The sequence below is a fragment of the Elaeis guineensis genome, chromosome 11, assembly GCF_000442705.2.
Source record: "Elaeis guineensis isolate ETL-2024a chromosome 11, EG11, whole genome shotgun sequence".
Taxonomy (NCBI): Eukaryota; Viridiplantae; Streptophyta; class Magnoliopsida; order Arecales; family Arecaceae; genus Elaeis; species Elaeis guineensis.
The window spans coordinates 7,991,773-8,135,951 of record NC_026003.2 but is presented as its reverse complement, the minus strand read 5'-3'; the positions used below and the strand labels follow the sequence as shown (position 1 = coordinate 8,135,951).

General features: G+C 35.9%; 2 protein-coding genes, 1 long non-coding RNA gene and 1 pseudogene across 8 annotated transcripts; 3 read left to right on the top strand and 1 right to left on the bottom strand.

Moving 5' to 3' along the window:
* Nucleotides 1–1,181: 1,181 nt before the first annotated feature.
* Nucleotides 1,182–2,230, bottom strand: LOC140852621 (uncharacterized; annotated as a pseudogene).
* Nucleotides 2,231–30,541: 28,311 nt separating this feature from the next.
* On the top strand, nucleotides 30,542–46,819 carry LOC105053545 (SH3 domain-containing protein 2). Of its 4 annotated transcripts, XM_010934753.4 has the most exons (11): nucleotides 30,549–31,015; nucleotides 31,523–31,639; nucleotides 31,790–31,859; nucleotides 31,937–32,085; nucleotides 32,551–32,652; nucleotides 32,736–32,936; nucleotides 34,263–34,325; nucleotides 34,510–34,824; nucleotides 34,994–35,227; nucleotides 44,324–44,398; nucleotides 46,344–46,819. In XM_010934753.4, exons 1-11 carry the CDS (start codon nucleotides 30,953–30,955, stop codon nucleotides 46,467–46,469), a joined length of 1,515 nt encoding a protein of 504 aa, XP_010933055.2. In that variant the 5' UTR covers nucleotides 30,549–30,952; the 3' UTR covers nucleotides 46,470–46,819. The 4 variants fall into 4 exon arrangements, with proteins under 4 accessions (XP_010933056.2, XP_019709065.2, XP_010933055.2 ...); XM_010934754.4 differs by lacking the exon at nucleotides 34,994–35,227 and having other exon boundaries at nucleotides 30,542–31,015; XM_073246124.1 differs by lacking the exon at nucleotides 30,549–31,015 and having other exon boundaries at nucleotides 31,534–31,673; nucleotides 46,344–46,766.
* A 6,284-nt stretch (nucleotides 46,820–53,103) lies between these two features.
* On the top strand, nucleotides 53,104–98,290 carry LOC105053544 (LRR receptor-like serine/threonine-protein kinase FEI 1). The gene is given in 16 exon segments (XM_019853763.3): nucleotides 53,104–53,441; nucleotides 53,728–53,798; nucleotides 63,184–63,334; nucleotides 63,424–63,559; nucleotides 81,341–81,412; nucleotides 81,515–81,586; nucleotides 86,429–86,500; nucleotides 87,078–87,149; nucleotides 87,251–87,322; nucleotides 88,186–88,283; nucleotides 88,767–88,928; nucleotides 89,039–89,311; nucleotides 89,314–89,370; nucleotides 92,501–92,746; nucleotides 94,877–95,010; nucleotides 97,883–98,290. Coding segments are annotated over 14 exon segments (1,785 nt in total). The 5' UTR covers nucleotides 53,104–53,441; nucleotides 53,728–53,798; nucleotides 63,184–63,234; the 3' UTR covers nucleotides 98,102–98,290.
* Nucleotides 98,291–99,697: 1,407 nt separating this feature from the next.
* Nucleotides 99,698–109,152, top strand: LOC105053543 (uncharacterized). Of its 3 annotated transcripts, none has more exons than XR_002165699.3 (4): nucleotides 99,698–99,835; nucleotides 107,569–107,645; nucleotides 107,732–107,932; nucleotides 108,772–109,152. It is a non-coding gene; the product is annotated as an uncharacterized lncRNA (long non-coding RNA). The 3 variants fall into 3 exon arrangements; XR_012135468.1 differs by having other exon boundaries at nucleotides 108,758–109,152; XR_012135469.1 differs by lacking the exon at nucleotides 108,772–109,152 and adding an exon at nucleotides 108,014–108,751.
* Nucleotides 109,153–144,179: the final 35,027 nt, after the last annotated feature.

Here is a 144,179-nt window from a genome sequence, read left to right as displayed (position 1 = left end):
TTGAGAGTACCGGATATCCATAAAAATATTTCTAAAGGCTTGTTTGATTTGCAGGAAGAACTTTTCTTCCTAGAAAGTGACTTTCGAAAAAGTTACTTCTCAAAAAGTTGCCTCTCAGAAATATGATTTTAGCATATTTGGTTAACCATGAAAAAGTAGCTATTTCATATTGACTTATATTTGGTTGAACATCCATCTTCCTAGAAAAACTATATAAAATACCCATTATACCCTATATAGATATAAGACTATATCTTTTTGCTTCCAAACTTTATATAAATAATAATATTATATTTATATTAATTTAAATATAATATTAAAATATATAATATTTAGATCATAATAATTTATTATATTATTATAATATAAATATATATATTAATATTATATTTATATAATACTAGTATTTTAATATTATTAAAATAGATATAGTATAATATTAAATATAGTATTACATTAATATGAATATTAATATATAGATATAAATACTATATTAATATTAATAAAAATATTATATTTATATAAATATTAAATAATATTAATATAAATGTTAGAATAATTTTTATATAAAATAATATTAATATTTATAAGGATAAAATTTAAATAATATTTTTGAGAATTTGTATACTCTACAATCAATATTTGCAAAATCATCATCATCATTATTTTTAATTTACAATACTTGATCTTATATGCTATGCATAGATTTCTAATATAACTACTAGTTTAAATACAATCATGGTTTATCTCAAGAAAATAAATCTTTTCATCCTATTTCATACAATGAGAATGTGTCACCATAATTGAATCAGTTGACAGACATCATCTTAATTAAATAAAATAGATTATCTTGCAGCAATATCTAAAAGGAAATGCATAATTTCATTGCAAAGTTAAAGAAGATAAAATAATTAAATTGATGTATTCAAATTCTTGAGGTAATAATAATTTATGGAGAAAAAGATATTAAAAAAATTATTATCCATATAAATAACCATCCAAATCCATAAAAGTAACCATCTTGCATCTTGTGAAGTAAAAAACAAAAATTAGATCCAAAATATAAACTTATAGTTGATCCACAAGCAGGGTTTACATACACATTCATCAATAAGGCCTACATCAAAAAGATACCCAACATATAATATTCAAAATAGATACACAAGGCTATAACAACTTAGCTACATTCTACTTTGAAAGTCAGGCAAGCAAAGGGTTGGAACATATGCGTCTATAATCTCTGGAAGGCTGAAAAAGTAATTAGTCTCTAGTAGATCCATGGCAATTTTTTTGCCCACCTTAAGAATCTCAGCTTAAGAAAGACCCTGCACCTTCATTATCTCAGATGCCACTACCATTCTTCTATCTACAACCTCAGACTCATGTTCAAAAATGAAGCCAATTTGTCAATATGGTCTCCAGTGGTTGCCATCAAGTTTCTTAGCTTAGTCGTCTCACTTGTAAGCTCTCTCACTACCTCAAGTGTCTCATTTCTAGCTTTCTTGATTTTGGTTGGCAGACTTGGACCTACAATTTCAGTATTAGTAGTCATTTGTGGAGTATGTGTCGTGGAACTTGACTAGCATAATTACTTTCCTCTTCTTGGCTTTCATTGATAGCTGCTGGTGTGTACAGATATTGTTGCTCCTCCATTTCTATTTTCTCAACACATCTACAGGTACTTCAGCTCCCATTCGATAGCATGATCCCTTCCAAAGACATTAGTCAGGTCCTCAAAGTAAGAACAAGGCTTGTTCCTTCATATCGTGAGCATTTGGGTGACCCTGCATTAAAAAAAGGGCGGCAATGTAGTAAGTAAGAAAATTTTCAAATAAAATATAAACAACTTTATAATTCCAATTTACCTAACCCATTCTTTGAAGGTATCCTCCTCACAGGTTACACACTTGTTTATGTCATCCCACCCAAATCTACTATGTTAGGTCCCAACATCTCCACGATAGTATTGTACTGCTTCTTCAAAAGCTTGACCCGAGACTCAATATGGGGTGTTGGTTGCAATCCACACCCAAGAAGTTTATCTTCCATCAGCCTCTCCAATTGCTGCAAATACCCACTCCTAAAAGTCCCATTGTCGGCCCTCCAACTTCTTGGTTACCAACTCAATTAATGACTCAACAAGCTTGGCATCCTCCACAGAATCCCATTTTCTTATGCACTTTGTCCTCTTATTTTCTATTGACATTTCCTCTGCTATTGAGCAGCTCATATCTACATTCACAATCTCATATATTATACTTATATAATCACAATTTACCATATTAGGTTATATTGCACGAATGAGTATAAAAGAACTATTAAGGATTTGACATAACATAGGATTATGATATAACACAATAAGATGAACTACTAAGGATATGATATAACATAATATTATAACATAACATAACAAGTGTTATAATATAGCAAGAAAAATATTAAAAAAGATGACAACATAATACATAATGTTCATACAAATGTGAAGAGCATAACACATAATGTTTATACAAGAACAATGATAGTTGTTCCTTCAAATTCTGTTATGTTGCCGCTCTGCAAATATTTGGGACTGTAAGATTAGCCCTGAATGTATTCAAGATGCAGATGACTCAATATGCTCGATATATGCACCATGCTCATGTGGGAAAACTACCACAAGACACTCCTCTTTATTATATAGAGCTTCAATAGGATCTACAAGCTTCTCCCTTCAATGTAATTGTGTAACAAGCAATATACAGAAATTATCCTACACATTGTCTTAATAGGATACCAGGTATGGCTCTTTAGGATTGCCCATCTAAGCTTTAGCAGGCCGAAATATCTCTCAATTATATTCCTAGCCTTTGAGTGCCTCATACTATAGAGCTCCTCAAATGTAGTAGGTTGATGACCCTGTCTCCACTCATTGAGGTGATATCTTTGATTTCTAAATGGAGTTAAGAAATTCTCCAAATTTGTGTATCCAGCATCGCACAGGTAATAATAACCTACTTGTTCAAAAGTAAGCAAAAAGTAAAGTGAGAAAAAATTATCAATCCTAAGCATGCAAGGCAAGTATAATAGTAATGAAGGACTTAAAATTACCTTGTAGAACTTTTACTCCATTTCCACAAGAAAAGACATCCCTGAGGACCCTATTATCATGTGCTGACTCCTCCCATCCAGGTAACACATAAATAAACTGCCTATCCTGTGAGCACACACCAAGTATATTTATAGAAATCTCATTCTTTCTCAATTGATATCTAGTTTGTCTTTCTCAAAACTGCACTCCAATATGAGTACCATCCAATGCACCTAGACAATTCTACAGTACAAATATGAATATAATAGTGAGTGTTTAACAATATAATAAGCAAAAATAATGTCTTTAATTTAAACTATAATATCATTCACCTTAAACCACTTCTATTTCTCATCTGTTGATATTTCTATGATGGGCTCAGACTTCTTTAGCAAGTGTGTACGAAGTCTCAAGATAGTATTCAGGACAGCATTAAAATACCTACTAACTGTTTTACCCGATCTACGAAAGTACAGTTGTATAACCCTATTTTTAGAGTGATGACTTAGGGTATGAAAGAATATCGCAACCATCTCTTCTATTGAACATTTCTATTTCCCTCTAATTTACCAACTAATTTAAGCATTTCACAAAGTTTCCAAAATCCCTCCTATCCATTCTAAGTTAATCGATGCAAACTTAATCACTCTCTATTATCATAAGCTTAAGATTAGCTATTCTATTCATCACCCTCTCATCAAGTATTCTATCAAAAATATACACCATCCCCTAAAAATTCTAATATTCAGCCATGCCAAGGGTTTCAAGAATTATAACCTTCATTGACATTATCATCAATATCACCTACATGTACATGACCAAAATGCTAATTGCCATCTATTTTTTTTCAGACATAGATAAACAAGCCATAACTGTCATAAACAAACAACAAACAATCATGAGATAAAAATTAATTAAATAATCTTTATGAGTGCATTTAGAAAATTATAAAATATTTTTTTCTTTTTTGTACTAATTTTGACACAAAATAATTAATAAAAATATAATAATAACATAGAATATAATTTACTGATAAAAAATATAAATAATCAAGAACATCCGATTATGAGTTTTGCTAAATATAATTCAGATCAAACTATAAATTAAAATAATAAATATTTTAGAAATATTTTTTAAATATAATTCACTAATAAGTGAGACTTATCATATTAATAAGCTAAAATTTATGGCCAAGAGATCTCATAGGTAATATCAAATATTATAAAAATTATGATTTTTATATTTCTTCAATATAATAAAAAAAATAAGCCATCTGATGCATAACCATTCAACATATCCTATGGAGGCCGAAACAGGGTAATAGGGAAATGATAACAAGACAAAGACCTTAAAAAAATTTTGTTTGACATGGATGGATGGGAGTAAAAAATTATCGTGATGTAGGAGAATGAATGCCAAAAAAAAAAGAAAGAAAGAAAACTTCTGTAACGAGTTCATAGTGGTAACAACAAAAAAAAATTTATTCAAGCAAAAGATCAAAGAAAGTATATTTCTAGCAATTGATAGATAACTATTTAAATAATATTATTAATTTATATAAGTGTCCATATGCATCAAAACAAAAACCACATCAACATTTGTTGGATTTTTTTTTTAATAGATCAAAGAGAGGAGATAGTGAAATAAAGTATTGTCGTTCCGTATGAACACCCATGGTTCAACTCAAGAGATGTTAAAATTAAAAAAAATAATAATAAAAAAAAAAGAAAAAAAATTACTTGAGAACTAGATTATGGTAGAGATGCTAGCCGCCCTTTGTTGAAAACTTTTCTAGGATTTTTGCAAGGAGAAAAAAATGAAGATCTTAGCCTATATCACTATTCCATGTTTCATCGAAACTATTCATTTATATTTTGCAGATTTTTAGCCATTGATCTTGTAAGGATATTTTTGGAAAGAAAAATAGTTATTACTTTTCATCCCACGGAAAGTCTCAAAACCCATCTCTCCTGTAGGTTTCTACTTTTCATAAAATATAAGAAGTGTCTTCTCATGAGAAGAGTCTTTTTTTTCTCTCTTCTCTTAAAACTTTAACCAAATAAAAAAGATCTTTTTCTATTTTTCAGGAAGTACCACTTTCTTCCTTCATTTTTCACAAACCAAACGAGTCCTAAGTACTTGAGAAGCATTAGGATATGTTCATGATCTTTGAAGAGAATCAAAGTTGAGGGTAAAAGGATACAATGAATCAGACTTTATGTCTGATATTGATTGTAGAGAGTCTACATCAAGAAAGATGTTTCCTTATGCAATATAGATTCGATAAATTGGAAGTGCTTCAAATAACCGATCATTGTAGATTTATAGAAGCTGTATATGTCATTGCTTATGAGGAGACTAGAAAAGCTTTCTGATTAAAAAGAGTTTATTACAGAACTAATGTAATATCATCAGATGGCATAATACTATACTGTGACAATATAGGCACCATTACTTTAACTAAGGAGCCTAGGTCTCACCAAAATTTCCAGCATATAAAAAGAATTATTCACGACTATTTTCAGAAGTAAGACTTTGAGAATCAGAATAGACTCTATAAAAATGTGATGGACCTACAGACTAAATCATCTTACTAGCAGAGGATCAAAGCACATCTTGAGAAGATGGAGCTTAAGTCTATAGCAGATTGACTTTAGTGTAAGTGAAAAATTGTTAGATGTGTGCCTTAAAAGTTAATCGACTGACACATTAATTCTTTATAAGATATAATTTCATACTTGACTTAATTATTTAGGATAGTTAGTTACCATTTATGTAGTATATATGTCCATGAATCATCCAGAGAGTTAATAAAATGATGATACATATTCTTAAGAGTTGAAAATTTAAGATATGTGTCATTGATAATTAATTTTTAAATTACTTTCAATCGATGGATCATCATGAGGATGATAATTGATCTAGTTAGCTGGGTGCATGGATCACTTTCTTAGAGTAGACGAGTCTCGAGTCTACAGTATGAAGATACTAGAATGAAAGTATAGATGTTTGTTAGAGAATAAAGGTATCGAGCATGACCAACACAAGAAGTCACTTGGATGTCTACTCACTTGTCAGTAATTTTCTCGATGCTGTAGTAGTGTGAATGATTCTTTAATGTGCGGTGCCTCAGTTATTCACAATAAGGTTGCTGTAGTTTGACTATACCATAACTCGATCTCCTAGCCATATAAAGTCTTAAGGCATATGTTGGCTGTAGTAGATATATTGTAAGACTAGGATGTGCATCTAGATAAGATCTATCAATCTTAGTAGAAAATGAGAAGTTCTATATGATTTGCGAGATTGAGTTTAAAAAGTCTTCGATCGAAGCAAGTGTGAATACTAAAAAAGAGTTTTCATAAAAATTCACAAATAAATTCGAGTCAAGCCAATCTTGCATATGACTGACGTTGGGATCTGATAAATTTTTTATGACCTCCGTCTAGTAGGGACTCACGATAGAAAAACTGAATCATACGGTAATTACACCTAAAGATTCATTACTTTTATTCTACTGGATTGTCACTACATGCTGCTATGCGTCATTGATGAATTACGAGATCAATGAGAATTATTTTGATGGTTAATAATTCTCAGTTGGTAAGTTAAAATTATTTCAATCTATTGAAAGAAATTTCAATGATATTTTGATGGAGATCAAAATATATCTTACTACCAAACATAATAGAACCTATAGAATCACATACAAAAGAGGTCCTGACTGATCGAAATATTGAATTATGATTTTGAATCGTAAAAGGATCCAATTATCAATATGATTGATAATGGAACTAATATGTGAAAATTACATGAAGGACTTGCTAAGAGTTAGTGAGTTATAGAAAGACTTAATTGTAATTATTGCTAATTATTTGATTTCATCAAATATAGATCGAATTAAATTAGATCCAATCTGATTGAATTTGGTTCATTGGGTTTTCTAGTCCAAATAAAATTTAGACTTAATTTCTAATTGGGTTTGACTCAATTTAGATTTAAATTGAATTCGAATCGGATTGAATTTAAATTAGTATTCCAAAGTTTCATTGGACTGGGACTCTCTTCCCTTATCCATGCCCAAGATCTCATGCCAAATCGTTTTGTATGTGGAGAAAAATATGGCATAAGAAAGGATGGCGCAAAAGTGGAGGGTCGGCAATCCCAGAGTCCTCTTGATGGACTCTTAACAAACTCTTACGTAATCCTAGCAAGTGATTTAAAAGAGGGGCACCTCCTAAGAAGAACACACGATGATTTATGACAAGTGTGGCATGAAGAAAAGAATAAGAAGAGGAGGTGTGCATGAGTTTTCGGAGAGGCGTACGAAAGAAATAAAAACAGAGATGCGCTCTATGAGATGGATGCCTCACCCTCTCCCTCTTCCTACATCCATAAGATGGACATGATTCCTCTCCCTTCCTCTCTTCTTATGTCCATGAGATGGATTGCTTTCTTTCTTTCTTGGTCTAAGAGTTGGATGCCTCATCTCTCTCCTCCTCCATATTTAGTCCAAGAGTTGGATGAAAAAGAAAGAAAAGAGATTTGTTCTCTTGTTCTTTTCTCCAGATCTTCATTTCTCTTGAGAAGAGAAAGAAAAAAGAATCAGATCTAATCTGATTTCTTAATCCTCCTATAGATCTCTTTGATTTTTTTGAGAAGAGAATTAAAAGAGATAAAAGATTCGACAATTCAAAGAGCGATCTCTACAAAGGAGCTTGTATCCCGATGAGATTGGGATCTCCTAATCAGATTTGTCTCGTGTAGATATCTGAAAAGGTCGGATACTTGTGTGGCTTTAAAAAGACTTTGAAGATATTCATGGATCATCAAATCATGATTTCAATAGATCTTGAAGATATTCATGGATCATCGAATCACAGTAAAGATCTATCCGCATAAAGATAAAAATTATATTTTTATTTTTGCATAAATCTTCATTTTGTACATATGATGATGTATGGCTTTATATTGAGATATGATCTCTATGCATGCTTGATTAGATTACATCTAATTAAAGATTTATTTTAACATCGTTCTGATATAAGGTTGTCCTAGCATAACATTGATATGTTATGTTGCATGGTTGACCTAGAACGATATTGAAATATTTTAAAAAAATTTTTCTGTTATGTATTTAAAAATTTTTGAAATCTCTGCATGCATATCGGATCGTCATGTGATGGCATTTTCTAATAGTCTTCATCATTGATAAACCACTATTAGTCAAAAACTACAGCAAGGAAGCAATAGAATTAGAGGGAAGCATGTGATGGCATTGCAAGGAAATAATTTTCCAAGTTTGTTTAGCTATTGGACTTGAACATAATATATGTTCAATGTCTTCATTCTCACAACAAACATCACTGGTCAAATTAAAAGCATCTAGCAGACCCCTACGAATAAGTACTTCTTTACAAGGTAGTCCACCCCAAGCTACCTTCCACCAAAAAATAGAAACTCGAGGCCAACCTTAAGCTTCCAAATTGCCTCAAAATATTCGTGCAAGACACCTTAGTGATAGTGCTCTTGGATAACATCTTGTAAATATCACTAACTTTAATAGTAGTGCTACTAGAAGGATACCACACTCGCACATCTTCCTTTATAATCTTTGGGAGGGCAATAGATTCAATTTGCTTGACCAAATTATGTGGAAAAATCTTGTGTATCAAAATCTTATTCCATGAGCCATTGTGTGACAAGAGATGAGGGACAGTTTTACCTTCTAAGAAAAAATCAATATTTATAGGTATCGGCAATTGAATCAAAGGTATAGATCCTAATCAAAAATCATTCAGAACATCTATATTGGTACCATCTCCAATCAGCCATTAAAATGATGGTGCAAGGAAGAGGATGCTACCGAAATAGCTTGCCAAATTCTAGAGGATCTTCTTCCACAATGATAAGCTTTCCAAGACCCAGCGAACCCATATTTTGATTCAACCAGTTTGGCCCATAAAGTATCAAATTTCAATATTAAATTTGCAACAATACAAACTAGAAAAGCCTCTTTTCTCACTTTAAGATCAAATAGCCCCAAACCACCCAAATATTTTGGTTTACAGAGATCCTACCAAGATACAAACCCAAAAAGCCATTGAGCGCGCTTCGATAAGATACACACCTTTTTTACCCAATTCATGAGACCAGAAAAAATATTTAAATATCTTTTGAATTTTGTCTACCATTGTTAAAGAAATCATACAGTTAGAAAGAATATAGATAGGTATAGAGGAGAGCAGTGATTGAAGAAGAACCAATCTATCCACCTGAGACAAGTGTTGCCACTTCCAACTATTAAGTTTACCATTAATTCTCCCAATAAGAAAGAAGAGCTCATCAGCTTTAAGTTGCTTACCCACCACAGAAGTGCTAAGATAACTTAAGTTGCCCTCCTTTACCCCTACTGGCAGAATAGTCTTAATATTGTTCTACAACTATGGATCAATTTTGAGACTAAACAGTATGTGTGATTTATCAATATTTACAAGTTGTCCTGATTATTGATAATAATCCATCAAAATCCTCTTCAAATTTCTTACATTCTGGACTGTAGCCTTCATAAATAAAAGGAGATCATCAGCAAACATAAGATGTGATATATGAGAACTATTTCTACCTAGGGCATAGGCTGTCAAAGCACCATTTATAACAACCTTCTGTAGTGATTTTGTTAGCATTTCTGAACATAACACAAACAAAAATGAAGAGAGGGGGCAACCTTGATGAAGCCCAATAGTTGAAGAGAACCATAGAGTCGGAGAGCCATTTATAAGCACAAAAAATAAAGATGGATTTACACAAACTTGCACCCAAGTCAGAAATAATTCATGAAAACCAAAGTGCCTTAGTACTGCCATTAGAAATGACCACTTTACATGATCATAAGCTCTCTCTATATCAGCTTTAATGATCATAAGTGCTCTACTCTTAGGAGCAATATCCAAAAGAATGCATCACTTCTTGAGCCACTGAGATATTATCAGAAATTAGTTTACCTGCTACAAAAGCACCTTGCTCAGTGGACACCAATTTAGGCATAAGATTTTTCATCCTATTGATCAAAACTTTGGCTACTACTTTATAGAGAGCATTACACAAACTAATTGGTCTATAATCTTTTAGTTCTCAGGTAGAAGTCTTCTTAGGAACAAGGGTAATATATATTTTCTTCCAATCAGTCAGCATAATTCCCGTAACAGAAATTTTTTGCACTATAGTAACAATATTAGTTTTGATAATAAACCAAAAAGCTTTAAGAACAACAATGAAAAACCATTCGAACCTGGAGCTTTTTCAGATGGCAAACTTTTGATTATATTAACAACTTCATCTTCAGTCACTATCCTTATAAGAGAATAGTTGAGCTCACTATCAATATGAAAATCGAAGAGAAATAGAAATATCAGACAAATTAAGACACCACTTCCCTTGAAAGTAATTCTAAAAATATCCCTAGTACCCACTTCAGAGATGATTCCCAAGCAATCACTATTAATAACTCTACGAATTCTATTCCATCGGCATCGAAGGATAGTAGATCAATGGAAGAAAGAAGTATTCCGATCCCTCACTTTTAACCATAAAATTCAAGACTTTTGACACTACACTAATTCCTGTTGTCTCAAAATTTTGTCATGTTCCCTCAATTTTTAAGAAGAATAGAATACTTGTTTCTATATAATCCTCCTTATTGAATGTCATCTATTTGTAAAGATGCAATTTTCTATTCTAAGGATTTTGCTTTTTTGAATAAATCTCCAACCTCTTTTTTGTTCCAAATCCACAAGATCTCTGAGTGGTACATGAGAGCTTTGTATTCTATATGCTGGAGACAAATCAGTAAATCCAATTCATGCTCTGCGGACAACCTGATGAACCCCATTACATAACCAAAAGTGTTCAAAATGAAATGGGATTGGCCCCCTTCTAATACTCTCCTAAATATTCACTACTATAAGACAACGATCTGACCCAATCCTTGGAAGGAGAGTAACTTTGGTCTCCAAAAAAAGATTGACCCTGATGTAGTGGCTACAGCTCTATCAAGGCATTCCCATATTGTTGCACATCCCTATCTATTATTGCACCAAGTAAAAAGTTCACCTGAAAACCTGAGATCAACCAAACCATTATCCAAAATGCAATTCTGAAATTCCTAAATACCTCTTTTCAGATGATATGGTTTACCCCCTTTCTTCTCTGAAGCATGAACAAGCACATTTAAATCCCCTAACAAGAGCATCTACAAGGATAAAGAAGTAATATTAGCAATCATCTCTCAGAGAATAGCCTCTGAGAAGTACAGGTGCTAGCATACACAACCCCTACCATCCAGAAGGATATTGGGAAGAGAAAGAAGACCTAAAAAACCTATTTATTAATCAAAACAAAATCAACATGGGATACAAATTTCCTCCAAATAATAATAATACCACTAGATAATCCCTCTGAAGGAATGGCAAATCAATTCCAATCTTTACTAATCACTCTCTAAGCTTGCAACAAGAAGTCACCAAGGAGATGGGTTTCCAAGATACAACATAACATCGAATCAAACCTCCTAACAATATTCCTAAAATTATTGAAAAAGGATGGCTTGACCGCCCTCTACAATTCCATGAGACCATCATCATTGCCACTTACATTCAAAAAAAAAATGCGGGGATATCATGTTTGCCGCTTCATTCTCTTCATAGCTAGCCACATCATCTCTTGTCCCCTTGATACAGCCATCATCCTTTGTGGGAGAAGACACTTTAGCCGTGTTGAAACTCGGTACCACTCTGATACCATATTAAAGGTCCGCCTTTCTCTATGTGACTGAGGAGACCAATGATGGATCCCTCTTTCAAGAGTCCATGACAATCTAGACTTTTTAGGGATAGCAAACATCACGTCCTGGATCTGGACTAGATTATAATACCGCATGCACCCCTTCTAAGGAAGGGGGGCATGCATGATGCCTTAGACGGGTATAATAGCAGGGAGAGAGGAAGAGAGAAAGAGATGGCCAGATTTTTAGAAGAAAGAGCACCTTTTGATTCTATTATCAATTTAGGGTTACAATGTATACATATATATACCCATATATATGGACCAAAACCTAGTCCAAAATTTTTTGGCTAACCCATAGATGAAAGCACTTATCCAAGTCCAAATCTTGTATGCCTCATCTCTTAGACTTAATCTCAGTCCAAACTCTTGGTTAGCCTCCTTAAAATCTCTTAAAGTAGGCTTAAGACCCCTAGAATCAAATCTGACCCTAGTCCCAAACAAAAATCTGTACAGTTCTACCGTAAACTAAGCTGACTCAGTCTCAGACTGATCTGATTTAGTTACTGTGATTGAGTCGACTCAAATCAAAATTGAGTCGACTCACCTGCGTGCCAGCCATAGGTTCTCAAAATTGTCTTTTGTTTGATCATTTTTCTTGAAATTTGATCGATCCAGTCTCAGTCTAAGTCGATTAAGATCTAAAACTACTTTTTTTCTATAATCTTCATCCTTGGCTCTAGTTCTTATTTCACCTTGTATCTCCAAGTCTCCAAAGCACCAACCAACCCCTCAAGATTTCAACACCTAGACCTCAAGTTCGTGGGGAGCTACATGCCTCCACACTCTTGTCCTAGCCCTTAGGACCACACCTATCCTAGTCTCCCAAAGCCAACACTCTGACTCCTCTCATGGTCTTATAAGACTTGGAGTACCATACCAATTCCTACAATCTCCATCTTGATACCTCAAGTCTTGGCAAACCTAGTAATATCCTCCTGTACGATCCCACTGTCACTGCATATCCGGACAATCTCTTGTGTGAACATCTTTGCCACCGCTTACCTTCTTCAGCTTCTGAGCTCCCTTGGAGACTTTGAGATGACCGCCTCCATAGCTGAAGACTTTGCTTGCTTCTTGACATCCCTTGGATCTTATTGTACCTCTTTCTACTTGACAACTGCATCACTTATCTTGACTTTTCTAAGAGACTGTAGTATTCCTATATCGACACTCGCTATAACTGATGCTCCATCTAATATGATCCCCTCAGAGCCATGCCTCTCCATCTGCACACTCCGCTCCACCCGCTCTATGCAAAACTGGCACTGGGTTGGGATGTCGCTCCTCTCTTTACATCTCTCCACTCTGAACTCATGTCAAAACATCCTCTCCACCTGTAAAGCCACCTCTGTCGGTGCTCCATCTAAATTGAAGTCCATATGGTGCTACAAAGTCAATCCTATATCCGAGGCCAACCACCCAATGCTGTCCTGTTGGGCCTGCCGCTGCATCTTGATCATCGTCGCTGTACTTCAGATCCTCCGAAGCTGTTTCAAACCCTCCGCATCTCGCAACTCCTCCAAAATTAATAATAGCTTATCTAACTCTTCTGATTCACCAACTGAAATTGAAAAATCAAGTCTTTTTCTTCTGCACCTGTACCAACCATCGCTTCAACTTCTCCTAGAAGACTATAGCTCAAATCATGTCTAACTCAGATCCACCTATCTCATTGAGACTCGCCATAGCCTCCTCATAGGTATCTAGATCTTCTCTTACTGCAAACGAACCATCTACATAATTTTTCCAAAGCCATGGCTCTTCGATGCCCGTACATCCCGCATGGAATCATGCTGTGCATCACCACCACTAGTGCTGGAATCTACTCCATCCTACATCCCTCAGCTCTAAATTTATGCAAAATCTTTCTCCACCTGAATGACGACTCCTCCTAGTGCTCCCATAAAAATAAACTCTGAACCGAGGTCAGCTCCTCAACATAACCTGTTGAATCTCTTGCTAAACCTCCACCATCATTATTGTCGTTTCAAATACTCCACACTCCGCAGGCCCCTCTAAAACTGTCAAGAGGAACTCACCATCCTCTGAATTAGTAGCGATGCTTCGAAAAGCAAATCTTTTTTTTTCTGTATTCACCCCTAAGGCTCTCGATCAGTCGAAGCACTGAATGTATCCTAACTACTTCCCCGATCTTCCTGCATCCGAAGGCTAAATAGTTGCTTCTTCAGCCCCATCTCGACCATGATACCTTGGGTGATCTCTCCTTCAGCATGCCAAACCTGTCTCTTGTTGTCCATCTTCCTCAAAGAACTTCATTGCCTAACCGTCACACCTTCTAGCCTTTCTTCCTTTAAGGCTGGATCCAACAGAAGTTGGATCAGAAAGTTTACCATCCAAACCTTTCATCTTGGGAAATAACCCTTCCCATCAAACTCTCAACCTTCACCTTCAATCTGCTACTTCGGGTTGGCCAAACCACAGCAAAAATAAAGATGGATCCGAGGCATATCGTGGAATAGATCTGCAGATTTCTAATTCATCCTATGTGACTTCTTTCTCATTTTCATACTTCATCAAGCTTGATACCATGTTAAAACCCCGGTAGCACTCTGATACCATATTGAAGGACCCTTTCCCCCATGGATCTGAGGAAACCTGCAAGCCATGGCACCACCGGAGGGATCCTTCACCCGATCAACCGTAGTGCCATGCTCCAAGGTCAACTTGAGACAAAGAAGATTATGATTGTGGTAGGCATGGCATCCAAAGAGGGAGAGGAAGAAGATGTCCCTTGACTTACATTGGCTATCATGATTTTCTTTTGGCTTCGATTCTCCGTATCCATTAATCCTAGAGTTATTGACTCAATCATGGCTAACTGGTTTGATTGGGCCAATTTTTTTCCATTAGATGCACCTGAACCTAACCCAACCGACTTCCCATGCCAATCTTTAATGACTCCCTTATTGAAGGCTTAGCCACATCCTCCATAATTAATACTTTAGAATTTGATGAGGAGGGAGACTTGTGCTACCCGCACGACCACTTCGTTATGGAGATCACCTATGCTTATCTCTTTTGGCATCCCCTATTGAATTGGACATCCTATGTGTCGGTCAATTAAAATTTCTATTGGTTCAACTTCATCAATAGTTGCCTCATTAGGGTCCCCCATCAATGCACGAAAATGTGATCCCTCTCTATCAGGGGTCTCAACAAAAATATGAGAAGAACCAATTATCCTTCCTTGATTGTTTCTACCTAAAATAGAATGCCAACTTGATTTTCCCCATGTAATCCAACACCAACATTCTTTGGAGATTCACTGCCTACTTCTCGATTCTTTTGAACTGAACCAGGTTGAACCATCATCTTCCTCCTCGAGACATCCTTAATCGAAACTCTTAGGCCAGCATCTAGGGGCCAAATAGCTTATTCCCATTATGCAGGGCTGCTTCCACTTCATCTCTAGAGATATGAAAAAATCCTTCTCCAAATGACCAACTCTCCCACATACGAAACAAAGAACTGGTAGATTTTCATATTGAAACTATTCCAAGATTTTCTTCCCCTGACTGCAACATCCACCCATAGCCGTAAAAGCTTCAAAAATCAATCTAAACACAAGCTTTTGCAAAACCTCCTCCATCCAATTATCAATGAACAATGGAGTCCCTGCTACCACCGCAGTCCTCAAGAGCATTCTATGCTCCCATTGCTCCAAAGGTAAATCAAGAAAGCAAACTCACACCACCACTTGATTAATGGAGTCAATGCCTAGCTTAAAATTTGGTTCCACCTTTCAATGGCCAAAACTTGACCCTCAGCCACCCACAAGCCATGGGATAAAACCGATCCCTATCTTCATTAGAGCGAAAATGAAATAGATAATGACCTCCAAAGAGTGGGATAACCTTGAACTAGTAACTATCTTCCATCGCAATTTTAACTGCTTGATTATGAAATCCAAGGAAAAACCATTTTTCAAAGAACTTCCCAATTAGAGAAATCGACCATCTCTTGCAAGCTGACTCATATTCCTCATCAGTGAAAACCACTGCTTCTGCAAACTTTTGCTAAAGATGAATGATCTCTCCTCTAAAACTTTCTAAGGTTCCTATCTGTAATGGCACCTCCCTTGTGTGATCTGAGCCCAAGACCTAGTATACTTTTGGGTTGTTGTGCAAAAGCCTAGACCCCCACCACCAACTTAGGGCTTTGATCTCCCTTAGTAGGAGAATCTTTCAGAAGATTAGCACTTTCTCCTAGATCCAAAGCTCCAATGGAAGCTGGAGAACTCTGTTGACACTATACTCTAATCCCTTGAAGACTCCCTCCACTCTCACCATTTTGTCTCCAGCTCATTTTTTCGATGGATTCGAGCAGAGGAAGGGATCCGGGTTAAAAAAAGATGGTGAAGGATTGTGTTCCCTTTAAGTAAAAGATGAAAGCATAAAACAAATGAATATCAAGGAATAGCTAATAGAGAAAGGAGGCAATAAGGGATACTATGATGGGAGCCACTAAAATCAAAGTGCACTGACCAGATGAATGGACGGACTTCACCACTTGGATACTGTGAATGAACAAATGGATGAGCAATGGTGAAAGTCTAACAACAGAACAATGATAGCAAAAAAAACACATAAATAGATGATGGTCGAAGAAAATCAAAAACGAACAATGGAGGGGTGGAAGAGGTAGCAAGATTGAGGAAGACGATAACGAGATGGTTGAGAAAGTCACTAGAAAGAAACGACAAGAGGAGGGCAGCGGAAGCCTCTAAGAGGTATAAGGATGGAGAGCTTAGCAGAGGAGATGAAAGAGCTATTTAAAAGATATTTAAAAGAGAAATAAAGGTAGGGATAACCAAGGTATTTTCTCCATCATATTTTTTTATTTCTATTTTTTTCTAAAAAATTTGATACCAAACAATTTAATAATAACTATGAAAGATAGGATTATTATTGTATTATTTATTTATTTTTTAGCTTGGTGAAATAATTTATTTTGGCATTGACTAAGAACATAAATGGAAGCGTGTGCTTTAATCAGTTGGGAACTGGTTTATTTATTTTTGGCTTTTTTTTTATAGGGGGTGGGGTGGTGTGTGTGCTACATAAGCTTCTTCGAAATTATTATTCCATCATATTTTTACAACACCATCCCAAGTTTTAATTATAAATAAACTTAAGCATTATAAAAGTGTGAAATAATTTCTGTCAAGAAGGAATTCAAATCATTAGATTTTTTTTACCCATTCAAGTCATTAAATTTTGAATGTACATCAAAAGTATATTTTCTTTTTTCTTTAACTTCCACTTCATCTACATCTTAAATTTTCTAGCTCACCCGAGCCATTAGATTTTGCATATTTATCAAATGTATACTCTTTTTTTAGCTTCCCATCAATCTACACCTTAAACTCACGACACCAAAATATAACATGATGCATCTTACAAGAACCTTCCATTAAGAGAATCAAGAAAGAATTTTGGCCATAGGGCCAGATGTCAGCCTTTAGAGAGGAAAGTTTAAGGTCTCTTTGAAATATTATAGCTTTTGACCAAAAAAATAATTTTTGATAAAAACTATATTTTGATATCTGATTTATGATAAAATAATTTTTTATTTGACTATCAATATTCTAAAATTATTGTGAGTTGCAGAAATAATTCGCTGTATATTTATTAACAAACCCAAAATCTACTTTTGAATGACAAAATGACTAAAAAGCATAAATATCTAAAATAATTTTAAAATTATTTAGATATAAAATTTTTATTTTAATTTTTCTCATCTTTCTTTTAGTATATTTTTTTAATTTTAGTAAATGGGGCTAAAACTGGATTAAATACGGATCAGATACTAGCATATCCATATCCATATTTTTTTATCTGACAAATACAAAAATAAATATGATATTATTCAGATACAAAAATTTATAATCATAATTATTATAAATAGATATAGATAAATTCGTATACTGGAAGCCTTGATATAATTACAGATATAAGTTGGATAATTAAATTTTATAACTATAAATCAAAGATATTACTAAATATATGATAAATCAAGTTAATAGCATATTTATATGCTATATATTTTGCTTAAAAAATAATAAGTGCTATATAAAATTGTGTATGATATAGGTGGATTTAGATATTCGGATATGATCAAATAGTTATCTGTGCATATCCATATCTTTTTTTTTTTATGGACATGAATACAGACACAGATATTAGTAGGATCCTCCAATTTTTATCTATATTGAATCGATTCAGATACAAAAATGAATCCATACAAATATTATCCATGCCACTTTCACCTCTATAATAAAATATAGAGTGAGTCTTCCCTCCCTTTTCATCAAAAAATGAAAAAAAAAAAAAAATCTCCATTATATTTTTGCCTAAAAGTTATCCATCAACTTTCGTACTTCTTTTGAAGTTGACCAAATGCTTTTTGTTACCAGAGGGTTTCATCCATGCTTGCATGTTTCCATGTCCTTTAAGAGATTGATATGAGCTCTAGCTAGCAATCCCCCCGAGGCATGAACAAGAATTCTTGGAGCAATGAATAATATGAAAATAAATGGAAATCCAGAAATCACTACCTTCATATTGGAGATGGAGATGAAAGAAGGTTAATATAAAAAAGAAAGAGTACTGACATCTAAGAAAGTCAGACGAAAGAAGATATTGGATAGAAATGAGAGGAGATTAATTATAAAAAAAGAGTCCTAATACACAATGAAGTTAGAAAAATTAAAAGGGATGTGGATGAAGATTAGAGAAGATTAATCGAAAATGTAGATGAAGATGAAAGGAATTAATATAAAAAAAGAGAAAATCCTGATACACAAGGAAGTGGAAAAAAGGAGACGTGCAAGAGATATTGAGAGGGTAGTGCGTTATTTTCTAAAAAAATAACCTTCCACAAATGTGATTTTTAGCTTACAATGCTGTGTTCAAAGAAAGTGAGAGGAGGTCAACTTTTTGTAAATCATATTTTAATTGATATTCAATGCAATCCAAAATTACTTTTAAGTTGTAGTCAAAACCTCAAAAATCTATTTTTAGATCTAGAATCATTGTTGACAATACAAATGCACCCCCAAATATGCACTTGTCCTTCAGCTTTTTGGAGTATTTCAAGAACTTAAGGAGAGAGAAGTTCTATAAATTAGTAATTTATTTTTATAACTTTGTTTTTGTCATAAACTTTAGTCTTGAGAGGAAGAGTCCCACCATACACAATCATCTTAGGCGCTTAGCTCTCTACTCGATATAATGGCTCCACCACTCAATATAAAAAATCTTAATGATAGCCTTTAAAGGAGTTGGCCATGCAGAATGACACACTATCTAAAATAGATTAATCATGTTGGTTCAAGATCCAGAACAAATACAAAATATAGAAAAATATAGAGAATTGCACAAAAAATAATATTGAAAGAAAAAATTTGGAAAGAACAATAAATTTATTCAAAGAAAAAAAATGGAATAATAATTTAGGCTCCTTTCATAAAGAAGCCTCAAGTCTCTCCAAAACACAATCTCCGATAAAAATTTAAAAAAATATTATCTAACTCTTCATGTAACTTTCTCCTTCAATTTATAAAATCACATTCTCTCTTATTACAAGACAAAAGTATCACCATCTTTATTAAAAGATGAAAGCATCACTATCTTACTTCAACTAAAAAAATAAACTCAAATATATTAAGCTTAAGGCTCAACCTAACTAATATAGACTAGCACTAAAAGATAAACTATTCCAACTAATATTAGAAGAGAAAACAAAGACAACTAGAAATTATAGTACAAATTAGATAAGCTAGGAATTCTCAATACTTCCCCTCATTGTCAAGTCTATATTAACAATATTGAACTTGTCGATATCGTGAAATGTCATAACAATCATTGCTAATATTACAACAGTAATAGTAAGTAACATGTAATAACTTATCAAACTAATTAAATAATAAAGTTTTTTTATTAAGTCAAACTATAACTTCTTTGCTGGCTTGTTCTTTTCAATGCATGTCTTGGAGTCGGGATATCTTCTCATACTTTCCTTCAATATTAACTCTATAGATTGGTATCCTACCTATAATAGAACGACTATACTAGCCAAGATCTACAACAAATATCAAAAAAAATAGGAAAGAGACCTAAAAAGAATTAGGAAAGATAAAAGATATTTTATAAAAAAAATTGAAACACATAAGAAGGCCCTTTCAACCTCATCAAAAAAGACACCACAAGTCTCTCTCTCTAAAATTTTTTAGAAGAAATAATTAAGTAGAATAATACTAGGAATAGAATCCTAAAGTCATTAAAATAAAAAATAAATAATAATCTATATTTTATCTCGATTTACAAATACCTTTGCATTTTCAATTGTTGTAATGTCAATCCTATATTTTTTTTAATTTATTACAAATTCCTCCATCGGCCTCCCAATTTGGGGCAAAGCTCGTCATTGGTGCCTTCCTAATAAGTTATTTAGAATTAAATGACTAATGTGGATTTGTTGAATTATTTTAAAATGAGATGAAATCAGATATAGACTCAAAGAAGTCCAATGATCAAAATACCCAAATTCGAATCTTAACCTCGTCCCCTCTCCAACCCTCCTCCACCATCATACAAGACCCTTGGCGACTGCTCAACCACCATCGCCGCCGCCTCATCCTCTTGGCTACCATTGTGGCCCCCCTCCCACCCACTATCCCCTATGTTGCTGTTGCCCATGCTATATTGGGTGTAATTTTATGGATGAATTGGAATGAGGATTGTAAGGAAAAGGGTTGGGATTTGCCTAGAGGTTTATTTTTTGTTCCATTGAAGTAAGGAGTTTGAGATTGGTCAAGGATAGAAACAACGAAGAAGCTCCAAGACCGAAAGAAAGCCCCATTTAGCTATTGGAATGGTTCTAGAAATTGGTTGTAGGGCCAATACAAGTCATCTAAGAGTATGTATTAGGTGTTAATTGGCTATAGAGATGGTCTACTGTTGTTGTAGGAACATGGAACAATGATTGGAGGAGGAATCAAGCATAAGTGCATGAAAGGAATGCTTGGAATTGCCATCATCTGATAAATCCCTCATCCCAATGCTTTTGGCTAGCCGTTGCAGAGGTCTGGGGCGATGGGCATCCAATGGCACCAACTAATTGGCCAAATCAATTAAAACATAGAGTTCTTCTCTAATATCATCATCATTTTCTTCACTTTAATTATTTCAAATCTTTGAATTCTTGATGGTAGAATTTTCTCCTATTTATAGATAAAAATCTTTTTTTTTCTATGGGCATCAAAGCTTTTGATGAATTGGAACAATCCTTCTCCCACCTTCCTAAGCTCATGTTCTTAACTATTCTCAAACCTTTCTATGAGAACAAACCCACCTCTTCCAACCATTGTAACACTCATTGATCAAGTTATGAAGAACTTAACCCAAGTTTTGAAAAAAGAGGAATAATAGGAGAAGAAAGAGCGAGGAGGAGGAAAAAGAGGGAGAGGGAAAAGGAGACATAAAGAGAGGAGAAGAAGAGAATGGGGCCAGCGAGGGGTGGAGGGATGGGAGCAACAGTGATGGTGGTCGAGGGGTCACTAGTGGGGGTTGTATTGTCATCTTCGAGAGAAGGGTTAAAGGAGGAGATGGGTTAAAATTAAGATTTGGATATTTTGATCATTGGATTCTTTTGAGTCCATGTCAAATTTATCCCATTTTAAAATAGTCCAATAAATCTATATCAATCAGTTAATTACAAATAACTTACCATGTAGATGCTGATGGTGAGCTTAGACCCAACTTGGGAGGTCAGTGGGTATATTACAATCACTTGATGAATGTCAGGTTGACATTGATGAATTGATATATGTGGAGTAGTATTTACAAATCAGGATATAATGTAGAGGATTTTTTTTTAAATTTTTAGCCTTAAAATTAATGACTAACCAAATAAAAATCCTATTAAAATTAAGACTTGACAAAGAATCTCAATACTCCTTATTGCAAAGCCTTACTAACATTGCTGAATTTGCCAATATTGTAAATGCCACAATAGCCTTTACCATTATTGTTGCGGTTAAAGAAATATGGAATAACTTATTAAACCATTAATTGAATAGCAGAACTCTTTTATTGGCTCAAACAATAATTTTTTCCTTGGCTCATCATTTTTCATGCATATATCGAAATCGACAATGTCCTCCAATGCTTCTCCTCAACATTAACTCTATGGTTACTATGTCGAGAATCTAAGCATCTAGCTTATCCTAATGAACATTAGGTTGCTGTGGTAATAACTATGAGCATTGGCCATTATCTATAAATAAACTAAATCTAAAATAAAATTTTGAGCATATTCACATACCTCCACCTAAGTAGCTTTAAGTATCTGTATAAAATTGTCTTCTTCTAAACATGGAATCAAAGCCTTATGCATTGAGCCTTTAGCTGCTTAAACTTTGAAATAGCTTCAAAATCAATCAGTATACTCAAAACCTTATGAGTACCAAGATACAATATGAATCATCTCTATCAAGCACATCTTCTTATTGCTTGATCTCTAAAGCTACATCAAACTTAATCAGTTCTTTATCTTCATGATTGATTAAATCTCTATAAGAAATATCTATATCTTGGATAGCTTCATACAAAACTCTTCTGTATGATTTGATTCCTCGATATGAATTTATATGGCTAGACCAACTATAGCATCCTTTAACTCTTCTTGACAAGTTTCGAAATTATTGGATTCTTCAATCACAATCTCTTCTGAATTTAATATATCTTCTTGTCATACTCTGTGTCTTCAGAAGTTGATCCAGTCTCTAATTGATCAAACTTCTCCTATTTCAAATATTCATCTTTAAACCAATTTTGATCTTCTTCTAAGTCTTTACAAAAGCTAGGGCCAAAATTTGTTCTTCAAATAATTTTTATTTGTGATTCCCACCTTACTAGAATTTGAGTGGACAACCACAGAATATCTCATGCTTTGGTTCTTATACATCCTGAATATGAAAATAATTTTCTTTATCAACTGAAACTTAAATAATTTACATCACCTTCATATATTTCATATTCCACTTTTTTCTTGCAACCATATTATTGAGAGTATTTATTGCAATCATCATCAACTCATCCAAGATATCAAGATATCCTATAAATCTTATCTTTTAAAATAAGATTGTTTGACAATAGCCTTCCAGATTGGGTAACAAGTATTGTTCAATTCATGAAGACAGCAGTAGTACTAAAAGTAGCCATATTAATGTTGGTGAGGTCAAGCATCTTAAACTCATTGAGAGAGAAGGTGATAGTATCGGCCATGATAATTCATTTCTTGAATAACCAAAATAAGAGTCCACAATATTTGCACCACTATGCAATAATTACTGAAAACTATTCAATCATATCGAGCTATAAACACAAAATCTATCAATGATCAAGTTGCTACTCCAAAAATTCCACATCGAGCTATGAACACAAGATCTACCAATGATCAAGTTGCTACTCCAAAAATTATGTTCAAAATAAATTTGATTGAAACTGCAAATTGCTTAACCATTCTTCAAACAATAGCTCTGATGCTATACAGAGCATAAACACATAAGTTATTAATCTCAAAACCTATAGCACTAATACCATATAGAGTGACAAGCATATATGTTACCAATCTCAAAATCTATAGTTGTTAGCTCTAAAATTGATTTTGATGATGTCAAAGATATTTGAGTACATACTATATTTACTAATGATGTACTTGAAAGTATTTATAAGTTTCCTCAAAGTGCTTAATCACTTTTCTCAAAAGGCTATACTCTTAAGAGAATTCAAATTCCCAGACTTAAGACCTTCATGTTTGGAAGCAAAAAAGTTTATGCTTTGAAAAAAAAATCTAGTCTAGATGTACATCTCAATAAGCATAAATTATGTTTGAAAAGGCAAATCTAATCTAAAAATAAATTGGATCAAGAAAAACTATTTGAAACTCCTTCTGGCACACTTCGCATGTAGCTGAGTCAATCCAGATAGGATCTAAGCCAACCCAGTATCAGTCAATATGAAAGATAGAAATCTTGTTATTTTAAAATAATTCTTTTGAGTTGATCTAGTGATCAACTTAGCCGATCCAGTCTAGAGTATAGCCGACTTAGTGAAAAAGAGAGCTGAAGTTTTAGAGGAAGATGAAGATAAAAAATGTTATAAATCAACAAATCTTCTAAGCCAATTCAGAGAATTAGTGAGTCGATCCAATATTCAAGTGAGCCGATTAAGACAGAATCTGAGCCAATCCAGTCTCAGATAGATAGAACAAGATAGAACGTTAAATTTTTGGCATCTACTAGTGAGCTAACTCAAAGTTTCACTTAGCCGATCTAGAGCTGAAGGTTAGTCGACTCAGAGACTGGATGAACTGACTCAGTGAATTCTAATAGAATAATGGTTAGTTTTTCAAAATTTTTAAAATATAAAAAATCTCATCTGAATAGTTATTTTTTATTTTCAATAGCTAGAGCATTAAATGAAGACATTTCTGAGCCAATAAATATAAAGGATTCATGAAGGGAACTAGGTTTTGAAGTTTTGAAATTTTTAAAAAGGAAGAACTTATTGAGTAAACATTGAAAAGGATAGGATGAGGAATCAAAAGAGAAATAAGAAAGAATTTAAGAGTGTCATAACTTTAGTCCTTTCTCCATTCAATTAGATTCAAAGAGAGGAAGAATGGTTAAATTCTAGCTAGCTACCATTGAAAAGAAGCATTAAAGGTTGTCTCAACCTCTCAAGCATGCAAGGAAGAAGTTCAAATATTAAAAGCTTAACTACCTCGACTTCTTCATATCTTAAAAAAGAGTTTTTATTGTTCTTATAACTATATTTTTTGTATTTTTTTTACTATTTGTCTATAATAAAATTCTTAGGTGTAGAAACTTGGGATTAGTCAAAATCTAAAAATTGGATATTGTTTAGCTTTGATTGGTATCTTTGAAAAAATTAATCAAGATTGATTGTGAGATCAAAAGAAAATAATCGATTGTAAGGTTTTAGTTAGTGAGCCAGTAAAAATTGACTGGATTAGATTGTAAATCTAAAAAAATAATCGAACTGTAATCTTGGAGAGGTTATAGTTGAAATTTTTAAGTGGATTTACTTAAAAAGAGGATGTAGATGCTGAGTTTAACACCAAATTACTATAAAATTATTATGTTTATAATTATGATTGCTTTGTCTTCTCTTTATTCCCATTGTACCTTTAAATTTCCTACTTGTCACTTCACTTATACAATCTAGACTATTTTGGACGTAAATTATTTCAAAGTTAGATTTTAAATTTTAAGAAACCTACTTCATCCTCACCCTCCTGGCTTGCTGCCTCTATGGAACAATAGTTCCGATACCATATAGCACACCATCTATAGTAGATCGATCATATCGATCCAAGATTCATAACAAACATCAATAAAAATAACAAGCAAGAGATGTTAAAAAAAAATAGAGAGAGAAAGTATTGTTCAAAAATTGACTCCATCATGTTACACCAAAGAGGACACCACTAACTCTTTTTCTCTCTTCCCACGTACCAAGTTGTCTGTCTTTTCACGCATCTCACCCAAGGAGATGCCAAAAATCCTTTTAAATAAAATATTATGTGGGTGATATGTTTGACTCCTATCTAAACTTAAAAACAAAAATCTGTTAGAAGACAAACTCTAAAGAAAATTCTAGAATATCTAACTAGGAATAGAGTCCTATTTCAATAGGACAAGCAATGATTCTCAATAAACTCCATGGTCACAATGCTAAGATCTCATCAACATCTAGCTTACACCACTCCACTTGAACAACTTTAAGTATTTGCATATAGTTGGCTTCTATATATGAAATCACATACTCATGAATGGAGTCTTTTTTTTTTGTTTTTTGGTACAAATGGATACTCACACTAATCTAGCGTAAGTGCATCCCAGAAGGTCGAAGAACAAAATTAAATATCCTACAGGACTTGAGGGTAGATTTGGCCCTGACGCCAAGTCTATTCACCAATATGCTCAGCCACAAAGGAAGCAATCCAGTCAGCGGCGCTATTGGCCTTCCGAAAGATGTACTGAACAGAAACCATAGTGAAGTCATGAAGGTCAAGCCGAATATTGTGGAGAAGTGGATGGGCCTTGGACTACGATGTGTCACTCCGAATCTAGTCTATCACGGTAGTCGAGTCTTCTCAATCATAATCTTCTCTGTCCGTAGCTCCTATCAGGCACAGACAATGTTTGTCCAAGTGGCACGAAGCTCAGTACCTAAGATGGAAGGCTCCAATAGGGGTGATCCCCTTGCCATCAGTAATCGAGCATCAGATCCATAGATGACGAAGTCAGCACCATCCCTGTCACCTCTAACACTGCCGTCAAAATTTATTTTGACACATCTCAAAGGAGAGGGAACCCAGGAAATAAAAATAATATTCCGAGTCACTGCAAGAGTAGCAAGGGGGCCCAGGAGTTTGATGCATTAAGATGCGGACTGATAGCATCAAAGTGGCTAAACTCAGCAGTCAAGTAGTAGGCCCTCTCCAACACACGATGAGCAAGAGTCACCTCAGCATCAAATACCAAACTATTCCTAAAGAGTCAGATCTATTAAGTGACATACACCATCCTACCCCTAGGCATAGGTACACCTCTCTACTGTGCTCTGATGGATCGCATCCAGAAAATGATCCAATCAAGGATCACTGCTCGCCTCCCATGACTGACCACCCACACTCCTCCATATCATCCTCGCTCTCGAACATCGCAAGAGAGCATGCTCCATCGATTCATTCTCCAAACTCCATACCGGATAGGACACCTCAAGCTCCATATCTCTATTCCGGAGTAAAGTGCACGTCGGAAGATGGTCCTAGGTAACCTTTTAGAGAAAGAGGCATATCCTGGGATGGGTAGCCACCCTCTAAATCCAAGCAGCCTCAATATTGACACTCACCACAAGTCTGCATAGAGTCTTTTAACAATTTGAACTTTGAAGTAGCTTTAAAATTAACCAATGTACCAAAAATATTGTTAAATACTAACGCACAACATGAGTCATTTCCACCATACATGTCTTGTTGCTGCTTGACCAAAGTATTATGGTACCAATCTAGTGTATCAAATCTAAACTCTAACATATCTCCAAGTTTTATAGAACTTATTGGTTTTCTCCCACTTGCTTGATGTTTCTGGTATATTTGATTCATCAAAGTCAAGATATTGATGCAAAGCAGTTTTCAGAAATACTAAGCGGGTATAATTGGTTAGGGAGATTTGTGGCTTGGAATGAAAATGAGAATGGATAATGCTCATTCCAACTATTTGATTGAAAAGAGTTCGGTATTAATTCTGATTATAGGGAGGACTGAAAATGGCCAAATCCCTCCAAAATCTAATCCAAACTCTCCCCCATGGATTCAAAACTCAATCCATCATTTAAAAATTATTTTTCAAAACTATCCTTCCTCACCTCACTCACCCTACATAAAAAAATCGAATCCTGACTTGGCCTTTGGATCATCCTCTCGCTACCTCCTTCCACTTGCTGGGCATCTTCAATGTGTACATGGCCATGGCGGAGCAACAGCCCCTTGCCTTATCCTCTCTCCGAATTTACAATCCTTCTTTGCCTCACTCTACAATGTGCTTGCCCTCCCCTCCAGCGCCAATGTCGCGTATCTATGAGGATGACTCCAAGGGAGGATTTGGAGGAAGAGGAGATGTCAGATGCATACTAGATGGGGGAGTGGAGAGATTAGAGGGAGAGGAAGGCGAAGAAAATGAGGGTTATCTAGAGATAAAGCTCTTATTGGATGCATTTCATTTTAGATGCTCGCAGATTCTTTCTGCCTATTGATTGGGGTACTATAGTAGATGGATGGTCTGATTGGATGTTGTTTCGTCCCCAAATGCACGTATCGAAATGCATGTGGGAACAAAGGATTCGCAAGATGGCTACATGGGGAAAATCATGGTGATAGATTAAATATCATGAAGTATGTTATACATGTGTTTGTAAGATAAAGCTCTTATATTTTATAACTCCCAATGAACGTATGCCATGTTGATGGATGTGGTGACTCTTGACCATAAGCTTGTGGTATAAGTTATTTACGAGCCTTCTTTTTTCTTACTATGCTAAGAGGATCGGATACGCGCTTCCCTACAAAAGATAGCTCATTCAACCTATATAAATACATAAAAACCAGTCGGTTCAATTTGCATTGGTCATGTTTCGGATGATATTTTGCTTGGTAGACTCTATTAATGAAATTGTAATGAAAAATAATTATTATTTAATTATAATTCTACAATAGATTTTTTTTTTTTTGATGAGATACAATAGAAGCTATTATATAATATAACAACAAAATTAAAGAAAAATAGCATCACTAGTTTTCAAAGATATTTTATAAATAATTTAATAAATTAATCCACAGGTCCACTAGCATATGAAATAGACGGTCTAAATTGAAAAATTATATTCGATTTCAAATCTTTTGATATATTTTTTTAATTTTAAATAAAATAAATATATTTATAATAAATAAAGATAATTAATTTTTTAAAATTTTTAATATAAAAATAAAAATAAAAATTTGAACTGATTTCTATCTTTAAATTTCCGTAGCAAATCAAATGCACTCAAAAAAGGAAGCAAAAGATGAATATTTTTTTACATTCACGGTAGCTCAAATTTATGGCATGTCAGCATTGGTTTATCCTTGCCCTTCATTAGCTGACAAGGGTGTCCATCGCGCGTCACACCCATCACATACACGTGTTGCAAATTTAGCTTGGATGTTAATGACGTCCAACCAATTACCATGAAAGGGTGCTCTTAATCTTATGGAATTGTTCAAATTATAATATTATTTTGCGCAACAAAATGAAAGTGATGTATGAGGTAATGCAATGGACAACTCGGTTGTTGACCTCCATTTCCACCAAAACAAATCAATGGTCCAAACATACGGCCGCGCATGTTGGGATAAATTATAAAATCAACAAACCTCACTTTCACCCAGCGTCATGCATGACTAATTAACAAACTAATGCATACAAGGCATACCCGGTTATCTTCTCTCAGATAAAACAAGGCTTTTTCAAAAGAAGGGAAGAGATTTTTAGGCTTCCACCCTATTTATTGAGATATAAAGCTTTGTAGTGGTGTAAACCAAAGAAGCTAATCCAAGGTTGGAAACAATAACTCCCGGCAAGTTTTTCTATTGGAGCAATAGGTACCCACTTGTCAATATCTAAGTTTGAGCTCAAAAAGTAGACCTCCGCTAACGAGCAGTTGAGGACCGGGTACTTCAAACATGGCAGGCTTAGGGATGACAATTGATCCACCAACCCGTAAGTCTGGCCGCTCAATTCGCATGCCGGGGGGATAAACAGAGGAGCTAATTAATGGATCACGAGGTGGGGCGGGAAAAAAATCAAATAACCCACTGCAGGTATGGGCCGGGCAAACACGTGCCACTTCATCCTGCATATATGAAAAATATTAAAATATTTATATATATATATATATATAAAGTATAGTTTTGATTTTTGACTAAAGTTTAATTGTTTTGATCTCTTTTGAAGAGTTGGGGCAGATGATGGGCCGATAGATTTTGTGGTAGGATGGGTGACGGAGAATAAAATCGTCTCATTGTGGGTGATGGGGTGGTGAGGAGGTAGGATAGTGGGGATGCAAGGTGGGAATAGGGGAGTAGAAACCCTGCCCCATACCCATCCCATTTATATCTCTAGACAAGCTTGCATATTTTTAGAAGTACATTCTACATGAATAGTGCATTAACCTTTTGGGCTCATGAGTGGAAGGAACATCATCCAAATGTGAGGAGCAACTACATAATTTTCAAGTTGACAGGATATTACTCTACTCAATTTCTCAGGATTTATCCTTTATGCCAGCATCAATAAAATACTTATATGCCATTTTTTATTTTTTATTCAATGATATCTATACTAATAAGCATTAGTTTCTAACTTAACATGTCTCTTTCAAAGAAAGTATTAACCATACTTTATAAATAGATGCACTCCTATAGTTACACTATAGATTTATCTTGTTCCCTTTTTAAAAATCAAACTAATCATGATTGATTTTTTTTCTTAAATAAATGTATAAAACAGCAACTCACCAACAAGCAAGCAGAAAAATACGAAGATAACGAAAATGAGCACCATGATCCAAAAATCAACAACATTGTCATTATGTCAATTACTTCCAAAAATTAATAATCCCAATATTAACCGACAACAAATTATTCTCTATACCATGTCGTCTGGTATGCCACCAACCATAATGCCCTATTTTAGAACAGTACATCTATTCTTTTATCTTAATCGGATGCACTGCCACGTAGTGCACACGATGAGGGGAATGATTTCGCTAACCGACGCGGGGTCCCACGTCTCGCAGCGTTATCGGCTGGGCGGTGACTGGCTGGCCGACTTTCTGGCGTCGTCGCTGTCCGCCTTTTGACCCTTTTGTCCACTTCGCCGGCCTCTCTCTTATGGCCTACCCCTTTCCAAACTCTCACTCTCTCTTTAAAGCATTCTGTCGACCTTCGCACGTGCGGCATCGAGTGCTTGCGACGCATCCACCGGCGCTACCAAGGCACCTCGCCCACCTTCCGTGTCTCGCTAGCGTTGGTCCGCTTCGTGGGATCCACTGGTCCCCACCGCGACGTTCGATGGCCTAGCGGCCACGGAGGAGGCTGCACCGTGTGTGCCGCATTGAATCCGCGCTGGCGGTTACTGTTCGCCATCCTAAATTCTCTCCGACGGTGTCCAAATTCACCACCCGCCCCCATTTTCCTCTTCCTCCTCCTCCTCCTCCTCCTCGTCCAGAGCCTCTAAGAAAGAGAGAAGCTTCGATCCTCTTCGACATAGAAAGGAGGGATCTATAGTGTCTGGGGACCGAATCCTTTTCCAATTGGAGTTGAATTCTGCTGCTGTTGTTGCTTGGGATCATGATCTGAAGGATTTCTCAAGGAGGAGTAGGAGGTGGAATGATGGAGGCCATTCGGAAGCAGGCCAGCAGGCTCAGAGAGCAAGTAGCAAAGCAGCAACAGGTACTTCTGCTCTGATCTCGAAGTTGACTGATCTCCATATTTTCTGCTTAAAGTTTGTGTTTTGAGTCCTCTTTCTTCGTTAATTTGCTGCTGTTGTTTAGTTCTACCTTTTTCTGATTGGATCTTGGGGGACTTGTCCTCTGGTTAGACGGATTGATGCCTTGTTTCTAGATCAGCTTGTCAGCGAATCACATGGCACAGTTTTGAATAAAAACAATTTAGATAAAATACTAGTGCGGTTTCTTCAATTTCTTCAGTACAGGAAAGAATCTGGGAAGCTTTCCCATATCCTTTCTGGTGCCAAATTAATGTTGGCGTGGTCATAGAATGACCAAACTGCCACCTTTTTTTCTTTCCTCATATTTCTTCTCTAACTGGTCAGCATGTACAACATCAATGGGTGATTTCTCTGGCTCAAAGCTGAGAGCACATCAATGGCTAATTTTCAATTGCTTTTTCCATTTTTAGGTTTTAATTCTCACCCTTTAAAGTCTCTATCATTGGCAGGCAGTTCTTAAGCAATTTAGTGGGCGTTTCGGCCATGATTCTGGTCTGGTCGATGAAGCTGAACTCCAATGCCACCAAAAGCTTCAGATGCTCTACACTTCTACAAGAGCAGCGAAGGTATTGCATGAAACATGGCTAGGTCTTCCAGTTGGTATGCCTTTTCTTTTTGCCTTCTTTGTTCTTGCAAATGAAGTTAAAGAGATGCCATTCTAATTGATATTGATCGGACACTTCTGACATTTCTTCCAAAATTATTCATCTGTGTAGCATCTTCAGCGGGATATTGTGCGGGGCGTGGAAGCTTTTGTTGCTATTAGTTTAAAACAGATGGAAATTGGTAATCTTTTTTCCCATCTTTAGTTAATGTATTCCTATTTCTTATATTATATATCTGAATTTGATTTTTTTTTCCAGTAAAAAGACTAGCAGAAAATTGTTGCAAATATGGAAATGAGAATCAAAGTTCCGGTTTTGCTCTTGCGACGGCTTCTCTTGACTTTGGTACTTCCCACATTTTGATGGAAAAAGAGAGGGAGAATCTTCTCAACACTCTTGGAGATCAGGTTATAGTATATCTTATCTTTGTACTATATTTTCTTGGTTCCATATTGCTTTAAAAACTACATGTGACTGTATTCAGATGTTAGATTTTGTGCCATAGAAATTTCATACTTTCAACCTAGGTTCTTGGCCATCTAAATTGTTATTCGCAACTGCTTCTGTGATACAATATAGCCACTTATGAGTGTGTGGCAATATCAAACACATAGTAACTTTTTCTTGAATTAAATAAACAACAAGTATCTTCTTGATGTCTCCACCAAAGATTAAATTATCTGATACCTGGTCACATAGGACCTACTTTATTTATTTCATTTTTATCATATGCAGTTACATCAAACTCAAAAAATAGTGGCAGTGATACAAATATATGGATTTTACTTTTGTCATCTTTTTATATGAAAGAACTCATATCACCTTCTCTTGTTTCGGTTTTAGTCTTTTAAGCCTATTTTGTTACTATCCAGGTCTTTGAGCCATTACGGGCAATGATAATCGGAGCTCCTTTGGAGGATGCTCGCCTTTTGACTTATCGTTACGAACGGATCAGACAGGATGTGGAATCTCAGGTAATATTATTTTCATATATTGGTTAATTGGACGTAGGAGACTTGTACGTTATAAATAAGCTTATGAAAAAAGCATTACTTAGACAGCTGAAGCCATAAGACGCCAACTGAAGTCCAGGGAAGTTGGTGCTAGTGCGGATAGTGCAGCAAAACTTCAAAGTGCAGAATCAAAATTATCAGAACTTAAAGCTACTTTATCGGCCTTAGGGAGAGAAGCAACTGCTGCTATGATGGCTGTTGAAGCTCAACAACAACAGATAACTTTCCAACAACTGCTGGCAATGGTACTTCCTGTCTTCCTTTTAGCACTTTGCAAAATTAGATAGCAACATCTCATGCCTATGAGTCATGGTGTATCATACTTTTCAAACTTTCATCTTTCTTATTCATAAAGTTTATATATGTATGCATGTGCATACGTATATGTATAGGTATATATATGTATGTATATATATATAATTATGTATGCACTGCTGTAAATTTTTTTTCTAATTAAGATGATAAACGCTAATGCTAATTTCTGGTCCTTCCTCAATCCTTTTTTGCAATCTCAGATGTCCTCGAATTAAGACAGCAAAATTATCAATTCAAATCCATGGAACAATTTTCCAACTTGATAAACAATGCAATATTTGCATTTCAGCTTTTAGTTTTTAATTCATGGTTGGCACTTATTTGTATCAGTAAACTTATTAATCAAAATATTCTTTGCATGGAGGATAATTTGGGAAGAGATGTAATGGTTGTCCTGTCCACAGATGAAAATGGGGCCTTTCCACAGAGGATGCCAGAGCAAGCTTGAACATAGCCTTTATCTAACACAAAGAGCTGCGCTCTTTTTTGAGATTATGTAGCCCTATATCCATAAATATCACGAGAAAAAGTGAAACACATTTATGATCAGATAAATTGTAGTAGATGTTAGTAAAGTTTTGTAATATCCTGGAGTATTTATTCATATAGCATCAAGTACCAAATAGACTTCAAATTATGGATTCACTATCTGTTGCCTGATCTATAAAATGAAGCATCCTTGTTCCAGTTTGCCATAAAATTTGGCCTATCGAAGTCCATAAGTCTAACCTGGAGTGACGGTATGATTAATATCTTTGAAGTATTTGATGCCAAGGATTTAAGTGGTGCCGGTGGGTGTGCCAGTAACTAGTCAACGTGGTCTCTGCAGTGTCTTGCTGAAATAAAATGCAAAGGCATTTATCTTTTTCTTGATTACATAAAAGTTTAAAAAGAATCGACAGGTGTCATGCCGACCCGTGCTGGGTGCTGTTACTGGCCTAGTATGGTGCAAGCTGGCTTTTGAACCCTTGTTTGATACAGTTCTGCAAACTACTGAAGTATAACCAAATAGGTGAATATGTGGGAGAGTCGCAGAACGGTGAAATAGATAGTTTAAATTGGAGCATCTTCCAAAATTGATGTTTTCTGATCCAGTCAAATGTAAATGTTTTTTGTAATTGATGTTTTCTGATCCGGTCAAATGTAAATGTTTTTTGCAATTGTGTGTGTGTGTGTGGATATAGACATTAATATGTGCTCATTTTTTTCCCTTTACCTATAAGGTTGATGGACTAATAGTTGCTGCTCACTTTCAGGTTGATGCTGAGAGAGCTTATCATCAAAGTGTTGCCAATATTCTAGACAAACTCCGTGCTGATGTATGTACCACTTTGTTCCCTACCATGAATGATGTAAATTATTCCATATTTATATTAGAAGTTAACTGATTCAAGTTGCATGTTTCTGGATTATTGAAAGCGTGTGTTGTTATTTAGTATGTAATTATGTTGTTACTGGATTATCTAGCGGAGCAACTCCATTAACATATTCATGTTGTCTTAGATGGTTCAAGCAAAGCAGAATAGTGAGTCCATGTTACAGTCAAAAACAACCAAGACTAATATGCATTCTCAAACAGTAAATGAAGATCCAAAGTCAAGTCAATCTGCTGGTCTCTTACAGTCAACAGAAACTGAGACTCTTATGCATTCTCCAACTAGAAATGAAGATCCAAAGTCAAGTCAATCTGTTGATCTCTTACAGTCAACAGAAACTGAGACTAATGTGCATTCTCAAACTAGAAATGAAGATCCCAAGTCAAGTCAATCTGCTGATATTCCAGGAAATGGTCAGACTACTACATATGTGGTTGCAGAAGTAAGCCTTCCACCTAAGTTATTCATTATTACCATTGAGACTTATTTACAATGACTTGCATATGATGAAGTTCCAAAAGAACCATATGTTCTCTAGTCTTTTATATCAGTTAGGCTAAAGTACACAAATCATGGACTTAAACTCTTTATATTGTGCTATGTTGTCTTAGATGGTTAAAGAAAAGCAGCATAATGAGTCCACGTTACAGTCAAAAACGACCAAGACTAAGATGCATTCTCAAATTGTAAATGAAGATCCAAAGTCAAGTCAATCTGCTGATCTCTTACAGTCAACAGAAAATGAGACTAATGTGTATTCTCAAACTAGAAATGAAGATCCCAAGTCAAATCGATCTGCTGATATCCCAGCAAATGGTCGGACAACTACATATTTTGTTGCAGAAGTAAGGCCTTGCACCTAAGTTATTCATTATTACTTCTGAGACTTGTTTACCATGACTTGCATATGATGAAGTTCCTAACTCATATGTTCTCTAGTCCTTTATACCAGTTAAGCTAAAGCATACAAATCTTGGACTTACACTCTTTATATTGTGCTACAACATTTATCGTGATTGTATTTTGCCTAATTGAACTTTTGTATAACTTTGGATAAAGAAATGATCCTTTGGACAAGTAAGTGTTGTTATCTTATGACGTTCTAAAGTATAATGCATCAATGTTAATTGCTTATCTTGTTTCTTGGTTTGATATAATAATGAATGATAAATTTGGCAATACTTTACACTAATCCTGATGGGAAATGCACTCAGTATCAAATCTCAAGGATGCTTCAAGTTTTCCAATGTTTAATAAACCTTTTATAATAACCTATCTTTCTACCCTATTAAGTCAAGTTGAGGGAGTGTTTTTTAACAGTAAAATAAAAGATTCTTAAAAAGGGGATTCTAAAAGTTTTCAGATCGTTGACCTCTACTTTAAAATCTACATGGCCCCATCGAGCCCACCTTCCTACAACCACCTTGCTCTTCAGTCCTCACCCCCACCCCCTTGTTTCTATGTGTTGCATAGGGCTATTGCTTGTACAAACACTAAAATACTAAGCTGGGAAAATATGATCAGCCATTTTATGAATCTGAATAGTCTTGAGGTAAGTATATGTTAGCATATGCTACAATGCTAAATTGTGTTTTTCTGTCAGAATATTAAATTTATCCACTACTTTATAGTTGCTTTAATTGCTCAAATGTGCATTGCATGGGAAGCGTCCTACCAATTAATAGAGGGGGCCCCACATGTTTCTTGGGTATAAGCTTCCCGAGGAAATAAGATCAGAAAGTTGTACAGGATAGAGCTTGCCCCAAGAAATCTGTCATTCATTTATGAAGGTTGACTTCCAAATAAGGACCATAGTACCATCTTAGACTCAAGTTCATATTATTATGACAACTTGATTGCATTGTTCCAAGTTGTGCTCTGTTTGAATTCTCTGCATGGAGCACTTGCATACATTCAATATATGAAGATTTCTATTGCAAAGTTTAGGAAAGGGCTCTTTTATCTCCTGAAGCAAAACCGGTATTCAAGGTTTGCCAAACTGGTACCAGGTGTTGTACCAGTTGGCCACCATAGGGCACATGGTATGGGTTGTCATATCAGTCATCTGTTCGATATATGATTTTCTTTAATTTTTTATATTTCAATTTTTTTTCTTTTTTTTTTGTTTCCACTTATGATTTTTTTGATTATGGTTGATTAATCTGTAATCTTGACATTTTTAATGTCTTTTTGGCTGTGAAATGGAATTGAAGTACTATTATAGTATTTATAAGTAAATATACATGCAATACATATAATACATCCATAAGATTTAATGTATTTGAAGTACAAAATATGTACCAATATGATCTCTCATTTTGGCATGATCTCCCCCCATTTTCTCTATTTTTTACCAATATTCGACATGAGAAAAAAAAGTAAGAAGAGAGAAGGGGAGAAGGCCATTTACCTATTTTTGGCTTTGTACTGTTCTGAAATCTGCAAAATTTGTCCCCTTTCTTTGATTTTTTCTTTTTGAGTTAAAACAAAAATATAAGTGGAGAGGCAAAGAAGGCATGGGAGGCCTTCTTTGCCTTCCTCTCAATTATTAACATTGAAGAGAGGGCCGAACCACCTTGAGCCAGGCCAAAATCCGGTGGTTTGACTCGGTTCAAGCCCGAACCGAGTGGTTAGGGCTGTGTTCCAAACCAAAGGGCTGTACAATTCGGTTCGGGGCTGTATAGCCTCCTTGTTCGTATTTGTCATAGAAATTTATATTATTTTGTTGAGGTTTGAAATCAAATAAATTAATCAAAACCAAGGTTTTGTACTGGAAGATTGGGCTCCTTGGTCATAAATTCGTGTTGTTTTCAATGATTAGACTGCTGCCATGTATGTAATCTTATACTAAATCTAAGACAATTGTGAGAATTATTTACATATGTTGTCTATGAGATATTTGATGGCATTTGACTAGAATATCTCTTAGATAATGCCTTGGAGAATTTTTTGCAATGGATGGTCATCTTGATAGTTTAATTTAAGGTAATGAAGATTGGGTTGATCTTTATCAGATGAGATTTCTTTAAGAGTTTCATGACACAGTTGCAAAAGCTAATTATGTGGAATGTAATTAGAATCAGTCCCCCAATTTTCTCTTGCTAATAGTGTATGATGCATGAGTACTTGTCGTTTGTTACTACAACAACATGCCAGACATGATTCGCCGAACCACCCTCAAATTGGATGGTTCGGGGCATACCGAACCGTATCGGTGGCTAACCGATGCAGTTCAGATGTTCGATTCGAAACGCTAACAAAAATAGAGCGAGAGAGAAGAGATGGAGAGAGAGAGAGAGGAGGGGAGAGAAGGAAAGGAGCTTCACGATCCTCCGTGAGATGTGAGAAGAGAAAGAGATAGAGAGAGGGGAAAGGAGAGGAGGAGAGAGGGGAAGGGCCAATTTTGGCTTTACTGTGCATCATCTTTTTTTAAAAAAATGATGAAACAGGGGCTTCGCCCTTGTTTCAAACCCATGGCGGCTGTGGTGCTATTTTGGGCCATCCAACGGCCACAATGGCCTCTTTGTTCTCCTCTGTAATACCCAGCCCATAGCACAGACCTCAAAGCAGTAACTAAAAAAAGGGAATTGCCATGAGGGGTTGGGAAAATACGGAGAACTCCCGAAGACTTCTTCCCCGATTCAAACTCCTAAAATCCTTAGGATTAGAGGTTAATTCGAACTCTAAATCCTCCCTTTGAGAGGTCTATTTAAAGGCCTTAATCGTTTGGATTTTTCCTCACAAAAAATCACCGTCAAATTTTCTTTGATTTCTTTCGGGTACCACGGTTCGTCCTTGCTTTGGCCACTGGAAATCAGATCAATCCCCTTCAAAGATTAGGTAAATTTATCTAATTATCCTTCCCTCAATCTTATATAAGTTTTAAGCTTGAGTTTGTGCCAAATTATTTGCCGAAAAATCCTTGAAACCACTGATTTTCAGATCCCCTATTTTTTCTATTTGTTTTGATTTTTTTTCATCATCGTGGGCCACTGCCGGTCACTAGACCAGGCTAGTTGTTGTCGTCGGGGACTACCCTCCAGCCATGGGGGGTCGTCGGTTGGGAAGAGGACCTCCCAACTTTAGGGACAAGGGGAAGAGAGTCTCCCCTATTCCATGGAAAGAAAGAAGAGGACATAGTCTTCTATTTCATAAGAAAAAAAAGAAAAAAAAAGAAAATGGAAGAAGGAAAAAGAAAAAAAAGTGAAAAGAAAAGAAAAGAAAAAAAATTCTATCTTCCTTCTTTCATTTATCTCTCCTTTCTCTCCCTATCTTTCTCTCTCTATTTTCTCTATTTAGATTCTCTCTCTTTAATATTTTTTCTCTCTTTTCTTGGATTTGTGAAACTAGGGATCTGTCTTCTATGATTAGTTTGATTTTATCCTAGAAATGTAATTCGAAAAATACACCTAATCTCTGATCCAATCTTAAGTGGGGTTTTGATTTGGAATTTGTTTGGATCTAATTTCAAATTAGAATTAATATAAAAGTATAATTTTGAATAATAGATTCTGAAGAATCTCCTCAAGATTAATCGATCCGTTCATTCAATGTTTTGTGAGAGATAAGTAATAAACCATCTTCTCGAGATATTTCATGATTATTTTGAAAGCAATAATAGTTTTTGAATTATACATGATTTATGAAATTATATTTTGAACGGCAAGTGATTTAAAAAATTAATACTTTCGAAATATCATGGCTTATTAAGGAATATGCATATGTTCAGTGAAATTATGATATCTATATGTTACATTGAATAAGTGCTTGATATAGATCGGATTTATGCTTTCAGCTAACTATATTTCAGTGGGCCCCACAATGGAGATTATACATAAGTAATCAGTGGATCCGTCAATGGAGATTATACGTTGATACTCAATAGGTCCCGTCAATGAAGATTATATATTGGTACTCAGTGGATCCTACCAGTGGGAGTTGTGCACTGGTAATTACTGGACCATGCCAGTAGGGGTTGTGCACTGGTATTCCTGCCAATAGGAGTTATATATTGGCCATAGTTAAAGGCTGTTAAGTTGTATGTTTTGATTCAAATTGGATTTATGATTATATTTATATATGAATATTTAAAGGATTTGATTTGCATTGAATTAGCATGAAATATGTTATTATGTTATTCATCGCATTTATTTTCAAACATCATATCTATGATAATATCTGAAATATCTAGTTGAAATATTCATTACTTATTGGACTATCAAGCTCGTCACCTCTTTTTTTTATTTTTTAGATTCAGATAATTAATTATAAGCGTGGGCATTAATTTTTAGGAGAGAGTTTTTAGAGACAAGATTTGACACTATCAGCTTCATTGAACCTAGATATAATTTTTGTTATTTTTAGTGAAATTTTATTTAATGTAAGATATTTGATTTAGTTGTTTGAATTAAAATTGAATAATAATTATTTGAATTTTATTCTGCTGTGATGTATTGATATTGTGATGAGATGTCTTGTATGTTTATGGGGAGAGCTTCCTATGAGTGTGTGGCGGTTGCCACGACCTCCGGCTCGCGATTTCAAATCGAAAGCGTGATAATTAATATGGTATTAGAGCATAAGTTGACAAATTGTGACATATAGAGTCTAACATATGAATGTAGGTGGATAGATACTAAAGATATTGGGATGATAACTTATATTGATAGTGAAAACTTAGATTCTTAGATTAGAGATAAGTATATTGATGGATATGAATCAAAATGCGCAGTGGAAGCATGGTAGTCTAAATTGTTTTTAAGCTAATCGAATAAAAATTTAGTTTGAAAGATATTATGATGAAAAATTCGATTTTGAAATTAAAAGATGATTATGACTTGAGGAAAAAATAACGCTAAATTTGGAGAACTTGAGCATGAAAAATTTTGAGGATGAATTTTTTTTTTAGGGGAGGAGAATGTAATACCCAGCCCATAGCACAAACCTCAAAGTAGTAACCAAAAAAAAAAAGAATTGCCATGAGGGGCTGGGAGAACATGGAGAACTCCCAAAGACTTCTTCCCCAATTCAAACTCCTAGAACCCTTAGGATTAGAGGTTAATTCAAACTCTAAATCCTCCCTTTGAGAGGTCTATTTAAAGGCCTCAATCTCTTGGATTTTTCCTCATAAAAAATCACTGTCAAATTTTGTTGATTTCTTCTAGGTACCACGATTCATCCTTGCTTTGGCCGCTGGAAATCAGATCAATCCCCTTCAAAGATCATGTAAATTTCTCTAATTATCCTTCTCTCAATCTTGTATAGGTTTTAAGCTTGAGTTTGTGCCAAATTATTTGCCAAAAAATCTTTGAAATCGCTGATTTTTGGATCTCCTATTTTCCCTATTTTCTTTTGGTTTTTTTCCATCATCGTGGGCCGCCACCGGTCACTAGACCAGGCTGGTTGCTGTCGCCAGGGATTGCTCTCTGGCCATGGGGGGTCGTAGGTTGGAAGGAGGATCTCCTAGCTTTGGGAACAAGGGGAAGAGAGCCCCCCCTGTTCCGTGGAAAGAAAGAAGTCCTCTGTTCCATAAGAAAAAAAGAAAGGAAAAAGGAAGAAGGAAAAAAAAAAGGGAAAAAAAAGAAAAGAAAAAAAAAAGATTTTTTCTCTCTTCCCTTTCTCCTCTCTCCCTAGCTTTCTCTCTCTAGATTGTTTCTCTCTCTTCAATTTTTTCTCTCTTTTTTTGGATTTGTGAAGCTAGGGATCCGTCTTCCATGATTAATTTGATTTTATCTTAGAAATCTAATTCGAAAAATGCACCTAATCTCCGATCCGATCTTAAGTAGGATTTTGATTTAGGATTTGTTTCGATCTAATTTTAAATTAGAATTAATTTAAAAATATAATTTTGAATAATGGTCTCTGAAGAATCTTCTCAAGATTAATCGATCCGTTCGTTTAGTATTCTGCGAGAGATAAGTAATGAACCATCTTCTCGAGATATTTCATGATTATTTTGAAAGCAATAATTAGTTTTTAAATTATACATGATTTATGACATTATATTTTGAATGGCACATGATTTGAAAATTGATATTTCTGAAATATCATGGTTTATTGAGGAATATACATATGTTCAGTGAAATTATGATATCTATATATTACATTGAATAAGTGCTTGATATGGATCGGATTTATGCTTTCAGTCTAATTATATTTCAGTAGACCCCACCAATAGGGATTACATGTTGGTAATCAGTGGATTCATCAACAGAAATTATACGTTAGTACTCAGTGGGTCCGCTAATGGGGATTATACGTTGGTACTCAGTGGATCCTACTAGTGGGGGTTATGCACTAGTAATTAGTAGATCCTGCGAGTGGAGGTTATGCACTGGTATTTCAGTGGATCCTATCAATGGGAGTTATATATTGGCCATAATTAAAGGCTATTAAGTTGTGTGTTTTGATTCGAATCGGATTTATGATTATATTTATATATGAATATTTGAAGGATTTAATTTGCATTGAATTAGCATGAAATATGTTATTATGTTAATTCATGGCATTTATTTTCAAATATCATATCTATAATAATATCTGAAATATCTAGTTTAGATATTCATTACTTACTGGACTATCAAGCTCATCACCTCTTTCTTTTATTTTTAAGATTCAATTAATTAATTACAAGCGTGGGCATTAATTTTTGAGAGAGAGTTTTTAGAGGTGAGATTTGCTACTATCAGCTTCATTGAACTTAGATATATTTTTTGTTATTTTTAGTGGAACTTTATTTGATGTAAGACATTTGATTTAGTTGTTTGAATTAAAGTTGAATAATAATTATTTGAATTTTATTCTACTATGATGCATTAATATCGTGATGAGATGCCTTACATGTTTGTGGGAAGAGCTCCCTATGAGTGTGCGATGGTTGCCGCGACCTCTGGCTTTCAATCTCGGGTCGAAGGCATGACATCCTCCTTTCTCTTCTCTTCCTTCCCCCCTCTCTCTACATCTCTCTTCTCTCATTTTCTCTCGTGGAGGACTGCAAAGCTTGGGAGGCCTCGACGGCCTCCGTAGCCCTCCAATAGCTATTGCCGGCATCTCTGCCGATCTCCCATTCCTTCCCTCCCTCTCCCTTTCTTCCCCCTCTCTCTTTCCTCTCGGGTTCATCCCTCATTTCAGTGTCGACTCGGGCTCCGTATGGTCCGATATAGGGACACACCAATTCATACTGCTAGTCGACCAGCACGAGGTCCAGTTCCAAGTTAGCGGTCCTTGATGTCAGGTAATGCTTTTTTTTTTGAAGATTTGAGAATAGGAGATGAGGAGCAAGAAGTGAGAAAGATTATGGCCACATAATAGTTATACCTCCATATAAATTTGGGATACCAAAGAATAATTATGCACCCCCTTATAGATTCAAAATACCTTAAACTTTTGTGTCCACCTTGGGAGGAATAAAAGTCCAACAATGGGTGACTAATTCTTTAAGCATATATCGGATGCTACACCTTGGCCATCATTTCATGTCATGCCTAACATCCAAATACCCTATAATCATGGGCCAGAATTTTTACAAGGCTAGTACTGGGGATTTTTTATCTATATGCAATACTAATCAGAGGAAGGTGGTTAAAATAATACTAGCAGACATTATTAGTCATGGTTTGTTACTTGCTGAGGGACCGTAGATTTGCAAAATTGCAGAAAAACTATGCTCCAACGGTTGTCGGATTGTTTGACGAACTATAAATTTGTAAAATTATGGAAAAATTATGCTTTAGGTGCTGGAGGATTTCTTTTCTTTTCTTTTTTTATGTGCTACAGAAGAGCTCTTAAGTGCATCTAAAGTATGTACATCCAAGAATATCATCATTCAAAAGATAAAATAAAGGAGGGGGAATTGGTAGGCAAGAATAAGAGGTGCAAGGAGAAGCTAAGTTGGCTATATAGCCAACAAGTTGATTTTCTTCTCACAAAATTTGGGAGGTATGGAAATAAGAAATGGACTATTGGTTAGCTATGGTATCGGTGTTATTCCAAAATGGGTCCAATATGGGTGTGAGACATAGATTCTTTCCTAAATTGCCCATACCGACCTGTTGATTGCATAACGACAATTAAGATGGTAAGGATGGATTGGTATGAATTTTTTATTTTTCCTTTTACTCTTTTTGATGCCCGGTTAGTCCTTAGCATTTTAGTGTATGAGACTCATGCGAGCATGTGCTTAGTCCCACATCAATTATTGACTGGATAGATCTTAAGTACTTATATAGAGCCAAAAATTTAAATAACACCTTCTAGCTATCTTTTTTAGATGAGATCCTAGGTTGTTACAAATAGTTCAGAGCGAATTGTTATACATGGTATCAGAGTGAACCTGGCTCGTAGCCCATGTAGACTAGTAGACAATATAGCACAAGCCTATTTGGGTTGACTACGAGTTGGTCATGGTGTTTGTGATTAGATTTGTGGTTCTTGTGATTGGATTTGAATAGGTTTGGACCCTTAGCCAGGTAAAGACGCCATGACTTAAACAGAAGGAGTATGTGAGACCCATGTGGGCATGTGTCTAGTCTCACATTGGCTATGCATTGGGTAATGGATACTTGTACAGGATCAAGAAATTCAAATAATACCTTCTGGCTAGATTTTTGAGTGAGGTCCTATGTTACTTCACAGCTCGTGCCGAGACATATCGGTACCATACCAATACAGTTCAAAAATTGGTATGGGGCTTAGTATCGATTTTGTAACCCTTGGTTTGAAAAGATAATGATTTTGGAATCAGCAATATGATATATATCAAGCATGTTGGTTGTGTTGAGATAGTGTAAGGTCAAGTTGAGATGCTGGTGAAAGTCTTGCTTCATGTTCAGAATTCAAGATCTACTTGGATCACAATATCATGAAAATATTTATTGATGTAGTTAATAGATTTATTTTAGTTATTTATCTCATCTGTTATTCTAATATTGTTTATCATGCAGGTTATTCACCCTTTTGATGCTCAAGCAAATGGGGAGCTAAGTCTCTCAGTTGGTGATTATGTTGTGGTCCGCCAGGTACATCTTCAACAAATAGAATTATTTTAGTGCATCACATGCATTGCACATTTTATCAGACTGCTGTTTAGATTTACGCAGTTGTCCATGTGCAATGTGTTTCTTCTTAAGCCTATAATCATGCTATATATTTTTTTTTTGCATTGTGTAAATTTGTCTCTGTTATATCAGATGTTACATAATAGTTGGAATTCCTTACCCCAAAAAAAAAAAAATTAGGAATTGATTGTGAAGTTGCAAAGACATAATTTTGCTCTAAGAATTATTAGAACTGATCATACTTTGTTTTAATTGAACAAATCGCCTAACTATTGTCAATGGACTGTGTCCTAGTTATGTATTCCTATTTCATTCTCATCAGGAAGCAGAACTTTTCCCTAAATATTCTCAAACATTGATGAATGGGACCATGATTCGTAAAGCCGACCCATACAGATGGGGTGAAGTGTCATTAACTAGGTTAAGGAGATGACCTTCCTTCCAAAAAACATGGCAATACAATGTTTCAAAGAATTTATTGGTTTGAGACTTTAATCATGACATTTCATTCTTCCTTCCCACTTCAACAGCTGGTGATTGGAAAATACCTATTTTAGTCAAAGTCATGGTTTGGCACCAATGCTTGCATTGCCTGAGTGAGTCGCATCCTTCATCCCCACCATTAGTGAGTATGTTCTCTCCTTTAGCATCTCCACAAATTGGAACCCACACAGTTGGTTTCATGGATCAAACTATGAGCTTCAAGTCTGAGGAATGTGGATTACAAAACAAGGAGTTAAAAATTCTTATATGCAGAAAATGTACATATGCAAGTCTAGTAAGTAGGAAAAAAATTATTCTCTGGAGCTAAAAGTTTGGCTGTCAGGAAACTCTAGATGCTGGTTGTTGGGAAAGGAAATCTGACTTGTCATGTTTGCAAATTAGCCCATGGACATCGAAGAATCCTCCAAGATACTCCTATAGTTGAAACAAGCCCCAAATTAAGATGAAAAATTATGCTTTTAATATAGGAAAATAAATTTATACGTGACTCACAACATATAAACTAACAACAAAATTGATATCTTTTCATAATTTTTAATTGTTATCCCACTTTTATCAGAATTTCTACTGGTTTCTAAAAAGGATCTGTTATCTTTTAATATTCGTGAACCATTTTCCATTTCATTAGCTAGTAAAGTGTCATTTGTGACATGTGCATCTCTTCCTGTACCATTAGTAATGGCAGACTTTCTGTGCTCTTTTTTGCTGTTTTCTTTTTTCTGATCTTTCTATTAAGCAAATGGTTACAATTTCACCACCATTTTGCTATGCTAATTAGATGATACAATCAAATATGGCTGTGTGGGAAAGACATAAATCAAAGAGGGGTTAAGGGAGGAGAAAAAGAGAAAAAGCAAGAGAAAAGGAGGAAGAAGAGGGGAGCATTGACACCAGCAAGCAAACTGAACAGCAGAGCCCCTAGAAGATAAAAGAAAGCTTCTATGCGCTCGTTAAATCACTTGTTTTACAACTCCAAAGAACTTGCTGCCTGCAAATATGCTCAGTTAGAGCATGTTGCTGACCTGCTTTGAGGTTCTGAACTTAATCAGGCATCCATATGTGACATTGAAACAAATGCACTTGTGCTAAAACTTAATCAGGCACATGTTGCTGTCATCAAATGCTGCCATGTTGGTTTATAAGATAATTTCTTGTAAACTGGCTGAAAATTTATGGGCACCAAACACAAGGATAAATTTCTGTGTTAAGCTCATAAGGGATACAACTTATGCTTGGACATTCACTTTCCTGTTGAGCTTCTTTCAGCTTTTAGTTTTCTTTGTTCCTAGCAAAAACTACTTCACAAACAAACATGTGGAAAAATATAGACCAGGCCATTCATTCATAAAGTAGCTACTGTAGCCATTGAAATTTTTCTCTAATTTCTGTCATGCATCTATAGGTAGTGTCTAATGGATGGTCTGAAGGTGAATGCAAGGGAAAGGCTGGCTGGTTCCCCTCTGCTTATATAGAGCCACGGGACAAAGCCCCGGCGAGCAAGGTGATAGAGCCGTCCATGTTGTCATGATCTTTCCTATGCATATTGAAATTTTTGTGCAGGTGTTTCATGATTGTCCTCGTCCCCGGTTTTCTCCAATCCTCCATAATTTTCAGCACCAGATTTCCTCATTCCTCTTCCTACTTTTATTTTGTCATTGCTGTCTGTTGTGTATGTGAGAGTCCGAATTTTTTTTCTTCTTTTTTTGTGCTTGTTTTCTGGGTAAATATGAGTTGTATATGAAGTATGATTGTGTCAATAATTGTTGTATAGATTAGGTGATGCTTGAAGAATTGAATAGTTTAAACTTGTTAGTCATATTGTTTATCATGGTAGCCAACTTCAATCTAATCATGGGAAACTGTCAGTCCCGTGAAGTACGATAGTGTCAATCTGACAAGAAATTATCGCCTACATTGTGTGCACCAGCATGACTGTGCATGCAGCCAATCATGGCCACTGGTTCCTGCGGTGGTGCATTGAGATGTGCCATGATGATGGAGGCCTACAGGAACCAGCAGCTGTTATTGGCTGCATACATGGCCACGTGGTGCATGCAGTGTGGGCAATAATTTTTTTAATCTAACTGGTTTGAAATGTTTAATGCATTGCTGTGTTGATAGGTGGTTGGATTTGGATTACTGTTTTATCACCCAGACTGCTGCTTTTTTTTTTTGTTTGATGCAAAGAGTTGGGGAAAGCCTAACCCATCTATCATTGAATTAGATAGATAATAATTTACAATAGTTATGTATGTACATAAAATAGCGATCTTTAAGAGCTATATATTTCCCATCCAGCATTTGTCATGCACTGAAAGGGCTGTGTTTATGTGGATATCACATTTAAGCTGCTGAGTTTGAACTTCTAAACAAATTTTCTATGCTGTCCGACTCTGAAATGCCATTGTATGTACCTGAACTATACCATTGCCCATCTTTTTTCAGACTTTTTTAAGTATGGGTTATGCCCACATTTGTTTGAAGTAGCCTTTTTAAGGAGTTCCTGATTTGTTGAATTTGCTGCGAGTCTTCGTCTCTAAAATGTTCTGTCCAGGAGGTAAAAAGCATGGCTATTTGTTGAGCCAAAATCCAAAGGAGGTAAGCGTGATAGTCGAAACATCTCTTATTTGTTCTTTCCACAAACACCATAATCCATTAGCAAGAAGATATCTAAACCATGTAAAAGTGGTTCTTCTGTTTGCCAATTCATCCAAAGCTCTGCTTGAATCTGTGGAAGGTCTCTGAGGTGAAAGTTTTTTGAAATCTCTCCCATACCTTCCTCGAGAATGAACATTTAAACAGGTGATCCATCATTTCTGGCCATAAATCACACAGCGTGCAATTAATTTTTCCTCTCCACCCTTTCTTAGCTAAGTTGGTTTTTGTAAGAATTTTATCTTGAGAGCTAAGATAGAGAAAGAATTTGACCTTTTGAAGGATTTTTATTTTCCAGACTATTTTGCTGAAATAGGCCACACACCTCCATCTAACAGAAACCGATGACAGATCTGTGTACAAAACTTCTTCTGGGAAAACCATTTCCAATATATGCTGTCCGGTTATTGGAGATAGAAACATCTTTCAGTCTATCTCGAAGGATTTGTAGATCCAGATGATTGCTCAGCGATGCGAGCCACTTCTCGTTGTTCGGGTATATATTATAAACTTCTGCCACCGTAGCTTTCTTGGTCGGCGAAGCAATATATAACAGTGGGAATCTCTCTTTAATTGGCTAATCGAATAGCCACGAGTCTTCCAAAATGGAATTTGAGAACCATTTCCAACTCTGAAATTCGCCATTGCCTGAAACAGACTTTTAACCTTTAGAGCATTCTTCCAGAACTCTAATGACCTCCATCTTGTTGGTGTTCTCAATGTGATCGGGTGCTCACTGTAATAACCTGATTTGATTAACTGACGCCAGGGTCTGTTAGTATTTGTGAACAAATTCCACCCAAGATTGCTTCTTCACAGTTTAATTTTTTGAGCATGGATGATGCTTCACAAGTCGTCGTCCTAACAGCCTTAGGCTGATTAATTGCAACATCTTTTATTTAACCACCACCCGCCTGCAAAACTAAAGAAAGACAAGAAGGAAAGGGATGTCTGAAGCCTTCAATGGCCGTCTAATTTGGTTACAGCTATGCATCCTTGTCGTGTGTTGACTATGCAACTAAAGTATTAGCAAGTTGATTTATTTTTGTCATGCCATGACTATTCACCCTATGTACCTGCATGTGATTTGATTGTGGCCATCCATAAATAATGTGATCACATTATTGCAGTTGTTTCCAAGAATCAAACAATCCTTCAATTGGATATGTTGCACATGAAGGGATCATTATCACTATAGAGAATCAAGCGGTCAACTTGCACCATGTGTGTCAGGTTGGGGATCGATCTATCTAAGAGAACACTCAATTGGTTCCCAATTCAATTCAACAACAAACCACACTGCTTAACTCCCAATCCAAACCTAATTCAAAAGGATTAGGTGGGCGTAAGTTAATTAGTTTCGCTAATGTTTAAGCTAAGTTGGTTTGTGCAAGTAATTTTAGAAATTTGATTTAGGTGTTAGTCTGCTCAATTTGAGGACCTTATAAACAAATATGGAGTCATCATAGGTTAGGTCAATTTAGTTAGTTTAGTGTGGACATTTGGGTTTGGTTTAGGTTGGGTTGGATTACTCAAGCTCGTGACCAAAACAAAACCAACTTGAAATGAAGATGCCATTTTTCAGCCCAAGCTCAAACCAGATCATGTTTATTTTGGCCAAGGTAATCCAAATTATGGCTTGGCTTGGCTTGGATGGTGATTAGCATGGTCATAGTTGCACCCCCTAGAGAAAACAAGAAATGCATTGCCAATATATTAAGTTTCCATCACCTTCCCAGTATCCAACTTCGCTTTTGTATTACAGTTTACCTTTTTACTTTGCATTGGAAATGTGGTTCAAATAAAGATTTCAATTCTCATTGCCTCATAAAACTAGCATGCTCCTTTCACATTAAGCATATCTACTAAATTAAGGCTATGTTTAGTTAAAGGTTGATGTGGAAAAGACTGTTTTTGCCCAACAATTGGGTGGCCACTTTATCATAAAGCTAAAATTCACATTTTGAAAGGTAGGCCGAGTTATTTTTGAGCATGATTCCAATAGAAATTTTGTCGTTTATTCTGGATAAAGTAATTTAAAAATAAGTCATTTGATTTATTTCGGACTAACTTTGCAATAAAATAGGGCCTAATAAGTCAGCTTGCAAGTGTTTCCCAACAGTACCTAAGTGATGAGATAAGATTTGAATGGTCATTTTAAGGATTGACCGCTATAAATCTCATGCACAATGCACACAGTTATAAAATATGTTGTATTGCAAATGCCAGCATCAACAATGCCATGCTCACTGTTAAAAAAAATAAGTCTTGAAGAGCCTTATTGAGATATGGGATTGAAACATTTTCATTTTGGGATAAAAAATTGCTTACATGGTAATAAGATCTTAGGGTTATTAGAAATCCCTAAGAATCTGTACGTACAAATGATCAAGATTGATGATGATTAAGTAAAAAATCTAACATACCAAGAAATAGTCTATTTTGCAAATGTAAAAAGGCAAAATAATTTTATTCCTTTAGAAAAAAAGATATTTTTAAAATTTTGGATAAATTACAAGAATAACATCTCAACTTTAGTCTAATTTCACTTACATCTCATTAATTTTAAAAAATATCAAACCAGCCTTTCAAATTTTGGGATGTTCTAAAATAATCCTACCATTTATCTTCGTTAATATAATATGCTATTTGACTATCACATAATATCATCATTTTATAAAATAACCAAACTATCCTTATTCCTATCTTCTGCCTCCTCTCTTCTCTCCGATTGCTCTCTTTCGCCACCTCTATTGCCAACATCTCTCCTCTCTCCTCCTCCTTCCCTCTCCTTCCCCTCCTCTTCTTCTTTTTGGATCACTTCTCTTCGTCGTCGTCCTTTAAACCCGCTTATAAGCCTTCTCCCTTCATGACGGCTCTTTCTATCTTCATCCATTCTTTATCAGTAACCCCTTCTTTCTTCTTCTCTCTTTTTTTCTCACTTACTTTTCCTCTCCTAGTCCATCCACGAGCCCTCCTTTCCACAACGACTCTCTCCACCTCTATCTATTCCTCTCAAATGATCTCTCCCTCTCCTTCCTCCCATACACTCCTCCTCCACGTCCGTCCATGAGCCCTTCTTCTATCTTCACCCTTTCCTTGTTGGCAACTCTTCTTTCCCCTCCTCCCATTCCTCCTCGTTTATTTTTCTGCCTTATCTTTCTTCTCCTTCAAATCCACCCATGGAATCCATCTATGGGCCCTTCAACTCTACCTTCATCCACTCCTTATTGGCGACCCCTCTTTTTTCCTTCTCTTCATTCTCCTCGTTCACTTCTCCTCCTCTTCCCTCAAGGCTGCCCATGAGCCCTCCTCCTTCATGGCGGTTCCCTCCATCTCTATCATTTCTTTGCCCACGATCCTTTCTCCCCCCTTCTTCCTTTCCTCTTCACCCATTTCTTCTTCTTGTTATACTCCTCCAAGCTTATCTATGAGCCCTTCCCTTCATGGCAGCTCCCTCTATCTCCGTCCCCTGACGATCTCTCTTTCTCTCTATCCTTCTTTCTCACCTCTTCTCTTCTCCTCCTCCTCCAATTTTACCCATGAGGCTTTTGATGCCGCCTTTCTTCTCCATGCCGACCTCCATGACCACTGTGCTCCCTTCCACGGTGACTCTCCACCTCCACCCCATTTTCGCTAATAATCCTTCTTATATGAGCAAGAGATATTTTTATCCATTGCAATAGAAAACTAATATCATTGTTGGTAAGCGAATATTTTGAATACTTGAAGAACTAGTTTAACATTTTTTAAAATTGAAGATGTATAAGTAAAATTAAACTAAAATCAAAGATATTTCCACAATTTATCCTAAAATTTTTACAAAAATTATTTTGGACATAAATTTCATTTGAACATAATAGGACTACTATGCACGTACTTTAAAATATGTTTGCACACGTGGGAAACACTATAAAAGTTAATACATATGTTGATGCATCCATGAACATGTTATAATATTAGTCACCAAGATATCAATTAAAGTATAAAATGCTCCATATTTGCAAGAACAAAAATAAAATAAATCAAAATAAAATTCAATAATTTTTTTTGTATCATCAAGAAGCTATAAAGAAAATATAAGAATAAAAATAAGTTTACAAATGGCTCAAGTCAATTGGGGAGCTAACTAGGACTTGATGTGATTAGGCTAGATCCAATACATATTTGAAGACCCATGTCTTGGGTGGACTCAAAAATTAGAACATGAACTAAATTCTAGGTGAAGTATGCATAATGTATTTTTCAATCAAACACCAATCCAATCTGGATCATGTATTTGTTGATCAAACTTGAGTTGACCTGGCATATATATCTTCGGGCCCAACCTGACTCGGAGCCGATGTGGCTCAATTAAAAAATCCGAACCATACAAGTTCTTTTAGCTTTACTTTAAATACTTTTTTTCAATTCATTGAATGAATCTCATTTACATTAATTTTTTTTTTCCAATCTCAACAACTACATTTTCTCTCAGTATCTTCACTTAATTATGTCCAAATATTTATATTTTATTATTTTTGGTGGATTATTATCTATAATATCCTCAATTATATAAATATATATATTTAAAAAAAATCATGTCTAATTTTTTTGATGGATAAAATTAAAAATTTTGAATAAAAACTTAATTTTAAGTTGGATTTTGTAATTATATTTAAATTTTGTAATGGTTTCATATTTAATTATAAATTATTATTTTTTAGATATAAAAGAATAGCTAAATGTTTGACTCGAATTAGAAACCTATCCTAAACCGGTTATGATCGGAATATTTTTGGTTGTGTCTACATTGTATGTGACTTGACTTGATCCAAATGGCATACTAAGTCTAAAATCCTTCCCATAGGTGGAATCTGACTTGATCTAACCAGCTAATAGTATCGGTTTGGGTCCAAACTCATTGCCTAAATATGAAATTGGGTCAGATTTGGCTCAAGCATTCCTGCTTCTAAATAGAAGTAATCCATTATCTACCTATTAGTTTTATTGTTTAGAAAGAAATAAATTGCATTACTTCCACCATTATACCTTATTTTACTTTCAAATGCAACATGAAAGGCATACCATGGCCAGAGTCTGCACTTCATTTTCTTGCTTTGGAAATAAACCACCAGATCTCGCAATGAGTACCCTACAAAAGGGTATTGTATGATTCGCATCTCGTTTGATTTTAGGAGTGCAGGATTCCATACGGCATCAGCTACAGCAGGATTGTACTTTATTGTTTAGCAAGCAGCGTAGGCTGTCTTTTTTTAATTTTTCTGCTGTACTTTTCTTTTCAATTTACCCCCCAAGAAAACAGTATATACTGTCTTCGGCAGGCGTCACGTCACCGGGACACCGACTCCGTCGCGCGCTTCCTGGGCCACCCCAACCCGCACGTGCCGGTGGAAAAAGATTCCAGCGTCGGCTACACGTGTGAGGCGTCGCGTTGTCCCTGGGGCAGCATCCCCCATCTCTCTCTCATTGGTCCGAGAAACGACACTCCTCTCTCTCTCTCTCTCTCTCTCCCTCTCCCCTTCCTCATTCCCCACCCCCCACGCCCTATCTCGGAAATCTAGGGTTCCCACCTCCTTCCACTCCCCTCTCTCTCCTCTCTTCTCTCCTGATCCACATTCCTTTCGAGCTCCTCCGGAGATCGATTGGAGGTACGATCGCTTCTCCTCTCTCTTGGTTTTCTTTTCAATTTCATTTGTTTTTTGGAGTTGTCCCGTTGCTTGTCCGCAATGCTCGCTTCGGGTCACTGCAAGATCGTGGAACAGTGGAAAAAACTAGCCTTTGGGTTTTATCATGGAGAATTTCAGTCTATTGTGTTGATGTCTGGCTCGCATTTTCATTGAAGGTGAGATTCTTTTTTTTTTTTGCTTTCCTTTCTGCTCCTTTTCCTGTAATTTTGTCTTTGATTACTCCAAGATCGTGAAACTGTTGGAAAAATCCAACCTTTTTGGTTCCATCACATGCAATTTCTTCTGTTGATTCCACCCTCACATAGCCTCTAAAAGCTAGGATTTTTACCGCATTTAAGGTATTTTTCTTCTGGATTTAGTTAATTGCGTACACTAGGTTAAATTTCTTTAGAAGCTCTGGATCTTGTAGTGGTCTTTCTTGATTAGCTTTATATCTTCCAGGAAAAGGAGGAGGATTGCTGCTCGTTAAGGCGTCAGAAGTGCAAGTGGTGTCTGTAGTTTGTGGAAACTGAGTAAAACTATCAAATCTGACCTTGCACCTTTTACAATCAGTGACTGTTGGATTAAAGTCTTTCCCATTCATATTAGATGCTTCTGTTTTGTGCCCCAGTAGGCTTCCTAAGAGCACCTGATCAATATGTGCTAATGATCCTGGATTATTCGTAGCCTTGAAATAAATGAGGCATTTATGAAAAAAGTTTAGGGTTCAGGGTTGAGATGTTAGGAAAAGCACACAAATAAGCAATTGCTATTAGGGGTCTAGAAGAAAGGTAAACTGAAAGTCCAGGTTTGCAGTACCAATGTGCAATGCCCTGTATTAATGTACCTTACAAATACTGAACCGATACTTTGTACAGGAGACATATCGAGTGTCGGTATCCCGAATTGACCCCCTGTTCTAGGCATATTGATGTTATACCAATATAGTATTGAAATGGGATCCGGCACTGCAATTGCGAACCTTGCTGAGAGCATGCTATGCCTGCGATATGTAGTGGGAAGAGTCAGGATGTGTACTGTAGTGTGTAACACTGGATAGCAGTGTCTATTGGTGAAAACTGCAGCGTAACCAGCTTCGCTATACAACAAAAGAAATATGAAAATTGCACGGGATCTGGTGCATGCTGGGCAATGTCCATAGAGGATTCTAGCCACCCCTTCAAGTACAGACTTTATGTGCTACTTCTCCACAATATACAATAGATGATCTTCACTAGTGATGCTGGCACACGGATAGATCGATAAGAACTCGCAAGATAACCTTTAGGTTGCCCAGGAAAAGAGAGGAAAGGATAGGGAAAACAAAGTTGGATGTTTCTCTGTCTATGCCTCTGCCTCTGCCAAAGGGGTTACCTCTCCTACATGGAAAACTCTAGGAGACTTGGGTAGCAATCCCAACTGTTAGTGGTATAGAGACCAGTAGTGCGATATGGTAATGGCACCCTAACAGTCAAAAACCCATTTAAAGACTTCAATGGTCAGGAACATCATAAAGAGAATCAATGGTAATGAAGAGCAGTAAATTGTGATCAGAAGAAAAAAAAAAAAGAGTTTTGGGCTTGGATAACCCAAATCCAAACCCAACCCATGCTCATGTCCATGCGCTGGCCTGGCGTGGTGTGGCGTGGCTCATCTCAATGCGTAGGTGTACTAAAAGTTTCCCTCTCTTCCAAGCCCCCAATGGGCTTGAGTTCCCATCTCTTTGTATATAGGCTTAAAAGAATCTCTACCTGATGTTGGACTAAACTTATGAGAAAGAACAAGAGGGAGATGATTCTCCCTCAAAGAAAAGGCTCCAAATATTCGAAACTCTTTGAATTTTGCCATAGAAAAATTGGAGGGAAACCTAAAAAAGGCGACTAATATTTATAACATGAGAAGCTTTCTTAGGACTATAAGTTGTTTTCTGTTGCTCCACATAGAAGTTTTTCTCATCTCATTTAACAAAGTCATTTTTCACTTCTCATTGTTAAATGTTTATTGGTGTGACTATAATTGTTAAAATACTTAATGTCTTTTTGAGTAATTGGTGAGAGCATAAGGTCACAATTATACCTCCTTTCCTATTTAGGCTTTTTTTAAGCATCTAAAGTTTCTCTGATACTCTTGGTTTTTTATTTTAACATTTTTTTTTTTAATAAATGTATTTATTTATTTATTGTGCTTGTATTTTGACTCAGAAACTTGTAGGCTGCATGGTAGAGAAAAGGCTACCTGCTATTGAACTGCATTTTGGACTTCTAAACCAATCCAGTGGATCATGTAATAGGTGTTGGCTCTCAAGCTTTTTTGCCTGGATTAGCAATCAAAACCTACCTCTTCTCTTGTCTGATGTTCCCTAGCATGTCTGGGTGCCATTCTAATATTCTTGGAAAATGCTGTCCCTATTTACAGTTTGATAGACCTCTTGTATGGGAATGATGTGACTCTTAATTAGGTTGGCAAAAGGAATGCATACACCTCTCTTTTCTTTTCAGTTGTAGATTAGGAATCGATGAGATTTCAAGTTCTTTAGATACTCTAACACTAGTGCAGCTGCCATTGCAGCATTACTAACCCTTGCACCAATATAGGCTTTGGTCCTGGATTGCTTGGTCCAGACCAAAGTCTTACATTTAGAGCCTTACTATGTTATGAGCATTGCGCCAACATAGACCTTGGTGTTGGGCTGCTTGACCCTTACTCTCATTTTTGGCTTCACTATCGGATTATCAGCCACAGTGATGCCATAGATGGCCTGGAGATTCATGATGCCAAATGTCAAACAATTTCTATTTTGCTATTTTACTATTAATTGGTTTAGTCCCTATGAAGACCTAACTCATTGGTACTAATCAGTTGTTGGAGGATCTACTTGTGGACTGGTTTACTTTTTAGTCTAAGTACATATTTGATTAATGTGTTTCTGTGTGACCTTCCATATGAGGATAAATAGTTAACTATATCCCAGCACTTCATCTATCCGAGATCACATTCAACTCTTGATAGGGGAACGAAAGCAAAGTGGAGAGAAAATGGTTACTGGAGAGCAAAACGTTGATTTGGTTCTCTCCTATGATTCTGTGTTTCTCTTTTACCTTTATCTTTAGTATATAGCCATGAAATTTCGGGAATATACATAGTTCTGTAATATTTTATCAACTGGTATTTTAATTTCTTGTGCCTTCTTCCTATCAAGGCATGCAAAAAATGCTGTTAGGGAGCTACATCTTACCATGCTTTCGATAGGTCATGTGCTGACTTTCAGTTGATCTATCAACTTACAACAATTCTGGTCTGCATTTCTGGGGGAAAATGTGTTTCTTGCTATTGATACAAAGAAATTCATAATGGTTCTGCTTCAGAATCCCTTTCTTTTTATTGAGCATCTTCCCAAACCCAATAGTCTCTCTGTATTGTTTTTAGCAATGCCCTTACAAGAGTAATTCTTTCTTTAGTTCTAGGAAGGGGAAAAAACTAGTTATCATGCTTAATGTCAATTTCTAATGAGTTGTTTGGGTTGCTGCAATTGAAAGGCCTGCACATCTGTGTTGACAGCTTGGTTTAATACAACTCAACGAACTATTAGCAACTCAGCCAGCAAATAGGGGCTAAGCTGCAAATGATGACTTGGCTGCATGGTGTCTTATTGTGGCTCAAGTGACTTGACCTGAAGCAGTTGATTTGCATCAATGTAACTGCACAACCCCTTGCAATTCCATCCCTAAGACCCTTACCCTCGTCCCCCTTCTCTTCCCTATCTTGAGTGGTCGTGGTTTGGGCTGCGATGCATTCGTCATCCTTAAAGGCCCTCCGAGCATTGCTTGAGTGCTTTAATTGCACTCAAATATTACTTCTTTTAAGTTCATTTGTGAACCTCTCCTTTACCCTATCACACTGATCATCCCTGGTGGTGATCCGATAAGGGATAGTGCAGATGAGGCTAACAATAAACTATTGTTGTCAAGGTTTTAAAAATTGGTACCGATGACTGTCTAGGTCATCGATCGATTTGGTATGGTATCAATTTGGTACGGTCCCGATTTGATACCGTACCGACACATGGTATGGTGGCGTGCTAGCCAAACCGCATACCAATTTTTTTTTTGTTTTTTTTTTTTTTTGGGTGGGAGGTGTGTAATCAAGTTTTTATGAATTATTAAATAATTTAAAGTTCAAAATGATATTTAGTGATATTCATTAATGTTCGTATCACTCCGATACATCTTTAATCACATGTGACATGAATCTAAGTATGACATTATGTTATTTAGCATCTTAAATAATCAATTCATGGACTTGATATCATTGGATTCTAAAATACTAAAACTAATTAAAAAATCAAAAAATACTCAATACATATGGATTATCAGGATCTGATCGATCGTCGATGTCCATAAATAAAGATCATCTATCTTAGTCAGGAGGAATATCAGTCCATCCTCTAGCCATATAGCATTATAATCATCCGTGCTCATTCCATAAGATAGGCGTGTTGGATCATAACTCATCGTCGATCCGTTATTGAGGTTCTGACTCTGAAAGCTATCGTCGGGCTAATAGTCTGGTTGTGAAGAGGTCCATCCAAATATATCGATAGCAAATTTCGATCTATAAGACACTCTGGCTGCACAGGATAGTAGCCATTAGAAGATGATGTCTCCGATGCACCATATCGATATCCATATCCATAAGGATCATAGGCTGTCTGTGGCTGCGGATAAGAGGATCCAGAATATGAGGACGAATCTGATACATCTATAGATCCTACTCTATGTGCGAAGTCATCTGTAGTTGTATCATCTCCTGAACGACTTGCAGAGTCCGTCGTCTGTATGAAATTGTATCATCACGGGCTCCACCAGTTCATACATTGTGGTCCCTATCCTGCGTGGCATGCGTAAACTAAATTACTAATGAATAGAAGACCACCAACCGACTGCGTCTCCTATTCTTCGATCCCTCTATGATCACCAGATCCATAAGTAGATGAAGAACTATCATCACTGGTTTGTCTGGTGTCTGAATCTGAGTGAGCCGAATGCTCATTCTCTATTGAAGCTGCAACTGTCTTTTCTTTTTTTTTTTTGTCTCTGTGCTTAGTAGTTGTCTGCCTTCTTGTCATGTCTTGCTTGGCTGCTTAGGCTGCGAGGGTGGATGCTGTGGTGTATCAGCTGGAGATCTATGTGGAATGTTGCTACTTGCCCATTCAGAGGCGTCCATCCCAGCCTCACTAGCAACAAAACTGGTAGGTCGTGGAGGCGATCCTAGCTCATCAAGTTTGGTCCTGCTGTTGACTCGTAACCCATTCGATCATCGAATCTTCTTCTTCATCAATAAAATTACTCGTAGTCGGATCTGAGTACTTCAGCTGAATTCTTCCTCAATGCATTTGAGTCTCTGTTTCAAATTATAGTGCACATGCGCAAGATCATTGAGGCGTTTCTATCTTGGTTCCTTTGCTTATTGTGGATAAGGGCAGAGGTTGATCAGTTGCGTTCACATCCACTCGATGAAACTATCTGGAAGAGGATCTTGATGGTAAGATCTTTCAAATTTCGTACGGATTACCAAAATGCATCCACTATTCAACTGCAAAATCATTGAAATTTAGCAAAATAAAAAAAAAGATTGAATATGTCAATATGATAATAGATTTATTAATATATACCCTGATTCATCTTTGATTTCCTTCTGATCGCTATATTACTTCCAAATGATTCTGTGTCCTCCCTAAATATTTTCATCTGTAAAAAAATTATTTGTTATAAAATCTTAGTTGTTGAAGATACAGCTAAGTTAATAAACATCATGGAACTTAATTTCCTTATTCAAGACACGTAGCTGTGGTGTCTGAATCGGGCTCCATCTTGTCTATTACATTTCGTAGGATGGATAAAAGCTCTTCATCCATGCTAATATCAGGTATGGAGTATTGAAACCTTGGGTTTAGATAATAAGCTGTACAAGTGCATATAAATTTTCATAATTGATTAAGTTTATTTATACAAATTTTGAAAGAGTTTTTGATTTGCTGCTTACCTGCTAAATGTAACTCCCTATCCATTTGATAGCTCTATCGATGATCGATGATCCTGATGTACTCATCGACATGTTATGGATCTGCCATCTTGATTTGTTTCTGTCCTCTCCATCATATAATATAAGAAGCCCATTTGGGGGTATCGCTCACTATCCTCGATCCAAAGCACTTCATATAGAGGCTTGATAGCCGCCACTATCTTCTCGGCCCGCTGTCAGAATAACTGTCTCGTCACTAAGCTCTCCACATTGCCTCTCAGTGTTGTTCGGGCATATCTACTTTGTTGCCATCCATGACTGACAAACATCTGACATAAATATACTTTCTTTTCAATCAGACTATTAAGTGTTATATAATTAGTAGCAAATCGAGTGACACCTAGTCTCAATATATCACCCCTAGCAAACTACCGTATCAATGATAGACTCATGTATGGTTGTAGATGAATCTAATGATGCTCCGTGCTGACTCCACTACCTTCTACATCCTACGCATCTTTCCAATATCTATAATATCAGTTCGATACAATGTGCAGCACATGGGATCCAGAAAATATGCTGTCGCTGCTCCATCAATATCTCCCCTATAGTCTTATACTATGGGCCGTTATCTGTAATAACCTGCATGACATTCTGCTCTCCTATCTGATCAATCACCTCCATCAATTTGAGGATGTAGCTGGCATCGTGTACCTCAACGAAGTATCAACAGACTTGTGAAAGAATGTTCTTCCATCACAATATGTCAAGAAGTTGATGATGCTTCGTCTAGTAGGACCAGTCCAACTATCACACATCACAATCAACCTATATACCAGCCACTTGCTCTGATACGAGGCAATCCATTTTTCAAGATCCTTTTTATTCTGGTCAAGAAGCTCACCATGGATATCCTTTGGTCTTGGAGGATCTACACCTGAATCGGCATCTTGTATAGATGAAATAGCAAAGCGATAATATGGGTTGTCTGCTGCATTTGCTGGGATGTGACTAAAGTGAAATCAAGATTCAATAGTTCATCATATATCCTTCTTCTTATCTTTCTTCAATATAGTGTCAATCCTCTGTTGCTTGAAATCTCTACTAGAAATACATATGGATCCAAGTGGTGGATAGTGGCTCTTGTTGGAATCTCCCTAGAGGACTTTTTTCTACTGCCAAATGCTGCCAACATAGATGCAAGATGGCTAATGCCTCTACCAGCGGGCTCTTTAATTGAGGATGTCTTCCTAAACCGTGAGTCGACTTTGCTGCAGTGCTCCCTGAGCCTGATTCGACCTCATAAGCTGACGGTCCAAATCAAGCTCTATGCCTGGCTACTTTCTCTAGCTGCCACTGATCATCCAAGCTCGTTCGAATGACAGCATCGATCTGTGCCTGCTCATCATCTGGAACAGATTCTTCCTCTGACTCCTTAGAGTGATAAGAAGGTGGCTCTGTTGCTTGATGATCCACCTCTGCCTTCTTTATCAAATTTTTTTTCTTCTCTACTTTAAAATTAGCGAAGTATTTCTTCGTTAATCGACGGATCTCTTGTGGACACTTGCGGCACATAGCTACATCTAGATAGCCGTCAGTCAAATGTTGCTTCAACCGTGTAACTCCTTCCTTGAATTTTATGTTACACCATTTACATCTTCAATGTTGTCGACCTGAGATCATTTCTCCATGCTCCCAATCAATGTCACGATCTGGATCCTTTTTCTTCCTTGATGGATCCATTCATGAAAATTGATAAGCACATCACTTCAATAAGTACGTAAAAATGATAGATTTCGTTTATCTATTTTTTTATATTTTTTAAATTATTTATTGATTTTTAATTTTTTTTAAAATAAAATATATTAAAAATTTAAAAATTATGAAAAAAATAATTTGATCTTAGATCCATGTAGAATTTTATCATGGACACTGCATATAATTTTCTTAGACGGTGGACATATATGAAATGTTTTATTTTTTTCAAATTTAGGTCTAGGCCATTATGCACAAGATACGTTAAAATGTTGATAAATGTGATCAAATTTATGTCAAAATAGCTTGCAAGTCTCTAAACAATAATATGATTTTATAGTTATTTTTTGAAATTTATTTTTTAATTTTTTATTTCAAAAATATTTTTTAATTTAAAAAATTATATACTTAACGAAAATTAATGATTTTAGTGTCATTGTGTAGATTATATTTAGATCTATAACATATATTAAAATCATGTCAAATTTTTTTTTTTGACATGGTTTCCTCTTCTTTTTTCATTTTTCATGAATTTTTCAAAAAAAAAAAAGAGAGGAAGAGAGGAAAGAGAGCATGGTTTTGAGAAACATACCTCAAAAAGCTTTAATTCACATATTTCTTGAGTCTTCCTACGTCTCTTTGTGGTAGGGAGTAAGAAACGGAGAGAGAGAGATTGAGAAATAGAGAAGTCGAAAGACTTCTTCTCTGTCTTAACTTATGTTAAAAGAAAGCCAAACCAGGCGGTTCGGCTCGATTAAGCTGCGTACCGCCTGGTTCACATCGAAACCGTCCGGTTCAAGGCCAAACCGGGCGGTTCTCTCTTTTTTTTTTTTTTTGGGTCGGGTGCCGAAAACCAGGGCCGAACTGACCTAGTTCAGTGCCGATCCGGTTCGGCACACCCTGAATCGGGCGGTTCGGTCTGATTTTGAAAACCCTGATTGGTGTCACCTGTGAAGCTGTGACTAAGCAATATGAGATTGATGCCATGCTTGTGGGGTTTTCAGATAGCGGATGTCTTGGTTTTGACAGTGGTAGAACCAGTTCTCCCTTGCCATTCGACGCAAACAATTAATTAGGAGAAGAATTTTTTTCATAGGTTACAATGCTGAAGAAGATACAATATGAATTGCTTATTTGTATTTTCTTTTTTTTTTTAAAATTTCTTTCTTTCTTTTGGATTCAACTTGATATCCAAATTCCAATTAAATGCCTCTATCATGTCTTTTCTTTTTTTTTTTTGACAAACATGTGTAATTGCTTTGATCAATTCAAATTTGGTGATGTCAATTCTAGGTCTACAATGTTATTCTGAAACCAGTTTTGAGATAGGTGTCAAGTTATTAATACAATTTTTAGCCTTTTACACTGCATTAACTGATCTCCTCATTTGATTGGTTGACTCATGACTAGCCATGCTAGTGCCACATTGATAGGAACTATAAAGGTAACTGAGCAGGTAATCCTGCCTTAATGGGATCTGCTAGATGTTGTATCACTGTGCAAGCCTAATTCGTGGGTGAATTAGAATAGACTTCCGACGTATTTTCTTCTACTTGGTTGGAGGTACTGGGGCTCCAGAAAGGTGGATTGTCATAATAAGAATTAAGGCTATGAGGTAAATTTACCACCCTATAATGGCCAATATATAAGGTTGCCACATCTACCAAATAAATTTTGTCACCCTACAGTGCTCAGCTGCGGACTTAGCGAAACCCCCCAAAAAAAGGCACTTGCAGTTGCATCCATCCAAACAAAATCATTTTAGCCACATAGAACTCTGCAGTTCCAGCTAGATGCTTTCTTTAACTACAATAAATCTTCTGTCACAAGCAACCAACCAGTCCTTAAACTGAATTATATATTCGATAGAGCTCGATAATTTATAATCAGTTGGAAGTAATTATGTTAAGGTAGTTATTCGAACGATTAGAGAAGATTCTTCTGCATAAGATGACATGGTTGGGGGTGTGCAGTATGTGTTTGATAGGAATTCAAGGAATGATTTCTCTGCTAGTTACTGAGCTGATCTCTCTCTCTCCCCCCCTCCCCTCTTCCCTCCCTTGATTATTTATTTTTTTTTTCACAGTTCAGATGGCATTTACATCTCTTACAGATAACTTTGTTCTTTATGGATGACATCAGGGATCCATCAGATGATTTGTTGTAATTTTGTTATGCTCATCAAGCATATCAATGGGCATATTTCTGATGAAATGTCAGAGGCAACACCTTCCTTCCATAATGCTTGTCCTCCTCATGGTGGTGCCAATAAGCAGTGCCATTAGTTCGGATGGTATGAGATGTTTCAGAAATTTCATAATATTTGTCTTATTGTTCTTTTGTATAATTGTATCTTCTTAATTCAAGGATTGTTTCGTACAGGTGAGGTGCTTCTAAGTTTTAAGACGGCTATTTCTGGTTCAGATGGTGTCTTGCTCCATTGGAGACAAGAGGATCCTGATCCTTGTGACTGGAAAGGCGTGACATGTGACAATCATACAAAGAGAGTAATTTATCTGTAAGTAGCTCTATGATATAGTGTAGTTACTGGGTGTATGGTTACCTTTATTATACACACTTGTAACCATTGTCTTTTTATTTCATATTATATGGTAAATTAGGCTCTTTAAAAGTCTCTGTCTCTTTGTTATTGCAAAGTGGATATAGATCCAGTGAGTAGGAAAACAGAGCTTGCAAAAGAAAGAGATTATGAAAAAAGTTTAGAAGCAAGATTGCCTGGAAGTGTTTGAATGAATTCTGAAACTAGTGCCTAGATTTGTTGATATAACAAGAACTTACCTATCAGGTGTTCTCATTCTTTGTTTGCAAGTGGGATTGTTGCTTGCATGTAGAATACTTGATACATGAGTTCTGAAACTACTCAAAAACGATAATCTGGGGGATATCATCTGAAAAAAAAAAAATGCTCGACTTTAAGTGTGATAGGACTTATGAAGGGGAGTGACTTTCGAAGTGAATATAGCACTTCAAGAAGGATAGTTGGCTGCTAAGATCAGACATGATTAAGAGCTTGCAGAACAGTATACACATACAGACATACACTAAGTTTATATATGAAGTTGTGCAATCTCATTTGGATTCATTTAGTGAGGGTGTCAGCCAAAGAGAATCGCATGGGGCTTAATTTTGCCTTATATTTTAAAGCAAGGTTGGCTGTGTTGGTAGCCGGGCCCATACTGCTCGGGCGGTGGCATGGTTTGATACGCCCTTATTTAGGCCCGAATCAACATAGCAGAGAGAGCGGGGGAGAGGGAGAACCGGAGAGAGGAGAAGAGAGAGGGAGGTAGGTGGAAGGAGGGAGAGGGAGGGAAGGATAGGGAGAGGATGGGGAGGCTGGTGGTGGCCGCTAGAGGGCTATCGAGACCTCAGATGATTGGAGGAGTAGGGAGAGGCCAAGAGGGAGAATCTGAGAGAGAAAAAAAGAGGGGAGGGAGAGGGAGGGAGGGATACGAAGGCCTCCAGATGATCGGAGGAGTGACGTTGCTTTCGTTCGGATTGCAACAGGGTTGCCAACTTTACTGTGAATTGGTAAAAATAAAAAAAGCTCAAAATAGGAGCAAGTCACCCTTGTTTCAATCTATACAAGGGTGGAGCCGCTCCTTCAGTCATCTGGGGGCCTCCATAGCCCTCTGATGGCCACTACCAACCTCCCTGCCCTCTTTCTTTTCTTCCCTCCTCTCTTCTCTCTTTATCTTTTCCTCTCTCTAGGTGGGGGCGAAGCTCTGGCATCCTCGACAGCACTCCGGCAACTTTAGTGGCCATCTGGCGGCCTCTGCAACCATCCCTCTCCTTCCCTCCCCCCTCTGTCTTTTCTTTCCCTCTCCATCTGTTCGTCTTCGCCAGTGTCTCATTTTGAACGCCGAAACTGTTCCAATTGGCCATCGGTACAGTCCAGCGTGCCCCTAATTAGATGGTTCGGGATGGTTTTGCCATTTATGTTTTTAAGATAGATGTATGTACATAAAAGGCTTTTTCCCAAGGTGGAGACTTATCGCATACTAGATGTGGCTCGGTACTTTTGACTCATATAGTTTATAGGAAAAATTATGACGACACCCTTTGAACTTTGCCCCTTTTACACTTAGATCCTAAAGGAAAAAAGTTTTAAATAGACCCCAAAACTTTCGAAATGTTGCAAAGAGGTCCAACCGTCTGTCTCAATGTTATGATATGAGGGTAATCTGAGAGGTTAAGTTTATGAAATACTATAAGTGTCTTTCAATGTTATGATGTGACGGTCATCTGAGAGGTTAAGTTTATGAAATACCATAAGTGTCCTTCCCAGAAGTTCTTTGGTTTTGGCACAAAGTGGAGTGGAGGGAAAGAAGAGTTATGATTTTGAGGGAGAAAGAAAAAGATAGGGTGGAGGGATAAAAAGAAACATAGATCAAAGGGAGGGAGAACTTGGACTATAATGGCTTTGAGCACTAGCAGCAGCCATATCTCCACCCAACACTCTGACCAAAACATCATCTTCTATTGTGACTGTGGGTTGAGGGCAAATTGGAAGTTGGAGTAAGCACAGGTTTGACGTCTCATGTGCCAGGCATGACTAGACTGACTGAGCTAATGCACTCTTTTTTGAAGTACCTATGTTCTTCTCTGTTTTATTGTCTCTTGTCAGAAAAAGAAAGAAATAAAGAAAGAAAGAAAACTTTTCTCTTTCAACTTGAAGCCATAATTGAGGATTAAAAATATGGACTTTGGTTTCTTTGCAGGACGACTCAGAGAGGAAGAGGTTCCTCATGACAGTTAAGGAATGAAATCAGCAATCTCTAATAGCTTGTGCACATGCGCTGTTTCTGTTGCTCATTTCTATTTTTCTTTGTAGCCTGTGTATGTTGTGAAGATCCATAGATCATGGTTCCAAATCTCCTATTACGTCGTCATTTCTATTTTTCTTTGTAGCCTGTGTATGTTGTGAAGATCCATAGATCATGGTTCCAAATCTCCTATTACGTCAAACCGAAAAAGAAAAAAAAAAGGAAATCCCCAAATCTCCACGATGCTAAATGGGTCTTCTCATAAAGTTTTCAGAATACCATATAGGCATATACCAAAGAAGATAGCGAAGAAAATTGGGAGCAACAATGAACATAAGCAAAGAAAGCAGTCTTGTTTTTTATTACCAATCAGAAACCTCCACCAAGTTGGTACTATTTCCCTCAGCAAAATCAGCTTACAGAAAACCTCATGATGGATTTCAAATTTCCTTCCTTCTGAGCAATAGAACTATATCCACAAAAAATAAAAGACAAAACTGAAACAGATGGATTTCAAAGCTTAAAAAGAAGGCATCTTTGTTCTATATATCACTCAAACCACTTGTTGCGTTTAATCCCCAAAAGAAAGGCACCTCCTTTCCTGTCTATTAACCTCTACAGCAACATATATAACAAGACTCTTAAGGCAACAAAGTGAAAGTAATCTAAAAATTGGCTAAAATTTCTAAATTTTCAGCGAAAAAATCTTGAGAAATTCATTAAAAATGATCCAGAGGGAATTCGTTAGGCTCTAAGAAGAATTAGAAAAGCAAAACCAACGAGCTCTCGGCCCCAAAATCCAGCGCAATGATGGGAGATTGGAGTCATAGAGGAGGAATCCAAAGCTCTTGATCTCCTCTCTTTAGAGAAAAAGGGAAGAAATGCTTCCTCTTTCCTCAAAGCTCCTCTTTTGGGGACAATGAGGTGGGATAGTGGGGCGCTTCTTCTTTCCTCAAGGCTCTCGATCATGGTTCCAAATGGGTCTTCATGGTTCCCATTATATCAAGCAAAAAAAAAAGTATTGATTAATACCCCAAAAACAAAAGTATTAATTGAAAGTGATATGATGGCATTTTAGTCATTTTATCTTTTCTATTAACACTATTAAGCCGGAAACAGACAACTGGGCCTCTTTGTAATGATTTTAAAGTTTTGGCGTTCGTTTGCAACTTTTTAAACTTTTGGGGTCAAAGTGTAAATAAAAGAAAGTTCGAGGGGTGTTACTGTAATTTTTTCTAGTTTATAATAGGGTTCGCCGAATCGGCTCGAATCATTTGGTTTGGGGCGCGTCGAATCATATGAGTGGTTGATCGGGATGGTTCCAATGTGAAAAATGGAACACCGGTTAGGAGGGAGAAGAAAAGAAAGGAAAAGATGGAAGGGGAAGGAGATTGAAAGGCTGGAGAGGCCGTTGGAGGCCTGTTGAGGCCTTCGAAGCTCTACCTTCCTCTATAGAAAGAAAAATAGGGGGAGAGAGAGAGGGGAGGGGGAGAGAGATGAATGGAAAGAATGGGAGAGTGCGGAGAGATTAGTGGTGGTTGTCAGAGGGCTGTAGAGGCACTTGGAGGGCGGAGAGGATCGCCTCATTTTGCTTCAACGAAGTGTGGGGATAATGTAGCCGCAAGTGCTGATGCAGTGTTGCAGGCACTTCACTATAGCAGTGCAGTGGGAAGAGGGTTTTAAAGGATAAAATGCGGTCTTAGATTCCGAATTTGAACTTGATAAGATCTTTTAAGTTGTAGTTAAGAGTTTCGCAGGAAGTAAATTTCAGCAGCAATATAATCTATATTTTGATTAACAGCAGCCATAAGCATTAAAAATGAAAGGTGAACAACCGAGTTTAATACACCAACACCAAGTACATATGATAGTCCCAAAAGAAGCATCCAAAAATCAAATCTTTTCAAGCTTAATTATTAGAAGAAAGTGGATAGGTTTTGATGGAAGGTTAAGAAGATAATAGATTACGATGGTTACGTGAAAAGTTGATTATCTTAGATGAGAAGATAAAGATCGGAGAGGTTCAAGGTTGCAATCGATTTACCAGATGCGGGGTATCCACGACCATCAAGATTAGCGGCACCACGGAGGACAAACTCTAGTACGGGAAGGATGAAAGGCAAGAAGGATTTGGAAGGAGTGGAGAGGAAGGAGAGATCAATCTGAGCATGTGGAAGAAGCGATCATGAATTAGAAGATAAAGAGAAGCCGTCCGTAGAGAGAGGGGATTTAGGGTTTCTATGAAATCTTTTTTTCTTTTCCTTTTTTTCAAGATCCAAAAGCCAATATTTATCATCTTCTTTTTTTTTTCCCTTTTTTTTCTTTCTGATTGGTCCAAAAATGTTATTTTTCTCTTTTCTTCTTTTTTATCTCTTTTTTTCTTTCCCCTTTTTCTTTTTCATTTCTTTGATAAAAGATATATTTGTTGGAGAATCATGTGATCTCCACAAATCTAGATTGGCATCCCCGTTTGGTTAAAAATAAACAAAAAGATTTGGTTCAGATTTGGGTTAATCTATCCAATCTTTCTTAAAATAATTAAGTTGGATTGAATCAAACAGTATAAATGAAATAAAGCAAAATGATGATTTGATGAATAAAGTAAAATAACGCTTGATGCACTACATCAGTCTTCTTGGATGGGAGAAATCTCGATCCCGTCGAGATAGCCTCTTGATAGCTTGATATAGGTCCTCTCGAAGTCGGTGCAACTATCTTTGAAATTTAGCTGCTATCAGTCATTGGACGCCTTTGCCAACATATCAAATATCGGAGATGTATACCCTGACATGTGCTAGTCTCGAGAACGTCCAAAATCTCCTTCATGTCCTCTGATGCCATCTTTGCTTCTGCAATGAAAGATGGTACCTTGATGTCTGCAGTAGTGGATGTTTCTCTATGATACTCCAACAAATCACTCACGTTGAAGACTCGAGAGATAGGTACTTTTGGTGGCAGATCAATAAGATAGGCATTCTTCCCCAGCTTCTTGAGAATCTTGAACAGTCTAAATTTCTTCCTGCCTAATTTGCTATAACTTCTGGTTGGGAATCCCTCCTTCCTGAAATAAACCAAAACACTATCTCTCTTACTAAAATCCATATCTCGGCGGTGTAGGTCCGCTGCTGCCTTATATTTGGTAGTGGAATCCTGCACCCTTTTGTGAACCTGTTGTTGCACCTCTTGAACTTGTTTCAAGTAGAACTTGGCTTTTGCACTAACTCTACTAGGATATAGAATGGATGCTCGATGAAGAAAATGGGAAATAGGATGGCCATAGAGGGCTTCAAAAGGAGATTTTTCTGTGGTTCTATTGATGGAACTATTATATGCAAACTTAGCTTATGATAAGATTAAATTTCATTGTGTTGGTCTTTCACTCGTCAAGTATCTTAAAAGATTGTCTCAAGATCGATTTACCACCTCTATTTGCCCATCAGTTTGCGGGTGATATGGGCTGCTAAAATTTAATCTACTTGCTGCTTTGGTCATCAGAATTCTCCAAAAATGACTAACAAATTTAGTATTCCTATATGATATGATTGATCTAGGAATGTCATGCAAACACATAATTTATTGGAAAATAGTTTTGCAATATATGATGCATCTGATGTCTTTTTATAAGGAATAAAATGGACCATTTTAGTGAAGCGATTTACAACCACAAAGATTGAGTCAACATGCTGTATAGTTTTAGATAGGTCAGGAATAAAGTCCATAGAGACGTCTTCCCAAGGAGCAGAAGGAATGGGGAGAGGAGTATAGAAGCTCGTGTTCTGTTTTTGATCCTTAAATACTTAACAGGTCATCTAACGTTAGACAAATCGTTCTACTTCCTATGCATGTTTGGCTAATAGTAGTGCTCTTGAACTAACCCCAAGGTTTTATCCTACCAAAATGTCCCCCTAAATTGCTATCGTGTAGGTCTTGAATCAAGGATCTCTCAGCGAATCCTCTGAGATGCTGCCTCAGAAGTCCGATGAAATTTTCTCCCTTTCGAATAGTGTGATCGGGGCAATTAAGGAACTGGAATTGTGAATGAAGTGCCTATAGGATGATACAAGTCCAGGAAAGCTTTAAATCTTAGTTATTGCCCAATCTTGAATCACTTTGATTTTAGTGGGATCTACTTTAATTCCCTTGACAGACAATATAACCTAGGAAGATAAGGCTATCAATTAAAAAGGTATACTTCTTAAGGTTTAGATATAACTGATTTTCTCTCATGATCTGAAGCATTTGTGTAGATGGTTTAGATGAAGTTTAGGACTCGTGCTATAGTTCAAAATGTTATCGAAGTATACCACAATGAATTTTTCAGTGAACGGCCATAACACCTGATTTGGGATACACATGAAAGTGCTTGGGGCATTGGATAGCTCGAAGGGCATAACCAATCATTCATATAGTCCTTTGGTTTTGAATGCTGTTTTTCACTTGTCTTCTAGTCGGATACAGATCTGGTGATATCCGCTCTTCAGGTCGACCTTAGAGAATATCTTCGCATCCCCTAGCATGTCAAGCATGTCATATTCCCATGCTTTTTTGGGGAGTGAGGAGAGCAGGCACAGCCATGGGACTCAATACTCTCTCTAATGTACCCTCTTTTCAACAAGTCAGTGATCTATTGATGCAGTTCTCCATGCTTATTGGCTCATCCTATAATAGGCTAGGTATGGGAGACTCGCCCTTGCATCAGGTCAATGTAGTGCTGGATGTCTCTCATAGGGGATAGGCCATCAGGGAGTTCCTCTGGCATGACGTAAGAAAACTCATCTAACAATGGTCGAACAATCGAGGGAACCTTAGAAGTTTCAGTTGTTTCTTTTATCACTAAGGCATAAACCATCAGGGATCTTGCTAGATTTTTGGCAAATTGGGATTTGTTCGAGGCCATCACAAATTGCTCCTCGGTGGATGAAGGTTTTTAGGATAAGTCTGATTTAGGTTTCGATTTTGATGTATTGTTGAGTGGAATCAGCCTGATCTTTTTATTATTCTTAATGACTATGTATGTGTTCTCGTTCCTATCATATATGGTGCTCTGGTCAAATTGCCAAGATCTTTCTAGAAGCAAGTGATATACGTCGTGGGCACTACATCGCATCAAACCTCGTCAGTATAAGTCTTCCCAATGGAAAACTCAAGTAGACTCCATTGCATTATTGGAACTTCGTCCTCATCCTTAAACAAGGCAATTCGATAAGGTTGTGCAAGTTTCTTAGTTTTTAACTACTTAAGACTGTTGATAATTAGAATTGCTTGTATATCTTTCATGTTACAAGAGCTTATATATAGAGCAATAAAGATCGAGGTACAATGAACCTATTGATCTTCTAATGATATATTTTCTAAACAGGATTTGATATATTTTCTGTTTAGGATTATACAGATTTCTCGAATCAATTACAATAGGAAACAAAACAATGATAAATATCTCCTACTCTAGATATGGAAATACATTAATTACAATTCCTGATTTGTAGACACAAATCAAGGGATATAGGGATATCAATCAACACTCCCCTTCAAGCGGGTGCGTATATGTCATATGCATCAAGCTTGTTATATATGTATGTTATCCTCGGATCTAGAATGATTTGGTGAAGATATCTGCTAGTTGATCGTTAGAATTTACAAACGAGGTAGTGGTTTCTCCAAAGATGATCTTTCTTGGATGAAATGGCAGTCAATCTCTATATGTTTAGTCCACTCATGGAAGACTGGATTGGAAGCAATGTGCAAGGTTGCTTGATTATTACAAATGAGTTTCATCGAGTCTACGTTGCAAAACTTTAATTCTTGAAGCAGTTGTCTCAACCATATAAGTTCACATGTAGTAAGGGTCATAGCTCGATATTCTGGTTCTGCACTTGATCTAGCAATCATATTCTACTTTTTGCTTTTTCATGAGATGAGATTGCCCCCAATAAGAACACAGGATCTAAAAGTCGATCTCCTATCACTAGGAGATCCTGCCCAATCTGCATCTGTATATGCAACAATGTCTTTGTGGCCTCTATTTTTATAAATCAATCCTCTTTCGAGAGAACCCTTAATATATCTCAAGATCCAAACCACTGCATCCCAATGACTATCACAAGGAGAGTTAAGAAACTGACTTACAACATTAACAGCAAAGGATATGTCTGGTCTGGTTATAGTAAGAATTTAATTTTTCCACTAGTCTCTGGTCTGGTCATAGTGAGAATTTAATTTTTCCACTAGTCTCTGATATCTATCTGGGTCTGAATAGGCTCCTTCTGATCTAGTAGAAGTTTCACGTTTGGATCCATAGGAGTATCGATTGGTTTACAATCTAGCATTCCAGTCTCTTTCAGAATGTCAAGGGCATACTTTCTTTGAGAGATGGCGATGCTTGTTTTTGATTGGCCTACTTCAATCCCAAGAAAGTACCGCAACTAGCCCAAGTCTTTAGTTTGGAAGTGTTGAAACAAATGCTGCTTTAGGCCTTTGATACCATCATGATCATCACCTGTAATGACAATATCATCCATGTAGACCACGAGGTAGATGCATAGATTAGAGGATGAATGTTTATAAAATACAGAGTGATCTGCCTCATTATGGATCATGCCAAATTGCTGGATGATTTTACTAAATCTTCCAAACCATGTTTGAAAAGACTGCTTAAGGCCATATAGTGATTTGTGTAACCAGTAAACCAGACTCGTCTCCCTCTGAGCAACAAACCCAGGTGATTGCTCCATATAAACTTCCTCCTCTAAGGCATCATGTAGAAAGGCATTTTTGATGTCCAGCTGATATAAAGGCCAATAGTTCATGACAGCCATTGATGAGAAGAGTCGGACAGATGCCATCTTAGCAACAGGGGAGAATATGTCTCTATAATCAAAACTAAAGATCTGAGTATAGCCCTTAGCCACAAGACGTGCTTTCAAACGATCCATCTATCCATCAGGGTCCACTTTAATAGTAAAAACCATCGACAACCAACTAGATTTTTCATGAGGAAAAGGAACAAGAGTCCATGTGTTATTGGATTCCAAGGCTGCCATCTCATCAATCATTGCCTGACGCCATCCTAGATGGAAAAGTGCTTCCTGGACAGTTTTAGGAATAGAAACAGAAGCAAGGCATAAACAAAGGCATAATGGGATGAAGATAAACGATGATAGCTCAAAAAATTATAAATAGGATGAGGATTATGAGTAGAGCGTATACCTTTACGGAGAGCTACAGGTCAGTCAGTGGAATGCTCAGGTAGGCCGGGGTAGGTGGAGATGCTAGAGCAGAAAATGAATCACTTAAATCTTGAGTGAAAAGAGTCTTCGAAATCTCAGTTGTAGTCGACGTTGATAAGTGATAAGTGGGCATGGTGAGGAATGTATCAGCTGAGCAGGTGGAATAAGAGGTTTGGGAGAAACAGAGACTGACAGACCAAGGTAGAGAATCGATAAGAGCTGAGAGATGGATTTAGGCTCCAACGATGAGCTGAAATAAGGTGTGTTCTCAAAGAAGGTGACATCTGCAAACATGTAAAATCGATGTGTGGAAGGAGAATAACATCGATATCCCTTCTGAATTCGAAAGTAACAAAAAAAAAATGCATTTAATAGTACGGGCAGAAAGTTTATCAAGACTTGAAGAACGATCATACACAAAATAGGTAGAACCAAAAACACGAGGTGGAACAATGTAAAGAGGTCCTTAGGAAATAAAAGAGAATAAGGTACTTGGTTATTTAAAACAGATGATGGCATTCGATTTATCAAGTAACTAGCGGTGAGAGCAGCATCACTCCAAAACTTTAAGGATGCATTAGCATATAACAAAAGAGTACGAGTTGTCTCAATAATATGACGATATTTTCTTTCTGCTATGTCATTTTATTGTGGAGTATGTGGATAGGTGGACTGATGAATTATGCCATAAGATGCCATGAAAGAATTGAAGGGAGTAGAAAAATACTCCTTTGCATTACCACTATGCAAAATGCGAATAGCATGCCCAAATTGAGTTTGAATTTCATAGCAAAAGTTTTGAAAAATAGTAAACAACTCTGAATGATCTGTCATTAAGAATATCCAAGTACATCTTGAAAAATCATTAATGAAAGTAACAAAGTACGTATATTCTAAGATAGAACTGACACAACTAGGATCCAAATATCAGAATGAACGATGTCAAAAGACTCTGCTTGATTATTTACCTTGCTTGGAAAGGATGCCCAAACATGTTTTCCAAGCTGACACGACTCACTCTAAAGATTGCAAATGAGGGAGATGAGGGATCATCTTTCTTAGCTTATTTAGACTTGGATGACCCAGACGACGGTGAAGGAGACTAGGAGACTCTGTGACAGCACATATGGTAGAGGATGGAGGCTGGAGATAATAAAGTCTTTGTGATTCAGATCCTACACCAATTGTCTATCTTGTACTCCGGTTCTGTATGAGAAAAGAATTAGCAGTAAAGATTATAGAGCAGTCAAAAGTGCAAATAAGTTGACTAATAGAAATTAAATTAAAGAGACAATTTGGTGTAAAAAGAATAAATTTAATGATAAAGAAGAGAGAGGTGTAGCTTGACCAATGCCAGTGGCTTTAGCTTTAGAGCCATTGGCGAGGGTGATGTAATGTGGTATTTTGGGAGATGATAATTTTGAAAAAAAAAAAGAATTACCAGCTATGTGATCAGAAGCACTAGAATCCAAAATCCAGGATCCACCAAGCGAAGAATGAGAGAGGCAAACTGTAGAATTATCAGTATGGGCAACAGTAGTTGAAGATGAAGCTTGTTGGGCTGCTTTAAACTGAAATACTCTTTGTATTTGCTATTTGATAAAACATTCTGGTTGTCACTCTTAATACCTGGTGCCTGAGATTGTATCACATTAGCTGATTTCTTTGAAACATCATGCAAAGAATAGCATCGGTCTTGAGTATGGCTTAAGCGATTACAAAAGGAATATTGAGGCGATTACTAGATCCACGGCCCCCTCTACCACCACCACGACCACGACCTTGGCCTCCACAGTTAGCCGTGTTAGAGACAAAGACTAAAGATTTGAGATTATTTGGAAACCAACTCCAGATACTGCCTCCAGAGAAGGAACTCGCAGTAAATGATCAATAACATCCTCCACCGTAGGAATATTAGGATTTGTCAGAACTTGATTCTGAATAGAGTCAATCTTTATGAAGACGTGGAGAACGAACACCTTATACATGTTGTCAAGCTTGTCCAGCATCTTCTGAAGGTTATCATGTGTCAGTATCAACTTGATTTCTTCAATGGTGGATTAGCTTTGTTTAGATATGAGGGTAGGTCATGATCCGTCATTTTGAGTGCTGTCAGGTTATGGACAAAATCATACAGACGTATATCAAACAGAATCATGCAAATAATATTTTTAAAAAATATTTAAAAAAATCTAGATTTCTTGAGCAAAAATAATCAAAAATAATAATAACATTTTATTACTATTAATCAAAAATAATAATAACATTTATTACTATTAATCAAAATAATAATATTTTATTATTAATAAAATAATAATATTTTATTATTATTCAAATTATTATTAATAATAAAATAATAATAGTTTTTCTTTTTTTCTTTCCTCACCAAAATATTTTTTTTCTTTTTTCATTTTCCCCTTTCCTTCCTCCTGTCGCCCCCCTGTTGTGCCCCCGACGATCCGTGGCCACCTTGTGAGGCCTAGACCCTCGCCCTGCCCTGCTTCATCGTCATCCGCACCGCACCCACCGTCTCCACCGCACCCGACTCCATGCGACCGTCAAACCCTCTCCCTCCCTCTCCCGGCCCTGACGAATCCGAGTCCTCTGGCGCCAGCGCCACCAACCCTCCTCTCCTGGCCTCAGGTGCCTCCTACGTCTCCCGCACCTTGCGTGACCGCCCCGCACCCTTCGCGGCCCCGACTGCTGCCGTCCCCTCCCTTCCCTCCTCCGACCCGGCGAACCCGAGCCCCCACGGCTCGGCGCGAGCATCGACGACCGCCCGCGCCCCTCCATTTGCGCTCCTCGATTGAGCGGAGCTGGAAAAAAAGGAAGGCCGGCTGCATGATGGCGGGAGGGAAAAAAGGGCAGGAGAAATCGCATGTTGAAAATGCGATTTCAAGTGAAATCGCATCTTTCACATGCGATTTTATTTTTTATTTTGTTTTGCCTATGGAGTGCCATCTCAGCTTGAAATTGCATGTTGAACATGCGATTTTAAGTTCGAAATCGCATCTTCAACATGCGATTTCACCACGTCACTATCGCATCACCACAACTGGGGTAGTTTCGAAAATAAGTTGGGTTCGGGGGTAGATTGGGAAATAAGTTTTTAAAAAGAAATATTTAAAAAAAATCCAATCTTATTCACTAGTGTGTAATATCATCTATTATGATACTGAATAGCACTTAGTGCCTTAGCAAACTGATTCATTTCCATGGATTCATGCATATATATGTATACATGTATTTTCCATCTTGTGTTGTGTTATTACATTCTTATTTTTTTCCCTTCTAGCTAGTTAGTAACTCGTCCCAGTATGAGCCACCAGCTGCCTGCAAATAGCTGGCTTTGTCTGAGAGCCCTTCCTACAAAAGCCAGCCTCCGGTCCTCGGGGCGTAGACCAGAAGTAAGGTCACTAACCCTCTTGTAAGGGTCCTACTTATAGCTATTTTAGGGAGCGTTTGCTGAACTATTTCGAACCGAATGGTTCAGAGTTCAGACCGTGCTGAACCATATCGACAAGATACCGGTCCAGTTTCGACATACAAAATGGCATAACGGCCATCTCGGAGGGAGGGAGAAGAAAGAGAGGAACAGAGGGGGGAGAGAAGGAGAGGAGAGGAAGAGAGGGCTCCAGTAGTCATCGAAGTGTTGCCGACTTCTCCCAAAATTATAAAAAAATAAAATACGATGAAGGCGGCAACGCCGGATAAAAACAAAAGAAAAAGATACAGGGGCAAACCCCTGTTTCAAACTAGAGGGCAGAGGCCCTCCTCTGGCCTCGACCGTCCTCAGTCCCATCGGTGCTGGCTCGCCAGCCGTCGGAGAGGTCGCTGTGGTGTCGCCGTCCATTCGAAGGCCTTTGAGGGCCTCCGATGACCTGGTAAGCATCTTCCTCTCTCTCCTTCCCTCCCTCATCCTTATTGAGCTCAGCAATAGCTTGGATGGTAGTTGCCGACTTCTCTCGAAATTATAAAAAAACAAAATACGGTGAAGTTGGCAACGTAGTTGCCAACTTTGCCCGATAAAAAGCAAAAAAAAAAAAAAGAAATAGGGACAAACCCTTGTTTCAAACTGAAAGAGGCGGAGGCCCTCCTTCGGCCTTAGCCGCGCTTAGACCCCCTCGGTGTGGCTCACCGGTTGGCAGAGAGGTCGCGGCGGTGTTGCCATCCATCCGGAGGCCTCTGAGGGCCTTCGATGACTCGATAAGCATCTCTCCCTCTCTCCTTCCATTCCTCTGCCCTTATCGAGCTCGGAAGAGCTTGGATGGCCTCCGGTAGCTGTTGGAGGCCCTCTCTTCCTCTCCCTCTTTTTATCTCGAAGGCAGCCGGAGGCCCTCTCTCCCTCTCCCTCTCCCCCTCCTCTCTTTTCCTCTCTTTCTTCTCCTTCTCCCCTTCTCTACCTTGTCAGTTTAGCTCGGCACGGACCGGTATGGATCTGTATCGAACCGTACCATCGGCTGGTCGGCATGGGGTCTGGTTCCGGTTTGGCGGTCCTTGCTTTTAGGTGTGTAAACAACAAACCATGTCTGCTATTTAAGTGGCTAGTTGGCCATTGTTGCTATCTCAATCGGCTCTCCTACTGAACATCAAAATCTGCAATAGATCCCCATTAAGCTCAAAACTTTTAGTCCTTCAGCCTCTTAACTCTTCATCAAAATCCTCAAATCTGTGCTTGAAGTCTGTCTTCTCCCTTCTGAAACCTTTGAGACCTGTTGTTTTGCTTGGAATAGATGTTTTGCTGGACTCCTCCTATTGGAATATTCTTGAGAGCATGGTTTGCCATACCACCCCGTACCATACCATATTAGTACAGTATCAATATACTATCTTGTATTGTACCGACACTCGTATACTGTCCCATACTATACTGAACTGCATACCAACATTGTAATAGAATGGTATTGGTATGGGGTCCAATACTAAGACGGCAAATCTTCCTTGAGAGGGTATAGATTTGCAAAATTTCCACTATTTGAGGATGATAATCTTAGCATATATGTTTCTTGGTAATATAGAGGTAAGATTTATTCTTTGTAACCTAATTTTAAGTATTCTTCCCTCATTTTATTCATTTGTGTCTTCCATTGTCTCACTTCCTTCAAAGTAACTAATTTTGTTGTTTCTCACCTCATTCTATCATTAATCTCCTATGCTTTGGTGTTCGATAATCATGCATTATTGTGATTCCAAGTTATTCATTGCTGATTATCTGAGAGGTGCTAATGAGTAGCATGTCTTTTTATAATTGGCTTATATGAACGAGTTACATACTTACGTTTATATTGGATGTCCTTACCTTATAAAACAAACATGGCATCACAATCTGTTTGGCCATAACTGAGTGGTTTTTGCTTTCTAACGGCATTTTTGTAGTTTAAGATAGTACAAATTTTGGCCCTACCTTGTAGTTTAACATACTTCGGGACACCATGAAAGCTTGTACCTCATATTGCTGCACTTGATCAACTGCTACTGTCTAAGCATTTTTTAACATTTTTGAGATGCGCTAAAAGGTATGCTTTCTGCTACTTTATATAAACTTTGAAAGTGCTTATAACTTTCTGGGGTTGCTTTCACAATGATTCAACAGATAAACATTCACATGTTCTACTGATCATGGTCAGATTTAGGTTGATTTGTGGTTATGAATCTTTGGACTGGAGGAGTTTTCTTCCCTACGAATATAACCAATCTAATAGTTGTTCTATGTGTACGCGTGTATTTCTTTTGTGCACATGCTACTTTGCTGGTTATTAATATGTGCCATCTACAACATATTTGATAATTGGATATGAAATATGTTCTTTTATATTATTCTGAAAGCTTAATTTCTCATCATAGCCTTATATGACCCCAACTTCATGTTACTAATTTGGCTCTTGCAACCACCTATTTGACCTTATTCTTTTGTTCATAATATTCCAGTTCTAGCCGAAAACCTTCTTGTTGCCTGTCCCTAGGTTGCTTTCTCAATTAACTTGGGCATTCCTGGTGTAGTCCTCAATACATTAGAAATCCTTGAAACAAAAATGTTTGCTAGAGCAATATTAGTGGAATAACCATGAAAAGAGGTTGGATTTAAATCGGATGACCATGGGTTGCCATTAATTATTTTCATTAGCCAAAGACTGTCTGATTAGAATGATGGAGATAATAGATATAGATGCTAAGGTGCATAGAGGATGGTGGATATGCATTAAGTATGTTTACTATGGCTGCAGGCTGAAGGATCTGTGATTGAGTACATTGTGCTAAGGTTAATTTGAGTTGTATGAGTTGATGTGTGGCAAAATAAGGAAGGTGGTGGGTATATTGCATGGGTTGTTAACCGGTTTAGTTGTGTTGCATTAAAGGTTAGTGTTGTTGCAGATTCTCGGCTCTAGTCAGAGTGGTTGGAGTCAGGTGGGAGTCACCGGCACGATGAGATTTGCAAAACAAGTTTTGGTCGGAGTTGGCTTCGGGGGGACCTCTGACGGTCAAGTTAGAAAACTGGAACAGGAGAGGAGTGAGAGGTTTAGAGGGTGCGAATGGGCGTATCTGGAGGGTCCCTTTTTTATCTCTATTTATAGGGTGGCGAGGGCGATAAGAGAAAAAAATGATGGGAGACCATTTGATCTCTCCGTTCGTACCACTTATGATATCTAGATTCATAAAATACAAGGGTTACTGTGGCGTGTTATCCACCATGGGATTTGAGTGGTTTATCTGAGCATGGTCCAGGTAATAATTCTTTCGGGTTGGACGTTGGTGGCGGACGTCACTTTATCCGGTGTACAATCAGCCACTCAGGGGTGGCTTGATTTGACGTGGCCTCACTCGACGCGTAGCAGCCGTTGGAGTGGTGTGGCCCCATGTGGGGTGATGTGACATGATATGACAGTATGGGGGTTGACTCTTGGTAGCTAGCGAGTATTGAAGGGAGTGTAGCCTGCGGCTAGAAACAAGGATCGATGGGGGATCCTTTGGTCGAAGACGATGTTGGGCTCATAACCTTTCTTGGATTGATGTCCGATGTTCGGATGTCACCCTAATGCTAGTGGCTAAGGACTTGTGGGCAGAGTTACAACGGGCAGCCGAAGCCAAGTTTCGCAGCTAAAGCTAGGATCAGCGGCCAAAGCAAGGGTTGGCAGCTGAAGTCAGGATTGGCCCGATTTTCCACCAATTGTTACGGGAGTTTCATCCGAAAGGATCAGTGAGAGAGTGGGGGTCGGTGAGGTTTGAAGTGAGATCTTTCGCTGCTTTATTACGTACTGAATGACTCCCTTCAATGTAGCTTCTTCATAGTTCTGGGATGACATATCTACCACTGGATTGTACTCATTTACCTCCAATCAATGTTGTGGTGATGACCTGGTATGCTTCATCATGGGTCCTCTCTTGGCACGTGTCTTGGCGTAGGTGATGCACCATCCCCCAAAAGTTAGGATTTTCACTATAGAGATGCACAATAGAATCGAGAACTAATTAAGTAGTTGTGTGCATTAAAGATTAGAGTTACCAGTATAGGGACAATCTCCAGTTTCTGAAGACACCTAGATGGTAATTGTGGGAAAGGTTTTGGGATATTTTTTGTCAATTGAGAGTTTGGCCCCTAACAAATGAAAGAAGGATCTGAGAAGCCAAATGGAAATAAGTCAGTTATGCTTTGTAGTTAGTGTTATGATAGGGTTGCCTCTCCGGGCTAATGACTTCTAGTTAGCTTTATTCTTGTGGCAGTGTAGTAGTACATTAATACTTTTAAGACCATGTGCAAGAGTTCTTTTTTGTATATGTACAATGTAGTATAATTTGAAAGAATATTTTGAATTTCTTGTTTTCCTCTTGTCATTAATGTAATGCCAAATTTAAATGCTCAAAGATGCTTATATGTGGCTTAAGAACATTTAACATAATAGTTGAATTGTATTAATAATTTAGAGTTGTGTCCATGTTACATTACAACCATTTTAACAACTATGATATAAGAATAAATTGGCAGGTGGACATACAAGTTTCCTTTTTAGATCTTGTTCAAACGTGTAAGGTGTACCTTCATATGCAGTACAAACCACACATGGACGTTTAAGAATGCCATAGAGAGCATGTTGAGTTAGGATGTAATTGGTATATTCCTGTCAGTTGTGCACTTATCAAATTATATAATATTCTTATGATCTTGTGAGTTTCATCAGTAGATAAAGTTTCACCACTCATATAAGTGCAAGTTTTTTTTTTTTCCTCTAGCTTAGCCCCTTAAAATTTTTTATGCTGGAAATTTTGATAATCTATTATATGTTGTTATTTCAGGAGTCTTGCCTACCACAAGTTGATTGGGTCTATATCACCAGAAATTAGCAAGCTAAGTTACTTAAAACGATTGTAAGCATTCTCCCGATTGTTTGGAACTGCCGTTGCTCTCTAATGGACTTGATTATGTATACTCCACTTCTAATGGTAACATTTGATGCTTGCATGTTCTAGAGCTCTACATGGTAACAGCTTATATGGAACCATGCCTCCAGAGCTGGGGAACTGCACCCAGTTACAATTCTTGTAAGTCATTATTTTATGTAGGAAGATATATCTACCAATTTCTCTAACATTTGGTGAATATTTTTAGTGATATTGTTGGTGTATTGTAAATTTTCTCATTTTGGTTCATCTATATTATCCAGCAATGTGCAACATTTGCTATTTGTGCTTATGCTGGAAAAAGTAAAGCAGTTGTCGGTGTCTCTTGATTACTCCTTTACATCATGATTTTGGTGGTACACCCTGCATCACACAGACAGAGTGGAAGGATGTGAGATGTGTCGTTGGTTTAGCTGGCAGGAGATTTCTAGTAATAATTGCTAAGTATCTCGCAATTGTTAGAAATATATTTATTGTGTTTTATAACTGTTATTGTTGCTGGAGTTATTGGCAACCAGGAAAAAAGAAATGTTAGAAGGAAGAAGACATCAAAAAGCTATTATTCCAAGTAGCACAAGCTTCTATGCATCTCTATTCTGTTACTCTAAAACAGCTGGAAACTGAAGCAGTTATAGTACAGTTTACAAGTGGAATCAGAAAATAATTGGCGGATAACACAAACCACTAACCTACGCCTTATTTGGATGGTTACTTGAAAAGATGTTGCATGACTAAATTGTTTGCATAAGAATGTAGATTTAGGATATGGTAACGTTTAGGAACTTGGTTTTAGTTTCACTTTAGATAAGGCTCACCAAGTTTCAGTTTTGGTAGTTTTGGCTTGAGTTTTGGAGTTTGGGCCAGAAAAATTACAAAGGATTATGAAGCATCAGGAGAAAATAAAGCAAGAAAGGTAGTGCTTGAGCGGTTCTGTTCTTCTTAATCTTTGCATTTATACTTCTATTTTTTACATGATGAAAGATGATAGGTATAGATAATAATAAAAGATCCATGAATAACCAGTGAAAAAGAATTATTAAATTCTGTTATATTTGGTTGTTTGATTTGAATTTTGTTGTAAACAACTAATTTTATAAATTTCCATAAAACTAGAAAATTGTAATTGCATAAAACTATCAATCAATATCATGACTTATAATTTGTACAGTATGTAAATAAAACTGTATTTATGTATATCTCATCCAGACGTGTTTAAGACATTTAGCTGACACTTAGCAAACCCAAGCTTCTATCTTGAGAGGCCTTTATTTGAGGGGCTTGAACTACTACTTAATCTTCTTCTCTCTTCTTTGTCTCTTAAATCTTAAAAATCCAAAAGACCTACATATAGGAAATGTACTATTCTCTTGATTTTCTTAATACTGAACTCCCAAATGCTTTGAGTTTTGTTAAAAATGGGAAAAATTCCATGTTTAACATCAAGAAATTTTTTGAGCAAGGTTTTGAATACTGACTTAGTGGGAAGGGATAAATTGGGGAGGAAAAGAGAGAGAGAGAGGAAAGAGAGGAGAGAGGAGGGGAGGGAAGCAGGTTGAGGTGGCAAAGACGCCGTCAGTGACCACCTGAGGGCTGCGTGGGCCCTCGGAGGGCCGCGGTGGCCATCGTGGCTCCGCATCGTCTGCGGGAGAAGAGAGAAGAGAGAGAGGGGGGAAGAATCAGATCGAGGGGGGTTCTGCAAAGAGGTCGTCGAAGGGCCTCTGGCTGGTCGCCATGGCTGTCAGGCGGCGTAAACGCCACCTCCGGTTCCACGACTGTGAAATGGGGCTTAAAAAAGTCCTTTGTTTTAGGAGCTTTTTTAAAAAAGGTCGATAACAGTGAAACGATAATGGGTTTGCTGCTTCACTGTTTTTAAATTTTTTTAAAAAAGTATGGAAATAGTGAAGCCGACAAATGATTGCCGACTTCACTATTTTTAAATTTTTTAAAAATAATTCTTAAAAAGTGAGATTGGAAAATCAAGTGCCGGCTTCATATTCATCGTCCTTTTTAAAAAACGGTCGATGCATGAACCATGGCAGTTGCCTTTGTTCCGCGGTCGCGACTCTGTCTGCACCGCTTTCGCTGCCCGATGGCCACAATGGCATTCGGAGATCTCCGCGCCCCTCCGCTATCCCATCCTCCCATCTCCGGCAACCACCCCCCCTCTCTCTCTTTCTCATTGGTTGCGGTAGCCCTATCAGGCGAACCAAGCCGTAGAGGGCACCACTGTTTTTTGGTAGCCTCTCCTCCTTTTCTCTCTCTCTTCCTCTATTTTCCTCTTTTTCTTCCTTGACACCGGGTGTGACATTTTTTCTGTCAGAACCGTCTCGATTCCCTGCCAGTCCGATTCGGCACTCCCCAACTGTCCGATTTGGGATGGTTTTGAAAACTATGTTTTTGAGGTTGCTAATTGGCTGAGTTGGCAGCTTCTAACCCCTTTTCCTCAACTTTTATCATGGTACGCCTGAAATTGGCCAGTGCAGGTATGGCATGCACCCTGATTTTTGGGTGATACTAGGTGGTATGGTATGATTCAGCTCGGTTTGGATTGGTATGGATTTGTACAGGTCTGTTTGGGCCTATGGCGACCCAAATGGTGTTTTTGTTCTGGTTCCGACACAATGTTGGTCGGTATGCCCGAACCAGGCATTTTGGGATGGTACGGCAAATATTGCTTAATATGTTCTTAAGTAGAACTACATATAAGAGCCAAAAGCTAAATTAATTTTCCTATAGTATCTTAAAATATTCTAGTTTGCAATGATATTTTTACTTGTGGTAATAGTTTGTAAGGAATAATATTGACTATCTTTTTGCATATCAGATGAATCAAAACAAAAATTTGAAGAAGACAAAGTTTTAGTAACCATGACCATCAGACCTTGTTCTGTTCATTTGAAGTTGGATTTACAGATCCTCATTGACCAATTATCGCTATTTAAGGCTACTTGTGATAGTATTGTATGCTTTTCCATGTCCTAGTCTTTGCCAACTCCTCACCACAATTGGACAGTTTGTACCGCAATGTGTAACATAATCCATTTGAGTTGTAGTAAACAAACAATTTGCATAATAAAAAGCATATTGTATCAATTAATTGAAGTACAATTCACTGGGAATTATCAAATTAGAGATGTAAATCGGCTGTGGGATGTATATTCACCTAGCTTGAATTTATGAAGAGATGTGAAAACAAGTTTTCCTTTTCCAGTTCTACAGTTTGCTCTACTTCTGCTATGGTTTCAGTAATCACCATTTTTTTGTGTTGGTAGTTACTTGGTGCAACATATAGAACTACAAATACTGGGGCAAAATTTGTATGTGCCAACACAGATCTGTGACTGACTACTTTGCAAATCTTCAATTATATGCTACATGATCCTATTCAGTTTTTATTCTGCACTGTTTAGGCTAGCTTTAGTTTGATTGATGTGTAAACATACTTATTCATCAAGGTACGGTGTAAGCTTGAACCCTTGCACTATAGGCATAACTGTTTCTAGCAAACATCACTAGAATACACTATGCTATGACATATTCTATACTGTTACTGCAAATTAAGTAACCAACAACAACAAAATACAATTATTCAAGAAAGGAAATCTTATAGAAAAATACATAGAAGTGTACTACATTAAATGTTATTCCTTTGGTAAAAGATTTAATATTCAAAATTAGCATCGTCAAGGTTTTAAATACCGGTACCGAATCTTATACCAATTTTTCATCCGAACAATAAAATATTGGCATGGTTCCGGTAATTGGTACCAACGGTATTTAACAAAACTTAAAAGCATTATAAAGAATAAAATTGCTGGTATCAACTGGTACATTGGTACATTTAGCACACTCGGATATGGACCGATATGGCCAGTACATACCAGTACAGATAGTTTCAGCTTCTCGGCACCCGTACCGGTCTAGTTTCACATCAGAATGGTACAATACTAACCATACAGTTCTGGTGGTTTTCGAATTCATGAATACCATACTATCCAAATTAGAGATCTGAACCAGTAATCTTGATTCACCAAAAGTCATATTTTGAAGGTATCAAACCTATGCATTGGGTGGGAAAACTGATGACTTTAATGCCACAATAGAATGTCTTGCAATAATCTATGCATCACAGAGCCTATTTTCCTCCCATTCATAAAAAAAAAGCCTATTTTAAATTCCAATTATACATGTTTTAAGATAAGGATATGATGATGTGTGGATTTTCAAATTATATACCCTATCATGTACTTTGGCCATTAGCATGATTGGCACCATTTACAATTGATGCATGAATGGGAGAAGTGTTTTAAGTACCAAACTGTGGTCAGTAATAAAAAACCCAGTATGGTACTGAGAGATGGTGCAGGGGTTGTGCTGACTCCAATACTTTACCATCTACTGGCATGGAAGCATGCTGTACTCCTTTGATAAGGTAGTGGTATGGGGCCTGGTCCCAACACGTGAAATATTGGGTAGGAAACAGCTAAAACATATTATTTTCGATTCTAGGTAATTTTTTTTTGGTGTACAGATCATGATCCCATAGTATGGGCCTCTAATATAGATAACTCATCATTAATTGAAATTATTAAATCTTTTATCAGTGATTTAATGGTTAATTTGAAATCTAACTCATTTACTATCAATTACTTAGGATCTGATACATATCAAATTCAGTATACTGTTATTTTTTGTTGGGAGATACTTTATGATATGTGTGGACTGATACTGGTCGATGCCAACTTGGTTTGTTGGGGTTTTTCTGTGTTTGGGGGGGAGGGGGTGGGGGATGCTGTGCACCATGCTGTTGAGGTCTTGGTAGTTGGTATGGAACTTTTTCTTTAATACTGTTTAACATGTATTGATACCATGTTTTATCTGTTTTATATCAAAGCAGTTAATAATAGTTGCCTCTGCATGTCATTTACACTAAAAAATTACATTTTAATTTGCAAGTAACTAATTTTATCAACTTTTTAACAGATATTTGCAGGGGAATTACTTAAGTGGATTTATCCCTTCGGAGTTTGGTAACCTTTTGGAACTTGAGACTCTGTGAGTGTTATATATTCATTTTGGTTATTGAGATTCATGAATCTATCTCTAAGGAGATGGATGCATGCCGACCTTGGCATTTTGTTGCTGGCTTATTTTCTACTTTCCCTGATAATACTTATAATGTACCATCTATATGAGCTGTGATATGTACTAATTGTCACAAAATTAGTATCTATTAAATTCGTTTAAAATATCTATTTAGGTTTATGTTTTAATTGAAAGTCTGTGCCTCAAGCGTGCCAATTAAATATGATATGCAACTTTGGCATGCCTCTTCTCATGCTTTCCAAAATTAGTTACATTCATGCACATATTTTGGTGCTTTTTGTATATCTGATGATCTCTCCTAAAATATGACGTCACCATCAGATATTTATGTTTTGGGTAATATAAAAGGCAAATTGTGGAAACTAATTTATTTTCGTGCAAGTTTTTGCTATAAAACTTTTGTTAACCATCTGTTTCTTCTATGTGTCCATAAAATTAAAAAAATTCTGTGCAAAACAATCTAGTATATTATGGTTCTGATTTTAAGTGAGGAATTCTTATTGTATGCTCATTCTTACTCTTTTAGGGATATCTCCAGCAACACGCTAAGTGGATCTATTCCCCCATCACTTGATAAGCTGACCAAACTTAAATCATTGTGAGTTTCTTAACTTTGATTAACCATATGTTATATCCATCAAATGAATGATTGCTCCCATCTAAAGCTAGAAATTGATCTTTTTTGCAATCTTCATGAAGCAATGTATCAATGAACTTTTTGACTGGAGTGATACCATCTGATGGTGCGCTTATCAAGTTTGCAGAAACTTCGTAAGTATTGTTTGCTTACTTTCGGAATGTAGATTTTAAAGTGCATTTTCACCTGATGGACTGATTTTCTCAAGTTAAGTGCTTTGTATTTGCTGTGGTTTGAATTAACTGCTTTCATGTTACATTTTAGGTTCTTTTTAGGCATTTTGCCCTTTCTTAAGGTTTGGCAAGAAAGCACCACTGATTGCCCATATGTACCATAAATTTATCCCTATAACTCAAATCCCCCATAAACTCAGAAAGTGGCTGCTGGTTTATGTCAGTTCTGGCTGAAATCGTAACTTCTAATTTTAGGGATGTACTTTCATTGCGCAACCAAACACCTGATTTTACAAAATAATTTTTAGTTTTAAGAAAATAATCATTAAGTATCATGACTTTCTAGTACGTCAAAGCATCCTCTTTAAATATTCTAGAAATTTCTGGGACTGGTGCTTACGGGTGTCAATAATTCTCTGTGAGTAGCAATGTTCTCATTGACTTCACCATCCCTGATTATTCTCCTGGTGCACTTGAACGTGATGCATGTTCTTTCTTAATGCTATGTCATCGTGTAATGCCTTAATTTTAAAAGAACATTACTGTGAAATCTGCCTTGTGCTCTCCTGTGCCCTAGCTTCTCTGTATAGTCATTTGTTGCCTGTTGTGCTTCATGTTTTGCACTACAATATTGATTAACAAAAACCAAGTTACTATCAGTTTTTATTGTTGGCAAGGGAGTTGTGTTTCATTTCTCAAGTTAACTATTTCAATTAATATTCAAAAATAGATGGTCATGCTAAATAATGAATTAGATTAGACACTATCAATCAATACTACTTAAGCTATACTCGTGTTTTCTACTTTTATGCGTATGTCTACAGCTTTGTTGGAAATCGTGGGTTATGTGGGAAGCAAATTGGTGTCATATGCAAAGATGAGGTTCCACCGCCGTCCATAGATTCTCAGCCTCCCACTTCAGGTACTTGGTATTCTGAGAGTACATGTCATCTTATGTTACTTTTCTTTCAACAGAAAGTGAAATTGAAGGCCTTTTTTTTTGAAAGCAGTTATTTATGTCTGCTAAGGTTTAAATTATGTTATCCTTGGTTGGTAATAGACAAATCATTATATGTAAAATTACCGAAATTCTTGATTAGTATATGTTGTGCTGAAAATGAAACATAATTAGTTAAGGTGGTAAAGATCGGTGCAACTAGTGTAGTTGGCCTCTAGTTATTTTTGTATCTATATGCTCATGGTCTTTTTTCAGCATTTTTAAAATTTCTACAAATGATTCAGGTATTCGGTCTGACAATTTTTTGTTCTGAGAGGCCTTTTGACTGGCAGAACCTTAGCCTGTAGAAATTCCCTTGGATCTTAAAGTAATCTGGTGGCTTTGACACTGACAAATTATCTTATTGTACTTTTGGACCTTACATGTGACAGAAATATGTTGCTGCAGGAAACAAAGGGGGTAAGAAGAATTCTACTAGGATTGTTATAAGTGCAGTTGCAACAGTGTGTGCTTTACTGTTTGTGGCTCTAATGTGCTTCTGGGGCTGCTTTCTTTACAAGAAATTCGGTAAAGGTGATGTCAGGGGTCTTGCAGTGGATGTCAGTGGAGGTATTGATAGATTTGTCCCTCCTTAGTTCTGTGAACATTATGATATATGTGTGTCTCATTCTGGAGTAGAGAAAATAGGAAAATTGTTCTTATACTAAGTACTGTCCCAGGTGCATCCATTGTAATGTTTCATGGGGACTTGCCCTACTCATCTAAAGATATCCTAAGAAAATTGGAGACGCTAAATGATGAAAACATCATTGGTAGTGGAGGCTTTGGAACTGTGTACAAGCTTGCGATGGATGACGGAAATGTGTTTGCTTTGAAGCGCATAATGAAGACAAATGAAGGCTTAGACCGTTTCTTTGATCGGGAACTTGAGATTTTGGGGAGCATTAAGCATCGTTATTTGGTCAATCTCCGTGGATATTGCAATTCTCCTTCATCAAGTTGTTAATCTATGATTATTTGCCTGGCGGAAGCTTGGATGAAGTTTTACATGGTGAGAACTGTACTATTATTTTCATATTTATAATCACTGCTTCCCATGGGTGGAGTATGCTTTGCCAAGTATCTGGTTTATCAATACTTTTTTTAGGCCTGTAATTGGGTGTGCACCACATGTGGAGAACTTCTGTAATCTTTATTGGCCTTTCAAATCCAAATTTGCATGTTGAGTTTGCATTTTAGCTTTATCGAGTTTGTCACAATTTAACATTATAAAATGATCAGTGCATCATTCTATTGGATGTTAATGTTTCTTATAATTTATAATTTGATATAACCTTAATATATGTTTTTTTAATTGTATCATTTGTTATATGCATCTTTGCCTTATGGACTTAACATTTATCAGTCTTCTCTTTGTTGGTAAGAAATTGAAAACTTATGTGCTTCATCAGACAGCTTTAGTAGAAATTTATAAATAGATGTGACAAAGTCATCTTACTATAAGCTCACCATTCACATTTTAGCCTGCTAAAACTGTTTTATTATGAACTCCATTACTCACAGATTTTAGTCTATGTATTACTAGACACAAGTTTATAAAGTGCAAAGTCATACTAAAACGGCAACAATCAGGTTAAGTTATTGTTATGTGCTACAAAACCATCTGAATATGATCTCAACATTGACATTTGAAATTGGCAGAGCGGTTAATTTATTAACAGCATTACTTCAGATTTCACTCCATGTGTTGTCTGTCATGAGTTTACAGAGGGTGCTGTGATCTAGGAGGATCATGAGACTCAATGTGGACCGTTTCGGCCACTACGAGTAGGGCTGGAGAAGGTCTAGGAGTGAGATTGGTCACATCAGGAAGCTAAGTCATGGGCCAAATTTTCGGAGGCCATAACTTGATCATATGACATCCAATTAAGATGATCTCTCTCTCTTTTTATTTTTTTATAAAAATGGGTAGCTTTTGGACATCTACATCTTATTAGAGCCAATGCCTTAGGGAGTTGAAACAGACTGAAATTCCATCATTTTGACTTTGACATAGGCCGATCAAATTGAAAGTTTTTTTTTTTTTGAGAAAGATTTTAATCGAATATATCTCCTAATCCATGAAGAATTAGATGGAGTAACAGAAGACAAAGTTGATGTAGAAGTTGAGATTTACCTTGATTTTATTTTTTTTAATGATTATTTTACTAGTCATATTTATTTTTGGAAACTTAGTTCTATTTGAATTAAGAGAAGAATCCGATCCGAATTATGCAAGGGAGGATCTCATTACTATTATAAATATGAGCTATGTACCTCAGTTTATGGTGTGTGGATTATCAATAAAAGAAAATGAGAAGTGAAGCCTACTTTCGCAATTTTTCTACCTTATTCTATTTTTTTTTTGAGAGTCATGTTGAGCAGATTAAGGGAATTCTTCCTTCTCCTCGATTGGATCACACTAAAATAATAACAAGCATGCTAGCTATAATAACTATTAAAAAATACTGGATTCCTGCAATGACCAATACTTGAACTAAGACAAGTTGAGACATTTGTTGAACTTAGGTGTCCTGTACCTTGGTGATCTAATGTTGAATTCCATGGTTATAGTGTTTTGCGTATACAAATTTATCTGCTTTCTTTTGCTTGTTTTTGAAGTCATCAGGATTCAAGCCTTTTCCCGTCAAAATATGGGTGCTATGTGTTTTTTAAGAAATATACTAAGGTAAATAGTAGGTGCAACAAGATATTGAAATCAAGTGAGAAACAAAGTGGTAACTGCTTTCGATGTGCATAAGCTTTTTGCAATGAGAATCATGGTTATTTGCATTTCTAAGTCATACTTATCCAACAAGCACGTTGAAGGTTATTAGTTTGGATGGACATTTGGGCACCCACCTTAGGTGAGGTGTCTCCTTAAGTGTCTTGCTATCTGGGCACATTTAAGGTTCTTAATAGATCTCTTAAATGAACTGTTTATGAGCACCTCGATCAGGGATCTCAATTTTGGTACCAAACCCTATACCAGTACCACATTGGTACAATGTTGGTAAGCTCGGTAAGAGGGTCGGTTCTATGGGTGGACACTCAGGATCCCCCCCTCCCCAATGATGACTATCCCCAGTTTTGTGAACCTTGACTTAGATTTTTGCTTGAATCTAAATAAGCTGATAACCTCAGCTCAAGTTTGGTACAAAACAAGCTGGGCTTAAGCCATGCCTGGATTGTTTGAGCTCTGTCACGTTTACATCCATAATTTATTCTGCTAGAAAGTAACCCAACAAAGGTTCTCTGGACATGGAAGTAATCTTGACAAGGTGTTGATTCTTCATGGACCTAAAGTTGCAGCCACATACTGTTTCTGATCTTTCTATGAATTTTTTGCTAATGTATTTAGATTAAATGTAGAATTTGGTGCTATGCCTTGTTGGTCTTCATGTGCTGGAATTTTATGGGTGAAACCCTTCCAAGGCAGACTTTTCTAAGAATTTGCTTCAAACTGTTGGGGTAATGAGGGAAAAAGTGACAGAAGAATGAATTTACTATTTCATTTTTATTTTACAGGACAATTACATGGATTGTATGAACCTGTATTACCTGATACAGAGTTGATGTGCTGTGAGATGTTTTGAGGCAATTCATTATCAACGAATTGAATAAACAAGAGTGAAATATGAGAGATCTAGTTGTTTGCTTCATTATAGCTGGTATAGAATCTTGTACACACTAAAAGAGTCATATCACCCCTTTATTAGCTGATCCAGAATTTTTATGCCATCTGTGGTTCTTTTACACTTGATATTTTAGAAAAATATGTGTCCCTTCATTGTCTTGACTGCAAACTTAAAAAAAGTACTTATTACCATAAGTTCTTTGATGTGTGTATTCTTAGGCATGCAACTTCAAAATCCAATTTCAGTACTATAAGATAGCCACTGAAACTTGTTTTTTCGAATGTCATTTTTATTTACTAATTTAACTGGTAAATCTTGCCAGACTCTCCTGTGTCCTGTGCTGTTTAGACAGTGTATTTGTTATATATTATTTTCGTCAGTTGATCAGATGCAGCAAGCTTAGTTAGAAGTTCTATGTCATTGTGGTACTATATTCCTGGTCATGTGTTTAGATGTTATAGTAGAAACCTTAATGGCATGGCATCTACTTTGCTGATTGGGCAGAAAGATCTGAACAATTGGACTGGGATGCGCGTCTTAATATTATTATGGGAGCTGCAAAAGGCCTTGCGTACTTGCATCATGATTGTTCACCAAGAATCATACATCGTGACATCAAGTCAAGCAACATATTACTAGATGGAAATTTGGAGGCTCGTGTATCTGATTTTGGACTTGCAAAACTGTTGGAGGATGAAGAATCTCATATTACCACAATAGTTGCTGGAACATTTGGTTATCTTGCTCCAGGTATGGGATACAATATGTATCCAATAAATTCAAATTGGTTTCAGAAATATGGATGTAGCTTGAATCTATTCTGCTCCAAACTCTAGGACCTAAATATTCAAGTACTTCACTTTTTTTTTTTTAATCTCTTTGAAACTCTAGAATCTAAATACTCAGCTGCTTGCTTTACTCTATTGTTAGCTAATATGACTGCATGCATGCATTTATCATTTTTTCCAAGGCTACGTAATAATGATGATTTTCAGTGCCAGTGAAGTAATTTTTCATGCAGTGTTCCCTCCCTCACCATCAATGGGACCCAAAAAAACCAAGAAAAGCCATTAAGAAGGGCCTTTAGGTGAAAATGCTACAATAACTAATCTTAGGTCTTGACCTTCGCATCCTCTTTTTGCTCTTCTTGCATCAACCAATGTCGTACATAGGAATATTTGAGCTGATGGGTGGAATTGCCTTGCTGTTCTTGATTGAAAAGCCTAGTGAATGACTAAAGAAGTCTCTTCAAAGCCTGCACTTCTTGAAAATTATCATGTATCACTTGTTTATTTAACACCACCACATCTCGTGCTTGACCAGATATATTATCCTTGTAATTTATATTAGCATGGCTTGATATTGCTTGTCTGCATATTGTGCAAAATTAGGTTCTGTTTCTTGGAAGGGGGGAATGAACCTCAAGACTTTTTTCCTTAGCCCTACGAGGTCGAACTATAGGAATTCTGATTGAGTTTGTAAGGATCCATCACATTTTACTTGAAGCAATTTTTACTAATAATGATTCTCTGTTTCACAACTATGTAATGTTTGGGACCAGCATTGCAGAAACGTGTGCTTTGACACATGCCTGGCTTCTGTTTCATATCAAGGTTTTTCTTTTTGCTCTAGTTTTCAATCAAAATTGATCAAAAGTAACTAGATGTTATGCTTACCCATTAAATTGGTATTTACTTCCCAAGTTTTGGACATGGAGCTCTCTCCAGCTGATCAATAATTGTTATGAAAGAACTGAGTTAATATAACTATTATATTTCTTGGTTTCTTAAAGATTTTGCAATACTTGATAGTTTTAGGCCACCATATGGTAAACACCAAACAATAAACCCAAAGATTTCAAACGATACAATATCCTAATATGACACATATATTCTTTTATTTTTTTATTTTGGCATTTTCCTTATTTTTGGCCAAAAGAAGATGAGCCTTGACACAGAGGTAAGGTTGCTTCACATGGAGGTCACGGGCTACATACATATATTCTTTTATTTTTTTATTTTGGCATTTTCCTTATTTTTGGCCAAAAGAAGATGAGCCTTGACACAAAGGTAAGGTTGCTTCACATGGAGGTCACGGGCTTAAAGCATGGAAACAGCCTCTCTGCAAAGAAACTCCGAAACTTGAGCCCACTAAATCACTCTAACTGAAACTTGGCAGTCCTGCCATAACAGAAATTAAAGCCAAGTTTTCAAACCCTGATTCATCCTTGGTACCCATTTTAGTACATAATATGATACTTTTTTTTCTGTGAATTGTTATGCGGTTGCTTACCCTATGTTGATATACATAATTGTATTTGCATGTTATATGAGATGGTATGTCTTGATTGTTGGTTTTAATTGCCTTCATTTCCATCTCAAATCTTAAAACTAAATTATGATATAGTGCTCCTTTCATAATTTGGATATAATGTTCCAAACTCAACTCAACTAAGCCTTAGTATCCAACTAGGTGGGGTCAGCTACATGAATCCTTTTCCTCCATTCCACTGGATACAATGTTCCTGATTGCTCTTATTCTAAGTATTGCAGTGCATGTTCTGATAACATATTATCTGGTTCTTCACCCCTTGAATTTCATTAGTTTCATGTACAGTCATCAACTATGTATGCTTTTATGCAATCACAAGCTATTATGGACTTTTTGCTTTCTATAAGATATTAATGGAACAGATTTTGGTTGCAGTTGGTGACCCAATATGTCTGTACCATGACTTTTAGGCATAAATGGTAGTTTTAGTTGTATATAAACATGGAAAGTTGTGTTTCCGGTTCTCATCTTTGCTCAAAGTGGTTTGACTATATGAAAAATGCAGTATCTTTTATCCTATACATTGTTTAATTGTGGTCGAATCTACAGAGTACATGCAAAGTGGTAGGGCAACAGAAAAAACAGATGTGTACAGCTTTGGAGTCCTGGTGCTGGAAGTATTGAGTGGAAAACGACCCACTGATTCATCATTCATTGAGAAAGGCTTGAATATAGTAGGATGGGTAATTCTCTGATACTAATTTTCTTTCTGTCAAAAGATAAATGATTCTGGTACCAATTCATGCTTTCACCTTCATGAGTTAACTGATCTCTTTTCTTTCTTTTGCACCGCATTTTCTTGACCATTTACTGATAAGATATTTGTGGAGAGTGAAAGTATTTTATGTTTGCTGGTGTCTGCTGGTTATCTTTCTTCTAAGCAGAAAAGTGTGTGATCACATGCATTTATTGGATTTTTTGCTTGAACATATACATGATTTCTCTTATAACGTACTCATGCAGCTTGAATCTCGTACAAATGCTTATTTACTTGGATATGAAAATTCCAAGAGTTTGGGAGAAACTTTAGATTGAGGAAGTGCTATTTTCTGTCTGATCTTCAGTAATCACATGGTTGTGCTGATAAATATCACTTAAAATTCATCCATCTCGATTTTTGTTTTTGCTGTTTTAGCCATAAATGCCAGGATTTTATGTCCTTCCATTGTTTGTGCTGGAATGATTAGTGTCTCAAGATGATTTGCCTGTTAAAAGTTAATATTTTTAGTATAATTTCCTATCCTAGGTTTCTAAAACTTGGGACAGCTGATAAGGAGGATATGAACCAGCTGTATTTGGGTTAATAGGGTTAAGTGAGGTTAAAGGAGTCTATCCTGCTAGGCACAGGTTCAGCAGAATTGACCCCTTGTGGCTTTAGATGGGCTTGGGTCATGCCTATAGCTATCATATAGAATTTTGGCGGAATTCAAATCCGACCTAACCTGACCCAGCGCTTCCTACTCTAGCAATCGATATAACCTCCTCCGATAGTGATAACCACTGGGCCACGTGCAATATCTTTCACAAGCCTATGTTCCTCAATATTGGTATCTCCAAAACCATCTTGAAGAGGTGTCTTCTAAACCATTTGGGCTATGGGAGGGAAAGTGGGAAACAACTTGGACATCTATAATAGATCTGAATTGTTGCCCATTTTAAAAAGGCTTCATTCCTTGCGCATGAACTACTAGCATGTTGATCATAATATTTCTGGATGACTCTTTTGGTGCTGGGGAATCTTTTACTTAGGGCCTATTCTTTTGTGGATAAATATTATGAAAAGTTGGTCAATTTTTTATGATCAACTTATCCATGTTTTCATGGTTTTCAAGATGGGTAAGTTACTTTTTCATGGATAGTATTTATCCATAAAATAAGAAAAAATCTTATCCACCTAGGAGGTGCCTAAATCATTTTCCTATCAACCGAGAAAGTAACCCATTTAATTCATTCCTAATATACCCTTAACCATATAATAATATAATATAATATTTATATAATATATTATAATAATATATTAATATAATGTAATATAATATAATATATATATATTATATATTAATATATTATAATATAATAATATAACAATGTATTATATTATATATATTTATAAAATACTATAATAATAATATAATATGTTTTATATATAATAGTATATATTAATATAATATAATATATTATACTATATTATTATATATATAATATTATATAATATATTATATTATACTAATATAAAATATTAATATAATATATTATATTATAATATTATAATATATTAATAATGTAATATAATTAATATATAATAATATTTATATAATAAAGGTATTATGGGAAATATAGATATATCGTAGCAGCTTATCCAGGAAAATAGTAATACAAAAGAATATGGATACAGATTCTTAAGCATTTTTCAATGCATAAAAGAACACGAGTAAATTATTTTTCTGTGTAAATGGTGCCTGGAAAATACTTATCCGGAAAAATACAGTTTCCTAGGCAAGTCTTTTACCTGTAAAAGAACGGCCCTAAGGTAATCCTAAGATTAGATCTAGTTCTTTAATATAAAGCTAGAATTTAGTGGATCAGGTCACGTCTAAGTTGGACATGCAGTTTATACCTACTCTACTGAAGAGTGATATTTTTGTATCATTGGAGCAGTTCAGACTGGCTCTTTTACTATTCTCTCAGTGTGAGATACATGTCTTTTGTTATGCAATTTAGTTCAAAAGATATGATAGCTAAAGAATCCTGCAATGTTGTAGGATTAGGAATGTTGAGCATTAAAGAGTGCCCTTGGAAAACAAATTGAGTATAACAGAAAAAACTGAGAAAGCGGGGATGGATTTTGTGCAAAGCAAACTAAGAGGGACAGGGTGTGGAATAAGTATATTAGAGGAGCTGTAGGAGTCACACAGGTTAAAGATAAATTAATGAAAAAATAATTGAGATTGTATGGGCATGTACAAAGATCCTGAGGGATTTCAGTGGAGAGGGTGGTTAATCTTTTTCGGAGGATGTAAGAAGAGGGAAAGTCTTAATGTAGCATTAGCATGATTAGAAGTTGTAATAAAGGATAATGGAGTAGCTTGAAATAACATTCGAGACAGTGTTAAGTAGCATGCTTAGGGAAAGTGGATTCACAGAAAGCATATAGGCTTGATGGTTATCCCTGGCATTTCATTTGTTGATTAATTGATGCCATTAAGGGCCGGCTTTTGGGCCTTTCAAAAGCAGGAACCTCAAAACAAAGAGTTTATATTTGTGATCAATTTGATTAAGGCACATAGTGTGAGAACAACTTGAGGAGCGTTTTCTCATAAATATATGAGTACTGCTGTAGCAAGCATAATCATCTTTTGTAGGGTTAGATTCATTGAGTCATCTCAGGTTCATCTTTTGTAGTATAACAAAAATATCATGACTCCTAGGGGTTTAAAGAGAAGATGGCTTCTGGAATATCTGATTTGATTTTCTCATGATCTTCTTCTTCTGCTTCTTCTTCTTATTATTTTTTTTACTGAAATGTCTTTTAATATGTTTTTGTTTCTGCTGCAGTTGAATTTCTTGGTCCTCGAGAACCGTCAAAGAGAAATAATTGATCCTCACTGTGAAGGGGTGCAGATTGAAAGCCTGAATGCTTTGCTATCTGTTGCCATTCAGTGTGTTTCTTCAGCCCCAGAGGAACGACCCACAATGCACAGAGTGGTGCAAATATTGGAGTCAGAGGTTATGACACCATGTCCGAGTGACTTCTATGACTCGAACTCGGACTAATTTACATTTTATTTAATTGTCAACTGCTGGTTCATATGATGAAGACACATTTGAAGGAATGCACAAGTGCTCTGCATACATTTTTTTTCATTCATTTATTCTTTTTTGCACATTATGTAAATGTCTCTCTCTATGAACTCTGGTTTAGCCTCATCTCTTCTTTTGAATGGTAGAATCATCTTTGCATCTCATTATATCTCTAATTCGATAAATCATTTAGGTCTGTTGGTTTTACCAGTTGAAAAATATCCATGGCATTTGCCACCATTAAGTTTTAACCTGATGATCTCTCTCTCTCTCTCTCTCTCTCACCACCACACACACACCCCACCCCAACAAGGTGTACTGGAGAGTAAGGTGAAGACAGAGGAACCAGGAGAAAGGACAGAGCCGCTTGGGCACCCACTGTTGGGAAAGATTTGAGAGAGGGAGAGGAGTGATAGAAGGTGGGGCAGGAGACCTTTCAGTTTTCTCCCTGTTGAGTCTCTCAACACTTGTTTATTTGATATCATAAAAGAAAAGAGGAATATATTGAATAGTTCTTGTCTAACAAGTTTATTGAAAAAGATTCACTTAGTTTTTTTGTTCTTAAAGAAACATTGTTTGGCAAAATCATATCATCAATATGATTGTTCGTAAATATCAAGTTACATGAAAACCCCAAATATGTGAGAGCTGTATTTAGGAACAAGAGCTGTTTATTAATCAAACAAACCAACATTGAGCTAAATATCAAGTAAAAAATGGGTTGTTCACGAGCAAATTTCTTGTTCGATGACTCTTAACCTCGAGTGGTGGTGATTTAATTTAGTGAAGAAAATTACCTTTTTTTCGGCACAATTTTTTAATAATTGCTCAAGTCTGCAACCCTGTGACATTGATATCCATTCCATCGTGGAATACGCAAAACACTCTCATGCATTACTCCATGCAGCAAAGAAACGTCTACAATGGCATGCTTCGTGCATCATTTTTTATATTTTTAATCAAAGATTCATCCCTTTTTTTCTTTCTTTTCTCTTTATTAGAAGGCTCTCAATATTTTTTTCTTTTTAAAAGAAGACAGTTGAAGTTCAATAGTCTTGCTATTTTGTTACAGCTGATGCTATGGTGTAACAATAGTTATAAAAATTATCATTCATCCTATGTATAATTTGAAACTATTTAGTATTAAATAAAAATACTATAATAACCATTAATCTATTATAATAGAGCTATAATATAATGCAAAGAAGGTAAAATGACAACATTATTGTCCAAATAACTTCTTTTCTTCGAGAGATTTTTTTTTTTTTGAAAAATTGATTTTCAAAAAAAAAAAAAAATCTTATCGAGCTAACAATACAAATTTGAAATAATGGCCATCAATTTTATTACAACGGTAAGGGACATTTATATTCCACAAGAAACAGAAAAAAAATGTGAGACATTAAAAAAAAAAAAAAAAAAAAAGAAAAAAAAGAGAGAGTATATGAGAAATGGAAACTCCTAGAAAACGCCGTTTTTGGGTCGCGAGTTCAGGTGTGACATCCAAGGAGCGAGGCATGGGGTATAAAGATAGAAGTGAGAGAAGTTAGGAAGGGCGGGTGAGGGAGGGATCCGAAGGCAAAGATGACGAGAGGGAAGCAGAAGATCGACGCGCAGAGGAGGAATGCGGAGAGGAATCAGAAGGCCAAGGGATCCCAGCTCGAGGCCAGGGCCGTCGGCCTTAAAGTTAGCTGCCCCGTCTGCAAGGTATCTGTCTATCTATATAGATTGTCCCCATCCCATGCCTCCATACCATAGCTCTGAATTCGTCTCCCTGGGGAATTAATCCTCGTTCAAGAACTAAACTTGATGATCACTCATAAGATTAGATCCATGATTCACTGAAAATAGCGCATCCAAATCGAATCTTGATGTATTTTGTGTAATATGTCTCTTCTAACTTAAGAATCCATGCCCTAGCCGGGAGATCACCTGTATTGGAGTATGATCCTCGTTCGAAGGTTAGTGTTTATGAATGATGAGAGCTTATTAGTATTCCATGAGTCAGTGGAAAAAGCGAGTCAACTCTTCTTGTGGCTGTAGAATATGTGTAAAATACCCGTGGTCTGTATTATTGGAATATAATCTTTGTTTCAATTTTAGAGTCATGGTCAGCCACCAGATAACTCCATGAATAAGCGGAAATAGGACGTGAAGTGGAATCTTGTTATGGTTGCATTATGGATTTCTTCATGCGAAAATACCTGTTTGTTTGTATGATGGGAATATAATCCTTTCTCTAATTTTACATGCCCCAAATCCGGGACACGCCATGCTATCGAGGATGGAGCCCACGATAACACGAAGCCAATCCATCATAATCATTTAAAATCTGTCAAATAAAAAAAATTCAATTCTATTATTCATCAAATAATCGAACCAATATTGGTTCAGAGCATCTAAATCCAAAAGCAAGTACTAATCCGAATCTCAACATTCATAAATAACTACAAATTCATGATTATAAAATAAATTAAACTTCTGTTGTCAAATTTTTCAGCTTGCTATGTCGATCTTCAAGCTTGGATTCTTTTTGCTGATCCTAACCTTATTTCTCTGTTCAAACAAAAAGAAAACAAAAAGAATATGAGCTACACTAGCCCAGTAAGTAGAACTTGCACTTTCTTATCGGATCATACATAAATTTTTCATGATAATACAATATTTAGAAAATAACAATAATACAAAATAAAGCATTTCATAGAGCATATAACAAAACAAGTTATAAACTCATCATGCATGCATAAATCATGTATATTTCACAATCATGAATCGTAAATCATTTTCATCATGTATTCATGTCATGTTTCAAAACATTGCTCACAGATATTCGTCTAAGGTCACTATTATATCCGTGACAGGGCCATGTTTCTTAATCGACAGAGTTCTTAATTCATGTGCCAACTTTATACCCGCTGGCAGGACCATGTTTCGTGTGGATGCTAGCTCCGGATGTCGACTTTCCCGAAGGATTCATTATAGCCATCTGAGAGCTTTGAAATCATTATTTCTTTTTCTTAAAGCATACATATACATAGATGGACAAACAATGAAATTCATGCTTCATAAACATGCTATTTTCATAAGACATATTTATGAAATCAATGCTCATAATAAACATGATTTTTCATAAGACATATTCATGAAATCAATACTCATAATAAAACATGCTTTTTCATATCATATATGCCGATCCTTATTTTATGAAAAATTATGATTTCATCAATAGCAATTCTTTTCATAAAAACATGATCATTTAAAAATAAATAAGGAGCATAAGATCCACTTACCTCGTTCATCTTAGATCTTCAGACTTTATTAAAAGAATAGCTAATCCTATTTAAAATATCAAATCATCATCAATTTCTATTCCATAAATATAATAAGATTAAATCATAAGGAAAGAGAACTGTTGATCGGATGTGTCGGACCATCCAGATACCAGGCAATTCAGGATCTCCGATCGAGGGTCAGATTCAAGTGTCTTGATCAAGAAATGTGAGACACAGATCGAATTAAGATCAAGATCAATCAATAGGGTTCTTTAATAATGGTTTTGAAAATACTTGATATGGCCAAATGAGGTTGACATTCAGCACAGATATCAAAGCAACTTTGGATCATCTTATTAGAGTCAATATGAGCCTCTAAAAGATGAAGGCATGATTTGATACAGGATTCATAGATCTTTTTAGAGAGAGAAAGTCGGTCATGAGAGAGAAAGTAGAGAAAGTGGAGAGAGAATCTTCGTATCCTTCAAAAGTGACAATTATGATTGAGATCATCAGAGGTTATATCAGGATGACTTAATATGGATTAACCATGATCGATGTTATCAATTTCAAAGAAGGATCGGATCAGGATCTAATCTACTGCACGAATTTCGGAGCAGTCTCAGATTATCATATTTTCATCTCAAGTTTATCCTAGGGTCTGTGATGCAATCAGAGAGAGAATGATCCTAGAGAGACGAAATCTATAAAAAGAGATAAAAGGTTAGAGAGAGAAAATAGGGAGAAAATCTAGAGAGAGAAAATGGAGAGAGAAAATGAGAGAGAAAGTTCAATTCTAGAGAGAGAAAGACTTAAGAGAGAAATGAGAGAAACTTTCTCTCACATGTAATTATTATTATTATTATTATATATATTTCTTTTCTTTTTCTTTTTCTTTTTCTTTTCTTTTTAGAGAGAGATTAGAGAGAGAAAGAGAGAGAAGAGAGAGAAAGAGGGGAGAGAGAAATTTTTCTCTTATTATTATTATTATTTTTTTAATTTTATTTTTCTATTTTGCATTTTCTTTTCTTTTCTTTTTCTTTTTCTTTTTTTTTTCTTTTTCTTTTTCCTTTTTCTTTTCTTTTCTTTTCTTCTTCTTCTTCCCGGGCTTTCATTGGGCCGAAACAGGGGACCTAGAGGTCCCCGTGCCTTGACCGGCCGATCACGGCCATATCATGCCCGGCGGTGGCCGGCGGCAACAGGCGACTCTCCCGGGTTCGGAGAGGCCAGAGCCGGCGGTCGGCGTGACCGTCGGTGCTGGAAAATCAGAGAAAAGAAGCGGCGTGAACAGGGGGTTTTCTTTTCCAACAAAATCCGGCGACATCCGTCGCCGGCCATCGTGCCCACAGGCACGGAAAGAAGGGGGAGAAGAGAGGAAGAGGAAGGAAGCCTTACCACAGCCTCCGGTGACCCCACCGGTGTGAAATCGCGGCGAGCACAGGTTGAGGGGCCGCGGCTTCAATCGGGAAAATCGGAGAAAAACTCCGGCGATCGTCGGTGACTGTTGGATCTACACTTAGAGGAGAGGGGGGGTTCTTATAGAGCTCGTCCTAGGGTCTTTTAATGGCCCTAGGACTCCGATTTTTGATCGGAAACGGGAAGAGGAAGACTCCGATTGGGAGTCTTCCTCCCTGCTCTGTTTTTTTTTTTTTTTTTAATGGGCTTTTGTGGGCTTTTTGGCCCATCAGGTCGGATTATCACACTACACTTCATGATGATGCACCAGATGAATCCACAATTCAGCAAAAAAATAGCATATAAAAATTGAATCTTGATTTGTTTTATGTAATATTCTGTTCTGACTTTAGAAGCCATGCGCTAGCTCTGCATTCGCCCTTATGGGAATATAGTCTTCATTCAAAAAATAATATTTATGATTTCCTATTAGATGGAATCCATAATTCAATGAAAAAAGAGTCAAAATTGAACCCTGATGTGTTTTATGCGATGAATCTCTTCTCGTGGCTGTAGAATCTATGTATGCATTATGATGGGAGTAAAATCTTTGTGCTATTTTTAAAGTTCATACTTCATAGTGGCCTGCCAGATTAAATCCATGAATCAATGGAAATAACACATCAAAATCGAATATTTTTGTGGTTATGGAATTGATCTCTTCCGGCTCTAGAATCCATCCAGAAATGCCTGTTGCTTATATGATGAGAATTTAATCTTTTATCTAATTCTACACGTCATAGTTGATTTCTTTATGGTCTGTATGATGCATGTTCTGGCTTTAGGGTTCATATGTCAATTCTGATCATTGTTCACATGTTTGGTATCAGGATTTCTTTCTTTGTTTTTAATGTAAGGGAAGCAAAAGCCACCTGAATTTATGGACTTTTTTCCCAGACTTTCCCAATATATTTGTGTAATGATGCTTGACTGTGTAGTAATCTCTCTTGTAAAAATGGGAGAAAAAAAGGGGAGGGAGAAGATGATCAGTTGGTTGGATTATTGGTTGCCCAAGCTTTTTCAGTTGATTGAGATGATGATTTTCATTCTTCGTGAAATTTCAATTTGTAAATAGCCATGAAATTGGATCCTACAGTCTTTGTTCACTGTTTTATGATAAATCCACACAAATCCTGCATACATGTGGGTGAACTGTAGGGTGACATAATTGGCCTAAAAATCTACCACTAATATATGAGGTGCTACATTATTTTTCATCCTTAGATTTTTGACCTTGTCCTTATAGCCTTGTTCTTATTGTGGAAGATCCTCCGTTGGTGGTACAGGTGGCCCATTATTGAGGGGTTCTCCATGTTCTTAGATGCTGCTAAAATCCTTGAACAGCAAAATGCCTCCACCGTGTTTATCCACTGATTAATGGCAGTTGGCATGTAATACATCTAAGTTTGTCTTATACAGGCCATCAGTAGTGGTTACCACTTTTATGTTTGAATGCAATCTGGATATTGTGTTCTTTCCAATTAAAGCATCAAACTATAGCTTTTGCTCAAATGTCGACTGAAATATCAAGTATATTCTCTAATATATCCAAGTTGGCAATCATTTGGTCATCAAAAGAAGTTTCAATCATCATGGTTATTTGCTTTCAAATTCTTTCAAATGATGGACGTACAAGCTTAAGGTCAGTTCCTATATGCATGGTAAAGTGTATGGATGGATTTTTTCTTGACTTGTCCTGTGAGCATTGGTCTATGCTTCATGAGGAATATTTTTGTCTGAGCTACAAATCTGACTTTGACTCAGTATGTGTGATTGCAGTTGGTTTTCTCCCAATCACTCCTACATAGAGAGGTATGCAAGGGTGAGGTTGTGTATGTTTGACCCTCCCCAAACCTTACATTGGCGGTCAGTTGTTTTCTCTTGATAACTTCTACATGGAGAGGTATGCAGGGGTAAGGTTGTGCACATTTGTCCCACCCCAAATTCTGCAACAATGGGAGCCTCATGCACTGGGGTTCCTTTTTTGTCTCCTTAATGACCCCCAGTTCGCCTGTTGTCTTTTCTATGGCTTCCTAGTAGTTACATTCTTTGACTTGTAGAATTCTCCTATTATTCTCGAATCCTTCATCAGCATTTCTTTTCTCGATCCAATGATGACAATGAGAAATCTTTTTATGAATTTTTGTAACCTTTTACAAGTAACTTTATTTATTTTTTTGATAAACTTTCAAGAATTATAGCGAGATTCTTTTATATTTTTCTCATAATTGAGATGTTTTTGATATCATCGGATCTATAATTGTATTCATCATTTTTAACCTTTGAGGTTTCCTAATGTTTTACAATCTTTTTGTTGAATTTTGAATTTTGTCCTTTGTTATAAGAGTCCAGATACCATGCCTAACTACTATAATTTGTAAAAGGGAAAGGGTGAAGATGAATATGATGAATACTTGATGAGATTAGCCTCCTGAAATTCCTTCACCCAGACAACCATGACTGATGTTTATTTTCCTCACAGTCTCCTTCTAACATCATCTTAGAGTTGGACTCCATAGAGTTCTGAATCATCTGGCTTAGATAATGAATATCTTATGACCTTAGATTGGTGGCAGCATATCTAAATTTTTGAAAGAAACAAAACGAAGAACCTAAGAGGTGTTAATTAGATCTTGAAAGTCCATTCAACAATGGCCCTCTTGTATGTTAATCTATTATTTATCCTTATCATAATGAATCTATATAAGCTGTACTCGCATACCTTAATGTGCATTAACTTATGTGTTGACCATGCAAAATTCTGCTTTGTTGAACAATCTGGTGTAGGATATCATCATAAATTAAATAGTTATCATGTAGCCATTTGTAGCGTCAAATTAGAATTACTTTTCATTTTCTTTTTCACTTTCTTTTTTCCTTTGGGAGAGGGAGGGTTTTCATGTTGATGTTGTATCATATTGAAGCTTATTGTAATTATTGACTTGTATGAGAGGGGAGGAGTTGGGAGTTATAGGAAATTGTTATAGGGTGGGAAAATGTGTTATAGGGTGGTGAGACATTGAAATGAAGGGCAAGATTGGAGTTTGGTGAGTACAACTATATTACCTGGTTAGATTCAGGAATATAGGATTTTAGAGGAATTCACAAATTCAGATTATTTCAAGAATCACATATCCAAATAGGAAGAAAAATGCTTCTTAATTGTATCTAACAAGAAATCTATGAGATTGATGCACAATACATTTTTCAGGTTACAGCTAACAAGTAAGCTTTGTCGTGGATGACCTTGATGACTGGTGACCTGAAATATGATATGCTTGTTACTAGAACAAGGTGAAATGTCAACTGCAGTTGGGGGTGTCTCAGATACAGCTAGGGGGGTTATCAAGTCGGATCAGGTTTATGTATCTTCTGACCTGGTCCTGACCCATTGGTGGGTTTTAGGTCTCAAACATACCAACCAAAAATCAGGTGAAGTCCCAAGTTCTTGCGGGAGAGAATTCAGGAGACCCATTGGTTCTACGGGTTGGGTCCACGTATATTAAGACCCATATTCTGCTTGACATTCATCATGTTTTATTAGGTACACATTGGGTCTAGATCTGACTCTCAATTCATACCAATATTTGGTAACCTGAATTCCCTTCATGCCCTCGAAAAAAAAATTCTTATGGGATCACTTCCTGGTGTAATCAATAAATTTTATAAGGAATATATAGGGTGTAAGAGTAAAACTATACATCATATATCGGGTAAGTTATGGTGGTAAACATTTCCAAGTTGGTTTGGGCTAATTAAAATTAATCCCATGCACTAATGTATGATGCGATCGGGTCAGGTATACTTTTGCTGGGACCAAACAAGACTGAAAAGTTATATAGGTCTACCTTGGACCCATACCCGTCATTAGGCCTACATATCTTGGTCAGCTTTGGGTCCCTCAAATCTAAGTGACCATCACCTATGTTTTTTTACGGTTGTAAATTATTGTAGTCATTCCTCGATAGAACATCTGTATTTTCAGCTACTCTTTATAAACTATGTTGTCCATGTTTGCTGAACTAGGATTTTCAAGAAAAGTAGTGCCATCATCTGTGGTCTAAGAGTCTTTGTGGGGATGCCATAAAAAAGTTTTTTTTAATAAAAATGATGATTTTAATAGGATTTTCAAGAGAAGTAGTGCCATCATTTGTGGTCTTAGAGTTTCTTTGTGGGGATGCTGTAAAGAAAAGGGATAATTTTAGTAGGTATGCATTTGATCCCGAGAGGTGCGCCATAATCTCGGGGATTTGGATATGGTTCACAAGGACAAGAGACAACTCTTTCTTTGTTTGTTACCCACCTTGAAGCCATCAATTTTAAGCATTTAATGTTACCTCAAGAATTTTGGATCTATCAATCCGTTCCTAGCCAATGTTATAGAAAATGACTGATGGGAGACTATTCAAGAGAATGTTTAGTTGATCCCCTTGATGTTTGAGTAGTTTGTTGTGGGTATTCCCATGAATAAGATAAGGTGGAGCATTCATGTTAATTGATGCTCTCTCTCCCCAGGTGCTAGGTAAACAAAAGGAGGTGATTCAGCCACAATACTTCTCGTCAAATAAGGGCATGAGATTTAACCTTAACAGGATATTCTTCCTAACCCATGTAATATAGAACACCAGAATCTCAGAGGCATGAGATTAGCCTTAATAGGATACCTTCCTAACCCACCAAGTGTGTGAATGACAGAATCTCGCCTTGTTGCAGTTTCCTTCTTCCGAGGAGCAAATGAGGTGACTGGCAGGCATGTTAAAGCTTGTACAAATAAGAGTCAATATATTGAGGTTATTTCTTGTCCATGAATTGTTTCCTTTGTACATCAAATTCATGATATGCGATATGATTCATATTATTAAATTTTTCTTACCAGATACTTAGGAACATGATACCTCTCTAGGGAGTGTTTGTAATTGAGCAAGAACATTTTGGCACACAAGTAAGTGATTTCTCCTGTTGCCACGGTAGCCTGGTTTCATTGGAGCCACCATTTTCAGCAGCTCATTAGTTACTATTGTGTTGAGCATTTTATGGATGGGATCATGAATTTCACTTCAGTCTGGTTTGAATTAAGGTACCTTGTTATACTATCTCTTTTAGTAATAGGATGCTAGCTAATTTTCTGTGAGTACTAATAATTAGTTGCATTTCTTAGTTATGGGTGAGGCCAATTCACAAGTTGCTTAATTCCTCATTGTCAAAAGGTTCGAGGCCAACTCACTTGACTGCAACCCAAGTGGGTAATAAAACAAGTTGCCATGAATATCTTGGTCATTTGGGTGGAGCATGATCAATTAAATCCAAATAATTTAACGGTGAGATGGATACAATTAAGTAATTTTAATTTGAATCCTATTGCTTCTTGAGTTGGGACTATGTACCTGTTTTGCATTCCGATTTGCTTGTACCTTTTAGCATACACATTATTAAAATACTAAGTGATACTACCCTTCTTTCTTTTAGAAAAAAACAAGAAATCCCAGGGATTGCCTAGAATGCTATATATCCATCATTCCATCGTATCCTCATTTTAAGAAATTGCTATGTCCAACAACAAAATAGCTTTTGCTTTTTCCTATAGCTAAAGCAGTTATCTCGTGCACAACAAGGTAGACTGATGTATATACGTGTACATATGTATTCTTTCTCTTTATTAGTACAGTAATGACTACAGCTCTATCAAATGATCTCAAACTGTTGTGACATGTTGTAATAAGGCTGCACATTGTATGATACATCCAGTATTTGCAGGCATTAGCAGATGATATGTTATTAGACAGTGTGTCATATCTTCTCATAAATGCATAAAGTTGCATATGCTCTGTCCCTTCTACTGCCTAATCTTCTTTTTTTCCATCTCACATTTTCCCCTAAACTTTTCATGCTGTTATCAAACTAGATTGATCTTTCCAGGTTCAACTAGCAAACCAGAATCAGCTTGTAGACCATTATGGATCAAAGCACCCCAAGGAGAAGCCTCCTAGCGAATCAGGTGCTTAGTTCATCAGGTAGTGCAACAAGCTCAAGCATGCTAACTGAACAAGCTGCATGAATTAGAAGCGTAGTTTCACTAGTGGTGGTCCTCTCTCTCTCTCTCTCTCTCTATGCTTTTCGTTCTGGAGTAGAAACCAATGTTCTGTTGATATTTGATCCCGGAGTAACTTTATAAATGGAATCGTCTTTGCACTCCGAAATGCTCATGTAATATTCAGAAAATCATCAGGAGCTATAAACAAAGCCTGTGGCAGTGTATACTGTGTTCATAACAATATATTACATGCTTTTCTTACTCGAGCTAGGATTGGAACAATATCATGTGGCGTGTTTGTTCTTGTTACCTGATACATGGCATTGTGTTTTCATTAACAGAAACTTTGGTTCTCTGAAAAGATGAATATGCTGGAGACAATGTACAATAGTCGCGTGTAATAAATTGTGCACTGATTTGCAGCACCCGGCACAACAGACTCCAACTAAAATTGAGCCCTGTTTTCTTCTGATGTGTTTGCTGATTAATGGCTTGCGCCAGAACCATGTTCTTTTATACATCAATACATTGGATCTTGATGGCACGATCAAAGGTAGAGTTTTTGTTACCCAAAATTGACTATTCTATTTTAGGCTACTAAGGATGTTTTTTATGGTTAATCACGACATCACATGGACTTTTTAGTCCTCTTTATGACAATGAAGGGCTTTATTTTTGTGAAGTTTAGTGTTCAACTAGCAAGGAACCCGCGCTATACACAGCGGGCTTCACTTAAATGATGACAAACAATAGTTAATAAAACATAATAATAATAAAAAATAATATATATTTTGAAACACATATCGTTTTCTTTAAAAAATTATTTTGGTCATATTTCTCCTCTATTAAAACATGCAATCATTCAATACATAATTAGTATTTAATAATGATACAACAAATAGCTACATACATCAAACATAAGATAGAGTATCATTCACATCTAGAACTTTATCTTTGTTTTTAAAATTTATTTTTTTACAAAGTAAAAGTTATAAAAATAACAACATATTCTTGAAAAATAATAAAGATTTAATAATAAAAAAAAAGATAATGAGATTCACAATCTTACTTGCTACGTGCGATCGATGATTTTGCTATGGTGTAGCTCATGCCCATCTTGATCCACAATATGGAATATTATAAATAGCATTATAATTTTTTTTAAAAAAAAAATAAATTTCAACCTCGTCATGAATATCAGATAATCTATAACAAATATGCCCACATAAGAAAATTTTTATAATTTTGTTAATTGAAATATTGAAAAATTAAGCTTGCTATATTTGTTGAATTATTCATTTATTTTTTTTAAAATTTGATTATATTTTTCTTACAAATACTAACATCAATTAAAATTTTAGTAACAGTGACAAATAGGAGAGTTCATCACCAACTATCCTATGAGGAATCTCTAAATGCTAGCTTTATATCAGACCCTATACTAAATCTAAATAGCCGAGGTGACCCTAGGCATTGGTCCCGTTTATAGCTTAGATGATCGAACGAGTGCCTATGCAATAGAATATGTATTAAATTTATCAAATAATTAAGTCTTCATATTTTTCAATTACTTATAAAAATATACATAATTCTCAATAAATATGGTAACAATTATAACAACAAAAATATTAACCATCTCTAAATACAATAAAAAAAAATGATAATAAGATTCACAGTCTTATCTGCTGAGTGCGGCTGGTGACTTTTACTATGACTTTTACTATGATATAGCTTATGCCTATCTGGGCCCATAATATGAAACTGTATAAATAGCATTATAAAAGATTTTTTTGAAAAAAAATTAATTTTATCCTAGCCATGAATACCAGATAATCTATAATAAATATGCCCATATAAAGAAACTTCTATAATTTTTTTAAGTGAAATATTGGAGAACAAAGCTTACTATATTTGTTGAATTATTCATTTATTCTTTTCAAAATTTGAATATATTTTCCTTATCATATTAACATCAATTGGAATTATAGCAATAATGGTAAATATATTAGGAACGCCAACTACCTTAGAAGGAATCTCAAATCCCTAACTCTATATCAGACCCTCCGCTAAATCTAAATAGCTGAGGCAATCTTAGGCATTGGTCCCGCCTTTAGCTTTGCGGATTAGCGAGTGCCCATGCAACAGAATATATATTAAATTTATAAAATAATAATCTTTCATATATTCTAAATAAACTATGATGACAATTATAATAACAAAAATATCAACCATCTCTAAATATAATAATAAAAAAATATCAAATAATTCTAATAGAGAAATTTCCTAATCAAAATCTCATTTTGGAGGTTGGACCAACCCTTTTTATTTGGGATCTAACATCATTAAATTTTAACTTCAAAAAAATAACACAGAGGGATAAAGAGAAGGGGAGAATGAGTCACCTCGATCGCTTCAAGCCTCTCACCCAATCAAAACTCCTGAGAATAGATCTAAACTTTGCTCTTCGAATGCTCCGAGCGTCACACTCAATTGAGACTCCTAAGAATGGAAAAGTAGAGAAAAATTAGGGGAAAACATAAGAAAAATCAACGAAGCCAAAGGAAAGATGGAAAGTTTAATAGGCAAAAACTTTTCCTGCATGGATTGATCAATTTTTTCCTCTTCCATTCTTTTTCTTTTCATTTCTTTCTCTTTTTCTGAGATCTATGAGAAGGAAAGCACCTGAGGGAGATCAGAGGGGAGGGCCGACGTTGGTGATGGTGAGGAGGAAGGCAACGACGGAGACCAATGGGAGCTGGTGGTGAGGAGAGTAGGAAGAAGGTTGGTGTCTCTTTTTTTCTGAGATTCGTAGGAAGGAAAGCATCAAAATCGATGCTGGTGGTGATGGAGAGGAAGACGATGGTGGAGATCAGTAGGAGGTGGCGGCGAGGAGAGTGGGGTGAAAAGTTGGGAGCTTCCCACCCAATTGAGACTCCTGAGAATGGAAATAGCATAGAAAAAATCAGAGGAAAACATAGGAAAAATCAATGAAAATAAAGGAAAGGTGGAAAAAATTAAAAGGAAAGACCTTTGCTCGCATAGATTGTTCAATATTTTTCCTTTTCCCTCATTGTTTTTCATTTCTCTCTCTTCTTTGGAGATCTATGGGAAAAAAAGCACTTGAGGGAGATCAGAAAGGAGGATCGATGCCACTGACGATGGGGAGGAAAGTGACGGCAGAGACCAGCAGAAGGTGGCGGCAAGGAGAGCGGGGAGGAAGTAAGCATCCGTGAGGGCTTGAGAAGGTTTGAAGTAAAAAATAGTTCAGAGGGCTCGTACAGGTTTGAAAAAAAAAGCTTGAAAAAAAAATTAAGATTTTTTACATGTATACCCTCCTAATATCCAAATTTGCATTAATATCCTTTCAAAATTGATATCTGTATGTACACCCTTATAAAATATTTTTTTTGCATATATATCTATATTATCTAACACCGTTAAAAACTAATGGTTTAAAACTAAAATGACAAAAATATCCTTATGGATAGATGTGCAAAAAAAAATTATAAGCATATATACACAAATAGCAATTTTATGAGGATATTTATGCAAATTTGAATATTTGGAAGGATATACACGCAAAAAACCCTTAACATAAATACACCTCTCTAGATTTGTTAATTCTATGCTTATTCTAATAGAAAAAAATTAACATATATAACTAAAATAATAAATTTACTTAATTTATTAATTTATATAGATAAAATAATCTTTTTATCAAATGATATATCAAAATTATTTTATCTAAAAGATAAATAGAATGTAGCCATCCATGTTTCCTCTAATGTATAATAATATACTTTTGAAAAAAAAATCTAAACCTAATATTAGATGAATAGCTTGTACATTTGCATAGAATAGATATAGTTATAGATTTGGATATTATGTAACAATAAAAATTTATAATCTTATTATATTTTATTTTAAAAAAAATTATCAAAAATATCTTTGAAGTGTATAAGGTATATCACGTTGTTATAAGATGGACATAATCGTTCCATCTTGCATAAAAATAAAATATAATATAGTATTCTAATATATAATATATTATATAATATCATCATCGTGTTGCTATATTATGTAATATGTTACTACATTATAGAGTAAGAGGGTCTGAATCCATCTAGATGAAATAGATAAAAATTAAATTAAAATTTTTTGCATATATATCCTTCTAAATATTCAAATTTGCATGAATATTCTCATGAAATTACTATTTATATATATACTCTTATAATTTTTTTTTGTACATCTATCCATAAGGATATGTTAGTCATTTAGATTTTAAACTATTAATTTTTTAACGACATTAAATGATGTAGATACATATATAAAAAAAAAAGAAAAAAAAAGATATATATGTAAAAAAAATATTTTATGATGGTATATATATAAATATCAATTTTGAAAGGATATTCACATAAATTTGAATATTTAGGAGGGTATACATACAAGAAACCTAAAAAACTATTGGGGAGAGTCCAGAGCTCAACACGTGGTGTGCTGGGAGGCCGCTATATATAAATAAATATACAAAATTCTATAAAAGTAAATAGATAATGTTATGATCTAGATAATTATATAATTATGTAATATATCATTAAATACTGCAAAAATACTTGAAGGTAGATCCAAAATTTTTTTTTGTAAACAATATTTTTGTGTAATGTTCATACCATGTATGTTCATTTTTAATTAGAATTGTGAGGTCTTGATGAGAAGTAACATGCGACAGTACAACATAAAACTAATCATGACTGAATACTAGACTGAACAAATATAATCTAACTTTATTTAGTATTTGAGCTTGACTTTTGTTAATTGTCATAGCATAGCAAAGCTTAATCAAAAATTATCTCCTTTTAAAAATAAACGGTCATTTTGTTTCCTTTTCTTGTATTATAATGCAAAGAATATAAACTTTGACACTGATATTACCATCCATAATAACTTTTATTTTAATAACTTTTATAGTCAAATTAGTTATTATTAATTTGGTACCATTATAGAGATTTGTACTTTGATTTATATTCCATATAACATTATCGGTACATCTTTTTTTAGCCTAAATTCATGATGTGGAGTATCATTGAATTTAAAAAAATTAATGAATTCAACAAGATAAAGAACATCATTACATGCAGCATCTGTTGATATTCGATATATTATATTAGAATTTAAATATAATTTTTTTTCACCAGGAAGTAGAGAAAGTAGATACATTTTTATTTCATCGGCCATTTCATTTGTAGGTATAACGCTCTCTCTTTCTTTCAAATATGCAGGAACACCTTTTTTTTTTTAAAATCTGAATAAATTACATAAGCAATATGCTAAATATGATCTTTATCCATTTTTATGAGTAGATTATCCAAATTTTTACTCAAGTTGCTTCTTCTTTATCATCATGTAATTTAATAGCTGATATTTTTTCATTACCAATATTTCAAATTTATTTATTGAAATTTATCAATGATATTCTAGATTCTTTATTCATATCATTACTCAATAATCATATTTTTTTAGATAAAAATTATACAATAATTTCATAGATATGATCAACTTATTGATGTATTAACTGTATCTGTTCTATTTCTTCCAATAACAATTGAAAGAATTTATCTAAAATCTTTTTCAAGTAGTAATTTTTTCATCGAATGGCTTTTTTAATGTGTTTGAATTTTTTGTTTATAAAATATCCTTCAAAGATTTGTCGAGTGCTTCAAAATAGTTTTTATGATTCATAGGGGCTTCATACCAAATTATAAAACTCATCAATTCAATTAATTTTATGAGTTGAGTATTTTTTTTAATTTCACATCTAGAGTAGTTATCAATTTGAATTAATATTTTGAATTTAGAATGTACTATTCACCCATCGAGTAATGAAAGCGATGCTATTCCAGAAAAAATAATAGTTAAAATAATTTTACCATCTGATCTAATTTTTGATATAATGGTTTTTGCTAAAGATAAATTTTACTTGTTTCTCCATGGCCATATACAAAAAATAATCCACCCTTATCTTTATTTATAGCATTCAAGACTACATCATAAATATTTTTTTGCTCTTCATTTAATTTTCAACCAAGGCTAAATATTTATGTTGTATGATCTGTACATCATAATCAAGTTCTTCTCTTAATAATTTATTGTTTAATTTTTTCATCATAATACTATTGGGCATCGCAAGATTATGATCTAAAAGAGAATAAAAATTTTTATTGAATAAATATTTTAATTCCAATAGAATATATTTTTTCAATTGTGATTCCAAAATATGCAGGTTGGGAAGCTTCAATATATTTCTTAAATTACAGACAATAGCATCTATCAATTTTTTTCAATACATTTAGAATAATTTATCTGGATTTGCTATTTCATAATAAACAATTAATATAATAAAAAATTATATTAATTCAAATGTTATTATTTAGAAAAAAGCTTCATCTAATACTTCATGTTATTCTTTATCATCCTTTAATAAATTAAGTGCATTACATGCAGACTAAAATGTAGAATATATAATACCATTTATAGTTTTGATTTCATCATAATTTCTTGCTCTTTTCATCATATTTAAGAGTATTCATAAATAATATAATTCATCCAAACTGAGATAAATATAGACAATCCTATCAATTTGATTTTTTCATTTCTTTCTAGTCCAAATTTTATCTTTAGAATTTCAAACCCACCTCATAGGAAATTCCATATACGTCAAATCTCGACTAACCTCAAAAACTTCATTAGTCCGCATCCATTCCATAAATATTAATATTTTCTCCATATTTCTCCAAGCAAAATAAATAGTAAACTTTGATCCCCATGATAAGTTATTCTATTTATAAACGAAAGGTATCCAACTAAATGCTCAAGGATAGATTTTTTAAAATGAATATCAAATTGGAACAATCTCCATACAGCTTCATATGCCGATAAATATTTGCAATCAAGAACTATCTTAATTTCATCAACTTCCTCATAATTTCATTCTTCAATATCATTATTAACCAATATATTTTTTATTATTATGGCTCTTATTCTATTCACAATCTTATTAACATATTTGAATAAATATTTAATTATTCTTGATTTGTTGCACTAATCAACATTTATATATGCTTGATAATATATGATCAAATCTAAATTATATGGAACAACAAATCTATTCTCAAGCTTAATTTCATTTTTAATGGCATATTATCCATCATTTATTCTCCTATAGATAGTAAATCTATTTTCATCAATCATCATTTATTCCTAATTTTTTTAAAAAAATATTTCAGATAATGCCCTGTGATCATGCATGATGATTTCGAATTATCTAATCTACATGGACCATGTATCATAAACTTTACAATATATTTATATCCAATACAATTAGCAACTTTATCAAATAATTTGACACATATTATAGAATCTATGTCCACTATCGTCGGATGTTTATACTTTGTATCCAATCAAAATAAGATATGCACATATGCTAAACAATATTTTTAAAATTTTATTATATATAAAAATATAAATAGTATGAAAATAAATAAATCAGAAGAATTATTTATAATCATCTTTATAAATTTTCAAGTCAAAAATTAGTGGGTTACCTGTGATTGTCCTTCCAAAATGATAGTTTTTGATAATATATGATATCAATTTCTTAAGCTTTATTTTGAATACTCTATTGACATTATCGGATCTATCTTTAGCTTTTTAAGCAAGAATTAAATCTAAAGTAGTTTGAATTTTAGGCCACTATATATTGCAAATAAATATAATGAATAAATCAGGATATCCATGCCATCTGCAAATAGCAATAGCATCCCGATGGTTCTATATCATATATCTTGGACTTTCAAAAATATTTGATGGCAAAATAATTTTCTTTCCTATTGCATCACCATCAACATCATTACGAACAATGGCATCTTTAATATCTTGATAAATTTCTGACCAAAGATGCTTTTGATTTCTTTTAATATAATCAAATCTTTTTTCTTTGACACATGATAAAGCATCAATTATATATTGCTGAAATAATCTCTTTCCTTTTATCAATATCTTTCTTTTGTTGGTTCTTTGTTGTATTTGTAAGCATAGAATTCTCTTATAGTGACATATTATCTAATATTTGAACATCTATGTGAAGATTTTTTATATTTGATATCAATTCTAAAACCATTTTGACAAAATAGGAATAAATTGGATATTGTATGGCCATAAAACTAGTATGTAGATCACTGATACGTTTCAATTCTTCTATTCTATATTCAACAATAATGTCACACTGATGATCTATCTATCATAAATCCCCAACAATCAATGTTGCTATTTCACAAGTCGAAGGTGCATTATACTGTAAACTATCTCCATCACGTCTCCCAAGTAATTTTAGATGCATAGATGAAAATTAAGATTATTCAAAATGATCTCTAGCCATTCTAAAAGTGTTGCCTAGATGTAGACAACCCAAGAGAGGGGGTAAATTAGATTTTCAAAATTCTTTTAGGGAATTAAACAAAAATATACTCAATTATGATGTGATGGTATGCAGAAAAATAAAAGTTAAAAGTAAATAACTAAAGATCAAGGTCACACACACAAACACAAAATTTTATAATGGTTCGGTACCAAATCCAGTACCTACGTCTACTTTCCAAATTTTTTCACCTAAGAATTTCACTATAATCCTCTAGATTATAGCGTGTTTGTTTTTCAGGCTCATAAATAAATCCAGCTGATTTTTCAAGATCATCAACTAAAATCTTACATTGATTATTTTTCAGACTTATAATCAATCCAATTAGTCTTTCGGACTCATCAATCAAAATTTATAATGTCTAATTTTGAACTTAGACAAGTCTAATCTCCAAGTTTCTTTTTTTTAAAAAAAATTGTAAAGAAACAAAATATACAATAGAAATAAAAAAGTACAAGTAGGAGCATAAGAAGAATAAAACTTATTGGAGCTTGGTTGAAGTCGATGATGATTGCCCTTTGAAGCTTGGACTTCTTCACTTGAATGAATGAGAAGCTTTTTCTTGATTGTAGAGGATGTTCTTTTGCAAGCTTGCTTAATTAATTGTACTTGATTCCTCTCTTTTTGATTTATTCAAAGATATTCAATGCTCTCACCAAGAAATTAGATTTTTTTTTCTTTTCTTTCCTCTTTGATCCACTTTCCTTGGCTCTTCATTGAGTTTGGAATCCTTTAAATCCTTTAAAAGAGCCAAACTAGTCGTTTTTAGCCGTTGGAAATCAAAAACTAACCGTTAGAGGATTTTTATGTAAATCTGCAGTTTTTGAAAAACTAGCCATTGGAGCTGGAGTAACTCATGAATAGTATGAGTCGATTCATGAATAGTATGAGTCGACTCGAGGTCTACACATAAAAAATCTATTTTCTATTTTTTTCTGAGAGAATCAACTCATGAACAGTATGAGTCGACTCATGAACAGTACGAGTCAACTCGAGCTCTGTGCCACTTAGTGCCAAAATGTCAGAATTGACTCGAAACCTTCCGGAGTTGACTCTAAGCCTTCTTCACTTGATTTTTCATGAAAAATCTTTATCTAATCATCCTCTTTTGCTTCCAAAATACTTCAAAAGCTTCTCCAACTTTAGGATTTATTCTTTTAAGCTTCTTCATACTTCTTTAAATTTTCAAACTCATCGTGCTTCTTATAAAATAAATTAATTTCTTTAAAGATACATATTCATTAGTATCATACTCAAAAATTTTGTATTCATCAAAATCAATCATGGGATCAACAATCTCTTCCTTTTTGATGATGATAAAACTTTGAGTATATACAAAATAAAACATAATATAGTTTTAAGATTTATATTAATCTATATATAATTCATGTGAAGTAAACAAGGAGATACATTAAAAATATACTTCATGAACAAATCATAAAATATTAGGTTAACTCAAGCATATACTCAACATATCCTCTTCTCCTTTTTGACAACATCAAAAAGTTTCAAAATTAATATTATATCAAAAAAAATTCAAACATACTTAACTTTGAATTTTTATATCAAAACTATCATTGTGCTATATATATGCTATTTTCTTTATTTATTTGCCATTTGCCATAGTGCCATATATATGCCATTTTCTTCATTTATGTGCCATTGTGCCATATATATGCCATTTTATTTATTTATGTATCATTTTGCCCTATGCTTCTCCTCCTTTTTATTAAATTAGAGTTAAAGATGAATTATTTAAATACTAAAAAGATCAAATATAAAAGTTATAATTTGATTTCTAATATATAATGAAGGCAAAAAATTATAGAAACCAATGGCAAGCATTAAAGCACATAATGTGTTGAGCAAATCAAGCAATAATAAGCTTTGACTTTTAAGTTTTCAAATACTCTCCCTTTATCTTTATAATTAATGCTCTCCTTTACTCTTATCTCATTCATTATTGCAGCAAAACATGAGAACACATGTTTCAAAGTATAGGAGTATATTTATTTCAAAAAGTATTAGAAATTTTATAAAAATAAAGTTAAAACCTGATATAAGGATAATATTCATAAGTTTTAGCAAGTATCATAATATTATAATATGTATCAAAGCATTGAGCATGAAGAGCATATAGAGTATTATAAGAGAATTCATCAAAATCAATCCATTGCAAAAAGCTATTAAATATTTTTAATTTAACTAATTTATTTATAAATTAATTTATTTTTAAGAATCTATTTTATTCTAATTATATTTCAAGCTATCTACAAGCATAATATTTATAGTAAATATAGAAGAAATGATTTTAATATTACCAAATATGACTACCCCTTCATCTTTAGCTTTAAAGACGATGAATTGAGATTCATCTTCTATTATGTGCCTCAAGCATATGCTATCCAAGTATTATTTTCTCTTTGATATACGGGATGCTAGACACACCTGCAAAATAATCATTTGTGCAATTTTGATACCCAAGCTTTCTTGGGTCCTTTGGGTTTAGTAGATATAGTTTTTTTTGGAACCCAAATCATTTTAATCTTAGTGTTATTTAATTTTTTGTAATCATATGAGTAAGCTTTATGTCCTAATTTTTCACAGCAATAACATGAAACATTTGAAGATGCATTAGATGAGGATTTTGAAGCAAAAATTTAGTGCAGGGGCAAAATGGTAATTTTAAAACTTTTTCAAAATTACTATTTTGCAGCGGAATTATTAATTAATCTCATTAATTAATACTAATTAACCCTACACTAGGATCTAAATATGATACAACAGCATGCATTTAAATTTGAAATTCAAATTTGAATCAGTAAACGTTTTACAGTACTGTGTTCAGAACACATCACCTTTTGCGGGTAGTCGATCACCGCAATCTGATCACCGTCGGAGGGCTCTGATTATCACGTCACAGCCACCCAACTGTCTGGCCTCTGCGGATCATCCACACGAAGCTCCCGTCTGATCAACTCCTCACGAATGCTAGTTCGTGATTTCACCCTTTTGATGGCAGATGTTGATCGAACTCCTTCGATCGATGTGTGCCGACTTCTCGGATGCTTCAGATCATCTGCACAGTTACTTGAGAGGTTGATGGATCTCTCTCTAAAATTTGGTGGACTCACGACACTCGTGGCACACCAATCTCACTTCCCGAACCCTAGGTAGAAACCCTAGGGTACACACCAAAAACCCTGCGCCCAATTTTCTCTCTTTTCTTTCTTTTTCTCTCGGAAGGTTTTGGACCTTCACCTTGCGCAGAAGCCTTCCTCATGCCCCAAAGTTTCTCTCCTAATTTTTCTACGCACGTCCCACCTTTCTCCTCTTTTTAAAACAACGTCGAACGTGTCTTATCTGCGTGAGAGGATAAAGACAAGAGGTTACACATTTGAATTCAAATCAAATTTGAATTCAAACGAAAACCAACTTATCCCTATCCTTTTGGGTGCGAGAAGAGAAGGGGCGTGGCTCTTTGTGCGTGGAAAAGTTTCACGAGAAACCTTTTCTCGTGTAAGTAATGTGGCGCACAAAATGGATAAGGATGAAAGGGCAAGTGATAAGTTATCCATTCAAATTCAAACATGCTTTGAATTTGAATGGCTAACTAATTAATTTATCCATCCATATGGTGCACAAATGAGGACGTGGGGAAGGGTTTTATGTGAGAAAAATTTCACGAGAAGTTTCTTCTCGTGAATTCAAATGGGTGCAAGGAAGTTGGGTGACGTAGGGAATTTAAAACAAGGTGGTTTGATTCAAATTGAGCCAACCTAGTTTAAAATAGGTTGAGCACAATTAGACCAAATTAAACCCAACATAATTAGACTTAATTAGGCTTAATAAAATACTAATCAAATCAGGAATTAACTAAACCTAACCCCTGATCAAATCAGGGACTAAACCACCTTAGCGATTAGGTCAACATTTAACCTAATCGGGTCAATCCAAACTGAATCCAATTCAATTGGACTTGATCCAAAAATAATTACTCAATCAAATTGAGTTAATTAGTGATTAAATCACTAATTAAACCTCTCATAAATGTTAAGTCCAAATTCGATGGGCAATCAGGCATCAGAGACCATCGATATGAAATCATGATCAAAGAGTTCAAATTTCAAATTCAAAATTCGAAATTCAAAATTTTGACCCCGGTATCCAAAATGTGTGGAACTCATGATTAGAGAATCCTAATTCTCAATCATAGAGTTCCAGATAGATAAGACTCATAATCAGCCATCAGATCAGAAAGGAACCTCTAATGTGTGTGACCCCGCAGGTTCGAACCTAAGCCGGTAGCACAGGAACTAATTTCTGTACTAATCGAAGTGACCATCTAGCAATGGTACCCGACGATCGGATAGGTCGAATAATCGCAATCGCAACATTCAGAACCTACGTGAATATGGTTACCGTATAATTCATCCCTTTTGACCCCTGTGTTTAGGATGACTCAGAGTTAAACTGTCAACCCTGATCATATCATCCGAATCGTGCTCAACTCAATTAGTCCTGTGACTCCTCACTAGGACTACCCTGGCCAAGGTTTTGCTAAATTGAAACACGACTGTACATAGCTCCTAAACTGGAGTGGTCAATCCCATCTTGACACACGCACCGATAAGTCAAGTACTTGACTACACCCAGCAACCTTCCGTCACTGAATTAGAAATTCAGGTAGTCCAGTGCCTAAGCGCAGTGAGTTGCTTGCAAGTCACCGTGGCGGTCTCAGGTCGGAGGGACATTTATACCCATATCCCATCGGAGCAAATTTTGACAGCAGAAATAGCTCCGGAGTTGGTCACGTTCAGTGCAGATGTACCATTACATCTCACCTGTATGCCATACCAGTGTCTCCACACTCTTTGGTTATGAGGACAACCAACCCATATGGCACACAATGACCTATGCTCGATAAATATTGTCGTCTTTGGTAACAACGTATCATTTGGTCGCGAACATGTTTAAGGACTAAACGACAAATCCTCCTTTGTCGAGTCTAAATAGTCCTAAGGACTTCACCACAACACAGGAGTTCATTAGAAGATGAAACATTTATGATGAAAAAATACCAAAATAACTTTTATTTATTTATAATTTATGTACTAATACAAAAGGAGCACAACCGTCAACAGGCTGACGATTGGCTTTGGGACACTATTCCCAACAATCTCCCACTTGGCCTAAAGCCTATCGGTGCAGTATCTAATACCCATCTTCGACTTGTAGTCGTTGAACTCCTTCACCGCAATGGCTTTAGTGAATGGGTCGGCCAGGTTCTCCTTCCCGTCGATCTTCTGAAGATCGACATCACCTCGATCCACGATCTCCCGGATGAGATGGTAGCGACGCAGAATATGCTTCGTCCGCTGGTGTGCCTTTGGTTCCTTCGCCTGAGCAATGGCTCCAGAGCTGTCACAGTAGAGCAGAACTGGACCAACAAGGGAGGGTGCTACTCCGAGCTCGGTGATGAATTTCCTCAGCCACACCGCTTCTTTGGCAGCATCTGATGCAGCAATATACTCCGCCTCGCATACTGAATCAGCCACAGTGTGCTGCTTGGAACTCTTCCAGCAGACAGCCCCACCATTAAGGGTAAAAATAAATCCTGACACACTCTTGCTATCATCTCGATTAGACTGGAAACTAGAGTCTGTAAACCCTATAAGTCTCAAGTCCGATTCACCATATATAAGCCACTGGTTCTTAGTATTTCTCAAATACTTCAGGATGGTTTTAACAACCTTCCAGTGATTCTCTCCTGGATCAGATTGGTATCTACTCACTACCCCTAGTGAGTATGCCACATCTGGTCGTGTACATGTCATGGCGTACATGATAGATCCCACTACCGAAGCATATGGAATCCTACCCATACGCTCTCTCTCTTGAGGTGTTGTCGGACAATCCCTCTTCGAGAGAGAAATTCTATGGCCTATCGGTAGATAGCCTTTCTTGGAATTTTCATGCTGAACCTTTTCAGCATAGTATCAATGTACGTGGACTGGGATAAGCCAAGCAACTTTTTGGATCTATCCCTATAGATCCTCATCCCTAGGATGTAGGAAGCTTCTCCCAGATCCTTCATGGAGAACTGTGACGATAGCCAAATCTTTATTCCCTGTAATGCAGGGATATCATTCTCGATTAAGAGAATGTCATCCACATACAATACAAGAAATACTACTGCTGGACCATTAGCCCACTTATAAATGCAGGGTTCTTCTCCGTTCTTAACGAAGCCATACGTTTTGATCGTCCTATCAAAACGTATGTTCCAACTCCGAGATGCCTGCTTAAGTCCATAAATGGACCTCTGTAGCTTGCACACCTTAGACTCATCTGTGGATGTGAACCCTTCAGGTTGTATCATATACACCTCTTCGTCCAGCTCTCCGTTTAGGAAAGCTGTCTTCACATCCATCTGTCAGATTTCATAGTCCAGATGGACAGCTATCGCAAGCATAATCCGAATGGATTTGAGCATTGCCACAGGAGAAAACGTCTCATCATAGTCTATACCATAACGTTGATGATATCCCTTGGCAACCAGACGGGCTTTATAGGTCTCCACCTTTCCGTCTGCGCCCCTCTTCCTTTTGAAGACCCACTTACACCCTATGAGTTTTACTCCTTCGGGTGGGTCAACCAATGTCCACACATCGTTGACCTTCATGGACTCCATTTCGGATTTCATGGCCTCTAGCCATTTCTCAGAGTCAGGTCTCTGCATTGCATCCATGTAGGTGATCGGATCCTCATCGTTTTCATCAAGTTCGATAGGATCACCATCGCGGACCAAAAAACCATAGTATCTGTCCGGTTGATGTGGTACTCTACCAGACCGCCTTAAGGGTGCATAATCAATGGGCTCTGGATCTGATCTAATCAAATCCGGTTCAGGTTCAGTAACAAGTGTCGGTTTTTTCACCTGTCGAACTTCGTCAAGTTCGACTTTAGAGGCAACAGTTCCATCACTAAGGAACCCCTTTTCTAAAAAGATTGCCTTAAGGCTGACAAACACCTTTTGCTCATCAGCAAGGTAGAAATAATACCCTTTGGTCTCTTTTGGGTACCCTATAAAATTACACTTGTCAGACCTAGGTCCAAGCTTGTCTGTAATTAAACGTTTAACATAAGCCGGACACCCCCAAACCCTAAGGTGCGAGAGTACTGGCTTACGTCCTATCCATATCTCATATGGCGTTTTGGCTACAGACTTACTCGGAACTCTATTTAGAAGGTAACAAGCCGATTCGAGCGCATATCCCCAGAAGGAGATCGACAGACCAGCAAACCCCATCATGGATCGAACCATGTCTAACAGGGTCCGATTCCTCCTTTCAGACACACCATTATGCTGTGGTGTTCCAGGAGGAGTCCACTGAGAGAGAATCCCATTCTCCCCTAGATACGTCAGAAACTCATTGGAAAGGTATTCACTTCCTCGATCAGATCGAAGAGTTTTAATACACTTCCCAGTTTATTTTTCTACCTCATTTCGGAATAGTTTGAACATTTCAAATGATTCCGACTTATGCTTCATTAAATAGACATACCCATACCTAGATAGGTCGTCTGTGAAGGTTATGAAGTAGAAAAATCCACGTCTTGCACTTGAGCTCATGGGTCCACATACATCAGAATGTACCAGACCTAAGAGTTCACTGGCTCGCTCACCTTTTCCAGTAAAAGGTGACTTGGTCATCTTTCCAAGAAGATAGGACTCACAGGTTGGAAGTGATTCACAATCACTAACTTCAAGAATTTCTTTTTGAGCCAACCTGTTTATCCTGTTCTTATTGATATGACCTAGCCTACAGTGCCAAAGGTAGACTTATGACACATTATCTATTCTAGAGCGTTTACCGAATTTTTGAACCACATTAACAGGCTGTGATAGTAAGTAAATTCTATTATTTATTTGTCCAACAAATATTGTAACACCATTCAAAATGATATTGCAAATATTTCCTTTTATTAAAAAATCATAACCGTACATGGCCAAAAGGCCTACAGAAATAATATTTAATAAAAAACTTGGACAATAGTGACATTCACTCAGAATTACATTACGAGAATTGATTACAAGACTCATGATTCCTAAAGCTAGAACTGGAACTTTGCTTCCATCTCCAACATTCAGGAACCTCTCGCCTTCATCAAATCTCCTACTGACCTGCAGACCCTGCATCGAATTACAAATATGATAAGGGCTTCCGATATCCAATACCCAGGCAGTAGTATCACAAATCGAAAAGTTGCAAGGAGTTATCATATAATTACCTTGCTTCTTCTTTGGCCTGTTCGGGTCCAGGGAGGCAATGTATTGAGGATAGTTCCTCTTCCAATGCCCGTGCTTCTTGCAAAAGAAGCACTCCGCCTGGCTCTGGTCATGCTTGCGCTTCTTGGTCTGACCCCGTGCTACTGTCCCAGCATGAGATTGCACCTTCTTATTTTTCTTCTTCTTGTTCTTCTTCCCCTTCCCAAAGGGTTGACGACGAGAAGAAGACCCTCCCACTATATTCACCGACTCCTTATGGAGTTGGTGATCCTTCTCAAAGTTCTGCAGCAACCCCAACAATCCGTGGTAGTTTACTGCAGGCTTTGTCATTCGAAAATGAGTAAGGAATGGGAGGAAGGACTTGGGCAAGGAATTAAGGATCGCATCTTTACCGAGCTGCTCGTGCAGAGGAAAGCCCAATTTGCTTAGGCGCTCAATCATCTCGATCATATATAGTACATGATCAGTGACTGAGGCCCCATCCCTCATCCGAGCATTGAAAATAGCACAACTAGTTTTGTGCCTTTCAACGTCGTCAGGCGTGCCAAAGGAGTCGTCAACATTTGAAGCATCTCCTGTGGCTGGGCGTTCTCAAACCTTCGGCTGAACTCGTCATTCATTGCTGCCAGCATAATACATCGAATGGTGGTGCGGTCATTGAGCCACTTCAAGTAAGTGTCTCGGATCGCTTTACTAGCATTCGGAGCTGGCTCCTCAGGTGCTGGATCCGTTACTACATAAAGGATCCGTTCATGCTCAAGGACGATTTTCAATTTTCGATACCAGCTATCGAAATTGGGCCCCATGAGCTTGTCATTATCTAATAATGACCAGAGCGACAGGGTAGTGGCCATAGCTGCTTAAAAGAAAATGAGACCTCTATTAGTACATAAATTAATACTAAAGACTTGGACTTTAGTCTAAAGTTTTTTCCAATATTTTACGAACTGGTAGCCTCATCCTCCAATTCGAGAAATTACTTTAATTCCTTAATGGGTACTAGAATCCACACAGACTACACACGAGCCCAACTTTGGTTGGTCAACCCATGTGCATCTATGGGTAGGTTCTTAACCAATTATTTCTCTAAACAACTTTTAGTAATTTATTTTGCCCCAGAACCTAATCAGTAGGCTTTGGCCTCCACTGAAAAGATCTGGTTAGGTCCAACCATTAACATGACTTAATTTAGTGAATCGGACCAATAAATGATCAGGCCCGACTTTGGCCGGCCAACCTAACCACCATCAGAAAGACTCAATTAAATTATCATATTATGAATAATAATTCCATTAGCCAATGAGCACTAGGCCTTTGGGCCTCCAATGATCATTGAACTAATGGACTCATTATCATTCACTTAATGGGAGGCTATGACTTAGTTATCATTATAACTTAATCATTTTAGGGACCTAATAATTTTTGAGGATTTTATTAAAGAATAGTAGAGAAGAAATCATCCAGCCAATTTCAATCCTCCCACTGACTTCAGCAAGTCAGATTAAAAAGGATTTAATTAAAGCTGGCATTAGGAGCACCTAAATCAGTCATACTGATTTACCTAATGACATGGGTGAGCTCTAATCACCAAGTGATCTAATCAAAATCTAACTTACCAGATTGGCCAGGTAAGTGAGATCAGTGGTGGGGATTTGCCATTAACTCATCAATGATCGAATCAATGCGAGTAGCTCCCGCTTAAGAACCACTGGTCAAAATTGCCGAACTTACCTTAGACACCAACCGGTTCATTAGTTTTAATTTTGATCAACTTAGTAAATAGAGCTCCACCGCGTAGCCATGAATTAAGTCCATCTTGGTCTAGTTAAAGACATGGACCCATTCAACTACAACTATTGAAGTTGAGTCTAGAGTATCCTTGACCTAATCTAATTCAACTTTTGATTAGATTTGACCAATTACTCCAATTAGTCTATTTTTTTAAACTAACCTTAGGTCTAACCCAATTATGGACCTAATTCATCTAACCCATTGACCCAAAAGTTTATGCAATTGTCTTAGGTCTTAATTCACAATTCTAGACCTACTAGACAACACTTAATTCTTTTAATTAAGTACTTGGGCTGATGGGTCAGGGTTTGGCATTTCGAAAACAATTTTCAAATTTGAAAGATTTTATTTTCTGTTCACCAAATGTGTTAACTCATTTCACAAACGGGTCAGCACATTTCATAAACAGCAATTCTATTGCTCATTTCATAACAGAAAATAACTCAAAATAAATCATAAATTTTCTTTTAGATCTAATCTAACACATTCATGATAAATTTCTTAATTAAGTCCTTTCGCTGCTTCATCGGCATGGGATATAATTGCATCGACACCCCTACCGCCATAGGAGACCCCATCGAATGGGAAGAGAGGGCCTTTAAACCCTACTTTTCTCCTATGATCGGACGGCCATGGCAACCAACCCAATTAGATTACTTGCTACTTGGATCATACAAATTTCAAAATTTAAATTTTGAATTTTAAATTTCAAATTTTAAATTTTAAATTTCAAATTTGAGATTTCAACCAAATTTCAAATTTTGAATTTTCAATCTTTGAATTTTAAATTTTGAATTTTGAATTTCAAATTTCAAATTTCGAATTTCAAATTTCAAATTTCAAATTTGAGATTTCAACCAAATTTCAAATTTCAAATTTTGAATTTTGAATTTCAAATTTCAAATTTCGAATTTCAAATTTCAAATTTGAGATTTCAACCAAATTTCAAATTTCAAATTTTGAATTTCAAATTTGAAACTTCTAACAAATTTCAAATTTCAAATTTTAAATCTTTTTGAATTTCGAATTTTGAATTTTGAATTTCAAATTTAAACTTATAGATTACACCTTAATCTACGCATGCATATGTATATCATATTCTAGAACCTGCTCTGATACCAATTGAAGCGAAAATTTAGTGCAGGGGCAAAATGGTAATTTTAAAACTTTTTCAAAATTACTATTTTGCAGCGGAATTATTAATTAATCTTATTAATTAATACTAATTAATCCTACACTAGGATCTAAATATGATACAACAGCATGCATTTAAATTTGAAATTCAAATTTGAATCAGTAAACGTTTTACAGTACTGTGTTCAGAACACATCACCTTTTGCGGGTAGTCGATCACCGCAATCTGATCACCGTCGGAGGGCTCTGATTATCATGTCGCAGCCACCCAACTGTCTGGCCTCTGCGGATCATCCACACGAAGCTCCCGTCTGATCAGCTCCTCACGAATGCTAGTTCGTGATTTCACCCTTTTGATGGCAGATGTTGATCGAACTCCTTCGATCGATGTGTGCCGACTTCTCAGATACTTCAGATCATCTGCACAGTTACTTGAGAGGCTGATGGATCTCTCTCTAAAATTTGGTGGACTCACGACACTCGTGGCACACCAATCTCACTTCCCGAACTCTAGGTAGAAACCCTAGGGTACACACCAAAAACCCTGCGCCCAATTTTCTCTCTTTTCTTTCTTTTTCTCTCGGAAGGTTTTGGACCTTCACCTTGCGCAGAAGCCTTCCTCACGCCCCAAAGTTTCTCTCCTAATTTTTCTATGCACGTCCCACCTTTCTCCTCTTTTTAAAACAACATCGAACGTGTCTTATCCGCGTGAGAGGATAAAGACAAGAGGTTACACATTTGAATTCAAATCAAATTTGAATTCAAATGAAAACCAACTTATCCCTATCCTTTTGGGCGTGAGAAGAGAAGGGGCGTGGCTCTTTGTGCATGGAAAAGTTTCACGAGAAACCTTTTCTCGTGTAAGTAATGTGGCGCACAAAATGGATAAGGATGAAAGGGCAAGTGATAAGTTATCCATTCAAATTCAAACATGCTTTGAATTTGAATGGCTAACTAATTAATTTATCCATCCATATGGCGCACAAATGAGGATGTGGGGAAGGGTTTTACATGAGAAAAATTTCACGAGAAGTTTCTTCTCGTGAATTCAAATGGGTGCAAGGAAGTTGGGTGACGCAGGGAATTTAAAACAAGGTGGTTTGATTCAAATTGAGCCAACCTAGTTTAAAATAGGTTGAGCACAATTAGACCAAATTAAACCCAACATAATTAGGCTTAATTAGGCTTAATAAAATCTTAATCAAATCAGAAATTAACTAAACCTAACCCCTGATCAAATCAGGGACTAAACCACCTTAGCGATTAGGTCAACATTTAACCTAATCGGGTCAATCCAAACTGAATCCAATTCAATTGGACTTGATCCAAAAATAATTACTCAATCAAATTGAGTTAATTAGTGATTAAATCACTAATTAAACCTCTCATAAATGTTGAGTCCAAATTCGATGGGCAATCAGGCATCAGAGACCATCGATATGAAATCCTGATCAAAGAGTTCAAATTTTAAATTCAAAATTCGAAATTCAAAATTTTGACCCCGATATCCAAAATGTGTGGAACTCATGATTAGAGAATCCTAATTCTCAATCATAGAGTTCCAGATAGATAAGACTCATAATCAGCCATCAGATCAGAAAGGAACCTCTAATGTGTGTGACCCCGCAGGTTCGAACCTAAGCCGGTAGCACAGGAACCAATTTCTGTACTAATCGAAGTGACCATCTAGCAATGGTACCCGACGACCGGATAGGTCGAATAATCACAATCGCAACATTCAGAACCTACGTGAATATGGTTATCGTATAATTCATCCCTTTTGACCCCTGTGTTTAGGATGACTCAGAGTTAAACTGTCAACCCTGATCATATCATCCGAATCGTGCTCAACTCAATTAGTCCTGTGACTCCTCACTAGGACTACCCTGGCCAAGGTTTTGCTAAATTGAAACACGACTGTACACAGCTCCTAAACTGGAGTGGTCAATCCCATCTTGACACACGCACCGACAAGTCAAGTACTTGACTACACCCAGCAACCTTCCGTCACTGAATTAGAAATTCAGGTAGTCCAGTGCCTAAGTGCAGTGAGTTGCTTGCAAGTCACCGTGGCGGTCTCAAGTCGGAGGGACATTTATACCCATATCCCATCGGAGCAAATCTTGAAAGCAAAAATAGCTCCGGAGTTGGTCACGTTCAGTGCAGATGTACCATTACATCTCACCTGTATGCCATACCAGTGTCTCCACACTCTTTGGTTATGAGGACAACCAACCCATATGGCACACAACGACCTATGCTCGATAAATATTGTCGTCCTTGGTAACAACGTATCATTTGGTCGCGAACATGTTTAAGGACTAAACGACAAATCCTCCTTTGTCGAGTCTAAATAGTCCTAAGGACTTCACCACAACACAGGAGTTCATTAGAAGATGAAACATTTGTGATGAAAAAATACCAAAATAACTTTTATTTATTTATAATTCATGTACTAATACAAAAGGAGCACAACCGTCAACAGGCTGACGATTGGCTTTGGGACACTATTCCCAACAGATTTAACAAAAAAGTTTTTCAAAAGCTTTTGCTTCTTATAGGGGATAAACCAAATCTAGCTTTATTAAAACCAGTCCTTTGATTACTCAAAATCATATGCAATTTTTTCGAACTACAAGTAAATTTTTTTAATAATAGATTTTAGTTTTTCAACTTCATTTTTAGATTTTAATTTTCTTTTAGCAAAGAATCTTTTTCTTTTAATTTTTTTTTTCTTTAATCAAAACTTGATTGCATTATTTAAGTTTTTTGTTCTTCAAATCAAGTTTCTTAATTTCATTCAAAAGATTAGAAAATGCATCAAATAACTCACCAAATGTAAATTCACATTTTGTTTCAGATATTACCTCTTCTTCTTATGCCATAAAGCATAAGTTATTGATCTTTTGATCTTTTTTGTTGGAGCTGAAATCTTCATTGTCACTTCAAGTTACCTTCTTCTTCTTTTTCTTGCTTGGCTCTCCTTTAGCCAAAGCTTTCTTTCTTCTTTCTTGCTTCTTCTTCTTCTTCATCATCTTTAGGAAGCTTTTGAATTTTCTAGTGATTAAGGATATGTCTTCATATTCATCACCAGATTCTTCAACTTTCATGCTATCTTCCTAATTTGAGGACGTGAATGTAATTATTCTCTCTTTCTTATTGTTATCTTCTTCTTGATTTATTATGGTCTGCTTATAGGTCATAAAGGAACTCAAAAGCTCTTCCAAGGATAGCTGATTTAGATTCTTTGCCTCTTGAATAGCTGTCGCTTTTGCTTTCCAAGACCTAGACAAAGATCTAAGAATCTTTCTTATAAGATCAGCATTTGCATAAGATTTTCTTAATAAATTTAGATTATTAATAATATTTATAAATCTTAAAAATATATTAGAAATAGATTCATATGATTTTATTTTAAACATTTCAAATTCATGGACTAGTATACTAATTTTTGATTCTTTTATTTCTTTAGAATCTTCATAAATTGTTTCCAATGTATCCCAAATTTTTTTAGCAGAAGAACATGTATATATTCTATTAAATTGATTTTCATCAAGAGCACAATAAAGTATATTCATTGTAATTATATTCAATTATGCTAACTTCTTTTCATTACTATTTCATTCATTTTTATATTTAGAAACTTGAGCTCCATTAATAATTTTAGTGAGGGTGTGTGTGCCATGAACTATAATATTTCATGAATCATAGTGTTGTCCTTGTATAAAAATTTTTATTATAGCTTTTCAATAAAGATAATCAAATCAACAAAAAAGAGATAGTCTAACAAAAAAGTATCCTTCATCAAAAAATATTTCAAGAGTAGCCATTGATCTTGAGCTCTAGACGGTTAAATCTACAAAAGATAAAAGAGCATCTGTTCTGATACCAATTATTATCCAGATGTAGACAACCCAAGAGGGGGGGTGAATTGGATTTTCAAATTTTTTTTAGGAAATTAAACAAGAATGTGCTCAATTATGATGTGATGGCATACAAAAAAATAAAAGTTGAAAGTAAATAACTAAAGATCAAGGTCATACACACAAACACAAAGTTTTATTGTAGATTGGTGTCAAACCCAGCACCGACATCCACTCTTCATGTTTTTCCACCTAAAAATTTTACTATAATCCTCTAGATTATAGTGCATTTGTTTTTTGAGCTCATAAATAAATTCAGTTAATTTTTTAAAATCACTAACCAAAATCTTACACCGATTATTTTTTGAGCTTACAATCAATCCAGTTGATTTTTTAGGCTCACCAATCAAAATCTATAATATTCAATTTCGAGCTTGGATGGGCCTAATCTCTAAGTTTCTTTCTTTCAAATAAACTTATAAAGAAATAAGATGTATAATAGAAATAAGAAAGTACAAGTAGAAGCGCAAGAAGAATAAAACTTGTTAGAGTTTGGTTGAAGTCGATGATGGTTGCTCTTTGAAGCTTGAACTTCTTCACTTGAATGAATGGGAAGCTTTTTCTTGATTGTTGAGGATGTTCTCTTAGAAGCTCACTCAATTAACTATACTTGATTTTTCTCTTTTTGACTTGCTCAAAGATATTCAATGCCCTCATCAATAAATTAGATTTTTTTCTTTTCTTCTCTCTTTGATCCACTTTCCTTAGCTCTTCATTGAGTTTGAAAGTCTTTAAATCCTTTAAAAGAGTTAAACTAGTTGTTTCTAGCCGTTGGAGACTGAAAACTAACTGTTAGAGGGCTTTTGTGTAGATCTGTAGTTTTTGAAAAACTAGCCATTGGAGCTGGAGTCAACTCTTGAACAGTAGGAGTTGACTCGAGATCTGCACATAGAAAATCTATTCTCTATTTTTTTTTGAGAGAGTCGACTCGTGAATAGTATGAGTCAACTCGAACTCTGTGCCACTTGATGCCAAAATGTCATAATCGAGTCGAAACCTTCCGAAGTTGACTCTAAGCCTTCACTTGATTTTTCATGAAAAATCTTTATCTAATCATTTTTTTACTTTCAAAATGCTTCAAAAGTTTCTCCAACTTTAGGATTTATTCTTTTAAGTTTTTCCATATGCTTCTTTAAATATTCAAACTCATTATGCTCCTTATAAAATAAATTAATTCCTTCAAAGATAGGTATTCATTAGTATCATATTCAAAAATTTTGTACTCATCAAAATCAATCTTAAGATCAATAAAAAAATTTAACAATTTAATTTTCTTTATCAAACATCTTCATCAATTCTTTTATCATTTTTTGATTTATTTCTGATGAACCATCATCGAAATTTAATACATTCAGTTTATTACTTACTTTATTTTTTCAATATCATATATACATATAATTATGCAAATTTAGATCTTTCTTCTTCAATCGAAAGAAGCAAGCCCATTCTATGATGATTTTGGCTATTGATCCAGAATACATATGGTCTAGATCTATTATTGATTTTATTATCAATTCTAGCTCCAATTGATGTAAAGGCAAACTTCGAGTTGTATACTCAATATTTTTTTAAAGTTTTGAAGCTCGTCTTTCTCCATTATAATTTAATAAAGCATCTAAAAAAGCTAGAGTTTATTTCAACATTGGTAAATCTACTCTCTCTTTACAACAACATAAACTAAATATAAGTAGATGTATCAAATGATTTACACACACGTTCTTTGTACCAAAATAAAGTTCCACAAAATTGGCACTGATGTTCGAGAAGTCCAATATTTAATGGTTCCGTAAACTTTCCTATACTACAAAAAAAAATAAAAATCTTAAATCTAATTGAACTTTTCTCTAACATTGAGAAAATTTAAAACAAAGAAATGCACTCTTGCTAAAGTGCTTATTTTGTCTATTAGGAAAAATTGGATTGGAATCTTCTAGATTACATAATCACTCATCAACAAAAATTTCAATGAATCATAATATTAATAAATAATATATGCTTAGATTATAAATAACTTAGATTAGAATTCAATAAATGATGCCTTCTTCTACAGTCAATCTAAAATTCTCTCCCAAGATGCTATGCTCATCCATTATCGCGCTCTTTCAATGCTAGATACTCTATTTTGGCTAGAACTTTAAGAACTTTCATATATAATGATATTCAAATTTCCTTCATTGTTCACCATGGAATAATAACGTATGTGTTGGTATTATTTTTTCCATTAATATTGGTTGAATAACTTTTTCTTTCGAACAATCTTTCAGCTCTTTGTTGAGCAATGATATTCATCCTTCTTATTCTATTCTTTCTATATGCTTCCTCTGAATTCATTCTATACTGTGGATGAATAAATTAAATCAAAAAATAATTAAAATATAAGAAAAATAAATTAAATAATTCAAAGTTGAACCGTATACTAACAACTTTGTTGGAAACAAATTATTTCAAAAGATATAAATAACAAATTGATATCAATATAGTATAAATAAATAAAAATAGAATAAATAGTAAATAAATTTTGAAGAAAAGTTTTAATCCAGACTTCTAATTCAACAATAAATAGTACAATCAAGAGAAAATATCAAAGATAAAGAAAATATAATAGTAATTTAATAAATATCTTATGTAGCAATTAGACTGAAGAAATGAAATCCCAAGTGCCAATTGGCCTAAAAATAATAATGAAACTTAATTTAGCAAAATTCTATCAAAAAGGTATTTATTTTTCAAATAAGAATTTTTTCCAACAATTTTATTAATTCTTTCCATAAATAAATGCAATTTTAATGCTATATTTCATATTTGGAGTGCATAACACAAGATTTCATGTTCATTGATACCACATTAATATTATCTAGAAATATATTTGAATTTTTTAATAGAATATAGTTGAATTCTACAGTACAAATAATTTCAATACATCAATACTACAATCTATGAAAAATGGTGCAAGAGCCATACATAAAAAAAAAATAGAAATTAGTATCATCTTCATTCATTGCCAAAACATAATCAAATTTCATTGAGCAATTCAAAACATATCACAATCATTTTATAGATAGATAATGGAAAAAAAGATAAACTTGTCCTAGTGAAGCTCAAAATACAAAATATGAACCCACACACCAACACTTCTTCTGAATTGGTTTCGAACTAACACTCTCAAAATATGTACTAAATGATCTTAGATAATATTCTCACCAGTTGATGGTTCAAAATTTGGATGAAATATTTTTCTATATTTTTTAACATCCTTTTTCAGATCACTATATTCATTCAACAACCTTTTATACCTATCAACCGATAAATCATACTCGCAACATAATTATCTATATTTATATTCAAGAGGTTCATAAGTATCATTAATTCTTTGGTACATTCACTTGTAGTATTCGTTATCTTCAAAGTTAAAATCTTCGACCTCAAATTTAAATATTTTATTGTAAACTATTTATGGCAAATCCTATAGCAAATTTTTTTGATTCATTTTGATCATGCATCGAATGATCCCAAATCTTAAGAATTTTAGGTGATTCATTATTATGCTCTAGCATAATTTCAACATGTGCCTTTAGCATCCCATTATCTCGGACCTCTAATCTATAAATTGGCTTGGATAATTCTAATCTACTGATTATTTCTTCGAGCATGACTTTCGATGAAATTTTGATTGTTTTCATTTCTGGAGTTGTAAGCATTTAAAGATTAGCAATCTAGTTCAAAAAGAACATAAAATCAAGAAAATATATTTAAAACCTAACAAAATGATGGAAGAGGGTATTTTCTTCAACTACATAATCTATTAAATTAATAATATTAGATCAAACTATCATTTTAATTTATTTTCAAATTTGACCAAAGTAAATACTCTAGCAAATCATACATTAATTAGACAATATACCGAAAAAAAAGGTTAGTTTAGTTATTATACTATATTAGCCAAATCATATACTCACAATTAATCACACTATTAATCATGCACCATTAATAATTAGTCAAATCATGGGCTAACCGATAGTATTATTTTATATAAGAATTATTTTATCAAAAATATTATATTAGCTATCAAATTATGATCTAGATTCATTTCCAAATTTGACCAAAGTAAATATTCTCATAAAACATACACCAATTTTTTTTTTCTAAATTAGCCAAGAAAAATCATATTTAATTAAGATATTATATTAACTAAATCATAAACTAACTGTTGGGAATAGTGTCCCAAAGTCAATCGTCAGCCTGTTGACAGTTGTGCTCTTTCTAGTATTAGTATATGAATTATAAATTAATAAAAATTATTTTGATATTTTTTATTACAAATTATTTCATCTTCTAATGAACTCCTGTGTTGTGGTGAAGTCCTTAGGACTATTTAGACTCGATAAAGGAGGATTTGTCGTTTAGTCCTTAAACTTGTTCGCGATCAAATGATACGTTGTTACCAAGGACAATAACGTTTATCAAGCATAGGTCGTTGTGTGCCATATGGGTTGGTTGTTCTCTTAATTAAAGAGTGTGGAGATACTGGTATAGCATACAGATGAGATGTAAGGGTACATCTGCACTGAACGTGACCGACTCTGGAGCTTTTTCTGCTGTCAAGATTTGCTCCGATGGGATATGGGTATAACTGTCCCTCCGACCTGAGACTGCCACAGTGACTTGTAAGCAACTCACTGTATTTAGGCATTAGACTACCTGAATTTTTAATTCAATGTCGGAAGGCTGCTGGGTGTAGTCAAGTACTTGACTTGTCGGTGCGTGTGTCAAGATGGGATTGACCACTCCAGTTCAGGAGCTGTGTACAGTCGTGTTTCAATTTAGCAAAACTTGGCCAGGGTAGTCCTAGTGAGGAGTCACAGGACTGTTTGAGTTGAGCACGATTCGGATGATCTGATCCGGGTTGACAGTTTAACCCTGAGTCATCCTATACATAGGGGTCAAAAGGGATAAATTATACAGTAATCATATTCACGTAGGTTTTGAATGTTGTGATTGCGACTATTCGACCTATCCGGACGTCAGGTACCATTGCTAGATGGTCACTTTGATTAGTATAGGATTTGATTCTCGTGCTATCGATTTAGGTTCGAACCTGTGGGGTCACACACATTAGAGGTTCCTATCTGATCTGATGGCTGGTGAAGAGTCCCACTGGACTGGGACTCTTCGACCAAGAGTCCTAATGCTTGGAGACTCTGAGTCCTACGTGTCTGAGACTCTGTAATCAAGAATCAAGATTCTCTGATCATGAGTTTCACACATTTTGGATATCGGGGTCAAGAGTTCCACTGGTTTGGGACTCTTTGATCAGGGTTTCATATCGATGGACTTTGATGCCTGATTGCCTATCGAATTTAGACTCAATATTTAAGAGAGGTTTAATTAGTGATTTGATCACTAATTAACTCAATTTGATTGAGTAATTAATTTTGGATCAAGTCCAATTGAATTGGATTCAGTTGGGTTTGACCCGATCAGGTTAAGAGTTGACCTAATCGCCAAGGTGGTTTGGTCCCTGATCTGATCAAGGGTTGGGCTTAGTCAATTCCTGATTTGATTAGAATTTTATTGAGCCTAATTAAGCCTAATTGTGTTGGGTTTAACTTAGTCTAATTGTACCTAACCTATTTTGATAAAGTTGGTTCAATTAGATTGGTTTAAAATTTCAAACCATCTTTGACTTATCTCCCTGTGCCACCTCACCCATCTGGGCCTATTTGAATTCATGAGAAACAAGTTCTCGTGAATTTTCTCCCACGTAGAAGCCTTCCCACGCCCCTCCTTTGTGCGCCATTTGAGTGGATAAAGATTGATTAGTTGGCCATTCAAATTCAAATGATGTTTGAATTTGAATGAGCAACTAATCCCATGCACCACCTTATCCACTTGTGTGCCACTTGCTCTACACGAGAAAAAGTTTCTTGTGTAAACTCTCCACGCACAAAGAACCCACGCCCCTTCTCTTCTCATGCCTTAAGTGGATAAGGATAGGTTGGTTGGCATTTGAATTCAAATTCGATTTGAATTCAAGTAAGCAACCACCTAGCTTTATCCTCTCACGCGGTGAAAACGCTGAAAAGATGCAGTCTTGCACCATTTTAAAAGGAAAGAGAAGGTGGGGCATGCGCACATCTGATCTGAGAGATAAAGGGTGGTGTGAGAAAGGCCTTCTATGTGAGAAAAGAAAAGAAAAGAAAAGAAAAGAAAAGAAGAGAGAAAGGGCGTAGGGTCTTTTGTGAGTACCCTAGGATTTCTGCCTAGGGTTCGGAAAGTGAGAAGGTGAGTTATGAGTGTTGTGAGCCCACCGAACTTCAGAGAGAGCTTCATCAATCTCTCAAGTTTCTTTGTTGATGATCCGAAGCATCCTAGGAGTCGGCAGACACCGATCGAAGGAGTTCGATCAGCATCAGCCGTCGAAAGGATTCTGCAATGAACTAGCATTCGTAAGGAGCCGATCAGATCGGGAGCTTCATGTGGATGATCTACGGAGGTCAGACATACTGTGTGGATATATTGCAATGATCAGATCTTTTCGATGGTGATCAGACTGCAGCGATCGACTACCTGCACGAAGGTAATGTGTTCTGAACACATAACAGTAAAATATTTACTGTAGAAGTTTAAATTTTAAATTTAAATGCATGCTATATATATCATATTTAAATTCTTATGTAGGGTTAGTATATGTTAATTAATTAGATTAATTAATAATTTTTACTGTAAAATTATAATTTTAAAAAAGTTTTAAAATTATCATTTTATCCCTGCACTGAAATTCACTTCAAATGGTATCAGAGTAGGTTCTAAAATATGATATACATTTGCATGCGTAGATTAAGTAGTAATCTAAAAGTTTAAATTTGAAATTTAAAATTTAAAATTTATTTAAAATTTTAAATTTAAAATTCAAAATTTAAATTTCAAAATTTGAAATTTAAAATTTGAAATTTAAAATTTGAAATTTGAAATTTAAATTTTGAAATTGGTATATTTAGATATACTTGATCCAAGTAGCAAGAGTCTAATTGGGTTGGTTGCCATGGTCGTTCGATCATAGGAGAAAAATAGGATTTAAAGGCCCTCTCCTCCCATTTGATGGGGTTCTCCTATGACGGTAGGGGTGCCGAGCGATTATATCCCATGCAGACGAAGCAGCAAAAGGACTTAATTGTAAAGGTTCAATTGTAAAATTTATCTTGAATGTGTTAGATTAGATCTAAAGGAATATTCATGATTTATTTTGATTGAGTTATTTTCTGTTATGTAATTAGCAATAGGATTGCTGTTTATGAAATGTGCTAATCCGTTTGTGAAATGAGTCAACACATTTGGTGAACAAAAAATAAAACCTTTCAAATTTAAAAATTATTTTTGAAATGCCAAATCCTGACCCATCAGCCCAAATACTTAATTAAAAGAATTAAGTGTTGTCTAGTTGGTCTAGAATTATGAATTAAGACCTAAGACAATTGCATAAACTTGTGGGTCAATAGGTTAGATGGATTATGTCCATAATTGGGTTAGACCTAAGGTTAGCTTAAAGAAATGGACTAAAATAGAGTAATTGGTCAAATCTAATCAAAAGTTGAATTAAATTAGGTCAAGGACACTCTGGACTCAACTCCAATAGTTGTAGTTGAATGGGTCCATGTCTTTAACTAGACCAAGATGGACTTAATTCATGGCTATGCGGTGGAACCCTATTTACTAAGTTGATCAAATTAAAACTAATGAACCGGTTGGTATCTAAGGTAAGTTCGACAGTCTGACTAGTGATTTTTAACTGGGAGCTACTCGCATTGATTCGATCTCTGACGAGTTAATAGCATATCCCTTCCACTGATCTCACTTACCTGACCAACCTGGTGAGTTAGGTTTTGATTAGATCACTTAGTGATTAGGGCTCACCCATGTCATTAGATAAATCAGTGTGACTGATTTAGGTACTTCTAATGCTGGCTTTAATTAAATCCTTTTTAATCTGACTTGGTGAAGTCAGTGAGAGAATTGAAATTGGCTGGTTAATTTCTTCTCTTCTATCCTTTAATAAAATTCTCAAAAATTATTAGGTCCCTAAAAATGATTAAGTTATAGTGATAACTAAGTCATAGCCTCCCATTAAGTGAGTGATAATGAGTTCGTTAGTTTAATAATCACTGGAGGTCCAAAGGCCTGGTGCTTATTGACTAATGAAATTATCATTCATAATATGATCATTTGGTTGAGTCTTTCTGATGGTGGTCAGGTTGGCCGGCCAAAGTCGGGCCTGATCATTTATTGGTCAGATTCACCAAATTAAGTCATGTTAATGGTTGGACCTAACCAGATCTTTTCAGTGGAGGCCAAAGCCTACTGATTAAGTTCTGAGGCAAAATCAATTACTAGAAGTTGTTTAGAGAAACAACTGGTTATGAACCTACCCATAGATGCACATGGGTTGACCAACCAAAGTTGGGCTCATGTGTGGTCTGTGTGGATTCTAGTACCCACTAAGGAATTAAAGTAATTTCTCAAATTGGAGGTTGAGGCTACCAGTTCGTAAAAATACTGGGAGAAACTTTAGACTAAAGTCCAAATCTTTAGTATTAATAATTTATGTACTAATAAAGGTTTGATTTTCCTTTATGTAGCTATAGCCACTACCTTGTCGCTCCGGTCATTATTAGATAATGACAAGCTTATGGGACCTAATTTCGATAGCTGGTATCAAAAATTAAAAATTATCCTTAAGCATGAGCAGATCCTTTATGTAGTAACGGATCCAGCACTTGAGGAGCCAGCCCCGAATGCTAGAGGGACGGTCCGAGATACTTATCAGAAGTGGCTCAACGATCGCATCACCGTTTGGTGCATAATGCTGGCAGCAATGAATGATGAGTTCAGCCGCAGGTTCGAGAACGCCCAGCCGCAGGAGATGCTTCAAATGTTGAACGACTCCTTTGGCATGCCTGACGACGTTGAAAGGCACAAAACTAGTTGTACCATTTTCAATGCTCGGATGAGGGATGGGGCCTCAATCACTGATCATGTACTGTACATGATCGAAATGATTGAGCACCTAAATAAACTGAGCTTTTCCTTGCACGAGCAGCTCGGTAAGGATGCGATCCTTAATTCTTTGCCTAAGTTCTTCCTCTCCTTCCTTACTCATTTTCGGATGACAAAATCTGCAGTGAACTACCACGGCTTGTTGGGATTGTTGCAGAATTTTGAGAAGGACCACCAGCTCCATAAAGAGTCGATGAATGTTGTGGGAGGGTCTTCTTCTGGTCGTCGATCCTTTAAGAAAGGGAAAAAGAACAAGAAGAAGAATAAGAATAAGAAGGTGCAGCCACATGCTGGGACGTCTGCACAGGATCAGACCAAGAAGCGCAAGCCCGATCAGAGCCAGACGGATGGCTTCTTTTGCAAGAAGCAGGGGCACTGGAAGAGAAACTGTCCTCTATACATTGCCTCCCTAGACCCGAACAGACCGAAGAAGAAGCAAGGTAATTATATGATAATACCTTGCAACTTTTCCATTTGTGATACTACTGCCTGGGTATTGGATACCGAAAGCCCTTATCATATTTGTAATTTGATGCAGGGTCTGCAGGTCAGTAGGAGATTTGATGAAGGCGAGAGATTTCTGAATGTTGGAAATGGAAGCAAAGTTCCAATTCTAACTTTAGGAATCATGAACCTTGTAATCAATTCTCGTAATATAATTCTGAGTGAATATCACTATTATCCAAGTTTTTTATTAAATATTATTTCTGTAGGCCTTTTGGCCATGTACAGTTTTGAATTTTTAATAAAAGAAAATGTTTGTAATATCATTTTGAATGGTGTTATAATGTTTGTTGGATAACTAAATAATAGAATTTACTTACTATCACAGCCTGTTAATATGGTTCAAACCTTCGGTAAATGCCCTAAAATGGATAATATGTCAGAAGTCTACCTTTGGCACTGTAGGCTAGGTCATATCAATAAGAACAGGATAAACAGGTTGGCTCAAGAAGAAATTCTTGAAGTTGGTGATTGTGAATCACTTCCAACCTATGAGTTCTGTCTTCTTGGGAAGATGACCAAGTCACCTTTTACTGAAAAAGGTGAGTGAGCCAGTGAACTCTTGGGTCTGGTACATTCTGATGTATGTAGACCCATGAGCTCAAGTGTAAGAGGTAGATATTTCTACTTCATAACCTTCATAGACGACCTATCGAGGTATGGGTATGTCTACTTAATGAAGCATAAGTCGGAGTCGTTTGAAATGTTCAAACTATTCTGATATGAGGTAGAAAAATAAACTGAAAAGTGTATTAAAACTCTTCGATCTGATCGAGGAGGTGAATATCTTTCCAATGAGTTTCTGACATATCTTGGAGAGAATGAGATTCTCTCTCAGTAGACTCCTCCTGGAACACCACAGCATAATGATGTGTCTGAAAGGAGGAATCGGACGTTGTTGGACATGGTTTGATCCATGATGGGGTTTGCTGATCTATCGATCTTCCTCTGGGGATATGCGCTCGAATCGACTTGTTACCTTCTAAATAGGGTTTCGAGTAAGTCTGTAACCAAAATGCCTTATGAGATATGGATAGGACGTAAGCCAGTACTCTCGCACCTTAGGGTTTGGAGGTGTCCAGCTTATGTTAAACGTTTAAGTATGGACAAGCTTGGACCTAGGTCTGACAAGTGTTATTTCATAGGTACCCAAAAGAGACCAAAGGGTATTATTTCTACCTAGCTGATGAGCAAAAGGTGTTTGTCAGCCTTAAGGCAATCTTTTTGAAAAAAGAGTTCCTTGGTGAAGGGACTGTTGCCTCTAAGGTTGAACTTGAGAAAGTTCGGTAGGTGAAAAAATCGACACAAGTTGCTGAACCTGAACCGGATTTGGTTAGATCTGATCTGGAGCCCATTGTTCCTGCACCCTTAAGGCGGTCTGGTAGAGTACTATGTCAGTCAGACAGATACTATGATTTCTTGGTCCGAGACGGCGATCTTGTCGAACTTGATGAAAATGATGAGGATCCGATCACCTACATGGATGCAATGCAGAGACCTGACTCTGAGAAATGGCTAGAGGCCATGAAATTCGAAATGGAGTCCATGAAGGTCAACGATGTGTGGACATTGGTTGACCCACCTGAAGGAGTAAAATCCATAGGGTGTAAGTGGGTCTTCAAGAGGAAGAGGGGCGCAGACGGAAAGGTGGAGATCTATAAAGCCCGTTTGGTTGCCAAGAGATATCATCAACGTTATGGTATAGACTATGACGAGACATTTTCTCCTGTGGCAATGCTCAAATCCATTTGGATTATGCTTGCGATAGCTGTCCATCTGGACTATGAAATTTGGCAGATGGATGTGAAGACAGCTTTCCTAAACGGAGAGCTGGACGAAGAGGTGTATATGATACAACCTGAAGAGTTCACATCCACAGATGAGTCTAAGGTGTGCAGGCTACAGAGGTCCATTTATGGACTTAAGTAGGCATCCCGAAGTTGGAACATACGTTTTGATAGGACGATCAAAACGTATGGCTTCGTTAAGAACAGAGAAGAGCCCTGCATTTATAAGTGGGCTAATGGTCCAGTAGTGGTATTTTTTGTATTGTATGTGGATGACATTCTCTTAATCGAGAATGATGTCCCTGCATTACAGAGAATAAAGATTTGGCTG

What these genes read in the sequence shown, in the direction of transcription:
- LOC105053545 (XM_010934753.4), top strand. Translation starts at nt 30,953, where the DNA reads ATGATGGAGGCCATTCGGAAGCAGGCCAGCAGGCTCAGAGAGCAAGTA. An exon ending in CTTCTACAAGAGCAGCGAAG is followed by an intron (nt 31,640 to 31,789) that starts GTATTGCATGAA and finishes TCATCTGTGTAG; the next exon opens with CATCTTCAGCGGGATATTGT. An exon ending in CTACATATTTTGTTGCAGAA is followed by an intron (nt 35,228 to 44,323) that starts GTAAGGCCTTGC and finishes TTTATCATGCAG; the next exon opens with GTTATTCACCCTTTTGATGC.